This window comes from Ceratosolen solmsi, unplaced genomic scaffold, assembly GCF_000503995.2.
Source record: "Ceratosolen solmsi marchali unplaced genomic scaffold, CerSol_1.0 scaffold29, whole genome shotgun sequence".
Taxonomy (NCBI): Eukaryota; Metazoa; Arthropoda; class Insecta; order Hymenoptera; family Agaonidae; genus Ceratosolen; species Ceratosolen solmsi.
The window spans coordinates 11,246,695-11,369,541 of NW_011948417.1; the positions used below are offsets into that span (position 1 = coordinate 11,246,695).

Below are 122,847 nucleotides of genomic sequence, written 5' to 3' on the forward strand. Positions count from 1 at the left end.
TTAATTACTAACTAAAAATATATTGCACTAATTAATAAAACAGTTTAAATAGATAATTTTTATATAGTATTATTTTGCTATTTTACAAATTTAATTATTATTAATTTCTATAATATTTTTAATAATAAAAATCAAACTTCGGTTACATAATAATGATCGGTAAAATATTTTAATTAAATAATTTATTATTAAATTTGAATTGATTTGCTCAAATTTTATATTAATCAGATTGTGTGATAAAAATTCAATAAGATTGTATAGACATAGACTTACACCATACCATTACATCTAACAAGTTGAATTTGTATTTATTTTACGTATTTATTAATGATATATCATTTTAAAAATTAATATTTTGTTCTCTGAATACTCGAAGTAATTATTTGTTATTTATGTCCTCTTCGAATATTTTTAAGACCATGTCATAAAATTTTTTTATTTATTTGCCTAATTATAAAATTCTTTGTTTAGTTAATTTTTATAAATTATGCAATTAATGAATGTTTAATAGAATTTTTTATCTAATCGCATTACCAAATTTGTTAAAAAGAATGTTATTTGTTCTTTACACAATAATTAATCATGTAGTTACAAATAAGTATACAAAATAAATTTGTATATAGATATAATATATTATATAATAATATAATTATTATAATATATAATATATAAATGATATGCAAACTTATATGTATGTAGTGTGAGGAAAACTATTAGTATTATAGATGAGACTAGAGTATTATAAATAAAAATTTTATATTAGTTAAAAAAAAAGTATTTTTATCAAATGTAAAAGAGAATTGAGGAGCCAAATGATTTCATTTGTAAAAAATTAGCAAATTTGATAAAAGCGTATTAAACAAAACACCAGGTTAGGTAAAAGTTTTATTCTGGTTTGAAGATAGCAGACGCAATGGTGAAAGTGTAGACACTATTTCAGTTGAGCTTTAGACATGCGCCTTTTAATTTCAGCGCTCACATTTCGTCTATTAATAGTAACAACAATCTGATCGTTCACCCATTCTATCTACTCTATAATATAGTGCGAAAATCGAAGAACTTACGTACTTTTAATTTTTACTTGGAGTGCCCGAATGGTTTACGCCATCTCACATTTTCTAAAGAAAAAAAAACTGCGTTGCGAATAATGAAAACGAGTGAATAAATGGAGATGGATGATCCGTTTATTTAAACCAATCATACGAGTAAATTTCAAAAAGAGGATAATTGAGCATAAGGGAGAGTTCCAGAGGTTTGTATGGCTGTGCACGTCCGTAAAATTCTCAACGTCAAGCGTGATTCTAACAAGTCTCTTACTGTAAGCTGTGTTTTTACGTTAATTATAGAACTTATTCATTATACATGAACTCTATTATATCAGAGACATGAACTCTATTCTTCTTTTTTTTATTTCTCTTGAACTTCTTTGTAAAGTAAAAAAATAATTGTTTCTAGAGTGAATAGATTATTAGAATCTTATAAATATTATACTAGTATTGTGACTCGGATAAAAATAATTAAAAGTATTATATGAATGATAAAATTAAAAACAATACTAATAAATTACTAAGAAAAAATAATATATCGTTTATTGCCAATACTTATCAGTTTATTGAAGTACTATCCATTACTTTAATCTTATATTTTCTATTATATCCGTAAATATTTTTTAGTAATTTTCAAAATAAAGTATTAGAATATATATCGCAATAATTAATATTACGAATTTGATACGGCAAGACAAATAGCAGCTTTCCTTTGATATTTAAATAACATTTAAAAATTATTTGCAAATAATAACAATAATTGAAATATATGTAAATATGAAATTAGTTAAAATTTATAATTAATTGTATGTAATATTATGTCTTACTGTAATTACTGTCTCAATTATAGATTTCTCACCATTATTATTCACCAGCTATTATGAATAATATTTTAAAGAGTAAAATAATGCTATAAAGTGTTCAGAATTTAAATCAATTTGAGCATTTTTTGTTTGAATAATTTTGAAACTATAAGATGCTTGAAATTATGTTCGAGTTCAATTTTACTGAATCTTAGCTAAAAGTGTAATAGGTGAACTTATCAAATTTATCCACCTTATATAAGAGAATAACATTAAGCATTTGTTATAGATCTTCCCATTGTAATCGTATCTAAATAATAATTTTGTTTTTCAAGGCAAGAAAAACATAATTTTCCAGGTTCATTTACAGATCGTTTTCAAAATAATTTATAATTAAAATAATTAATTTTTGTTTATAATTTTTAAAAATCATTTATTTTTATTGTTAACTCTTTCATTATCTTTAAATGAAATATATAAATTTGATTTAGGTTTATATTAACACTAATATTGTTTGGTAATATTATCTTATTACTATTTCAAACGAATTTATTTGTATAAACTGTATCATGTAGTAGAGAAAACCATTAATCGCTTCGTAAAAAATATACAATTTTTGTATATAAACCAATTATTCTCGTTCTTAGTGTTGGATCTTCAATTATTTTATATTTATTTTATATAATGTCTTAATATCATTTATATTAAATTTATCAATTTTACTATATGTTCTCAAAACATGCCTCTATTATCTTTCAGTAAAAAATAATTCAATTTAAATCAATGAACTACATATAAGAACATATGAAAAATAATATAATATATTTCTAAACAATCTGTAGCATAAACTTAAAAAAGCTGGGTTGTTAATATTATTTAAATCATTTTATTCAATGAATTATTGAAAATTTGCATGTTGAAAGCGTTTTTATTACTTCTTTTAAACTAATTTTTAATATAATAAGTAAATTCAAATTTGCTACAGTATAATATTTCACGCAACCAAAATGGATCTATTCATTTTTTTTGCATTCGATTATGTCTAATTACTTAAACATACAATCCAGCATATGCAAATATTGCTGTGTTAAATTAGGTTTTATTACATCGTATGAATCATTCATTTATATGCTATAAGTCGTTTTAATTAAAATAAGAATTGACATTTATAAAAGCTGAATATTTATATATTTTAAAGTTTTTGTAAGTAAAATATGAATTTCTTTAATAATTCATATAATATAATTATCTTCTTTCTGAGAATACATATTTAAAATAATGATAAAATGTTATAAAGTATTTCCATATTTCATTATAAGGTATAATAATAAAAGGCAAATGAAATTTAATAATATATAGTGATATAACTATTTACATGAAAGTAATATGCATATAATTTTATCTTTCTAAGCTGACAAGAAATATAATTAATAAGCATTAATTATTAAAATAATATAAGTCGTAAATTTTTCAATAATATAATAAATTATGAAACACAAGTACTATTAAATTTAATTAAGAATTTCAGAAAGAATATGAAATTTTACTTTTAATTATTAATTTAGTTTAGTTAGTAATATTAATATTGAGATCAGTATATTTTTAAACATTCATTTTTTAGTACATTTTCTATCTGCTTGTTTTCGAAATGTCAAATGTTAAATGTATATATTATTATTTTAGTCCCAAACCCTTTAATTGCTTTTAATATATAATAAACATTTACAGATCTGTATTAAATACAGACAAGGAATGAATAATAATATATATATATATATATATATTTGACTGTATATGTATATTAACTATTATTTTTCTTTTAAAGATTGTTTACGTTATCAAGCAGTTTTACTAGTTGGTAGTCGAATTTTAATACCGGAATTTAGAATTTATTTCTAAAAATTACTACACAATTTAGTAAAGTAGTATTTCTTATAAAATGTTATTAAAAGCATCTGAAATTGAAACTGAACCATTTGTTATGATCAATCAGTAACAAAATATTATATTAAAAAACGGGAACGACACTTAATTCGGAAGCAATGGACGATAATATTCATTAGGAGCAGAATCAAGAAGACATCGAAGCACTACTCAGCTATGAAATCATTTGGAAAATGTGTCAATAAAACAGAATATTTACAATGAAGTTTAAAAAAATAACAGTATTATTGAACAATAGTTTTTAATAATTTATAAATATTATATATAGACAAGAAATTCATACTGATGGTATAGTACAGATAAACGGTTTCAATGAGACTAATTAAAGTTACGGTAGACAAATGTAATCAGCTCTTGCAAATATTAATCTTAAATTGACGTGAAATATTGTATAAAGGATGATTAATTATCTACCAAAGAAAATAATTTAAATTAAAAAACAATAATTTAACTGTATAATCTGTAAGTAATAGTATCGGGTCCATTGATACATTCAAACGATAAAGAAGACATTAAATAGTCTTTTGAACATTAATAAATCTTAATTAGTTTAATTTGAGAGAATATTCATTTATTAATTAGTGCTAATGAATCTAAAATTTATCAAATCTTTTAAGGAAAGAATAGTACTAGATAATCCAAAATTAATATTTTGCTATTCTTTGAACTGTGGAAAGTGTCTAGATAGTGTAAATAAAGTAATGTAAAGATTTTAATTACATTTCAGAAAATAATAACTATACTTTGGAAATTTTTTTCAAAGTCATTGCCAAAGATGAATTTCGATGAAATTCCTTTAATTAATTTGCTTCTAAATTCAAGAATGCGATTACTTCGTTGAAATTACTAAAATTGTCAAATGATTAATGTACGCCTAAAAAAAAGCTAAAGAAATTATTGCTGAATGATCATATAATTATTTTAAGTTATATATAAAGTAAATACATCGAGTATAATTGAACCAAAAATATGAATTATTATCTATATTCAAAATTAGAATTATATGATGTTTCTCATATTTTTCATATAAATATAAATACAATTATAAAAAGTAAATAAAATATAGCAAGTTCCTATAAATACAAAAGTAACGTAACTTAACTTAATAAAAGAAATATATAAATTAAGGTCTAATTATAAAAAACATGTATAATTTGCGTGAAAAATAGAAAAAAGGCACGATTTATATTTTGGTTATTTAGGAAGGAAATACTATTGAAAGAATTTGTCATATTATTTTAAATTATTAAATACATAATAAACAATCATATAATAAAAAGAGTGAAATAATTTACAAAAATGAGTGTGGTGTGATGATATTATTAAAAATTATTAATGTAAATACAGTATTAATGTACATAAATTACATTATATGTATTTGTATTATATAATAAAATTTCATTTATTACTGAATCGAAGTAATTTTAAGAAATAATCTATGTATATTTAATGGAAAACACTTTAAAAATGCCTAAGATTATCTACCATTCTTTTGTATATAATGTTTAATATTAGAAAAAGTAATATTACAATCATTTTAATTTAAGTTATTATATAAAGTAGATTACTATAGCTAATTGAATGGAAATAATTTTTTATTTAACTTGAATCAAATACTACCGATAAATACATGAATAATGAGAAATGAATGATTAATCGATGGAAGAAGCAATAACGAACTTTTCAGGTAGCTTAATAACATTCACTTGAAATAAATAAATATTCTTTTAATTTGATGAAAAATTAAAAGATAAAATAAATAAGAAAATTTTTTTGAAATGATACGTTTGTTTATTTGTCTTCCTGCATATTGTACTTTCGATTGGATTTCTGGCGGTTTATTAGTGACATTCACTGTAAATCATAAAACTTTTTTTATTAAAAGTCTAGTGTATCTTTTTATTACTAATTAAATAAATTTTTATTTTAAATTTTCCTGATAATCATAGTTTTATTGATTAAATATTAACTTTAAAATATTTTATTAGATTTTTAATTTTGTAGATGAGGGATGCTATCTTGCCGAAACGAAATAATAAAGTAGCAACCTTGAAATCAAAGCCATCTTTAGAAATTTATCGACCTCCTGGTAAATATAATTAATGTAGTTTTTTACATATATATGTGTGTAATTTTTATTATTTAAATAACATTATTTCTAATTTTCTTATTGTAATTTTCTAGGCGTTAGAACTGATGGACCTCATATAATACATCCTTCTACACCTAATATAATAAATCCACAATTGAATGTACATGCTAAAGAATTTACTATGAAACAAAATGACTATCAATTACCTATGTAAGACATTATTTTTATAAAATTACATGTATTGTAATTAGTTTATTAATGAAAATATTGAAAAATTTAATTCCTTTAAAAAATATAAATTGGTATTGATTAAATCAAAGTTTAATGTTTATTATATAAATTTTAAAAAACTGATAAAAATATTTGAATTATTTTTTATATTATTTAATCATTTAAAGGTAAATTTGTTTATCTAACTCAATTAATAAATATACAAAATAAATATACAAAAAATAATAATAAAAATTTCATGTTTTTATGTTTTTATCAAGCTCGGAATTGAATTTAGTGGATCGTCCTTACTATATTCAACACAGTAAGTCAAGTGGAAATATACATCAATACCTTTGTTCACAGCATCAGCAACAGCTTCATTATCCATTGCAATATCAATCGTCAACCAATTCACAGCATCATACAACAAATTATCATCCTTTAACAATGACAATGCATCAGCCACATATTCTTAATACATCTACATTTAGCGGAAATATCTTACACGTAAGTTAAATATGAATTCATTTTACATTCTTTAGATGTAAATTTTTAAACAAAATTTTGAAAGAACTGGTAATTGTCAATGCACCACAATTTTTGTTTATCATAAATAGAAAAAATAATTACAAACCATTTGAGCCCTTAACTCTATATTAACTGTCCTTATTACGTATTTTGTTAATTTTCTTTATATTAAACGAATTCCAGTATCAGTATTACTTAATATCGTATAAATGCAATTACGAAGGCAATAACTAATATCTAATGATTTTAATTCATAAAATCATGAATTTAAAATTGTTACTTTTATATTTAATTACACCAATTACCACTATGGTGATCTGTGCATAATTTGTTTAGCTTATTAAAGAGAATGCTTCTTTTTTACTGACATTTTTTTCCTTACACCTCTATAACAAAAAATTAATCTCATTCGAAAAATTTGTTCGATATTTTTTACAGAATTGTAATTTAAAAAAAATCAGTTTTATACATAATGTTAAACCCAAAAATGTTATAAAACATTTTATTTATTTTATTAATTATATCTATAAATACTTAATAAAATGTAAATAAATAATAATGTATTAAAAATAAGAATTTTATAAAATATTTATATTTTTATAAATAATTAAAGATTACCTGATACATGATTTTTATAATATAATTATTATTTTAATATACAGGATTAATTTTTATATAATTAAAAGCATTTGATTACTTTCAGTTTTATTCTTAATTTTATATATAAGAATTATTGGGAAAATTAACATACTTACAATAATAATATACATGCTTATATAAAATAGTAATAAAATTAAATTAATACAATTCTAAAACATTAAATGCTCTGCATTACTTGCATTTGTTTTGTAATAATAAATAGACGATAAATTTTCAGTATCATTTAATACTTTATAGTATTTACTTATAAATAATGTTGTTAATATAATAATGTTAAATATGGTATTAAGTAACTAAAATTATGACAAAATAATAATAACGATAAAAACATCAAATAAAACCTGTTAAAATACTGTTGAAACTATTTCATTAGTTAATTAATTTAATTACTATTTAAAATATAATAAAGAAGAAATTAAAAAATAATCTATACATATCGAATAAGAAAAAGTTAATGAGTATACTTCTACATTTAAATATTTTTTCTTTAGGTCTCTATTATTATTTGTGAATTAATAAGTCACAAATTACATTATTATCAATTATTTATAAAAATTGTATAAAATAATATAAATATCATTGTAAATTATAAGACATATATAAATTAAATAAAAAATGAAACACCTAAACATGTTTTATAACGTATAAAATTAGTCATGTATGCTTATAGTCTCTATGAATCAAATTGTACATTACATACTTATTGATTTACTGATAGATTCAATGATGTATTAGCTTAACCAACTTTGATGCCGTAATTTCTATTGTAGTTTAATTGAACTATTTTTTAAATGACAACAATTAATTATGAAATAATATTATATTAGTGATATTTGTGCAATACGTATAGTATCAATCAATATCAATCTTTTATTTGGATGACACATTTTTTTTGTCTACGTCTTTTATGATATTTTATAAACTAAATCTTATTCGTTAAGTTTCAATTTACTGCATTAAATAATACAATAATGTATTGTATTTATATAATATAATATAATATAATATAATATAAATAAAAATAATATAATATAAATAATTGAAAAAGTAATAATCTAAACTAATAAATCAAATAATTATTCTATCAATCAATTAAATCAATTAAATAGTAAATAATCTATAAGAGCATTAATATAATTTTAAAAAATAAAAAGCTCCTTATGTTTCAACATAATATCAGCAAAAACTTATCGGAAGTATTTTCGTAAAATTGAATACAAATTTTATGTTCATATCGTAAAAGTAGTCGAAGTGTAAAGTAAAAAGTATTTTATGTAAGACTAAGATTTATTAAAAAATCCATTGAATCTCTATTTTTATAACGCATGCCATAATAATTATAGTATGATGAAAAAAAAAATTATGATACTAAATATAATATTTATCAAAAGACAATCCCATCGAAAACTAAATGGCAGATATATAACTATAGAATAATTTTTACGTAATTAGAAATATCCTATCATACTTTTTAAATATTTGACAACTTTTATCAAGAACGAAATTGATATAAGAAGCTCTAATGAAATAAGTTAAATAAATTAAATCCTAAAATATTAATAATTAGTTCTAAATTTCTACTGTAAGGCATGATTTAACACTTTTCGTCATTTTAGATAATAAAAAATAATTAAGCAATTTCAAAATGATTGTTATTTGCTGAATAGTAAAAAAAGATAAAGCTTACTGCGATTATCAAGCATTACACTAATATTTTTGGTCAAAAACTTATTTTATTAATATTATTGCATATTTGTAATATTTAATTTTTAAATAAAAATTCAATTTAATTTGTTTTGTGTTTAATTAAAACCTTATTTTTTCTTATCGTATAGAATGCTGGTCAAGTTCACTTTAGTGTAGAACACGATATAAAATCTGCAATCTCAAAACCAGGCAAATTGACAAAATCATTATCTTTTATTTCATCCTATGGTTTAAGACGTACAAAAAGCTTCACAGTTTCTGACATTTTAATGACTAAAACTATGAATATTGCAGATATATCAGAACTTGGAAAGTTTCCTTCTAATATACAAGAAATATTGTTTCAAGCAATCGATAGTAAGTATTAATATATAAGTCAATTTAATTAACTTTAATATTTGTACTTATAATTTTATATTAAATTTTAGGCAAATACATTTTGCCGACCATAATATTGTAAAAAAATAGTTCATTAGTATTACATTTATTATAATATAGTTGCACTTATTGAAAAAACAATTATTGATTTGTTAATGAAATGATAATGGGTTTATTCATGATCTACAAAAGCTCTTAAATTAAATTGCGGAACTTTAACTACGAATAGTTCAAACATAAATATTTATTAATTGTAGAAAGATATATATATATGTATATATATATAAATAATAATCCATTTCATGTAAATATATAGTTGCAATTCATGGAACCTGACATGGTAAACATAGATTGAAACATGAACGCTGTATATATAAATTCCTTTGATTACGATGCATCAGATAATAAATATTAGTTGATATTTAAACTTTCTGAAAAACTTAACTCTTTTTTAAAAAATATTCTATTTTCACTAACTCTGATTGGTTATATAAGTAATTCTATTTACTTTTGTATTTTCATAAACTTTATCTATTGCCATCGTAACTCCGACCTATTAAAATCTTTCTTAGTGAGCGATCGTTTTTGTAAGACATTCTATTTCTAACGCAATTATCCTTATTCTAAATATTTATTTCCAGATACTTTCTATTTTTAAATCAATCTTCACATTTAATAGTGATATGAAATCATTTTAATTCACATCAATAACTTATCTGCATAATTATTAATGAATAAAGACATTAGTATTCGTACTTTGCACTTACTCATAGATAATTTTTAAGGTTTTTATATATTAAGTAATTGAATTTAGTAAGAACAATACATTTATAAAAATTAATGGATAAAATCATCTAAAGTATTATAAATGAAATAAATCTAGAATAAGAATAAATCTTGCATTTTAAATTATTATTTTTTTACTTTACTTAATCCACCTTTTATTGGCAATTCGAGTATCAAAACAATTCTTTAAACTACATGAAACCACATTCTAAAGAAAAAAGGAAATTGTTATAATATATAATAATATATAATAATAATAATTATGGTTATATATAAAAATACTGAAACATATACATAATATTATATAGATAAATCAAAATTAAAAAAAAATAGAATAAATAATAAACAGTAAAACTATTAGTTATCAAATAAGTTATCGATGTATTTATAATAATGAAAAAAAATTTATTAATGCATTCAAACATTCGACTTTTTGAAAAAAATTTAAAGTTTTTTATATGTATCTTAAGTAATAAAAAACATTTTATAGTATAACTCATTTTTTAAATAATTTTTAATGTTTAAAAAAATTTTTAAATCAAAACCCAAAACAATATTTTTTAAATATGCGTTTCAATTGTTTCTATCGCTTTTGCATTTTATACGTAGACTATGATAAATAAAATGTTATTATCTTTTTCAATATTCAATTTGGGTAAAGTGAAACAAACTTTTACATAAATTTAATATACAAGTATTAAAATTATAATTAAATATATTTAGTTGATTAAATTTTTTTTATTTAATTGATTCATTAAATTTTGAATTTAATGAGTTTAATATATTTTGTTTCAAATTATAATTTAGCATACAAATTTATTATTTTTTTAATTATTAAATTTATTTATAGATATTTAAATGAAAACGTTTAAAATACTGATACAATATTTTCTTTTTTTAGTATTATAAAAATAGCTTATATATGTTGATTTTTTCAAAAAACATAAATAATAATTGCTTATTTATAAATCAGTACCATAAAGAAGCAAATTTATTTATAAGTATTTTCTTAAAAATTAAAAATTTTTATTCAATAATTTTCAGACCCAAATGTTCTGAGCGCACGAGTACTTATGGAACTTGTAAAACATATATTAATACGAGTCATCGAAAATCAGTGTTGCGCTGAACCAGCAGCTAAAATATGTATTATAATAATTGAAGTGAGTATTTTAATTCAAACGTAAATATGCACCTAAATTTTAATCGAAAATTGGAAAACTTTGTATTTATTTAGCAAGAAGCGAAAGAGACATTTCTGGAGTCCTTACTTAACACGTGTCAGCAATGGTATCAAGAACGCAATATAACACTAGAGGATATTTCTTTACATCACCATTTTTCGGCTTTTATGTCATTCCTCAATGAGATGTACTGTCAGGTATTATATTTAAGAATTCAATAACAGCATATGGAGAAACTAAACTTATACATCTTTTATAATTATAAGCATTTATATTAACGATAATGAAGACATTACAAAATCCAAAATTTACCATTATTTCATTCATTGATATAGTTAAAAAAATTTTATAATTTTATTTTAATGGTAAATATATCAATGATATTGTTCTCTTTATGAAAATTCCACTAATAATATGGAATTTTCATTTTACTTTAAATCTTTCATGCGATTTCTTATGACGACGAAAAAGGCGACACCAAATCATAATTTAACTGAATACTCATAATCAACATTTAGATAATGTAACTTTGTCTATATATGGAATATATTCAATACAGAATTTCATATATTTAAAAAATAAATTTTACAAATTCTCAATATTATTAATTAATATATTAAATATTATATTAATTGTCAAATTTTTAAAGCCATTTTCAATTTTTCATATTATTCGTACTTCTACTGATTTATGTAATTTCATTAATATAAATTTATTTATAATAATTTATTTAAGAACCTGTTAATATTTAATGAAATTACTGTACACTTGTTGTATATAATCCTTAAATTTTTAAACAGTTAGTATTTTGATAAATAGATATATCAAGTAGTTTCAGCTCTTTATATTCACATTTGAATACATATCTATTTCGTCTTAATAAAAATAATTACTTTTATAGTAATATTATAAATCTAATATATTTAAATATATTAGTATATTTAATATAAATCTAATAATTAAATCTACATATATTTTAAAAACACTATTAATGGTTTCCAAGTATTAAGAGATAATAATCATCTGCCTTTGAATAAAAAGTAATTAACAACATTTAAGTAGGAATCACCGTTAACTGATGTTGATGTAAGGGCAATTTGTTGAAGAGCGATACAGCTCTCATGTGCGGATATTTATTGGTTATGCTCATATACAGTCATACATATTTCTCACGAAACGTAAGAGTTAAGATAATAAATTATTATGGAATTCAAACAAGCATTAGAATGTCACGAAGCACAATTTATCAGATATTTCAGTATCTACTTGTCCGAACTTTTAGTATTCCTATAAGATTATTTTAAATCGTCTATATATAGTATATATAATATATTATATATACATATATATATATATATATATATATATGTGTGTGTGTGTGTGTGTGTTAGAAACTGATGTTATTTCCTCGCTCGAACTGCCAGTGCTTCGATAGCTTTAATAATTTGCTGTCGCTCTAGCAGATGTTTGAGTGGGAGTCCAGTAGAAAGATTATAGAAAGGTGTAATTTGTGAAAACATCGGTAACATATGATTTATGAACAGTTACATTTATAATAAGCATGGTTCACTTCTTATAGAAGACTGTAAAACTCTGTCTTGTCTCAATAATGAGGTTGCTTCTTGATGGTGACCATGTCGTAGCTTCTGCTAGTGTCAGATCGCTGCTCAGTGGAGCATCATCAGAAAGGATCTCTCAGAGTTGAACAAGAACGAGAGAAAGGATCTCTCAAGTTGAACAATCGAGGTATTGTTTAACATAGAGAGCACGTCAACAGTGGAATTACATGGTTTTTTTGATGCCTCTCAATTGACAATGGCAGCAGTCAGATACTTTGCCGTAGATTACTCTAGACGCTTAATGGAATTACGTTCCCGATACGTCGAATCCAGCAAATTTCGCATCCCGAGAACTAACGATTAGTTAACATCAAAATAATCCACACTGGTGGGGATTGGACCACCATGGATACACTCACCAGACTTGAGCGACGAGTAATGCGATTAGGAAGCTTGTCCTGACATCTCATTAGTAGCAGCAACTCACAAGCCGATCTATCACCGCGGACATTATTGACAAGTACTCAACTCTCAATAAGTTATTGACAATAACAGCTATATGTATCAGATTTCTTGCACGATTGAACAGAAAGCATGAATCATCTCCAATTAACCAAATATCCCAAAGAGACTTGGAAAATTCAAGGATTTTTTGGATAAAGGCAACTCAAGCTGCCTACTTTTCTCATGAACTCAAAATCTAGCAGTCCCACGAAAATTTGTCGACTGCTCATGCATTTCACCGCCTATCATACATCGACACCCTAGGAGTTATCAGAGTTGGAGGAAGACTAATGAGAGCATCATTAATACAAGAAAATAAGCACCAGGCTATTCTGCCACGACATTCGCAATTTTCAAATCTCATCATTGTTCATGCCTATCTCCAAACTCTTCACATACGCTCATCAATAGTATTGGATTCTTGGTAGAAGGTCTTCACTGAAATCTCACATCTTACGATGCATTATATGTGCTCGGCAAAGGGGGGTCCGTGCTCGTCAATTGATGGGCTAACTACCTCTTTCTCGAGTCACGCCATCACGACTTTTCAGCCATACAGGTATTGATTTTGCCGGCCTCTTAACCATACAACCCCGGAAGGGGTGAGGTGTAAAAACCCACAAGGCATGGATTTGTGTTTTTATATGTTTTACTGCGTCTGCTGTACGTCACGAGGTGGTTCGAGATTATACAACAGAAGATTCATTAAAGCATAGCGATAATTCTCGGCTTGCAGAGATATTCGCATACATTATACTCTGATTGTGGTACTACGTTCATTGCAGCGGAAGTTGCTCTCAAAAAATTGTTCACGCAAAGTTCTCAAGAACATCATCAGATAGCTTCAATCATCTCAAATGACAGCTCTCAGTGGAAATTCCATCCACTCGCTAGGCCTCACATGGGAAGAAAATGGGAAACAGTGGTGAAGTCTACAAAACTTCATCTAGAACGTATAATTGGAGAATCGTTGCTTACCTTTGAAGAAATCACTTCTCACTCTGCTACCTCAGATTGAGACAATCTTGAACATTAGGCTTCTAAAGCCTAGAAGCTAGAAGATTTTTCGGCACTAACACCAGGTCATTTTTTCATCAGAAATTCACACGCTACAATTCTTGAATCATCTCTAAATGTCTTGGTCACTTCGAGACTATCACAATGGTGATTTATACAAAACGAGTTCAATAATTTTTATCACAATGGTCAGCCCACTATTTACAACGGCAACAATCAATTTCCAAATAGCATCATCCACGGAATGACATCAATACAAGTGGCCCCTCGCTAGAGTAATTCATCATCATTCATCCTGGTAAGGATGGGCTGACCAAAGTAATCCCATTAAAAACAGCTTTGACTGTCGTGGTAAGACCAATATATAAATTAGCAGTACTCCCAATCCCCATCAAAGGGGAATAATCATCAATAGAATTGCTGATGGCGGGCGGAATGTTCGAGATTCAGAGAATCTCTCGAATGTTATCATTTAGGGAAAAATCCGAACGGCTATTATTGCAAAGAAAAATGTCATCGGTTATCATTTCAAGGAAATAACTCAACGGTCATAACTTCATCCTTCCACACTACAAGACAGCTTGAAGGAGACCAGCAATCAAGTTACCACCACATAACACTACACGAAGAAGTGTTAAGAGACTCGCGACCTTTCACTTTCTTCTCACTCTCACCTCTCATTTTCAGTGTAGCGTTTCATCACCAAGCGTACTGCATCAAGAAGATCCGAAGACTTACAATGTAGTGCATGCTCACACCACGTGGTAACAACCAAGAAACGGCAAGATCTTACAAATTTTCATCATCAACGTAGAATCATTATATTGTAGTTGGAAAAAAAATAAACACCAAGCACGAAAAGCAGACGTGTTAAATACTGAATTCAAGCGCTACCCCCTCCACTTGTCCAAACTTTTCTCTCACCAGATAACTGGTGGCAATAATCTAATTCTAATCAACCGGATAAATGTCAATTTAATTAATTGGTGATAAATAAATTAAAATGATCATGTGAGATAATTTTTTAAACATAGTTACTTAAACTGAAATTCACATTTTTTATCCTCTTTACTTTATTCTGCCCGTTAAACTTTTGTTAAAAAAAGTCCATATATCTATTTTTATATCTTTAATATATTTTGTTGTTATAACCAAATAATATTGAAGTAGTTTGTAAAGCTCTGTGGTGGTTAATTCCACATGTTTTTTGTTTTTTTGTTAGATTACGTAGTTTCTCCTTGTTTTTTTTTTAATTATTCATAAATGAATTCACATATTATTTAATTCACTATTAAAGTTTGTTAATGAAAAATACTTATTAACTAATAATACGTAATATTATAATGAATATTTTTATTCATAATTAAGTTTTCTATTCCAGAAACAAATTATTTTAAAGAAAATTATAATTATAATAAGATTCAGTCAATATTAACACAAAATAAATTAAGATATTATTATATTATAATTTGATATTGCATTATAATTTTATATTATATTACACTATAATTTTACGTATATGTTCAAGATTAAGAGAATCTCTCGAATATTATCATTTGAGGGAAAATCCCAACGGTTCTCATTTCAAGGAAATTATTCAACGGTTAAAACTTCTAAGGAAATTCTCCAAAGGCCGTTGGAGGTTCGGAAAAGTGGTTCGTTTGTAATGATACACGTGCACAATGACTTCCACTGTTCTTCGCACCACAGTTGCGCCCATTGTTTCTAGCGCAATAATCGGCCCTTTGCTGTCATCTAACAAAGATGCCGCGGGGCTATTTGTACGAGATCGTGAGAACCTTTCAAGAGTGTCTAACGTATGGAAATAATCAAGTCGATAAACATCTCCAAAATAGTCGTTTTAGCTAAACATCAGGGAAGGTCTAAGTCATTAGATATCTGAGAAAACCCAGCTCATTAGACATCTGGCAATAGTCGTCACATGCAAAATTTACGATGTAACGGGACACAACACATCCATTGTTATCAAGTCGACCAAGCGAAGCCCAAGAGAAGAGTGAGCTTCCTAATTGACGGGTCTGCCGCTAGAGGCGCTCTTGTCGATGTGGCCACTGTCGAAGCTAACCTCCTTCAGAAGACAGAAGACGGAAGGCAAAGGCGTGCTCCTATTGAAGAAAACTAAGGCAGAGACTTTCCTTGAGCAGGGATTCACAGTCAGAGGCCTTATAAGTAGGGACGACTCAGATACAATCGCTGCCTGAGTGTGCATAATCAGTTGCTGATCCTTACAAGATCAACAATAACATCAACATCTTAAAGAGCATCTGGAGAAGACAACTTATTCAACACAAGATCAGTTATAAGCAACTGAAAGGATGTGATTGAATATGGTGTATCCATAATATATAAATCCAATCAAAGAATAGTGTAACTGTAAATTAATCATATTTTTGAAGAAACGCATATTGTACTTCTATAATCCCTTCACTTACCTCGTTCCCAAACACCTGCTAGGGCCGGCGGTAAATTAAAGCTATCGAAACAATGGCAGATCGAGCCAAGAAATCAAACAGTTTCGAACAGTATATAATATGTATATATTATTGTATTGATGTATATAGATATATATAATAATAAAATTGAAACATATATATTTTTAATTCAAATTTAATTTTGCGTAATGAAAAATCTGTAAAGTTTAAAAAATACAAACTTTTTTGTAGTTGAAACGTCTTCAGCTACAGCTAAAAACACAGCAGGAAGGTATTCCTCCAGGACGAGTACTGCTCACGCTACTATGGAAATGCTGTCAAGATTGTTTACGTCCCCCAATGATTAATTCTCATACAGAAGTATTAATTAAATATATTTATATTATTTTTAAGTATTGTTTTTAAAAAAAAACAGCAGTATCTTAATTAGCATTTTACTTAGTACTAACTCGTTGAACAGAAATATAAAGTAGGATTTCAGCTCCTCAGTCGTATATTTTAATATAATTTGCAGTATTATAAGTATCCTACGGTTATTAACAACTACGCCCTCAAAAAATATAACCATCACGAACATTTCTCACATCGTTTTTATAATTTGTTTAAATGGAGTGAGCATATGCAATCTATAAATGAAGAAATAACATTCATAAAAAAATTAAAATAAAATTGATATAATATGATGAGTAATAATTAAAAAATTCTTTTATACATATACATCATTGCTTCCACAATTGCTTCCTATTCACCTCTACCTAAGATTTTATTTTCAGTTTCAGATTTTATATTCTTTTGTTTTCTGATAGAAAAAAATATTTGAATTAAATAAAATTATTGGAGATAAAAAGTTTCTTCACAAGATATAGAAGAATACATTGGAAGAGATATTTATTATTCAATGAAATGCTTTATAGAGTGCATACATGAATAGTTTTTTTATAATAATTCTTAATAAAGATGATTGGTACTTATTTATGACAACTTGTCCTTCACATTCACTTTTGTACCCTCGCACGTATTTATTTTATATATTTGATAAATATCATTCATTTAAAACTGTGTATTATAATTTATTACCGTAATATATAACTACGATACATTGAACTTGTATCCTTTTTTATAATAGCTTAAAGATATATCAATTCGTTCACATACGTCTTACATATTGTCTGCGGCATAATATTTGTGAATTTATTTGAGAATTGTTGTTACTTAATTATGATATCTTAAAAGTACGTACGCTTAAAACATATTTTAAATATTAAATAAAAAATTAATATTTTTTTAGACATTTACCTTTCTATAAGCAATAGTAAATATTTTCAATGAACCCTGTAATATCTGCTTAAATTATGCATCTATCTTCATCCTATTTATCAATTTTATTTTAGTTGAGGTGATGAATAAAACTTAAGCAATTACTTAATAAGTATTTTAATGAATTAAAAATATTATTAAATTAATGAAATAATTCTTTAACTTAATTTTAACAAAATTTTAACAAAAGGTTAAAAGAATAATTTAGAGGCTATAATACTTTTGGAAGGAAAATTGAATTATTGCAATAGTATTATAAAAATTGAATATAAATTCTTAGTTTTATCTTTATTACAATAATTCCGTAAAAATATCCAAGTAACAGAAGCAAAATCGAATGCATTTATTACTGCAGATGAATTCCCTGTTCTTTATACTGACGTGTATTGGTAAAGACCTAGCGACAGAGTTGCCTACACAACTGCAACAACTTCTGGGAGGCGTACGAGATGCCTTCCTCAATGAAGATACAACTTCGCCAGCAGTACGTAAGACTTTGCTTCAGCTAATCGAACTACACGCAGCTCATTGGCAATTACCTGCCACTGCAGTTGTTTATTACTATCCAGGCTCCGCAAAATGATGATAATTTAAAAAATGGCAGTCTACTACACCATTTTTCGTCGATATTATCTAATTTCATTATTACCTTTGTAAAGACAAATTTCTGGAACAATATAATTAAAACTTTCACATCTTTATATTTACATATTCATTCATTATATATTTGTTAAAAAATTTATTTTTTGGGCATGCACATCAAACTCTATAAATATAGTATAATATTCTATTAATAATGTAACGGCGATGATAATACATAATAATACCAATACCGTAAAGCCACTGTAAAATAAATCATTTTTGTTAATTAATATTTTATTTATTATATACAAAAGAATATTACTAAAACCGATAAAGATTATTATGTAAAATTGTAATCTTTTAAAGGTTAATTACAAAATTATTGAAGATAATTTTCAATTTAATCTATAACTGTTTAGTAATAAATATGCTAATATATTTTATTAGATAACAAATGTAGAATTTCTATCAATAAAGCAGTTATTGATATAGCTATTAATAAATTCACATGCTAAAATAATAATAAAAATATATATTTCATACAAAATATCTTAATATTGTTATTATAAAAAAAGCTTAATTAAACTAAAGTTATAAACAGGATTCCATATTAATAAGGAAAATATAATTTTCCTTAATAATTATTTTTGATGAATATTATATTTTATTATTAAATATATATACATTATTTATAAAAAGCGACTGATTTTTTATAGGAACAATATTTTTATTTTATAAATTAAATAATTAATTATCATATATTAAACATTATTTTATATTAAAAAATTTGTAAATATTTTTATTTGATATAAAATTGTGTTCGAGAATGCGAGAACGTTTTTCCTTTTTTGTCAGTGCAATAAAACATCTGGCAAGTAACATCGTAAAATTTTTATTTGGATTTCAAACTTCGCTTACTCAAAATTTCCTACATGCTGTCGCATGCGGCAGCAGCAATGAGAAATCTGCTCATCATGAAGACCTAGAGACGACTAGGCCCTTAATTAACTCCGAAGCCAAAAGAGGCGCTGACCTCGCACTATAAGGGAGGAGTCTCTGATTGGACAGAAAATAAGGGAAGGGGTTCAAGTAAAATTCATGGTCAGCAAATGTATTTAAGGGGCACAATTTTCAATACTTATTTACTCTTGATACTTATCCCTCTCGATACTTAACTCTCTTAATCCTTATCACTCGTGATATTTAACTGTCTTGATATTTAATCTTGATAGTTTTTAGTTAGTAGTATTTTCTTGATATTACTCTTTTCGAAGTGTCTCTCAGTTTTTTGATATCTATTGCTAATTAGTATTTTTGATATCTCTCTTTTAATAATACTCTCTCAATATTAAACCCTTGAGATATTTCATACTCAGTTAAGTTTTAGTGGAAGTCCATTTAGCGCTATTTTGGGAACGACCTACACTTCTTCGGATTGTCCATTAACACTGTTAATGGAACAGTAGTTACTGCCTCGGAAGAACCACGACATAAACCCGCATGTCCACTAACGCAGTTCAAGAAACTATAGTTACCTGTTCCAAGGGAGCCACGACAATCCGCCTATCAGAGTCTGAAGACGAGTCAACGATTAGTCTTTGTAAGTAGTATCTACTACAATAATTACATATATATTGAGATTCAGAGTATTACATCGACAAGTACTAAGAAAGAGGAAGCTACTCTTAAAACGACAGTGCGAAATAAATTCTTGTACGCGTCGTCAAGTTTCGCGCCCGCCAAGGGCATCCCACTTCGTAATCCTCACCTTAGTTCAAGTTCGGAAGCTTACGAAAGTAAGCAAAACCCAACGCAAGTGTAGGCAATCCAGTTTCGCGCCACTTGCGATATCTTTCAATCATAAAGCCGCATTCATAACCTCAACCACACACGTGCTCGTTCAAAAGGCGCTAGTGTCGATGAACGAAACTTCGCGCCATTCGCCATTCGTATTCAATAATCAAGCTGCATAGATTATTGTACAGTTGTCTCCGCAACACATCATTTCAATCAAGAATTTAGTTCTACAAGTAATAATAGTAATACTAGTGAACTTTGTCATTAATAAATAACAGAATAAAAAGCATATATTTCAGCCATATCATTATTGTATTATTATAATATCCCTTCCACTTGTGACCTGTCATCGCTACCACACAACACCCGTGGTCTCTGAGTTGTCAACAGCATCAAATTGTATCCGTCGAACCGGCCTTGCCATGTAAAGTTTCATAATTGACAATCGTCATTGCTATGCGGAAATATTGTATCACATTAGAAAATGAGGCGTAGATTATTAAAATATTTGCAAATTTAATTTTTTATAAACATAACAATACGAGTGATTGTACTCTTCTTTTTTTCTTTTTTTTTTAATTCATCGACGCTGCTTCAATCCGTACCAATGATTACATTACAAGATTTATTTAAGTTTCGATATTATAAAATTATTGAAACAGAAAAATTGTAATTTGAAATTGAAAACAGATTATTGAATAAGATTATTAATAATATTATAAATTTTCTAATTTTATTATGTATTTAATAATCTATTGTCAATCTGTTCCGGATTGAACAGTTTTTTTAATTCAAATCTAAAATTGGAATCGATTCCTGGAATTGAGAATTCCAGGAATAATATGCGATAATTCTTCCCCATAGCAACATCTTAACGGTTTTCGGCATAGCAACAGGCTATGGCGCTGTTGTCGGCATCGAAAATTATGCCGCGAATATTTAAGAGCAGCGCGCCACTGTACGTCTAACATCTATTGAGTTACTACACATCTAGCTCACGGGTTTTTCTACTATCAATTCTGTTTAGTGCTCATTGTAATTCTACACCTCGTACATTAATTGTTATTATTAGTTAGTGCATCTCACATCAGTGCCACTTGCACCAGCACGAACTTCAATTGAAATCTCCGACAATCATGACACAAGAAAGAACTCGCACCACTACAATAGAATAATTCTCTATCTCAATAGAAGCAACCAATAACGCTACAATATTATAATTCATAAGCAAAATAAATAATAATTGAACTCAAATATATTCATTATACTTTTCAGCCTTTCCATTTGTGCCTTCTTTCTTCTTAATCGCTATGGCGAAAGATTAATTCACTGAACTATTGAAATGGCAGTTCGAGCCATAAAATAAAACATTAATTTTCGAACACCCCATAACTATGAAAACCCAAAGGGGGCAAAGTGCAAAAATTTACAAAGCTTGGATTTGTGTTTTTGTCTGTTTTGACACATCATCGGTACACCTCAAAGCAGTCTCTGACTATACAACCAATATTTTCATTTCTGCATACAGACGATTCACTGCTTATAGAGGAATTGCTAGCACGCTGTACTCAGATGGTGGTACGACTTTCATCGGGCTGATACCGCTCTCAAAAGATTATTCGTTGAAGGCACCCTAGAACATCAACAGATTGAAAGTGTAACGCTATAAGACAATACTCAATGCGTATTCAATCCACCCGCAACGCCCCACGTGGGAGGCAAGTGGGAAGCCGTGGTGAAATCAGTAAAACACCACATAAGATGCACTAATGGAGAAACTCTGCTAATTCTTGAAGAGCTCATCACCTTATTTGCTCAGATCGAGGCAATCCTTAACTCAAGGCCTTTACAACCGATGAGTGACGAGCCCGAGATATTTCGGCGCTCACTCCCGGACACAACTATTCCAGAACCGTCTCTCAAGGAACTGTCAATTTCAGGATTGTCTCGCTGGCAATTTTTACAACAACGTGTACAACAATTCTGATTACAATGGTCATTTCACTATTTATAACGGCAACTATCAATTTCCAAATAGCATCATCCACTGAATGACATTAAGATTGACTCATTAGTATTCATCATCGATGAGCGCTTCTCATCTTACCAGATGCCTCTCGCTCCAGTAATCGACATACATCCCAGCAAGGATGGGCTAACCAGAGTAGTAACACTAAAAATAGCTTCTACCACAATGGTTAGACCAATACACAATCTTGCAGTGCTACCAATCTCTGAGGAAGTTAAATAATCATCGATAAAATTGATGATTCATTCTAAAGCTTATTCTCGAACGTCTTAGAAGATTATCTAGTCTCCACATAGTAATACCTAACCATTGTTGGCAGCTAACTTAACTGCCGCGTGGATATTTAGAGAAGCCTGCGTCGAGGCATATTAGTTACTCATCCAAGTCAGTAATCTACCCTAGTCAGCCACGCTATTCAGCCGGAGTTTACAACCATGAGCTAATCACTCAGTCACACTCTCTCAGTGAAGTCATTACAAGGAACACACATTCAATTCTCCAGTGTGCAGCAGTTAACATATAGTCAAAGTTGCTGACTGCATTACAAGAAAATATTCGATTACAAGTAGCATGGTATCGAAGTACTCCTTATCATGAAGGTATACCAGTAGACGCTATTGATGGTAACTATTACACAATTCAATCATACTCGTTCCCAATCAGTGTGCATAATTCTTTGCTAATCCTGAAAGCATTAACAAAGGCCTCAATTCAATTACCCGTACTTCCTTTAATTAGGTATGCACAGTTCTTTGCTAATCCTTACAATTTTAATAAAGGCCACATAAACAAGCCATACTCCTTACCAAGAAGTACGCACAATCCATTGCTGATCCATACAACATCAGCAACAACATTGTCACCATAACCAAGAAGTGTGAACATAGTTCACCCTCATCTATGAAAAGTGAACTCAATTCATTAATAATCAATAAACGATGTTTAATCAAGTCTGCACATACTGTACATCTCTACAACCTTTCCACTTAAGTCCTTACCTAAGCATCCACTAAGATGCATGACAAATTTATTGAACTATCGAACTTGGCAGTTTGAGCCAGAAAATCAAACACGTTTTCGAACACTGGTTATAACCGCATTCCCATACAGTTTTGAGGTAAAGGATAAAATACAATGTCAAAGAGAATTAGAAAATTAATATTAATTTATTAAAGTTCATTTATAATATTAATAATCTTAAACCAATAAAATAAATAATTAAAAATAGATTAATATACTTCTTTTGGCTTGAAAAACATTGTATTTTCTACAAATAGTGTACAAAGTTCTTAAAAAATAAATTATTTCATATCTTTATATAATTATATTTTATATATAGCACATAAAAAGAAAATATAAATAAATTTTACTTTTTTGGGATGATTCGACAAAATACCCATATAGAAAAAAGTATAAATAGTAAAGTAGTAAAATGATTTTGTTGCAATTTAATTATTCAAATAATTTAATTATTCAAATATATATGTACATCTATATATGTATACATTCATTTTAAAATGCATGCGTACGTTCATGAGCAAGTGTGTGTGTGTGTGCGTACACGTGTGCCCATAAATCTACTTTACATTAATTAAATAGAAAAATGAACAAAACTGACAAACTTAAATTGAATGTTCTATTTCATTGTGATGGAAATTTGCCATATAATGTAATATATATATAGAGATCTGTAATCATATTTTTCGAAGTAACTAAATTAGTTAATAATTGCTAATCATAGCAATTTGAATTACTCAACATCTTCATCAATTATGATGGCTAATTGTTACAGACATAAAAATTTATTTAAAAAAAATTAAACTTATTAATATAAAATGTAATTCTTTAATCGTCTAAATTTACAAGTTTTTCTCCTGCAGGATTATTTAATTTTGATAAAATTTATTTAATTTTTCTATTTATTTTATTTACATTAAATGTCGAAAATATTTTAATATATGTCTACGGTTTGTTTGAAGAATTCATTATCAAATGTTGAAATAACGTTTACGTATACTTTAGTCCGAAGAAATTGAAATTTCAACTTTATTTTACAAGAGGATAACAATTTATAAATAAATATACTTTATAACATCAATAACAAATACAGTTATCGTTGACCTTCTTCAATAGATTAATATTGATGATAGATAATATTATTAGAGTATCATATGAACCAAATTATCCTCGTATGATGAATACATATCAAAGCACCTTGGTAAAAAACTATAGTTCAACATTTATATAATTTCTTTTGTTTTTTAACATATTAAAAATACTTCACTTTGTAAATATGATAATCAGATCATTGTCACAATTCACAAAAACATAAAACTTTTACAACATAAAACATAAAACACAAAAATTTCGAAACATAATTTTTACATAAATTTCATACGAGGAACAAACAGATTATACTAATTGCTTATCGTTGAAAAATGTGATTCTAAATATTTTTGTTATGAGCTATTACTGTTATTTTTTACAATTTATTATAAAATTTCTGCAATTGTAGGAGTCTATATGACAAGTTTAAAAAACTGAATAACATACATTATATTTGTTAATTTTACAATCTATAAATATAAAAGTATAATAGTTTCTTACATCTGAAGTTTCTCTTATTATTGCAAGCTCGTATTAACATAAAATTTCAGAAAATTTTTTTGTTATACTTTAGTGGTTAATGTTAATTCACTACCAATTACTTTCAATAATCTAGATTTTATTTAAGTCATTACTCTTTGTTCGAGAATGCGAGAACCTTTTACAATGCAATATAACATCGTAAAATTTGTGTTTAGATTTCAAAACTTTCTTGCTCGCTACTATCTAGCAATAGTTTCATAAAACGTCTAGAAAAACAATACAATAAACACGGAAAAATCCACTCAGTTAGGCATATGTACGAATTCGCTCCGCTCGGTAATTACTTCAGGCATTATGTACTAGCGGACCTACGAGGACCTACCTCCTCTTCCCGCTGTCTACAAGATGTCATGTTGTCACCAGATGCGTCAGCGGCAACGAGAGCTCTTTTTGCCATGAAGACCAAGAGACGACTAGGCCCTTAACTAACTATAAGGCCACAAGAGGCGCTGCCCTCGCTCTGTAAGGGAGGAGTCTCTGATTGGACAAAAAATAAGGGAAGGGGTTCAAGTGAAATTCATGGTCAGCAAATGTATTTAAGGGGCGCATTTTTCAATATTCATCACTCTTGATATACCTCTCGAGATAATTCTCGATATAACATTCAATACAGTACTTATTCAAATAATGGAAGTGGAAGTCCATGACCGCTGCCAAAGGAACAGTGCTTACACGTCCTAGAGAAACGACGACATATCCCCGTATGTCCATTGACGCTGTTCAAAAAACCGTCATTACAAGTTCAAGGGAGCAACGACAATCCGCATATCAGAGTCCGAAGACGCTGGCATTTCCTACTAACGTAGTTCAACACAGCTATCGTTACAAGTCATATTGGCGGGAGACGAATTACCTTATCGAAGTCCAGACACGTTGGAAGTTTCCTATTAACGTAGTTCAACACAGCTATCGTTACAAGTCATATTGGCGGGAGACGAATTACCTTATCGAAGTCCAGACACGTTGGAAGTTTCCTATTAACGTAGTTCAACACAGCTATCATTACAAGTTTTATTGGCGGCCGACGCATTCCAACGACAAGTGTCCAGTGACAAGCTCCCTTGAAGAAAGAACAAGGAAGTCCCCATTTCAAATACACCAGCAGTCTTCGTAAGTAATATTATTATTACAATAATCACATACTTTGAGATTCAGAGTATGACATCGACAATCAACTAAGGGCGAAGAAGCTCTCCCCAGAGCAACAGTGCGGAATAGATTCCAGTACGCGTCGTCAAGTTCGCGCCCGCTAAATGGGTGTCTTTCGGCAACCCTCACCTTAGTTCAAGTTCGGACGCTTATGAAATTAAGCAAACAGTGCGAGTGTCTACGAATCAAGCTTCGCGCCACTCTGCGGTACAACTCAATCATTACGCTGCATCCATAACCTCAACCACGCACGTACTCATTCAAACAGCGCTAGTGTCGACGAACGAAACTTCGCGCCATTCTACATGCACATTCAAACCATCAAGCTGCATAGATGAGTATACGTTTTGCCACCGCAAACACCTTGTCATCAATAAATAACAGAATAAATAGCATATACATCAGCCGTATTTATATTGTATTATTATAATATCCCTTCCACTTGTGACCTTTCATCGCTACCACACAACACCCGTCGTCTCTGAGTTGTCAACGGCATCAATTTGTATCCTTCGAACCGGCCTTGGTAAAACAAGCCAGAACGGCGAATACATTTTGTACACTCTTAATAATTCAAATTCATATAGTTACTCTTTTTAAAACGCAATAAACTAGTTCTCGGTGGAATTATTTTTGTTTTATGATAAATGGCGGCGATTTATGTGCACTTTATGAATTTAAGTTACAACAAACATATTGATTAAATGGTTGCTATTACTATTTATCTTTTTGATTCTAATATTAAACTAGGAATTTGTGATACATAAAGAAATTATTAATCGAATGAAGTTTCTTCATTAAAGAATTAATTTTAATAACAAAATTAAGTTTAAATAAATATATTTTTTATTATTATTTATAATATATATTACTGTTTAAGTAATTTATAGATTTTCTTTCTAAAATATTTTTAATACCTATTAAAAATTTGTACTCATATTTGTAGATATTTTTAGAAGGGCAAATAATTCAATATAATGTTTTTTATTAAAGCATTACATAAAAACTAATACAAGTAATATTAAAATATTTAAGTATGTAAGTATTCGTATTAGATATTTTTCATAAATTTTTCTCTTTCTTACTACTCACATGTAACCGAACTGCAGTACTTTACAAAAATCTTAACTTACTTATTCCTTCCACTCCTTTCTTGGATTAACGCGTATAATAATCGCAATAAATAAGTAAAAAATTATACAATGTTCTATTAAATAATAAATTTTACTAAATTAATAAAAAATAATAATTAATTACTAAATAAATAAATAATATATACTAATTAATTAATTAATTAATAATAAATAATAAAACAAAATAAAATAAAATAAAATTATATTAAATTAAATGAAACTAAATTAAGTTAAATAATGAATTAATAAATATATTATAAACAATATTATAATTTGACGACGTTATTAATAAGATTTAAATAAAATAATTTCCAAATATTAATTATAAATTAAGAGAAATTCTCTGATATACTTTAAAAGTTATTATTTTCTTTAATAACTAAAGGTAATTGAACGTTCATATTAAAACTATATGTAATTAACTCTTTATGTTAATATTAGCAGCATATGCTACGTATTAACGAAAAAATTAAGTTTGATCACTTATAAAATCACTATGAAAATTGCAAGATAATTTTAAAAAATAGGGAATTTATGAGCTAATAAATTTCATATTCTTGTAGTAATACATCAATGGATTAGAAATTAGAGAAAAAAACATGTAAAAATATTATTTGAAATTGTTCGAAATTGAGGGTTTGTTTTGTGGTTTGAACTTCCAATTCAATAGTTCAGTAATTAGTATCTCGCGGTAGCAATTAGTAGAAAAAAACACAAGTAGAAGGGCTGTAAATATGTACAATGTATATTCTTGATTAAGACATCGTTTATTCTGTTTTATTAATAATTACAATATTGTAGTTCTATGATTAATTCAGGTTAGAGAAAGAGAATTATTCTATGGTAAAGGTGAGGTTGCTGCCTTGTAATTGTGACGATGTCGTTGCTGTTATTGATATGAACAATAGATGTTGAATGTTGGGTTTATGCTAATGTTGTAAGGATCAGCATAAGCACTCGGCCATGTTCATCAGATGAGCATGGGAAGATGGTAATGGCAGTTAGCAGTACTTAATAGGGACAATTAATCATGCTCAACAGGGGGGAAGCACGTCACTATCTTTGTCGTAGTTAATGCGTAAAATCGATCACACTCCAAATGGAGTATGGGAGTATTGGAGAGCTAGTCATACGCAAGAACAGTAAAGAATATACCTTCGAGTACGGAAGGATTTTACTTTATGAGGTAATAATCGACTATTTTCGTACGTCAGTATGCCGTGGGATCGACTATGCTCCAAGGGGAGCATGGAAGTGTTGTGGCAATGCGGGATGGAGCGGTGGATACGTATCGTCACAGGGAAGGCACTGAGAGGGCGCACTTCGCCACCTGTCCGCGTCATCGCGAACTGGACGAAACTTTGTCTACAGAAAAGTCAATGAGAGACCGTAATTGAGCTCCACAGAGATCGCGAAAGGTTTTGTTTCTTTCGTGACAGACTCTGTTTGAACGTGGTTTAAGCGTAGGTGACTAGCTCATACGAATAATGAATTGATAATACCTTATAAATTATAGACACTGCTTACTGATGACTACTTGGTTTGACGCACTTAGTTGTTATTAGCATTATGGCTTCACTTTAGAATGACTAATTCTCTATCATAGATGATGGTAGAATAAAGTTCTTGTGTGTTGTAGGCGGCTTGCTAGAGCTTTGCGTAATTGCGAGTTATAACTGATGCCTGATTAAAACGGTGCACGATTACAGATGAGTGAGCAATAGGTAATAGTACAGTGAGTCTTAACTGGTAACTGAGTAGATGGTAAAAGCACAGTGAGCCCGGTGCGTGACGAACTGCTCTTAAATATTCGCATAGCAGCTAACGACGCTGGCAACAGCCCTTGAGCTTGTTGCTAGCCCGAAAATGTTGATGACGTCAGAAAACTGAGCTCCAGAATATTCGAGAAGTACCGAAGGATACCTTGAAAGGTTCGAGAATTTTGATCGACGTTGCTATACGGAAATATTGTAGTACATTTGAAATTAAGGCGTAGACAATTTACGAATTAGCCGAATCATGTTTACAAACATGAGCGTCCGAGAGCTTGTACTTTTCCCAACTTTTCAATTCTTCGAAGCTGCTCCAATCTCGAACAGAAATGTATATACATATAACAAAGTCGGTATATATATGATATTCGTCTCTTAAGAAAATAAAATTTAAAATAGATACTCATGGATACTGGAAACTCATGGAAATACAATAATTGCTTCTGTAGATCTATGATCAGTGATCTGACAAATAAAGAAAATAAATATGGAAGTCGTGAAGTACATTGATTATAAAACCTATGTAGAGAAAACTGATAGGATACAGGAATTATAACAATAAACCATTGTAGTAATAACTAATAATAATTATAACACATGGAATAGTCTTTTGTATTGACTACGAATGTTGTACGACTTTTGTAGCCTTCAAAATAAATCGAACAAAAAATTACGCCTTATCAAAAGCAACATCAAACAGAGAGAAGAAAAAAAATGAAAAGGAAAATAAAGAAAAGCAGTTAATAGAAAATTGCGAAAAATATATTTACTCCCGTTTATGTATAGATTGCACTTGCGATGCTTAAAAAATTGAACTAATTATTTTCGAATTTGCTTCATATTTTATAAATAAATTAATGCATGATTCTTAAACTCAAAAGCGATAGTCGATTAGACTAATATCATAATTAGTTCATTATTTTCAGTAAAAAAAACAAGAAAAGAAATTATTGTTCCGGAAGAATATATCTTAAAAATCACTTCAATTTTAATTTTGTTTTGAAAACCAATCTCTTTTAGAAATTATTTTATCCATCCAAATAATAAATTTAATTTGAGAAATCAATGTGTTGCATAAGTAAAATTAATAAACAACAATGTACTATCACATCATTTATTTTAATTTATCATAAAGCGATAAGAAATTGTAATTTCAATTTAATTAAAGTTCAAATATGATTCTATTTATTTATTTATAACTATTGTTACGGATTACAGCAGTTTTAAGCGGAATATAAAGTGGGAGTGGTAACGCCACTTCGCTCGTTCTTACATCTTATCTCTATTCAGCGGCTCACGTACGCCAGCAGTAACGTCACACGAACATCCTCCCACCACTCCGTTCACTACAGCTCTCACCCTACGCCAGCGGCTAAGGCGGCACCAACTCGCTGCCCCTACCAGCAGGAGTCTCCCACTACAACTACTCAACTCATAAAGAGAAGGGGAATCACGCTCCAGACTATCAAGAATACACTTACAGAATTATCGCCACCAACATTAATTGAATAAACACTCATCTATTCATTTTATCACACATTCATGAAGCCATTCATAGATCATTGACTATTAATTATTTATTATATTTAATAAAAGGAAAGACAATAAACATTAAAGGTAGTATTGAATAATTGCATTGTTCCTTCCACTTGCGAGCAAGCCACCACCCATCATCATAAGGAGGTTTTTTAGTCTGATCCCAGACAACTATCAATAACTTATTAATAACATTACTTACAATTGAATATAACGAAGTATTTGGAAAATGACATTCAATTTTATTAAAAAAATTAATATAAAAGTGACATTTAATTAAATTTTACAAGGAAAATAAAATATTGATTTTATAAGCAAATTATCAGTTTTGTATCATTTAAACTGTATTATATAATTTTTGTGATTTTTTGAATACTTGGATAGAGAAAAATAACAAGGTAAATAAATGAATGCATCCAATAGAAAAGTATTTTTTATAAAATAATTTATCTATTAAAAGTATCAAACGTAAAAAGAGAATGTGTCCAAATAATATTTCAGATAGTATAGTGTATACATCGATAGTTGTTATGTACTTATTAGGTATATGACGAATTTTTTCTGGAATAAGCTATTAGCAAATTTCCAATCTCATTATATTTTTAAATCTAATTTGAACCCATTAAAAACTAAACTTTATACTGTGAAACTTGATGCTTAAAAAGCATAGGAACCTTTTTTTATTACTAAAAATGCTTTAAAATAATTGTTAAGAAATAATCAAATATGCATAATAATATAATTACAAGGTAGCGTTAAATAGTTTATTCCGAATTCTATTTGTTTTGAGATATTTTAAAATGTGTAAAGGCTTCCATCACAAAGAGAATTAAATATCCGAGTTTATTTTAGGAATAAACTTTTTTACCCCTTCCAAAAGAAAAGAATATGCATTGAGCATATGATTCAGCAAATGAAAATTATTTATAAGAAAATATTGAAATCTATCATGTTCGTCTAAATTTATATTTCGCAAATAGAAAATTCATTTGCAAGAGCTTATAAATTGATATTAAACGTTCAACTGAACAAGGTCTTTTAATAATTAACTTTCATCACTTCCTCAAGGTTCGTAAGTCCGTATGCGAGATCGACTTTCAAATTCTCCTACGTTGGAAGAAGATTATAAAAGCTGAGTTATAGTTATCGTTTCAAGGTCAAAAGATACTCATATAATTTATTGTGTCGAAAAAATAAATGGGATTTTTTTCTGCAGATATCCGTTTATTAATTAAATATGGAATGTAGGAAGAAGCCACCCCACTGCAAAAATTATTTAATTCTCTAATATAATGAAAGTTGGATATCTTATATAATGAATATTACATTCAGTGGTTAGTATAATCGTTGTCAATATTAAAATTTAGTTAATAAAATTATTGATCAGAATTGATTTATATCGTAATAAAAAAACTCTTTCCAACATCTAGGACAAGCTTTCTATGCATTTTTGTAATGAGGTCATTATGAAAGTCACCTTCTTATATGTATTTCGGACAACTATATTGCAAAATTCGGATTGTCTCAATATTTTTGCAAATCAATAAAAGCATATCTTATGTTGATGAGAAGTGATATCACTTTAAATTCTATATTTAAAATATTTAAACTTTTTCGAGATGACAACATAAAAATGGCTAATATATAATAAATATATTCGTACTAGGGAGTCATAAACAATTCATTAATAACAGGAATTGAAATATTACATCTATTTTTATTTGAATACTTTCAGAGAATTTTAAGACGTTGACGTATTTAAAGAAACTATTTCTACTAATTTTCTAATATAAACGAGCAATAATAAAACTGATCATTTTGTGTTATGTAAGTTCGTTTTTTTTTTATACATTCTATTAAATTTAAATACAATATGAGCAAATTTTATTCAACTGTTTTATACTTCAATTAAGTTTCAATTAAAATATATAGCTCATAATAAGCGTCTGAAAATTGTATTTCTTTTTTTTATTCTTTTTATGCTATGTTTAATGCTTAATACTAACAAAGATTATTAATAATTATATTGAATAATAATATTAGAATATATGATAATAATATTATTAATATTAATATATTATATCATCGATTAAATATCGCTATGATTTTCATTAAGATAGAAAAAAAGAATTTTATTAAAATTTTTATTAAAGATAAAAATTAGTTACTATTAGAATAATAATAAGATTAAAATATTTTTAATTTATTGAATATATTGATGATCAGATACGACTCAAATAAACTAATCTTTCAAATTGCAATGTTCATTTTTATACTGTATTAATGAAAACTTGTAAACATAGAATGTATGAATTACCAAACTCATGCTCACTGATGGTTATTAATTGATTTTATAAATATTCTTTTATTTCTTATCATAAGTTCAGAACATGTTGTTTATTTCAAAATATATAATGAAAATAAATAAATTTCCTTTCTGTGCATAGTTTTATAATTTACGATAGAGGAATTGTTTCATATTTATTGTTCTTTTCTTTCATTTCTTATTGTATTTAATAACGTAGTTTATTTGTTAGACTTTTTTTACTTTAAACTCGATTTAATTATGTAGTGTTTTACATAAGAATAAGAGATTGAAATTTTGCTTTCAGGCACTCTTTTTGTCTATTTTTAAATTTTAAAGTATTATTATTACGGTTAATTTTATTTATTCTCGATAACTATTAAAAAATCTTACCAAATTAGTTTACAAAATTAATTTTATATAATATTATTAGTTTTATGATTTACTTTCAATTAAATATATACTGAAATCTGTAATAATAATACCAAATAGACAATCCCATAATAGATAGGTTTAAAATTAACTATTGGACTGAATTAAATAGAATAGGTTTACAAAATAACTATTTAATGTATATTAAAGTAGTTAGTAAAAACTTTTAATTACTTTCGACGACTTTTGAGCGTTTTGATTTATTCATGCAATATAAACCTAAATATATAAAATTTTTTAATATTTTACTAGTATTTAATACTAGTTTTTAAGAACCATTAAATTTGTATACTAAATTTCTATTCCATATTTCTAAATATAGCTATTTTGTTTATTATCATCAATGAATTGTATATAACAATATGTAAATGTTTAATAAAATAAGTTAATTATTCAATTTTGCTACCATTCAATTTTGCTACCATTCAATTTTGCTTTAATCAATATTTTATGTCAATTTGTAGTAAGGAATTGAAGTACTTGAATTTTATAAATTTTAAAAATCAAAATTTATTTTCTGTAGAAGATTGAGTTCTCGTTTTAATTGGAGATTATTACAGTGCTAAAAAATACTTATATTACTTTATAAATAAATAAAATCTTATTTTTCTATTCATATTTAAAACAGTTTTGTTTATTCGACAATAAAATATTCTTAAAAAATAGACAATTATTAAATAATTTAATCTGTTAAAGCGAAAAAAAATATTAATAAAAAGTTATTCAAAGTATTGCGATTCCAATTATAGTAATATCATTATCAATGTTTTTTTATGGATCCATAACACCGATATTCGAGTAGATTTTTAAAAATGGCATATGTATTTAAAATTTTACAATTTGTTCTCCGTAACTACAGTAGATTCTGTGTAAAAAAGATCAGCTGTGATCTGTGGCTGAGAATGAAACTATACCTGCGAACAGTCATGAAATTCGATGACTTTCACCTGTTGCTATGTATCCATAAGTACTCATACAAAAGACATTATACGCAATCAGAAAGGAGGGAGGCGTACAAAGACTAACGCAATGACAAATTGCGAGTCACTGTACAATGTGCTTATGATATCCTTCTCTTTCTCCTTTTTCTACTTTGTGTCTTCCTCATACTGTATACATGCCTGTCGTCGTATGGTAGGGGAAACATTGTTGTATATGTTAGTCAGCGGCAGCAGCGTCGGACTTGAGTTAAGACACGAAGCATTTCAAGATTACTGAAAGTGCATAGAGTAATGCATAAATTTAACTGAAAAATTAATTGTTCATTAGTTTGGGGAACATATGAATAATTTGTAATTATAGTAAAAATAGTGATGATGAAGCCCCCAATATACTGTAGAACTTACGACAAACTGAGTCGAGGTAGTTAAGAATGCAACGGCTAGTAAAAGTATATATAAATGTGTGTGTGTGTTATTGAGAAATATGCTGTCGGGCTCACAGAGTACAAAACGTGATCAAGGATGACAATGGCTGGAGAAACTACCACGAGTTTAAATCGAAGAACTTGTAGTTACAGACTCCTATATAGATTTCATCTTATCATCTATGCAATTAGTATGATATCCAGTTTCGTGCTTGTTGGTAAGTCATAAATTATATACGATTGTATCCCTTGTCATCTGATGATGAAATTATGAAATGATGAGAAATTTTGTTATTCATGAAAATATGATGGAATATTCTTCTTCGATATAAATTTCTGTAATAATAGGATTTTCGATTAATACTTTTAATTCATGGTTATATCAGAAGTACTGAATATACATATCAGTACAATAAGTATTAAATTTCAACTAATTATGACATTATTTTAATGTAAAAAAATTGTACTTAAAATTCTAATTAAAAATAAGTGTACACGTCGTTTGACATTAAAAAATAAAATATAATAACTTATTATTCCAAAGCAGAGTTGGCGCCAATCACAAACTTGTTATGATAGTATTATATTTAAAAACATTCAATTATTTGAAGGAATAGATTTGATTTATAGATTTTTAAATACGAACGAAATTATTTGAATTTAAGAAATAACTATAAACACATATTAACTGACATATATAAATATTGAAATCTGATTTAAGAAAATTAAATTAAAAAATTAGGTATGAAAATAATAAATTTAAAAAATTCATAAATATGGACAAATATTAAAATTAAAATTAAATGAAATTAAATTAAAACAAGATTAAATAAAATCGTGTTCCAGATATTCCAAAAATTTTCAGTTATTATTTTTTGCTATAGAAAAGTTATGAGTATAAGCTATTAATATTTCTTAATTAGTGTATGAAATATTTGCCAATTGTATTTAAGACAAACTAAAATATAGATGACGTATCTTTTTACATATTCTACATTTTTTTAATTATATTACAAAAATATTTTTAATTATATATATAATTTATTCTTCATTAATAAATTCGATATAATAATGCATTAATTATAAATACAATAATAATTTTATTTAAAATTAAGAAATTGATTTTCTTTTTTTAATGTTGCCAATCATCCACATATAAATTCTTGTACTTTACTTACAAGATAAATATAATCCACTTTATTTAGTATACATTAAGTTATTATATTTGATATAATATTATATTCATCATAGTCGAAATTTCATTATTCCTATGGTTTCTTTGAAGTATTTGGCACATTCTAATACATCGATGTTAAATTGTAATGCATTTTATCCATTAAGAAGCAAACATGCAAATCCCTAATATAGAGTGGTCTTTATAAAAACATGCTGTGCTTTTTCCAGAAAGTGGTTCATAATTGTCAGTCCTTTTATATAATAGAGGACTCATGAAAATTATTTTATAAAATTATTTATAATAAAAGTTATATAATAAAAATAATTACTTAATGAAAATAATAAAAATAATTACTTAATGAAAATAATAAAAATGATTATTTTCATGTAATAAAAAAAGAATTATAAAATAAATATGAAAGAAATTGGGTATTCTGAATATATTTGAAAGTGAGAAAACTACACCTAGAAAACATTGAAAAAAAATTTTAAATTATGTATAAAATCAATTAAAATTTTTTACACAATTTACTATGCTATATCTATAATTATACATAGCCGCTCCTAAATTCAGTATACTTTGCTTTATTACTTTGAAATTTAATTTTACTCGGTAACGTCTAATAATCAAAATACTTTTTAAATCTTAAAATATTAATTTAATCTAGTAAATTAAAACAATATATATGAATAAATAAGAATTATCTTCTAGAAAAATATATTTACAAATTTGATAATATTATAATTTTAGATATATTAACTTTCATATAAACTTGCATGTATTGGAAATATTTTAAAACTTAATATATAAATAATATTATGTGAAATTTTCCTATTGACTTAGAATGGATAATTAAATAGCTGTACGAATTATTATAGTATCGTTATTACATTTTCTCTATCATTAATATTAATATCACTAATTATTTATTGATAAAGAATGAAAAATTAAATAATAAAAATAAAAATTTAGTATCTTATTCTCACAAGAATTTTATAAATAATAACTGTATTGTATGTACTTTTAATGAACATAACAATTAATTATTTGTCTTAGATAATTACAAAGATGACATTTAAATATTATTAAAAGATTAAAAGTTATTTACTAAATTATCGATTTATTATCGAACTTAGTATTTTGAACAAATTCTTTACTTTATTGAAGTAAAAAATCATTACCAAAAAATGAAATATTTGTGTTTCATTCAGTCAATACAATTAGTTAATAAATATTAATAACATTCATGCATGTGAATAAAATTAATTAAAATATTAGAATTGTAAATGAATTTAATTACATTTTTTAGTCCAATAATCTTTCAAATACATTAATAATTTTTTTGTCTCTAGGTGCTTCTAACGAACCTGTATTGAAGCAGAGATATGATGGCTGGTATAACAATTTGGTACATCCTGAATGGGGCTCTGTAGGCAAGTGTGTTTCTATTTAAAGTCCTAGTTATTATTTATATAGTTTTTGGGATGTTATTATGATTGGTAAAAATTATTAAAATAACGATAGGGATTTTAATTAGTGGTTCAAAAATGTTATCATTTATATAAAACGAATAAACTTTAACAAAATCATTATAAAGCTTTGATAAATGAATAACAAATAACACATATACTTATTTTAATCTTATAATCTAAAAACTTAATAAATTTATAATGTATACAATTTGCAGATAGTAGACTGATAAGAAAAGTACCGGCTGCATATTCTGATGGGGTCTATACGATGGCGGGTCAAGACAGACCGTCAGCCAGAAAATTAAGTGATCTTTTTATGGAAGGAGAGGATGGATTGCCTTCAATTACGAATAAAACTGCTCTTTTTGCTTTTTTTGGTAAGTATATTTGTATTTTGATATACTGAGTTATCTATCTCATTTTGCTATAATAAGTTTATTAAGTAGATTGTCATAAAATAAAAAAAATTTTATTTTCAAAATAAAATTATTTATTTTACAAATTGTTTCGTTTATTTTGTAATTATTAACTATTTTCGGTTTTAATCTAAAAAATAAAATTGCCTGTAGAACATAATTTGTAGAATAAACAGTTTTATTAAAATTTTTTTAATTTTTTTAATATTTAATATGTAGTATAAAAGAAAATAGAAAAAGTGTTATATACATAAAGAGTAAAAAAATTGAAATAATTTATTTGGTATAAATTTTAATTTATAGTTTTAATTTGTATTACAATATACTAACATATCCTTTTATGTAGACTATTTTGAATATTGATTGCTTAATATACTTTTAATAATATGAAACAATATGAATAATATGAATAATATGAAGTTTGAAATAGTGTTAAACTTTATTGATAAAAAGGATATAATTTTCACATTAGAATTCACATCTTAATATGTATTTTATAACCATACTTCTAATAATTTTAAGCAATTGCGTAGCGATATACATATAGAATTATTGAGTATTTCATAATCTAATACATTACATTATAAATATAGCAAAATTGTCTAAATTTAACAATTCAAATTTTAAAAGTTTAACAGTTGTATAAAAACTAAATATAATAAATTAACAATTTTTATATTGCTAATAATTTAATAAAAAGAAACTATTTTACATCTAGAAAACTATAAACAAAGTAATATAACAAATAAAAAAGAGATACATTCATTTACGAGATTTATATCAATATTAACACAAACCTATATATACAAAGATACTACTAATATATAAAGATATGGATTATTTAATTATTCTTAAATATTGATTATTGATAAAGATAATTACACGATGATACCAGATTTATTTTAAAAAGTTTTATACAAGTACCAATTACGAGATTTGATGTTTTTGTAGCAATGTGGAGAAAATTACAATAAGACACTGTAATAAAAAAAAAGAAGAAATTTCTTCAAATTTAAGATCCAATACTTCACTTAACTTCCTTTTCTATGTATTTCCCGGAAATAGGTCAACTGGTTACATCAGAGATAATAATGGCCAGTGAAAGTGGCTGTCCAATTGAATTCCACCGTATTGATGTCGACAAGTGCGATCCGATTTTCGACAAAGACTGCCAAGGTAATAAGTACATCCCATTTCAGCGGGCAGATTACGACCAACAAACGGGCCACAGTCCTAATAGCCCGCGAGAACAGGTAAAATGATTGGCTGCCTATTAAACGAATGCATCGAATTCTATCTAGCCTCTGAATTTTGCGGTTTAATCCGCAATCATTAATTCTCTTAGATCATAATCATTAATCAATTTAATTCTCTTAGATACAATCGTAATTAAAGCGTGTTATTTAAAATATCATAATGTATTTATTCGATTATAATAGTAAATTAAGAAGATAACGTTCAATTTCAAGAATATAATAAATTTTATTAATGCACTATTTATAACGTTTTATAAATTATAAATAAATTGACAGTCTTTTAATATTGCATCATTCTTTTACCGATACGTATAACATTAACAATTTCTTTTAGTCATACAAGCATTCTTATTTATGGACGTATGTATATTAAACTAATACTAAATAAAATTTTTTTTTTATTCTGTTTAGTAATGTTACTACATTTTAAGTACATATTTTATCTTTTTTGCAGTTATCCTTTTTAATATTTTTTTGCTCATTAAAAGAACATTGTTAATATAAATAAATAACTTTTACTTAATTTATGATAATTGTATATCAAATAATATTTATTCAAATATAATAATTTTATGGAGCATATATTTAACGTTTTCATTTGTTTAGTAGAACATTTTAAATATTATAATGGTGATTTATTACGTTTACTAAATAGTGTTTTTTTAAACCATTCGTTCCTCATACATTTTAATATATATATATATTGGAATCGTTACTAAGTTTTATAGGATTATATGTAATTCTTTTATTATAATCGATTACCGCTTATAAAATATAATTTTGAACCTTTAATGCTTCCAAATAGAATTTTTAAAACTAATTTACATTTTCATATAATTTTCGAATTCTATTGATAATATTTTTTTTTAACATTATACTTAATGTAATTTAATTATATATTAATTTATAATATATTCCCATATTTGAATATGGATTTATACTGAATTTTTATAATAAGATATTTTATTATTATATTCATTAAAAATTAAAAATTAATATTATATAACGTTTTTGTATATTAAATAGCAATTTCGAATATAAAAATGTATTTTTCAATCAATTTTTATTCAATCTAGGTTCAAGTTGAAACTTATATACCTATAAAAAGGTAATTATTAATCTAATTAGTTTGTTTTGATTGATTAGTGAATATTTCAATATTTAATTAAGTAATCCTTTATACGATAAATATACTGCTATTGGTCTGTTTGTTCTATTTTATATATCATCTAAAACATTCGGTTTTTTATAAATTTGTATTTTTAATTAAATAATTTAATGATTAATACATCCTTTCTTTAAAATCGAAAAATTCTTTATAATTTATTAAGTGAATGATTAAATAAGATTGGATTATATTTTAAATATATCACAAATACACTATAACATATCAAAATAGTAATCTTTAAAAGTTTTATTATTCTTTTATATAATTATTATTTATCTTTAATAAGTTTCATTTACTTTGATCGTTTATTTATACACTAAAATCAGAAATCTAGTATTTAAAATGAATGCAATATAAAATTTGTATTAAATCTTATAATTAAAATTAATTTAACTGTACTAGTTTTTATATTGTTATAAATCTAAGTTGTATTGAAAATCGGCATACATTTCATCAATTTTTGTATATAATTCATTTCGTTAGATTTTTTAAATTACTAATATATTAATCGTTAAATCGAATTTCTTTTTTTTTTTATTGAAATGTAGTAAAAAACCGTGCTATTTCTTTAAATATCAGTATACAAGTTGTCAAGTTATGGCACAACTTTAATATTTTTCATAAAGCAAATCGATTTTTTCTGAATTTATTAGGAATTAATGTATAGCTCAGAGGAATCGATAAACTGAAGTATTTATTTTATAGAAAAACATGGAATAGTGTTCTGTATTAATTTAATTAATGCTCTTATATTTGGCTTTAAAGTTTTCATTTGTGATTACATAGGAGATTAAGCTAGATAAACTATTAAAAAAATATGTAAAATCAATTTTTTGTACGATTAAATTAAAAAAAATAACTATAAATACCTGAGATTACAGATAAATAAAGTAACTAGCTGGATAGACGCAAGTTTTATATATTCCAGTAGCGAAGCCTGGGCTAATACAATGCGTTCATTCAAGAATGGTAGTTTCCTCATGGAACCAACAAGAAAATTTCCAGTGCGCAATACTATACGCGCACCTCTATTCAACAATGCCGTTCCCAATGTCATGCGCTCACTTAGTCCTGAAAGGCTTTATTGTAGGTTTTAACACGGTACCGTTATTTACTACTTTAAATATAAGTAACTTGTAAACATTTTTAAATCTTTAATTTTTCTGATTTTATAGTCAATTATGTATTTAAAACTCAATATTAGTATTTATTTATTATAATGAAGGTATTGAATACTGTTTATATTTTCCTGAATTAATTCACTTTTTATTTTCAAAAAAATATAAATGAATTAATTTATGCAAATAACTTAGAAACTATAGGCCTTATTTACAGTAACTGAATATAACTAGCATTGTTATCTTTTTTCTCTCTTTTTAAATTATGTAATTGTTTTCTACTTTTTATTCATATCCATTGAAATACTTCTATTTCATGAAATGAAAAGTCGAATTTTAAATAACTTATTAATAAAATTTTTGTTTGTTTTAAAAATATTTAAATTTAATTTATTAAAAGCGATATCTTCCATCTTATCCTTTTATTATTTTATCTGTATATTCTTCTTTACATATTTTACTCATAGTACTGATAAATATTTAAAAAACAAACATAAAACGTATTTATTTTCCTTTCATAGACAAATTTTGTGTGAATATTCGAAATAGTGAATTTTTTGTTTAATTAGTTGAAAAATACTTGAACTTGAATAAACTAAATTTTATTAATTTATAATTACTCTCTATAGTTTTTATATAGTTATAAATTATATTAATATATACAATTATAAATTATATTTTCTAAACTAGTGCTAGGTGATCCAAGGACAAATCAGCACCCTCCTCTTCTTGTTTTTGCCATTTTATTCTATCGATGGCATAATATTCTTGCAGCACGGGTACAGTACAAATATCCTGAAATGGCAGATGAAGAGGTATTTCAACGAACACGAAGAATTGTCGTGGGCACTCTACAAGTAAGATTGTGGGATCATTTTATATTGCTACTTTATAAGTATTGTTTTGCTCGTAAATCAAAATTATTTTTATATTATTTTAAAGTAAAAATAAGATACACAAAATATAAAATATTTTTATAAAATAAAAAATATTACAAAGGTCGTTTTTGAATATAGTTTTCAAAATTATTGTTCAGTTACATAAAATGTGTGCGAAACCATTTTTTCGGAGAATATGAATTTCAATTGAAATGAAAATGCAATAATACAATATAATAAAATTTACTACAGAATACCTTAAAATATTTTTTGAAACACGAAACAAGAAAGCATAATTTACCTTCATTTATGTGATTGATCGAATATTTATTATGAGATCTATTTTTAGGTAAAGGAAATTTATAAAAAAATAGCTTCCAGAAACTACTAGTCATATATATACTGTTACTGTATTTCTTCTCGATACTTTTCCATTTGAAACTATTACACACACGAGGAATTAATACCACAATAAATCGTGAAATTTCAAAATCTCATATCACACACTATGTAATCGGCAAACCCCACGTGGAACATTTGTAATGGTACACCTTCTTAAATTGAGATGTATTCTAACGGCTATTTTTTTACATGCCTAATTATTATAGCATTATAATTTTACAACATCGATTCATAATAAATTATATAAATAAACATCGTCAATATATAATTTTATAATTATGAATGTTTAATTTAGATTTTCTCCATTAAATATTTAAAAATTACAATTGATTGTATAATCTTTCGGATCATAAAAATATAATCAATGTAATTTAAATTTAAAGTTTCTTGTACTTTATTTTCGAAAAAATGACTTTTACTTATTATCATTTAATATGATTTATTCGTTTAATGAAATCCTTCGGTAATATTATCAATCTACTTTATTAATTTATTATTAAATACAGATATTTTAATTTAATTTTAATGCTTAATTTAAAAAAATTTTTAATAAAATAAATTATTTTATTAAAAACGTTTGTTTTAAACGTTTACTCTAAAAATATTGATTATAATGAACATTGAATTCTAGTTGCTACTAAAAATTCTCTAAACATTAATTTAGTTCCTTAATCTGAGTTAATATACTTGAGTTCACTATACATAGAATATTATGTAGAATATGTATATAAAATATGCAAAGAAATTATTTAATTAATTTACTATAAGTATTAGAAATTTAAAATAACTAATTATGAAACGAAATATTTAATGCTTTAAGGATAGTTCTACATAAACTGTTTGATCTACAAATTTTCTTTGATAATTGGTGTATTTAACATTCATACTTATCATACAGTTCAGAATTCCAGTTACTCGGTGGTCGAGAGACCAGATGATTGGATTAGACCATACCGACCATTTCACTGGTGGCAAAATGCGAATCAGTGGCAAAGCATTACTGATGGTAATGCTTCAATTCTGTAATCAACACAATTTGTTTTTGTGACATTTATTTCGTTTTGAGTTATAAATATGTAAATGCGATTCATCGTTGTTAGTAAGAATCGTTGAGACTATACCGCTCCTTGTTGGTAATTGCGTGGAATAAAGCGGGCACTGCTAGTCGATGATGGAGGTTATGGATTTGCAGCTCCTCTAGTTGTAATGTGCTTGACGGAATTGTTACACTGAGAAGTGCAGGGCGTAAATCCTTGACATTCCTTGTATAGAGCTATATATGGTGCTTTTGGTACGAGTCTCCTCTTGATGTTAATGTATTTGAATTAATACCTCAGCGGATCCCTTGCAGTAGCTACTTGCAGAATTGCATACAGAAAACGCATTGCCTTGTTCAAAGTATGAAAGGGAAGACTCGTCTTGCAGGAGGCGTACGGCGAAAGCACAGAGCCTCCTCCGGAGTATAAAGAGGAAGACAGTAGTTATCACGACTCTTCGTGATTGACTCAACAAAATGCCCTTGTAGCTGGTGTACCTTCGTATAGCTTCAGCCGTTCTTGGGAGCTTTGCGATCGTATAGTGCCTATCGCGGCTGGTGTATTCGCACCATCAGTGCCGTACGTGCTTTCAATATTTGGTTTCTCCTTCGATTAAATTCACAGAAATTCATTGTCTTACCTAATTCTGTGATGAGTGCGCTGGTGGTGCCCTTCTTATTTAATTCACTCTTGAAATGCAATCAGCACTCTAGACTGCTTAACTATGGCGCACTTAAATGGTTATAAATAATTGTGGCTTCACTGTTGACTTACTAGCTTATTATTGAAGAGTCTGGCAAAATTATATACGTATATATTGTAAAACTGACTGACTGGTATAAGGCGGAATTTAGATGCTATGTAGAGTAATAATTGAAAACTGATTGATTGAGAAACTTACAGTGAGCCTACAAGCCTGTTGAATACGCGCACGAAAGTGAAGGCTTAGTCGTTCCGTCGCGGCTTTGTTGAGATATATCGACTATTCCATGAGGGTCCTGCTAAGGCAGACCGTGATTCGTGCCACGGCGTCTTCACTGAGAAAATTATACTAAGAGAGCGAGCTTGTCACGTGCGTCCTTTAAATATTTGCACGGAAGATTAATTAGTTGGCAACAATGCATAGGAGTTGCCATTCCGAAGGTCTTGCATGACATCAGAATTTAAGCTCTAGAATGATCGAAAATTGTAGGAAAACAAGACTCTACAAATTTTGTAGAATTCAAATGACGTTGCTATGCAGAAACTAGACAAACATTACAGGACATTCGCAAGCAAAGGCTTTAAAATCATTGAGAAATTTCGGAGTTAATATCTACGATCTTGCAAGCTATAACGATTACAACTTTAGGAAAATTAAATTTCTTGTGAACTGCTCCCATCCTGAATACATACTAAATTTAGAAACCAGTAAAACTTCAGAATATTATTTACTATTTTATTACAATCAATACAATTAAAATTCTTATGATACATATGAATATTCTTTATATAACGTAGAAAATAAAATAATCATTTTTCATTTTCCTTTTCAGATTTTTTTCATATAAATTTCATATAAATTTCTTCTAGATCTTATGATTTCTTTTCCTTTCTTTTCAAATTTCTTATAAATATTTATAATTTCTGAAATGTTATTTTAGCTTTTTAAAAGTTTTGAAATATAATTTATATACCAATAGTATTGATATCTACGTAATGATTGTATACAAGCATTGCTAAACGTATGAAATCTACTATTCAACATTTTAAATTTCACTTCCAAACTGAAACTAAAACTATATTTAGGCAATTACATTTTCTGTATAATAAAAAGAAAGAAGTTTACATGTGCGAGTTAGTTTTTTCCATTAAATTGCAACGGATTAATATCTTGTAATAAATTATTATATATTATTACATATTTATTAATATTCATAAATAAGATAAAAGAAAATAAATACATATTGCAATCGTAATAAATCAAGGTTTAAAAATAAATGCAATGGGATATTGATATTGAAACTTATTTATAATTATTTGATATCTCCTTATCATTTTTATCCCTTATTACTTATTATATTATAGAATATTATAATGTACGAGTATCTACCCTTGCTGCTTGGGGAAAAAATTCCAGCGTATAAGGGTTACAAGTCGGATCTCCACCCAGGTGTCAGTCACATATTCCAAAGTGCCGCTTTTCGATTTGGTCACACGATGATACCTCCAGGTATTTATAGACGAGACGAACAGTGTAATTTTAGAAAAACAAGTAGAGGTCAACCAGCTATTCGACTCTGCACCACTTGGTGGGATTCTAACGTAAGTTTACAGTTTTTTAAAGCTTTTTGATTCTTAATCATGATAAAGTAAACGCTATAAACGTTCCTCAACAATATTGACTATTATATCTAGAGAGATGTACTTAATATGAGATATTTAATATATCATTTCTGATTGAGTATCTAATATAACCGGTTCTTGTGGTGATTAGTAGTTTAAAGCCTATTAATATGATTTTATGGTTTAACCTTAAATTATATTACAAAATTATATGCTTACGTATATACTTTTATTCGCATCTTGCATAATACAGTTACTTTACAGTTACAATTATTTTAAAATATCAGAATATTTTTAAAATCGTGGTCTGTTTTTTTATCCAATAATGATAAACTGTATTAAGGCATTATAATATTTATTTAGTACAATTTTATTTACCAGTCTACGTAATATTTAAAAATCGTTGTCATGTAAAAACATAGTCCATCTTGATAATCTTGAATTCACATTTCTGTTACTAAGGCTTTTTAAAAATTATTGTAATTCATTATAATTTTAGAATAATTTTCATATAAAATTATGTTCATGTAAATCTAGTATAAAGACTATAGCTATCATAAACATTTTTTGCTCATTTTTTTTTACAAAACTTGTAACATATTATTTTTAATTAAAAAATTTGATTATTCAATAATATGATTTATTGAGATTATATACTGAGTTTAAAAGGGAAATCAATTGAAAAAGATCGCTTTTACATTAGTAACTTATTCTTGTTTACATTCTTAATATCACTAATATTTTTTATTTTCTTGTAGAGTCCTTTTTAAATGATTTTATTTATTTGATTTATTTTTTTTTTGTATTATTATTTTCACTAATAACTTTACATTAAAATCATGTTTGTATCTTTTATTATTAAAGTTAATCTTTATAAATTATTTGATAAGTACTTTTTTCAATAAAATTTAAATGTTTGATTCCGTAATCATTTTAATTAAAGTTTATTTATCAGCTTTATAGTTGATCAAAGATTAACGATAATCAAGTATTTTAAATACTTTTTTCTTATATTTTAGTAACTGGTATTATGTGCTTAGATGCACCGTATGCAAAAATGATTATGTGTTCTTATGACAATAATATTATAAATAATTTTTAAATTACTTTCCTTTTACGAGTATTTAAACCAAATACTATTTTTTTTTAATGATAGGTGATTCGTTATTCTATCAACGTTCACATTAGCGAGTGAGACTACTTTAAATAATCAATGTTCAAAATTGCATACATTACTTTTATTTAATATAAAATATATATAATATTTCGAATTGCAATTCACGAATTAATTCATTCTTTAAATAATATGTACTATATAATTTAGTATTATATAAAATAAATGCACTATGTACGAAATGTTTATAATTTGATATAATTTGAAAAATTATAATTTGATGTTATAAAGTATTCTAAATAAAACCATTATTCTAATATATATTTTAATAATCTTTGTAAGAAAAATAATGTACTAGATTTGAAATCATTTTTTATTACTGAATATAGAAAAAAAATTATTTTACTAAAAAGAATAACATAAACTTATTTATAATTCTAATAATATAAATACTTATAACTGAATAACCAAATAAAATTTATTATATTTTATTAGTGTATGTTTATTAGTTTATGAGTTCGATTTGTACATTGAAAAGCTTTACAATGACATAATAAATTTGTTTTTAATCTTTTGTTTTAAGAAAAGTAGCTAAATTTTCGCATTGTTCTGTAATAAATCCGTCAAGTTTAATAAATCGATCGATTTAATATTTTTAGAATAATAGCATTTATAATACTATTTGACTATAAAAAAATAGTTTTTAATAATTAACATTATATATTTTTATGTACAGAAAATAAAACTTTTGTATTTTCAGTAATTATAAATTTAAAATTGATTAATTCTATAAAACAAACCATATACTTATAGAATACATTAGTTAAAATAATATATTGATAATATTTTATATTTTAAATGATTAATTTTAACGTGTTTAGAATGAAAATTATAAGTTTTATATGTTACAAAAGATTAGTACAAAGTTAATAAAAATTTCGAGAAAAAATTTTAAATAAAATTATAATATTAAATAAAATAAACTCTAATGATTTTTTATTGTTCGCTTCATTGAATAATTTCTCATAATGTTTAAATAAACATAAAATGAATTATGAAAAAATAACATTAGATTGGAAATTTTTGGGAAATAATTTTTCTATAATTATTTGAATATGATAAGAATAAGGATATGAATAAACGTTTATATTTATAAGCTCTTTTAATATATATTTTAGTTCTAGATTACACTTCTTTTGTAAATATTTAGTAACGAATATTGATCTTGGATTTCTAGGAAATCCTAGCAAACAGTACAGTGGACGAGCTGCTAATGGGACTAGCATCGCAAATAGCTGAGCGTGAAGATAATCTCCTGGGAACCGATATCCGCAACAATTTGTTCGGGCCAATGGAGTTTTCAAGACGAGACTTAGGAGCTTTGAATATAATGCGAGGCCGAGATAACGGTCTACCGGACTATAACACAGCTCGCATGCATTTTGGGTTGTCGTCTCGTAAAACCTGGAACGACATTAATCCCGTGCTTTTCAAGCGTAATCCCAAATTGCTCAGAGATTTGATGGAGATATATTCGAACAATTTGAATAATGTCGACACTTATCTAGGTGGTATGTTAGAGTCGATAACGGGACCCGGAGAGCTCTTCACCGCCGTCATCAAGGATCAATTTTTGAGATTAAGAGATGCTGATAGATTCTGGTTTGAGAATGAGCAAAATGGGTGCGTTTAATTATCTTTTCTCATATAATTTATCTACATTTTACTTAAGTAATGTACATGTATTAAAATGCCAATTATAAGAAAAATCTAGCACAAAATTACACATTGAAAATAAAATATTTGATATATATTAGGACATCGCGTATTATTAGCTTTTTTTTATATAATCATTGATAATACTTATTATAATTTTTTATAATTGATAATAATTTAATAATACAAACAGTAGAATTTTTTTAATACATTAATGTATGCTCAAGTGAATTGATATGAAAAAATTTGTTAAATCATTAATTTACATAAAATCACAAATACATAGAATTTGAATTTTACAAGATAATAGTATCATAAATTATATACAAAACGAAATTATTGTATTACATATTACTTATTTCGACGTTAGTGTAGATACATATTTCAAATATCGTGCATTATCATAAAAAATATAACATAAAATTTAAAATACCTAATAACCTAATAAAATATTATATTGTATAAATTTTATAAACTCATATCAAGCACAACAAATCAATTCGTATATTAATTTATAGAATTTTTACGAAAAACGAGATAGAAGACATTAAAAAAGTAAGACTGTGGGACATAATCTCAAACACAACAAATATAAATACGAATTCAATTCAACATAATGTCTTTCTATGGACTGATGGAGATCCTTGTGAACAACCGTATCAACTTACCCCTTCGATGCTCGAACCGTGTGTACCACTTCAGCGTTACGATTACTTCGAGGTAATCACTCTTTAAGACATTTAAATAACTGCAATATTAAATACATAAAATTATATATAAACTTAAAAATTTGTTCACTTATTTATTTTAAGATATTTAAGAAGGAATGCAAATCTTTCAACTAATAAATATGATTAGCATTTTATTTTATATCATACTTTATATTATTATCAATTTTATAAATAATGAAAAGATATTTTCAAAATAAATGATAAGAAAACGTTAAAGAACTTTAAATTAATTTTTGTTAATTCAATTTATTATTTTATCAAAAATAATTTTTGAATCATTTCACGTATAGTCAAATAAATTAGAAATAAAGAGATATATTTCTAATAAACTCTGTATTCAATATATAATGAATTTAATAATGGCATATATATTTTTTAATCATCATTATAAAATATTGTGCCTACTATAATTTATAAGTATATAAATCGATAAATATTTCCTACCAAATCAAATTTAATTACTGATATATAAGTACATAAAAGGTTTTATAAACATATTAAAAATATGAAATAAAGTAATCATCAAAAATAAATTAATGTGATTTAATAGAAAAAATTTAAACGCAAAAGTTTTTTGGATTTTTAAATAATTTAATAAGATTATCAAAGTAAATAATAAATGTAATTATTCCAAGAATAAAATTCTAAATAAAACTTAAAGAATTTATAATTCAGAACATAATCGTGTAATATCATTTCCAGAAAAAGGCAAAGAATCTATAAATACTCTATAAAACTAGTTTCATGCTTTATCAATTATAATGATAAATTGTAATTTTATTTTATTACCATTTAATTTACACTATCTTACATAAGTGCGAGCTAATTGCTCAAAAAGAATAAATTTAAAATTTACAGGAGTGAATCAGACAAATCAAATTAAATGTTATCAAATTATACAATTTCTATACTTAAGAAATATATGATAAGATTTGAAAGAATATATACTTAAATTTTTATTTAATTTATAATATTCTTTTTATTCTTGTTCGATTAAGGATTTTTATTTTATGGCTCAAACTGCCAATTGAATAGTTCAGTGGATTAGTCTCTGGTCATGATGACTAGTGAGGAAATAACAAGTGGAAGGGCTGAAATTAAGCACAGTATATTATTATTGTGTTAAGATATCGCTTATTCTTGTTGTCAATTATATTATAATACTGCAGTTTTTATTGCTTCAAGTGAGAGAAGGGAAAATATTCTACTGTGTGGTGAGGTTATTTCTTCAAGGTGATGGTGATGTCGTTAATGCTGTGTACATTAATGTGGATCTTGAATGTCAGTTCTATGCTGATGCTGTAAGGATCAGCCCGTGTAGTCGATCATGCTCATTCATGAGCATGAGAAGATGGTGTATGAAATAAAGTGTGCCTTGTAGAGAGAATGACCATAGTTAGTAGAGTGTAAATAGTCTCGGTGGAAATTGGTATATAGTAAATTATGCCTCTAGTGAGAATGGGAGTAGATGAAAACTAGTCAAACGCAAGAATAATAAATGACAAGCCTTCGAGCTCTGAAGGACTTGATGAAAATGTATTTATAGTCGATTATTTGATAAACTGTTGTCTGGCCTTGACAATGTAATTAAACGTATTTGACAAGCGTTCGTCTCTGGCTTATTAGCCTGCGGAGCGTATTGCGTCACCTGTCGACTGTAGTGGGGTGAATGAACGTTCTTCGACTTGTTAGTTCGAGAGAGCGTACTCTGTCACCTGTATCGACTCTGAATAGAAATTATATGAAACTTGATTTGCGCTTGGGTGACTAGCATGTTTAAATAATATAAAAGGATGTGCGTGGCTGGTGTGCCCTTTTTTTATTACGATTCAATTGGCATCACTGTTAAATCAGTACCTGTTCTTGCTAACTCCTTTTAATATGCACATGTATCTTTAGGTTGGTTGCCGAACATGCGGCCACATGTCGTTGTCGCAGTATATACTAAAACACACTGAGTGACAATAACTGTTGAGTGAACGAGAGGTAGAATTGCAATGAGCTTATAAGCCTTTTGAATACGCGCACGAAAACCAAAGGCTTGATCGTTCCGCGGCGGCTCTGCTGAAAATACTGACCGTTACATAGCGGTCTTGCTGAAGGCAGACGACCAAGACCCGTGCCATGGCTTCTACTAGGAAAGGGTTAAATCGGTTCACTGCGGTTGGGTCACGGCAAGAGGCTTGCAGCAAGCGCGGTTCAGTAAGAGGGAACTTCAGCAAGAGAGCGAGACATGTCGCGTACTTGCCTTATATATTCACGCGGCGGCTTCCTTAGCTGGCAGCAAGGCATCGTCGTTGCTGCACTGGAGTATTACATGAGACAGAAAGAATAATCTATAAGTTTCGGGAATTCGACGAAAGAAAAAACAAGGCGTAATAACTTTAGAGAATTTCGGGTGATGTTATTACCCGAAGACCATATAAACATTGCGGCCCATTTGAAACTAAAACATAACAAGAATACGAAAATTCTCGTCCAAAGTGTTTGCAGAAATATGAGATCTAAAAGGCCGGCGATGCTGACAATCGGCGGTTTTGGAACTTGCTTCAATCCCGAACAATACTTTTTAATATTACAATTACAATAGTGACCCCGTTGTAGTTAGTAATACGGTATTATTTTTTACGCAACATTATATTAAACATTACATTATCAGTTTTAATATAATTGTTTGGGATCAGACTAAAAGCCTCCCTGTGATGGTTGATGGAGGCTTGCTGGCAAGTGGAAGGGACAATGCAATAATTCAACACTGCCTTTGAATGTGGTGTCTTTCCCTTTATTGAATATAATAAATATAATAAATAGTCAGTGGTCTATGGATGTCGAATTGAATGTATGATACAATGAATAGATTAGAATTTCTTCAATTAATATGAGCGACAAGAATCCTGTAAGTGTATTCTTGGTAGCTTGGTGCTTGATTCTCCTACTCGTAGTTATGAACTAGTGTAAGGGGGCAGCGATGATGCCGCCGTTGCTGCTGGCGAGAAGAGCTGTAGCGGCCTGAGTGGGGGACGCCTGTGAGACGTCACTGATACGGAGACAGCGTGGATCTGCCGTTGCCGCTAGCGAGATGCACACTGTAGCGGCCTAATGGAGGGAGGATATCCGTGTCACGTCACTGCTTGACGGGTGAGAGGATTCCTAGTACCGTATACCACGTATTAGTATTGCTGCTTACTTACTTGGTGAGAGCCGTGTATTAGTGATCCGTAAGAACGTGTGTAATAGCGTAGCTTATGTGTGTTGAGGTCGATTTCTGTAGCAGCGTTGGTAGGCTGAGAGTGAGCTTCGCTTCCGTTGAACTGGAGTCGATCTCTGCAGTGTTGGTGGGCCGAGTGAGCTTGGCTTCCATTGGGCTGGAGTCGATCTGTGCAGTGTTGGGTGGCCGAATGAACTTGGCTTACGTTGAGCTGGAGTCGATCTGTAGAACGGCGATCCGATCTTGATGAATGCTTGATTGAACTAGTAAGAGAGCGAGAGCGTCAAGCGCGTCTCCTTAAATATCATAGTACAGGCTTGCGATTCCGGTGAATTCTGGATCAGTCTTGTCATGTTGATTGTTAGAGTGACGTCACTAGAGTCTAACCTTGAAGAGTTCGTCGGCCCTTGTTAGTCGGAATTGTAATGTAATATTCGACTATTTTGAGTAGTGAAGTTTCTCGATTTCGTAGAATTGTGTTTATAACTCGGCGCGCAAATGTTTCTACCTAAGCGCAGGTGTCTTTACCTCTCCAACTTTGTTTACCGCGTAAAATTGCTGTAATCCGTAATAATAATAAATATTTTTTATTGTTTTTTTATTATATATGTGTTCGAAAGTTGTAGTAATGTAATTGTTGGCTCGAACTGCCAATGCTTCAATAGCTTAGTTTACCGCCCGCCCTAGCAGATGCTCGGGAAGGAGTGAGATGTAGGGGCTGTACAAGAGTCGTGAGAGTTGGTTAATTATATATTTATTATACAATTTATTACACAATTTACGTATGGATGTTGTAGACTCTTCTTGAATCTTATATGAAGATACGATTTCTTAATTGGCTTCTTATATAGGAGGTGTCGCTTCACAAGATGCCTTGAAATCGTTGAATTGATGAAAATTGCAATTAATAATAATCTCCATTATAATTAAATTATTATAATTAAATTAAATTAAATATAATAATTAAACAAGCTAGCCGGGAATTGATGGTAAGTCTCAAGGATCTTCATTGCATTCAAAACAATCACTACGTCTTTAATACGAAAGGCAATAAATTGCTGTTTACGAGTTCACAGATGTACAAACCTTTTCGAGTCTCATGCAACCTTGGCGAGACTTTCTTTTTACTCTCGAACAATATGAAATAAAAGTATCATGTAAAATGAAAACATTTTGATAAACACTAAAAATGAATTTTATATATATCAAGGAAAATCTAAAAAAATATTGAAAATTATTATATATATATCTATAATATATTATTATTTCTCTTATAGAGATTGATATGATCGTGAACAAATATAAATATTATGATTTAATAATATAATTCATATATTAACTGAATGAAGTACAATGTAATAGTTAGAGACAGTAATTTTTTACAATAATGAATTACATCTAATTCTTACATACAGTATCTTTTTAGTTTATTAATTTATTTTAGTGTATAAAACACTGATCGCATAAGTAAACTCGTCGTTTCAATCATTAACAATATATTTTCTATTTATACAATAAATAGAAATATTTTCATTAGACGTGAATAGTACAAAGTAATAAAAAACCTTAATTTTTTAAAAGATCGTTTAAAAAATTGTTGTAACTTATAATAATATTTTAAATTCAATATAAATAAAAAAAGTGTAAATTATAGAAATTCATTATAAACAGGTTGGAATTTGTATAAAATATATATTTCGTGTAATTAGACCTACAAGAATACTTTAAGCTCTATTAAACTTATTATTTATCTTTATCCAATGACAGGGTAGCGAGCTCGTGTACATATACGCCTGCATTTTTCTCGGATTCATCCCAATTATATGCGCGGGAATAGGATATGGACTAATTAAACTTCAGAATCGCAAGCGTCGACGACTGAAGATCCTCCAAGAAACAATACAGACGAGAAATAATGGTGATAGCAAAATCTGCGTTGACAAAATGATAGTACGTGAGTGGTTACATGCTAATCATCGTAGAATGGTAAAAGTCAAATTTGGACCTGAACCTGCACTATACATCGTTGACCGTAAGGGTCAAACACTGAGGACATTCAATTTTAAGGATGTCGACAGTGTCAGTATTGAACAGTCCCAGGTATCTATTATTTTTTATTTATAAACAACTCTGACTGTTTCACTGTTAATAGTTAGAATTTACATATTTAAAAATTTAGTTAATTCATTGAATAATCATCAATAGATTTTGTATTGATCGTTGAGATTAATAATTGCGTTTGCTGTTCGCATACAAATAAATAGAATAATGAATATTAAACTTATATTTTATTTTAATACAATATTTTTAAACCTTGTACATACATAGTAAACTATTTTTGTTATAAATTGGTTATTTCATAAATTCTTTATGTATATATATATATATATATATAAGTAGAGTACGATAAAATATTTATAACTTGCACAATAAAAAAAAATCTGCCACGTAAAATAAATAAAATAAATACCAAATAAAATACAAAAATATAAATTTACTTTATTTTATTAAATTTGACACTTTATAAAATTACAGTAAATATAATTCTTACAGCACTATTAAAAACATTACATAGCAAGTATATTTCAAAACTATCTTAATAATCCATAAATAAACAATATTTTTTCAAAGCTTGTTCTATTTATATACATACTAAAAGGGTGGTGCTATTATAAAAAATATATGACTTGTAGCCTTATGCTTTTTATTACTAATAAATATTAAATAACAGAATTTCAAATGTATAACTTTTAATATCATTTAAATAAATAAAAATTTGTTAATTTTTCCAATTTTTTGAATTGAATTGAATTGAACATTGAAATTTCAAATGTTAACTGTGTATTAGAAAAAACACTGTGGAACTAAAATTTGTATGTATTTATAAACTGTCTGTCAATATAAATACGGGATGATTAACTGTGGCACATTTAGAAATTCTTGAAACGAATTTGGAGAGAATTATTGCAATTATAACATAAACAATAGTAACGAGTCAATGAATGAATTTGAAGTAATCATAAAAAATGCTATTGGTTTTTGATCACAGGAGAATGTGTCTGAACATTGCAAAGGTCTGGTACTACTACACATTCCGCGCGATTATGACCTTGTTCTAGAACTCGACTCAATTGGCTCACGACGGAAGTTTCTCACGAAACTGGAAACCTTTCTTACATCGCATAAGAAACATTACGTCCTCGTCCAAACAAATCGTGAAGTAATGCTAGCTAAAGCAGAAACAAAAGAACGACGGCAAAAGAAACTCGAACAGGTATTATAATTTTATCGAAATAATTTTTCAGTTTATTTAACTTACCTGTGTTTGATATTTTTTTAATATAAATTTTATTTAATAATTGTAATAATATAATACGAACTAAATTTATATTTATAAGTTGTTTGTGCCCAATAATTTTTTTTAATTTATTTGGATGGAATTATTAACTTTAATTTTATTTATTTGAAAATATATTTGTAGATACTCTACATAGATTATATATATTTTATCTATAATATTATAAATTATATTTTAATAATACAATATAATATTTGTGTAAGTTGATTTAAAAAAATTTTTAGTAATGTACAATAAAATTCCATTTAAATATTGTCTCTCCCATTTTGTAAAATACAAAAAAAATATTGTTCAATAATTATAAATAACTTTAAATATGTAATATTTAATATTATTATACAAACAATATATTTATTATATATATTATTACATTTTTCTTTTGTGAATTTATTCGGCATAAATTGATATATTTTTAATAATTGCTTTATATAAAAGATTATAGCTTTAAAATTGAAAGAAAAGAAATTCATTTTCAATTCTTCAATAAGTAATATAAAATTATACTATATTATGTAACAATGTATTTTTATAGATATTGAAATAAATTCGTATATTCAGTTTATCAGAATATAATTTTAATATATACGTGAATAATTTTTATAAAAATAATAAATTGATCTAATAAATTGACCTGTTTCTGACTTAATTACATATAAATATATAAAACTTGAGTTGAAATTGAGAAATCTACATACTACACTTTTTTATTAATCTGTACTGGTATAATATATAAAATATAATTTTTACTTGCAAATACAAAAATAATTATACTTGGATACATAGATTACAATTTATAAGTTTTAATAATAAATGAATTTGATTAATATTATATAGACATATATAGAACATTTTTAATAATATATATTTTTACCTTTTTCTTGGGCTTAAATTTTATAGAATAAATATTATCTTAAAAATTTATTTATAACTATTCGCGTTAAATTGTATAAAATTGCATGAATAAAAAAGGTTGCCTTAATTATAAAAGCGTATTTTGTTAATTTAGCTCAGATAAAATATAATATTTTAAGGTTTTTCAAATTATATCTTTAGTGAAATATATTTATAAATATACATTAAACCTCTTTTTATAATAGAAAGTACCCGTAAGCTTTATTACATAATACAATATAAAGTGTAAATAAAATATAAAAATAAAAGTATAACTTTTAAACTCAAAAATTAATTGTTTGTCAACCAGTTCTTTCGAGAAGCATATGCTTTAACATTCGGTTTGCGACCGAATGAACGTCGTCGTTGCCCTGAGACCAGTAACAGCGGCGAAATAGTTACTGTGATGCGTACTTCTCTGTCCAAAAGTGAATTTGCCAGTGCTCTAGGCATGAAGGCAGATGCTGTTTTTGTAAAGAAGATGTTCAACATCGTAGACAAAGATAGCGATGGACGTATTTCCTTCCAAGAGTTTCTGGACACCGTATTGCTTTTCTCGCGTGGAAAAACTGAAGATAAACTCAGAATTATCTTCGATATGTGCGATAAAGACAGTAATGGTGTTATCGATAAAGAGGAACTCTCAGAAATGTTGAGATCCCTCGTTGAAATTGCAAGAACAACTAGCTTATCTGATGATCATGTCACGGAACTTATTGATGGAATGTTTCAAGTGAGTGATTATATGAATCTTAAACTTCTTTTAAACAATGTATCTGTTCAATTATTAAATGATTTCTAATACACTATAATTATATAAAGGAATAATATAATTTTTAACAATGAGATAGAACAAGTTTTATTTAAAAATAATAAATTAAAGAAAGGGACAAACAATTTATGTTGATTCACATTATAAATAACAATTTAAATTTGCAAGATAAGCTTAATACATAAACCAAAATGGAACCATAATAATAACATATTGTTTCGTACAGTAATTAATTTGAATTCATAATTTAATCATAAAATTGTAATTTCATTATTCTTCTAATTAAATGTAAGAAATTAATAGTAATAGAATTTGATACTAATATTTCTTTTACATTGTATATAAATATCTGTGTAAAATAATTGAATTAAAATAAAATAAAAACTTCAAATTATATGTTAAGAATGCAGGGTTGGAAAGAAAAAATTATTTAACGTACAACGATTTTAAATTAATGATGAAAGAATATAAAGGAGATTTCGTAGCAATTGGTTTGGATTGTAAAGGTGCCAAACAGAATTTTCTAGATACGTCAACAAATGTTGCTCGTATGACGAGTTTTCATATTGAACAACTTCCACCAGAAGATTCGAAAGGTTTTGCTCATAAACAGTGGGATGCACTATCAACATTTCTTGAGGAAAATCGACAAAATATATACTACCTCTTCATATTTTATGTAATTACTATTATTCTTTTTGTGGAAAGATTTATTTGTAAGTATTATTTTTGATTAATCATATTTTATAATTTTAAATAAAAATGTAGAAATATAATTAATATTTATAAAATTAAAATTAATTATGTTAATAAATTAATATAGAAATATTTTTATTTGTTCTTATGCTTCTATAATTTTTATAAAGAAACTGTTATTAACTGTTATAAACTGTTATTAAGTTTTACATAACAATTATTCGTTAAAATATCCATAAATTTTTAATATATTTAAAACAAATATTAAAGTTTAAGAGTATTTAACCGAAATACTTATAATTTTCTTTGACAACATAAAATTATTTTAGTAAACATAGCAAAAAGCTCATTTACCTTATTGATTGACTATTTTTATCGACCTTTATTGTTTACTGTTTATTTAATCATATGTAATAGAAACTATTTATTTAATAAAAATTGACGTATATTTAATAAATTTAAGAGTAATCTGATTAAATTACATTTAAATGGCAAATTATTACAATCATACATTACAATTTAAAATGTTAAAAATTCATTTGTTCTTTTGATTTCTAATACATTTATATGAAACTATAATTTTATTATAATATGCTATAAAATTTTTTTTTTTTTTACGTACCAATTTTCATTTTAATTTTAAATTCAAAATATTCAATTTCTTATTTTTTCATTGAAGCTTTTTATTATTATATATTGTTAATGTTAAAAATTCAAATTTCAGCTTTAACATGTTATTTACTAGATATTATGTTTCAATTTTATATACGACGAATAAATAAATTCATTAATGCAATTACAGTGACTCAAATGTAGTATTTAAGTGTTTATATATAAAAAATTTTAAATATCTAAAACCATATTTACTATAATTTTAATAACAGCTTTAAAAAATTGTAGATTATATTAAATCATGATATATAATGATTTAATGACAAAATAATACAGCACTGTAATGAAATGCCAGGGATTAGTGTATTCATAATATTAGCTTAATTAATCCAATTCAAACTTATAAAATGTTAATAATATAATTAATATATTAAATATATCTATTATATATTATTTTGAAATAAATTCATGACTACTGTTTAGTCAGAGTAATATCAATTTTGACGTTAAAAAATACTTTGATGGTTATTTAATGCATCAATTCTTGTATAAATAGATTTAGTTTACCAATGATTATACTCTATACTTTGACAGATTATTCATTTATGGCGGAACATACGGACTTGCGACACATAATGGGGGTAGGTATTGCGATAACTCGTGGATCGGCAGCCGCTCTCTCTTTCTGCTACAGTCTTCTGTTGTTGACCATGTGCCGAAATAGTCTAACCAAACTGAAAGAATTCTCGATGCAACAGTATATACCCCTTGATTCTTATATTCAGTTTCATAAGATTGTTGCCTGTACAGCGGGATTTTTTTCAATCCTCCATAGCATTGGACATATTGTCAATTTCTATCACGTTTCCACGCAACCATTGGCTCACCTTCGATGTCTCAGCAGTGAGCTCAGCTTTGCAAGTGACGCGAGACCCACTATTTCCTTCTGGTTTTTCAAAACTATTACAGGTATGGTATAACAATATTTTTTTGCTCATTTCATTCTATTCACTTTTTGTTTTTAATAATATTAAATCTAAATTAATCAAATACTTATTATTTACAATTATCCTTTAACATTGGATGACAAATAATTTACTCAAATATCTAATTGAAATTTTGCAAATCAATATTCACTTATTATTCTCAAATAAAAAATTATTCTGTTGTATTTCAAACAAAATTTTTTTGTGCTATTTATAAAATTTTTAAATTCATCAGTTTCACCTGATATGTTAATGTATATGATCATATATATATTGTTGAGTATGTTTTAATTTAAAAAATTAATTAACTTATAACATTATTGACTTTCAAATGAAATAAAATTAATTAAACATATATTAAATACATTTTTATGAAATAATAATTCAATTTTATGTAGTAATAATTGAAATGTGCACGTTAACGTATTTTCTTTGTATATTATAGATATCGTAAATAATTATCAATAATAATAATATTAAAATATTTTGTTATTTATATTATAGGAATTACAGGAATACTTCTATTTATTGTGATGACAATAATATTTGTTTTTGCCCATCCAACCATAAGACAAAAAGCATACAAGTTTTTTTGGAAGACTCACAGTTTATACATTTTACTATATGCATTATCTTTGATTCATGGTTTAGCAAGATTGACTGGATCCCCGCGATTTTGGTTGTTCTTCATCGGGCCGGCCATTCTATTTGCAGTTGATAAGGTTCATAATTTTACTTATAATTATTATAATAAATATACGATTATTTTATAAATAAAGTTATAATATAACTATTTATAATATTGAAGACTTTAATAAAACTTTAAGTAATCGATACTTTTCATATATTTCTCAAAATATTTAATATTCCTTCTTATTGACGATAACAAAATAATAAGTTAAAATTTGCCACAAATTTTTAAAATTTTTACATTTTATGATTATTTATATATAGGTGGTGAGTCTGCGTACCAAATACATGGCTCTGGATTTAATCGAAACTGAATTGCTACCATCAGATGTAATTAAGATCAAATTTTATCGACCTCCGAATTTAAAATATCTGTCGGGGCAGTGGGTGCGATTAGCCTGCAGCGTTTTCCGCTCAAATGAATTCCACTCCTTCACGTTAACCTCGGCGCCGCATGAAAATTTCCTTTCATGCCATATCAAAGCTCAGGGACCATGGACCTGGAAATTGCGAAATTATTTTGATCCATGCAACTATAATATAGAGCTTGAGCGTCCAAAGATCAGAATCGAAGGTCCCTTTGGGGGTGGTAATCAAGACTGGTACAAGTTCGAAGTTGCGGTAATGGTTGGCGGAGGAATTGGCGTTACGCCCTATGCCTCTATGCTTAATGATCTCGTATTCGGTACATCAACTAATAGATATTCTGGAATGGCGTGCAAAAAGGTACGCCAATTTAAAATTTTAATCAAACTTTGTTACCGAGTTATCCCTCTGTAGCTAAGGATTACAATGTAACTGAAATATCTAACTTGTTTGTTTGTTACTTAACTACTTTATATTTATGAAATACTTATGATATAAGAAAATCATTTCTAATAAAGCATCCTAATAATATACTTAGATTATTGCGATTCGCTTTAACACAATTCAATTTAACACATTTAATTTACCCTTTCATAATTAGTATCAATGACATTTTATCATTAAATGATCAAATTGTTTTTATAAAAATAGATTTAAAAAAACTTAATGTCCCATCTTTTCGTTATTTATAATTTGCAATGAATTATTTAATCAATATTAAATTTTACTATAAAATAATTATCAATATTTAATTTGTATATTCATTATTTAGGTTTATTTCTTATGGATTTGTCCATCTCATAAACATTTTGAATGGTTTATCGATGTTTTAAGAGACGTTGAAAAAAAAGATGTAACAAATGTTCTTGAAATACATATTTTTATAACACAGTTTTTTCATAAGTTTGATTTAAGAACTACAATGCTCGTGAGTTAATGATTTATTAATTATACATAAAAATATTTTATAATAATTTTGTTTATTAATTTATAATTATCATTGCAGTATATTTGTGAAAATCATTTTCATAGACTATCGAAAACAAGTATTTTTACCGGTTTAAAGGCGATTAATCATTTTGGAAGACCTGATATGACTTCATTTTTAAAATTTGTTCAGAAAAAACATAGTTATGTAAGTATAATTTTAATTTAAGGTTGAAACATTTTAAAAATAAAAATTCATTGATTTATATATTATAAATGAGATTTTTTAATGTAATGTTTTAATTATATTAATAATATATTATCCGGTTTATATTTTATATTAATATTTTTCTTTAATAATTATTTTAAGTTTACTTTTCTTTCATTTTAGTATTTGATCAAGAAAAATATTACTTAATTTATGCAAATAATAAACAGTAATTTTTTAAAAATACATATTTTCAATTTAATATATTGTAATTTATTGAATTGTCATACATGTAATAGTAATTAAAATATCTATTTCAATGAAAAGTAAACAAATTACTTAATTATATTAATATAAATTTATAGACGATAAATAATTAGAATTTGGATCATATTTTAATATAAATCGTAATTATTCTTAGTTATTGGTCAACGTACTTTATAAAATTATCGAAAGTAATATTTAAATAAAATTAAATATTTTAATAACAAAAGTTTGTATTTTTTATAACTATTTCATAGTTTATTTCAAGCATGGTTTATAGAAATTTTACTAATAACATACTCGATACTATGGCAATACAATATAATAAATTAAAATTGAATCAATACACTTTATGCTTAAATTTATTTAGAGGAAAACAAAAGGATTATGGAGTATATTTTTTTTACACTTTTATAAGTATTGTGTGCTGTTACTTTCTATTGTGAAATATCAGCAATCGGTTGTGGTAATCTTATTTTGTAAATTCAAAATGTAAAAATTGATTACAAAACATTTGCTGTATTTCCTATATTTTTCAACATAAACGTTTTGTATATTTAAAAAATTATCGTAACATGTTTGACTTTAAGGAATTGTGAATATTACTAAATATAAAAAGTCTGATATTTATCAATGTAGGTGAGTAAAATAGGAGTTTTTAGCTGTGGCCCACTTCCACTTACCAAAAGCGTCATGTCTGCATGTGATGAGGTGAATAAAGGTCGACGACTACCGTACTTTATACACCACTTCGAAAACTTTGGGTAAACATGGCTTGTAATTGTTGATAATATTCTGTTATTCTGATATTCAGCCTTTACAAATTAATTAAAAATAATTTATTTATTTTTTCGAAATATATTTATCAAGAATTTAAGAAACAGTTTGAAAAATCAGTTGCATATGTACTTGCTAAACAATCTAGCAACTAATATATGTATGTGTATATGTATGCATTTGATGTGCAAGTTTTATCCTTATTTATTAGAATAGCATATTATACAATTTAATTATTTTGCTGTTTATTGATTTAATATGTATCCTTTCTTATTTGTATAACCTGATAATCATTGCAAATATACCTCGTTCTTGATCAATGTAAAGTTTGCACATTCGAATTAAAAAAATGTAAAGCTCAGATAAAAGTGAATATTTTTATATCTTATATCAAAGAACATAAATATCTAAATATATAAATATATATATATATATATATAAGCATATATAAATATAAAAAAGAACATATATCTTCTTATTATGAATAATAATAATATAACTCCAAATTTTAATTTACAAAAAATGTATGCTATATACCAGTATAAATAAATTAAAATCCACTAAAGATTGTATGTTTTCCAACTATATAACAATATGTTCTTTTTATGTAATATATATATATATATATATATAACTAATTCGATTAATTATAATAATAATAATAAATATTTTATAATTTTTTGGAAAAAAAAGAATTTGAAAAAAATAAGTTGTCAAATTTCAAATTAAATAATTTAAATAAATAATTAAGTAATATAATAAATAATGAAAAATTCTAAATATTCAATTATTGTATATTGTTTGATTAATGTATACTGTACATTCAATTTTAATTTCGAAATATACAGAAATTTAAATAATTATTTATAGATTTCAATATTGTCAATTTCAATATTCAAGATGAAATATGTTAACCATTGTAGATATAAAATATTACAGATTTAAAACATAACATATTTTTGTTATCAATATATAAATAAATTAGAAGACATTAAATATTAAGAGTAAATGTTTCAGCCTAAAAATTAGGTAAAATAGTTCAATAACGTCGATTTCGAAAGAGTTATTTAACACTGAAGTCAATTGGGAGTAATTGTAATTATCCTGGGAAGAATATATTTAATCATATTGAAAAGATAATATTATACAGTACTGCGTAAATTTTTCTAAAATTTGGATTAGATTCAGATTTTTATAAAATTGGATCAATAAATTAATTTTAACAAAAGTATATTTAAAATTAAATAATGTTAACAATAAATAAAAAGTATAATTATAATATAAATAATAATTATATTTATTATGGTCAAAGATTTTAAACTTTAATAAAATACTAGATATTAATACATATTTACATTAAAAATGCTCAGTTCAATATATTATCTAAAAATAATTGTTTTAATAAAAAAATGTATGTTTGATTTTCGAAAAAATGTAAAAATTTTCATTAATCTTATTGTGATATCAACTTTTAGTGTCTAATGTCTTTGATGAGATTTGTTATATATTACTGATTGTAAAAGAATGATATAATCATTAACATGAAAACACATAGACAAGTTCACATATATTAAATTTTTTATTACACTTTTCTGCATAGAATATAATTGCGAATAGGCAGGATGAAATAGGAAAACGTGTTGAATGAGAGAGAGCTTTCGTTATCGTCTGTAGTATAGATAACATCTAAAATGGCCATAAACCATATTTATCAAACAAGTATGAAGAAAAATATGTATAACCTTTCTTACCATTTCTTTATTAAAAACTCATACAATTTGAAAACCTGTTAAGTTATCGCAAATAACATATTTGTAGAGAAACGAGAAAATCTTTGTTTATTTTGGTTTACGTAAAGTAAATTAAACGTGAAAACATTTCACAAGCATATTCTTTTAGCATTATTAATTCTTCGTTTATACTATTTAATTTTCTCTTATGCTGATATAAAATAACTACTGATAGAATGAAATATTATTACTTTTACAATTGTCATTGCGATTTCTAATTATAGTTTTTTCAAGTTTTTAAAATCGAATAAATAATTATAAAAATAATCTTCATCGTAGTACAATGAAATTATTTTACTCATTTTATATATTTTATTCATTAAATTCCATTGGTTAAATAAATGTAAATATATAAAGAACAAAGATCAACTTAAATATCAAACAAGTCATCGCGGTTTTTGCGGGAATGGGTAAGTCCAATTACTTTTGCTTAAGTTGTCTTGAATACCAAATAGATTTTTAATACAACCTTGGTTTACAATTGCTTTGCTTTCATTTATCAATTGCGAAGATACTTGGCTACAATTATAATTAATTTATAGTTATTATCCATTATTTGATAATTATATTTGTAAATATTACGTTTATTTTTTCAACGTTTTAGCTACATTTATTAAAATTTCATAATTCGGTTTAAAAAACAATAAAAGTGGAATATACATAAATTTATAATTAAACGTGTAAGTAATTTAACTGGATTAATAAAAATCGATAGATTGTAATTTAATAAGGTCTTATTTTTAAATTGTCGTAATCATTATTTATATAAAATATTATTTTATAGAAAACTATCAATACGTATATATATATATATAAATATTTTTATTAAAATATTTTCAAACGTATTTACTTAGTCATTTAATAAGTATTATTTTTTATATCATCAAATCCATTAAACTGAAATAAAAAAATTGAATAAATATTACCTTATAAATGGATCGTTAAAAGAATCTTCAATCCTATTAATTTTACTACGAGTATCAAAACTTTCCTCTATGATAACATGCCTATCATATGGTGTGTCGTAATCAACTTCCATGATGGTTGAAAATGAATGCGGAAACATCATGTCTATTACTGTAATAACGATTCCAGCAAATAGGTATGCAACTCCTAAACAAGATTGTCGTGAATTATCTAATATTATTTAAATATATTTAGCCTCATTTTTATAAGTATTTTAATTATGAGTCAATAATAATTTATAATACAAATTAAATAAAAATATACGTTTTTATTAAGATTTTTATAATATATATTTAATATGAAAGTAAATTTTAAAATATTCAAAATATTTTCAAAATATTTATCTATTAAATAGATATAATATGTTATCGTTATTTATATTGTATAAAAAAATTTTATACTTAAATAATTATTTTTTAATATACATTTAATGCTATACGTTATAATTTAAATTAAAAATAATAATGGTTTTATTATTGTTTTAATATAAAGAACTTAAAAATAATAAAAATTACATTATCTACTATCTAATCAATTAAAACAGTTTTCAATTATCTAATTCACTAATATGTAATCACTAAGCTATTAAAATTTAGTGAAGACTAGTATTGCTGTTTTTTTTTCTTCTCAACAATTTCAGAAAAAGAGTTAACTAATAAAAATATTATGTTTATATTTTATAACATGTTTATCTTCAATCATTTAAAAGTTTATTGAATTTCAACATAATTTATTAAATTGAAGTAAAACAATTGACATAAAATAGAATTAATTGATATAAAATTTCCCTGAAGTATATTAAATAAAATGAATATATATCCTAATAATCCTATGCAAAATTTGAATTATCTACGCATAATTTTGGCTATATTCAAATATTATGTCTCTTATCTATTATATAATTTTGTTGACATATATATACATTAAATAAATTTAATAATATTATTTAAAAACTAGGTTTCAACTATATATAAAATATCAAATAAAATATTGCGTGCATAAGTAAATTTCCAATGGTTGAAGGAATTAAATATCGTAATAATCTTATAATAATAAGTTTTATAATATTTAAATTACCATTAATATATAAAGATTTATACCTCCGACAATGAACTATTTCATGAATATGTAGCTACTACACATATATAAAGTAAGAGAATAAAAAAAATCCATCCAAATTTGAATTATAATTATAACTATAATAATAGCTAATTAAAAAAATATTTTTACAGTTAGAAATACTATGTCAAAATATGATATTATTGTAATTTGAAATTAAGAAATTTCAGACTATGACAAAATAATCGATTATATATAATAAATAAAACAGTATTGTTTTTATTAAGATTAGTCAAATAAGATTAGTTTGTATTGAAAACAATGAAATGAAGGGCACAAAATTTATGTAATAAACTGGAATATCAAATAATGTTTATATAACGAAATTAAATTAAGAAACTTACCAGCAGTTAAAACCAACCAATAATTCCAACCGAAATTGAAAATTAAAATAGAGCCATCGACATAAGCGACAAGTGGATCATAAGGCAGAAGTAACCAATATGTAAGATTAGTAAAAAGCATACAGAGACCCGTCAAAATCATACCATAAGCTCCGTATCTTGGGACCATCACCAATAGTAGATTTGTCATTGACCAGAATGCTAAAGAAACCCTTTGAAAGAGAAAAATAATAAATAATTAATTTCTTCAGTATATTTTTTCTATTGACTCTATTTATTTGATTATTAAATATCATTATAATAATAAAATATATATTTCCAATATCCTCAATATTCTGAACAAGACAAATATTTTTAAAAAAATATAAAATTATTTAACGTTAATAATCAAAGCTTTATTCTTCTAAAGAATACTTCTGAAATCGTTTAATATATATTAAAATAAAGACACTTGCTTTAGATATAAATTGAATTGCTGTATACTATGTAAAATTTAATTATTAAATAAACATATAATACCACAACTTTTATTTTTTTTTTATTTAATATTGTGTATGTGTATATGTGTCCTGTTAATATTTACACGTTATGAAATAGATATTAAAAATAATAAATATAAAATCCAATATAATAAATTTTTCGTACCAAAGCATAACTGATGCATAGTAACCTGCAACGCGATATTTGACGCCCCAGGAAAAACCTTCTTGATGGAGACTAAAGTATTCAGCAAGCGAAACAATGGGGAAAGGAGTGCCTCGGTATAGCGCATCTTTAAAATGTTTTACCATTTCATGAGGTTTTCTCCAAAAAAATCTTTCATTATACTCTACATCCCCGATATTCATACTTTCAGGTAACACTGCATTAAATACATATTTGATTTATCCAAATTAAAATAATATACATATATATATATATATATTTCTACAAAATGCAGTATATACACTTGTAAATAAATGAAATTAATCTAAATATTTCTAGAAAAGTTGTTTAATTTTGTATTAATTATTATTACCTCTAATCACTCATATAGAAATCGTAAAATAAAATATATTTAACTACTTTTACAATCTAAGTGTGAAAAATTTCATATATAGCTTGTTATTTTAATCATGATTCTATTTAAATATTAACATAGATTTTTGTTAAGAAGTGATTCTATCAATTCAATTTTTTAAATGTAACAACATACATCTACTTGACATAATCCGATTAATATATAAAATTCAGAATTGAGTAGGATATATAAATAAAAAAATTCTATCCAAATCTTTAGTATTCAAATATTTAGCATATATAACAATTTTATTTACCTCTGTATGTAATATTTATATGCATAAGACCGATGTATCCACCAATTTCGGCAGCAATTCTCTGCTTCGAAAAAGCACTGTAAGAACTCATGATAGTAGACGTACTTATATGCCATGTTGAACCACGCAGGGCAACTATAAAATTTTAATATTTGTGGCATATGCAATTTAAAGGAAAATTTCGGGAGGTAATCCTATAAATTAAATTAAATGTCTACTTCATCAGTACCCTGAATCTAAACTTAAGTATAATAATAACATAATATATGCGATATAATGTTAAAATAATGCGTGGCTGCATCAAATTTTATGCTTAGTTTCTTAGTTAATTAGTTTCTTACAGAAATTTAAAAAAAAATAAATAAAAGTAGTCAATCTATGGACATCTATGCAAACGAGTAATTTATTTTCACGCCTTAAATAAAATCTTATTAATATTTATGAATCCGTATAACATTTATTTCACTGATCTTATCATAAAAGTATATAATCAATAAATATTATGTATGAATTAATACACTTCTAATTATATTTTTATTTTATATAAGTTTTATTTTTATCGAATTTGTAATTAGTTGAAGACTTTTTTCAACATCAATGATATTTTAAATATATTGTATTAAAATTGCAAAGAAATATTTTATTTTTTATATAAAATTCTAGTACGATTTGTGTGCAAATTCTAATATGATAAATTCTCTATGTAATATATAACTAATTAATAGCTGTTAAATTTATTAATAAATAGCGTCGTATACATATATTTGTTAATATTATTAAAATCATGATAATTTACTGCAGTACAAACATATTAAATAATTATTTATTCTAAATAAGTAAATAGCAAGGATAATCATCTTGAATAAAGTAATCTAATCTAGATAATTACTTATAATACAAATGACTTTTAATATAAAAAAGGTGCTGATTCCCAAAATAAATTAATATCGATGTTAAATACTGCATTTAAAATACGCCGATTATTTATTTTATATAATTGCATATGCAATTGTATTATTATATAATAATATAATAATATAAAAGTATATTTTATTATATTATTATATAATTGTACATTATACGATATATAATTATATGTAAATGTAATATACGATCAATATAAAACTATAAACAATTTTCTCAATAGTATATAATTATTTATAAATGCAATGTATTCCTTGATAAATTTATCAAGGTAAATAAAATAATTTGAATAAAATTATTAAAATTAAAAAAACCATTAAATATTCTGAGGCTGTGCATGAGTAAATCAGTGTATTAAAGAGTACATTTATTTGAATGGATGATAATACACTAACTACAACTAAAAATAATGAAAATCTTGAGAAATTAGAAACTTGGGAAAACAGGATGTAGTGCAATAATAGCAGAATGTCGTAAACAAGCATGAGTGCTAATCGAAGGTTATCAGCTAAATTACCGCGTTCATCTAGAATACAATTTTACTTATAAACATAATTCATCTATCACAGATTATGAATAAGTAATGACAATTGTATCCAACTGACTTCACGAAGATATATATGTTATTGCCTTGTAGCATATAAATTCATATATATGTATATATATGATTGTGTGTATGTATGCATGTATATTTATTCAAAATTTTACATAAAGATTGTAAATAACTATCATTAAAATTAATTTCATATATATTTTAAATTTTAATCGAATTTATTTTTAACTGAAGGATTTTTTTTAAATGTATTTAAATTATTTTAATTATTATTACAATTTCTAAAAGTAACTAAATAAAAATTTAGTTATGCATCCAAAGTTCAATTTTAAAAATTACTAAAAACATATGATGTATACAAAATAATCTAACAAAACTTTCTTGAGTATGTCAAATAGGTATGTATTTATAAATATTTATTAATTGCTTAAATGAAATATATAAAAAATCTTAATAAAATTATATATTATCTTAATTGTATATTTACAAAATATAAATAAAACGTGTTTCTTATATTAATAGTACCTTATATATTCATCATTGATTCTAGGTTAAATGAAATTTTTATATCAATTTTACCATTGATTATGTATTTCAAAAACTTAATTAAGAATTTATTCACTGACTACTAACCTTTGATGGTCATGCCTACGAAAACTACTAAAGTCACTGTCAGGAAAGTTGTTAATCTCTGTAATATAAATGTTCATTAAATGTATAAATATCATTGTTCAATACATTTCTTATACTTTAATGTAGTTTCATTAATATATTATACTTCATATAATTACAAATAAAAACATTTGTATGTAGTAACACATGGATTCATAGACTTAAGAAGATTTATACACTTGTATTAATATACATTATACAGTAAAAAAAAATTTTATAATTTAAACTTTAAATCTTTTTAATTCTATAAGTTGAACTTTACATTTATTTAATTTTATAGTCTGAACAGTATATTTTTATAATTTATAATTTCAGTTTAATTTTCTAATTTGAAAATTATTATTTAATTTATTATTTAATTAAATTATGTTGATGATATAACACTTATTTATATAAATATATAGTTACGTAATTTGTAACATTAAAAAATAAGAATAATTTTATAAATCCAATTACTTAATATGAAGATATATTTAAAATAAAATAAAACACTAAGATAATAAAATTTATAATAAAATATAATAAAATCTTATAAAACAAAATATAAAATTACATCATATCTTATGATAGACATTTATTCATTATCCGTTACAATTTTTTAATTATTTAAATTAATATGAAATTACTTTCGATTAATATAAAATCTTTGTATAAATAAATTTGCTTAAATAAATCTTCATTAAATTAAACAAAATCAATATTTTAAAATATACTTACAAATAAATGAATTAATATGTATTACTTATAATATCACTTGAATAATCATTTAAAATTGGATAATATTGATTAAACTTACAAAACGTTACTCTTGATCATAATGAATAAATATATTAATAACTGAAATAATCATACCTCTTTACGAATACCAGGAAATATAAGAAGAAATGCTATAAAAACAGTACCAAACAACACAAAAATGGTAATCAAACTAATATCCCCAGTAACCGATGTACGATTGCTGTAGCTATATAGCGTCGGCCCGCCATCGTTGCGAAACGCATCAAACCATCCCTTCATATTTGTATCTAAGATAAAACGTATTATTTATTATTTATGATATTTCTAAAAAATAAACTATACAATTATTTTTATAAAATTCAAAATAATGATAATTAATTTTTGTAAATAAAAATAATTGTATCATAAAAGTATATATATCTATATATATTTATATTTTTGATATAATCTTTATGTATTTATTAAATTATATAATCTATATTAAATTAATGTGTATTTTAAATAAAACATTAGGTGAATTAAAGTATTTATAAAAATTTATATAATTAATTGAAATGCAAATTAAGTTTAATAATATAATTCTTCGTGAATTTTTGATTCATACCAATTTTGAAAACCACTTGAAACTTTAATTTATTGAAATATTATTCTAAAAAATAACATTTGCATCTTATAATTTTTATTTTAATATTAATAAAATCGCTTAAATAAAATAAGCAAATTTTGTAAAAACCATAGTCAATAACTTTATAACTGATTATATATATTAAATAATTTGTTTGATTTTTTTTTACAAAAATTATTATTTAAAAATTATTATTAAAAACTAATAATTATTAATTAACTATTAACTATAACTAAATATTAATTATTAATTAAAAACTAGTCAGTTTAAGAATATATTTATATATATAAACTTTTTATATTATAGCAATCTTTTTTTCCATAGGAATACCAATAAATTTATTTATTTATAATTATATAATTATGCATGTATTTAATATTAAAACATTTTTAATATATGTAAGTGTTAAATAAAAATGTATTATTGGTAATATTTGTATTAATAATCAATAATTAATAATTAAGTAAATACAAATACAAATTTTACAAATTTTATACTTTACTTTATATTTATGTATTTTAATCGTATATAAGTAACTTTGGAAAATTTTTCTCAATATTATTTATTCAAAGTATTTTTTATTATATTTTTAAGTACCAATTTTAACAATATGTAAAGATGCAATAACTAAACAATAATAAAATTACTTAATTTATGTGAAATTAAATATACCATAAAGAATATATTTTATATTCTAATACCAATAAAATTTAACTTTAGATTATTAACTGTAGATATTAGAAAACCTTGATACATAGAGCTAAAGTAGAAATTTGAGTTTCAAATAGAAATTATTGTTCATATAGTAAAACTTGATTTATAAATAATATTATAACAAATTTAATAATTGAAATACGTTATTGATTAAGAATTCAATTTCACTATAATAAGTGGTAAAATAAGCTTTTTACAAAATTCGTCTTCAATTTTAAAGAGCTAAAGAAAAATTGTACACTTATTTTTAATTGTATATTAATTATTATTTATTATTTATTATTAATTATTATTTATTAATATTTTTAATTGTATATTAATTTTACACTAGGTATGCAAGTCAGATTATATTTTTAATTGTATATTAATTTTACACTAGGTATGCAAGTCAGAATATCTCAAAATTATATCTTTTTTATATTACTTGATTACTTATTCTTGCGAGCATTCTACTTAATGAATACAGAATCTAGGTGAGTCAATGACTGTTTTGTTCGTACTTGTTTAATTAAATGTTGATATTCGAATAGCGGGAGCAGCATTACATTCTTTGCATCATCTTTCGTGCAACTTTTACTGTAAGTGTTCGCTTATGCTATTAACAATAGTTTATTCTTGATTATTTTTAAATGAAAAAAAAATTAATGACTGATTATAGTCTGATACTGAACTGATGACAGGCTTATAGGTTACCAGATTGTCGAATCCATCCGTGTGCACTGCTGCCACCACTGCTGTCGCCGCTTCTGTATAAGAAAAAGTGGGGGAGTAAGAGTTTGTCATACAAAAATGTTAACCAAATAGTCCTTTCTATCAGTTAAGCAACTCATATTTTTTAATCATCTTGGTGATTAAACAAAATTTGTGATTGAATAGATTTGTTGAAAACATAACTATGCATTATGTTTTAAAAATATAAAAAAGGAACAGGAAATGAAATTTTATTATTATTGTCAACATTTTTTATAAAATAAATTAATAAAATTCAATGTATATTGCTTGTAGAAAAAATATAAAATAATTATACAAACTTTAATTATATAAAATACACTGATAGAGGTCATAAACATATAAAAAAAAATTATTATTTGTTAATTTACTCCACTTTTAAAAAAGAATAATAAAAAAAATAATTTATTAACACCATAAAATAAGATTATCCTCTCGTATATCTATATTGTATTATAATATCATTGTATATCATTTAAAATAAATTTAAAACAAATTCTATATAATTAAATAAACCATTTTTAATATAATTTAAAAATTTATTTCAATTTAAATTTATGATTATTTAAAATTTAAATCTAAAAATTTCTTTTTTTGTCTGTGAGATTCTGTTAAGGAAAAAAATATATAAATAATAAAAGTATTTTAAATCTGTATATTACTACAGTATATACATGAAACTTTATACATTAATTTTTTAATATTTAGTTTTTCATAATTATACATATTGAAAAGAGATTTATTAAAACTTTTGCATAAAAATAAACAATTTGTAAATAGGATATTGATTTATTAGCCTTAACATTTATTTCTGAATATTGTATATAAATATTTATAAAGTATCCGGTGTAAACTTATTTTTATAATATGAATTTATGTGCTTGCACAAGTATAAACATAGTGAAACATATATATTTACGGTAAATAGTACTCAAAAATGTCAAGATTAAATTATTCTAATAAGTATTAGTATATAAAAATATAATAATATAATAACAAATTGTATTATCATCCATGGATACGCTTCAGCCAATAATTAGCTAAAGTTTCTGTACTATATCTCGATCACAATTCTGTATCCCAAAGATAATATTATTCTCTTTTTGATACTCCAATATTCCTATCTTATTCATTCATGTTATATTCATATTTGATTATTCTGATTCTTGTTTAAAATTTAACTTCTTTTACTAGCCTGAGTATATTATGCCTATAATAGTTGATATAATGTTGTTTGATGTTATTAAGCGAGCGATTTACTATACATTATGAATTTAACTTCCTTAACTCCAAATATTTATTCACTCATTTGTCTTGTTCATTTTTAACATATCTTATATATAATTCACCTCTAATAAAAAAGCTTGATGAAAGCCCATGATATCAAGTATCTAATTTTGTTTTACGTTTAAAATTTTGTTTCAATTTAATTATAAAAAAACTTTCTTAAAGGCAACTATGATAATCAGTTAAAACTACGATTCATCTCTATTGTTTTCTTTTTCTAAATGCAACAACAATTCGTAAGTCATATAATCATTTAAAATTTTGTACCAATATATTTTGAACGATGTAATCCAAATATAAATAGTTATAAATCAATTATAAATAATTATAAACAATTATAAATATATCAATTTTAACTAATTGGTATTTGATTTATTATTAATTGAATATGTTTAGATTAATTTACATTAAATCATAAATTATATTTTATAAATAACATAAATAATAAATTATAAATTAAAATATAAGTGCCTTTATACTTGTTATTGTAGAAAACTTAAAAATATATTTAATTATTAGATTAAAAATATATTACATTAATTTTTATTAAATATTGATTAGGGGCAATATTTCAATTAAAAACATTTATCCGAAATTAATTATTATTCTGCTAGGTTATCAATTTTGCTCTCATATATAATATTTATTCTTCCAATAGTACTTACATATAAACTGCGTAAATACTTTATATTACAGTAAATTTTATAATTTATTAATAATTTAAAATATTTTTTATACTAATTATGTTATCACCATCAAACATCGTTGATATTTGTTTTATTTGTATATTTGCTGGTTTATTATCAATTTTTTTAAAAACTTAATTTATTCTATTAAATGTAAAAATAGAGTTAATTGAATGAATAATATACTATTTTTAATTTAATTAAAAAGTTCTTCATACATGTAGTTACGTGTACTTATTATTTAATGTATATTTTAATGGCCTTTTTGTATCGAAATAATTATATGATATTCATAATTATATTACATTCCATTATTATTAAGGTAATATAATTGTAAATTTGAAACTTATTAATATCAATATTAATATTAATATTAATATAAAAGTGTAATATATTTTTACACGCTTTTATTGAAGTATAATGAGGATTTTATACAAAGAAAAAATAACAACAAAAGTTATTGAAGTTAGTACAATTAAAAATGTCTAACAAATAATGTAAAAAATTTCAAATTGCATTTATTATAATTGACAAAAACAAATCTTTCGTAACTTAATATGAAATAAAAAATCTTAAATCTATGAAATAGTGTAAATTTATATATTTTTAAGTACATAAAATATTGTTTTTATAATCAACTATACTTATAATATAGTTAATATATAAGTAATGAAAAGCGTTATTTGATAAAACATATTTAAAAAATTCATAAATATCTGATAAACTACATAGAATAATTTTTAATATCATTTTTCAGATGATTTTAAAAAATAAAAATAAACTTTTTCTTAAAATATATTAAATAATTATAACCAAAATTATTCAAATAAATAAAAAGTTTAATTGTATATTTCATAGATAATATAATTTTAAAAAAGGTTAGAATTCAATTAAATCAATAAATAAATTTGAAAAACTTTGTGTCTAACGAATTATTTTATATATTTTATTATTATTTATTATTTTATATATATTCATCATTTCATTTCCCAATTTCATTATATTTTTTAAATTCAATAAATTTTTATAATTATAATGTATATTAATATTAATAATAAAATTAATAAAATTATACGCATACCCAATAACGTATTTATATGATTTAAGATTCAAAGAAATTTTTTTCAATTCGTTTTACATAAGATTAACGTTTTTTTGAAAATAAAGAAAAATAATTATTATATATTCAAATATGTATTGAAGTAATCATATTTTACACAGGAAATTCCGGAATCACACTCTAAGCTTTTCGTCCTGTCTGAAAAAGTAATAAACGAAATGACATAATTTAATATAAATACAGTTTAATGCAGAAAGTGCTACTTTGGAGACACTTATACAACCTATTCCCTTGCAGCTGTTATTTAGGTCTGAACTATTTTACGTTCATATGAAAATTAAAGCATAGCTGCAAGTTTGAGGTAACAATAATAACTTGGGTCACTATTTCGAGCGTTCTAAATCGGTGCGAATCATGCGAGAATTCGGTAGCGTTAGTACTGAAGGCTGTAGCATCGCTATTAGTTCTTCTACGAGTCCCTTTGGCTTTAAAACAGTCGGCTTAACACCTTGAGCATTAAAGCTATCAAATTCTTCCACTGCTGTGCTTTAAACCCAGAAAAGTAAGTAGCGTCAATGTATCTTTTCATTTTGTATTCGGTCGTTATATATCACTCGTCATCAGGTATATATTTTTTCATAGTAACGTGGACCGATATTACGAGTACTGAGTGCAATAAAAGGCCAATTACTCTTACACTTAATTGTGTAAGAGAAATTTTCTATAATATTTCTCAATTTATATATAATTGAGAAACTTTAATATAAATTTTAAAACTTTTGAAATTCAAGCGCTTTGTTATTATAAATTTATAATTACCTGTCTAAAGTTATTATATACCAAACCTATCTATTTCACCCATGAATTTATCTACCTCTACGTTCATGTTTATTAATACTTAATATTTTTCTTTCAATCAATTATCTGTTTTAAATTGTTTTATGCGCTTGATTCTCACCTTGTTCCAACAAATATTTATAATATTTTAAAATAACAAGTTTAAAATACTTTTACGCATTTAATTTTGTATTTACAATAATATTTTCGTATTTATATTCGATTAGTTGACTTTATAAATAGATCGAGCTAGAGCCTAAAGAAATATCTTTCAAGATTTCGATTCTTGGTTGGTTCCAAAAACAAGCTTCGTTATGTACAAGAATGTCATGTAAGATTATTTATACCAACTTTCAAATAAAACTATTAATATGAATTTATTACTTTGTTTATTAATAGTTTATTTAGATATATTATTTATTTATTATTTAAATTTGCTATTTACAGTTATTTATTTATTACACGTTTTTTTATATTTAGAATCATAGAGAGAGGGGAGAAGAGATAGAGGGTGAGAGAGAGAGACTGTAAAGATACAGTGCATCTATGTTCAATACAAGAGTTTAAATTATACGTATTTTGGAGCACTTTTAATAACTGCACAATAAATAAGTAATGAAAAATGTTAAAAATACTTAAAATTAATGAATTAGAATGTATAAGAAACAAGTTATAATTTTATCAGCAACTTTCAAAATTTTATAATTTTTCACAATAAACAAAATAAAATAAAACAACTTGTTTTTACATACATACGTATCTATCTTACTGTTTTATTTCTTATTTATCTTTTATTATTCATTTCAATGTACATCAATTATTAAATAATTCTATTATTTATCTCTTTTGTTTGAAATTACAGAAATTTCGATTTTTTATATTCTTCCTAAATATTTTTTAATTTAAAAAAATAAATATTATTTTATTAAATGATGATGCCATTTTTACTATTTAGCCTATATTCTGTTTTACATGCTACGTAATAAAGTCTTATTTTAAGCAAATTATATACTGTGTGTGTGCGTAATTTTATTCTTATTCTGCAATTTATTTAATGATTATTTTCTAAATTTATATAATAATAAATACTTTAATTAAATACATCATAATCATAACAATCTAAATTATTAATTATAAAAAATTTATTTTAATCAATCACTTTTTTCAAAAACAATAAATTTCTGTATTTAATAATTTACTATCACAGCAAGCTCATTTTTATGAAATATTAAAATTAAAAAATATATACGAACAAACGATTGTTGTTATAAAACTTATTTGATTTCCACAAAATTTCATACAAAAATTTGTTATAAATATCCGTTTTCATTGTGAATCATATATATATATTTATGTATATTTATATAACTTTCACATATATTTTATATATTTATCCAATTAAGTCTTAATTCAAAAGAAATCAAAACTCAAATTCCTTTAACATATATTATAAATAAAGTCAACATCATTCTATGAAATGATTTGTAAAATCATAATTATATATCTAAAACTATGTATTAAAAATTATAATTATTTGTTATTGTCAATAATATATAAAAATCAACAAGATAAAATTTCAAAAATTTTATTAGATTCTAATATTAAGTAAACGTTTTTTTAATTAACTAAACAATTAAATTAACGTTTACATTCAAATGTTAGGTCACTTATTTTGGAATATTTTCCTTTTATGAAAAAATAATTTTTTTGGTTTAGTTAATAAATTATAATTATGAAATAAAATAATAGATACGATAAAATTATATTTTATTTAAAACATTGATGATATTTGGTATATTCATATTTAGATAATCACATTTAGATAAATATCTAATGGGATTATTAAAACAGAAGTATGAAAAATTTTTTAATTTATAAAGTAATCAAAGTATTTAATAAAACCAAATAAATAGTGATTGAAATACCGAATTGAATAAAATCTTTTTACATAAAAAGTAAGCCATATGTAATATCAAAATCTTTTTAATAAATATTAAACTAATACGATAATGACTTTAAATAATGTTGTTAACATCATATTACGAAAGATATTAAAATGACATGCCATAATAAAATTATACTATTCGTCATTGACTATTAATTTAAAAATTTTATCTATCTACTTTGTAATCATTTATATTAATATTACTAAACAACTTTAGTTAATTAGATAATGTTAACAATTTTATTTGTATTGTTGTATAATTCAAGTACGGACATTATTAAAAATAAATATTTTTAATTTATCATAAATTTATTATATAAATTAAGCAAGATATGAAATATTTATAAATACTTCTATACAAAATTTTAATATTTAATATTTAATTCTAATATTTTTAAATAAACGTAAATATTAATACTGTAAGTAGTTGATATAAACATTTTTATTCAATACTAACTTCATATTTGAAATAACTAACGGTAATTTATTCAAATTGATTAAATTAAGTTGTATTTTACTTGAATTTCTTTAAAATGAATATTAATAAAATTTTAGTTTTGTACATTTTGTATTATTTTTTCTCTTTGTAGTCAAGATTTTAAAAATGTTTTAATAAAATTTTACATATTAAATTAAATGTGAGCATTTGATATATATTTAAAGTACTGAATACAATTATATATCTGAAGTTCTGTATGCAATTATACAAAAACTTATACGTATTATCGATTAAATTCTTTGAAAATGTTTTAAATTTATAAATTAATATTAATTCATATTTTAATATGTTGATGTATAGAAAATAAATGTCTTAGTTAAAAATTGACATATAAAAGAGAACTATGTTTATCTCTTTCTCACTTCCTCGGTCCATCCACTCATTAATCTATTCTTAATTTTTCTACCTTCCATATTTATTGTTGAATAAAATATGATTTAATATATTAAAATTATTTTTAGTAGATGAACTTAGAGTTGCATAAACATTCTAAGAAATTACTGAAATTCTATGTAAAATAATCAACATTCTTCTTATATAAAATTCTCGTATTTTCATATACAATTTCATACATAATACATTATACAATTTTGTACTTTTTCAGACTATCTTATTGGTAATTCACAGCAGACAACTACAACATCGTTAGTTTGCAATGAAGACCCTCTCATCGTTGATTTGTTATAATTGTATTCTTTTTATAATATATATTTAATGTGTATTATATTTATTATTGACTGTTACGCTTGATAATACTAAATATTGAAAGATTTTTTGTATGTTATATCTAGATAATTGTAGCCTCTAATTTTTGACAGGAAACAAACAATATCTACACAAACACCATTAATTCTCAATCATTTATGACAACGATTTTTTATCAAACAAAGTCATAATATTTTAAATCATACTTAAGCAATAAACTAGATATTTGGTTTTGCTAAAAAAACCTATTAAATGTTAACATTTCTCTAATATATATGTATACATATGGATGTCACTTCCGTATACTCAATAAATAATTTATAAGATTACTAACAATTTTACCCAATGCAGTAGTAATTTAATCTAATTAGTGATTATAATAACAGTTTAATCAATCGTTGCATCTTATTAGAGCAAATAAATGTTTAAGATTTTGAGATTGTATGGAGTATCGTTAATAATAAAAAAGAGATGAACTTATATTTTTCATTTACTCCCAATTTTAGTAAACTCTGAAAAATAACTGAAAAATCCATCAATTTTTATTAAAATTATTATTAAATAATAAATAGCTATAAAATGAACTTCCTTTGATATATAATATTGATATCTGCCTGCTTTTGAAACAGTATTATGGTTCCAGCTGTCTTGGTCTTTTATCTCGAGCACAACTACATTAAAAATATATATAAAAATGTTAAAATAAAAAAATCAATGAAAAATATTAATTGAAAAACTAAATACATAATTATTTTAAGGTCATTGAACCATTAAATATTTGCATTCAAATATTTAACTTTAAAAATAACTTCTTGTTTGTATCGTTAAGATTATCTTTAAAACTAATTTAAAACTAAAACTGATATGCGTGTATATGCGATCATTAAATAGGAACAAAATTCATAAGTAATTTATTTAATAACATAAAAATAAATATTTAATTTTACAAATGGTATCTTATTATTCCAGCTTTACAATATTTATATCTTATTTTACAGTTTTATAACCAAAAGTATACCATTCTTTATAAATTTTAATAAACAGGGTAAAACAAGAAAAAATCGCTTAATCTTGTTTTCACATTATTAAAATATTATTTCTACTTTTATTATAAATATATATTTTTTGTATTTAATCTTAATATTGTAGATAATTTTTAAAATATTAAACTTAATCATAAAAATAAAACGGTATATTCTATTAAAGACAATTTATCAACATTTCATAAAGTTGAATGATGTGTTAGTGAAAGTAAAGAATGGATGTCTAAATCATTACTTATCACATAAATTGAATAATATATTTATCTATGCATCCTACAAATGATATATCATATTTCAACCCTATTCTGGATAGAAAAAAAAATACATTCATTACATATTATAAACACGATATTTTTTGCTATAAAAGAGAATAATAAAGTAATGGCAAGTGGAAGTAAACACAAGCTATTATGCAGAATTTTGTTTCATAATCTAAAAGAACTTTAAATGTTACAGCAGTTGTATGTAATTTATCAACTTTAAAAATATTAGTATATAACCAATAGTAAAGTATTATATATATATTAAATGTATATATTAAATACAAAATTATTTTGATGAAAAAAATATTAAAAATACCTAGTGTTACTTAATAATATAACTATTGAAATTGTATACATATATACGATTATTTACTATTTTCAAAATAATTAAATTTTAATACATTTAAAATAAATGTTATTGATTGACAAAATTCATGAGTATTTATATTCCTGAATAGACTCGACTAATAATTTGGTTCTACAAATATTTTCGAAGATTTTTTATGTAAGCTTTTTTTCAATCATTCTATATTTTATAGATCCTTTTATTTTGTTCCTTAAACTTTTTTCTATTGTTTTGCATTGCTTACTTTTAACTCACTTTTCATTCTTTTCATTCATTTGCTACTAAACTTTTTTAGATACATTTTTGCTCCCTAGATTATGCTATTATTTATATTATACAGTTTTTTAGTTGATTGGCTTTGACTTTAATTCTCACTACAATTTTAATATAAATGCTATCTTTATGAGAATCTTTATAAAGTATATAAAGTATTTCTTAAACTTTTTAGCATTTTCTTATTGTCATTTCAGAGTAGAACAAATTATGTAAAACAATCGATTAATTTTAATTACCAATATTAGTTATTTTTAATTTGATTTCAAATTAATGCATAAAATAATTGATACAATTTTTTAAAGTATAAAAATAATTGGTATTACATATAAAAACATTAGAATAAAAAATATAATAAAATAAATAAAATATTTTTTTAAATACATATTTTGCGAGTATTCATCATATTGTTATAATTACACTTGGAGGTTAAGATCAAATGTGAAAAATTTTCTTTTTATATGATTTAAAATTCACATATAACAATTTATGCAAAAATTTTTCATTTTAACTTATATTAAGTAATTAAATATATAAAAAATGCATTTACTTATCGCACAATAAACTAATAAAATACAGAATATGTGGAAGAGTCTTAGTTAATTATAACAAATAATAATATTAATTTCAGTACAGCAGATCATATTACAATAAATACATAAAAGATTAAAAATTATCACTTTTTAAATAAAAAATTTTATTAAGAATATTGTAATCAATGAAAGAAATTGTATGATGGAAAAGAAAAGAAAAATTTTGTCTACACAAAACATATTATCTGTAAACCTATGAAAAATTAAGGAATAATCTGACAACATTTAATATGTTTAATAACAAATATTTTTATATACCTATAAAATATTTTAATTTATTAATTATACATATGTATCACATATTAAAATAAATATTATTTATCACATATAAAGTTAAATTTATTATAAATATATTTAGATAAAACTATATCTATACTTAAACTGAATACGCAACATTTAAAAGATATTATTTAGTTGAAAAAATTGAACTTTAACAAAAAACAAATTATCATTTTTCTATTTAAAATTTAAAAAGTTTACAACAATAATTACCATTTATTTAAAATAGCACTTTTACATTGATCATTTAGTTAATTATATATTACCAACACAATTAGAAATAAATTTTTAATACTTTTAAAAAATATTATTCCTAAAATTGATTAAAGTTTATATGATTTAAATATTTTGAATCAATTATTTTGCTCTATAATATTTTGTAAATTTATTTAATATAATCAAAGTAAAATTTTTTTTTATTCAAAATAATTTATAAAAATGAAAAATATTTATTTAAAATGATTAAGAAAGGTCTTGGGATGTATTTTAAATAGGTATAAAACATAAAAATCATATTAGTAAATAAGTTCAAAACTGAATATCATCTATAATTTTGCAATTTTAAAGATCTTAAATTATCTAATAATGAATTATTTTATAGTCCATAATTTTTTATTTAAATTTCAGGCGTTTTTCCAACAACTTATAATGTCGAAAATATAAGGTGAGCTTAAATTTTTATAATTTTTATTCTATAAATTCGGATAGCAAAATCTCGAATAATTCAATCTTTTGAAAGCAAATAGAAATCATTTGATCATTATTTTGTATTCTACTTTATATATTTATCATTTAGACTAAATAATAAAGAGAATAATACCACGATTGCAAGATAAAAAGACAAAATTAATAAAAACAAGTTTTAAACAAAATGCATAAAAAAATACTCGATTATGTAAAAAAAGTAAATATAAAATACGTATTAAGTTTGTAATATATAAAATAAATACATTAAAAGAAATTGAAAATTTATAATTCATATAATTTGCTTAAATATATTCAATATCTTTATAATCCATAAGAAATATTATTGCGCAATTTCAAGGGAAAAATTATATTACGAATATTTAATCAATAACTATGTTATTATTATTATTTGAACGTGTAAACATTTGGGCAAATGTTTATTAAAAATAGCAAAAAGGTTTTAAATGATTTTATATGTTAACATATAATATAAAAATATGATAAAATATAATTTATTATTCAATTTAATCTTATTTAGACAACAAAAATCAGGCACATACGAGGTTACAGCTCTATGCTTTATTAAATTCCCATTGTCACGTTTCTTTATCATCTATTCCTCATTTTTTATTTTTTATTTTTTAGCTTTAGTTATCTATGAAGATTAAAATAAATTTTCTCTGGATTCTAATTATAGAGTGATCTATAATCCTAATATCATTGTCTTTATTTGAATTATTTCAGAGCATTTTCATCACTGTAATATGAGAAACTTAGAAAAATTATTAGTGTCATTTCATCGAATTTAACGACATTCCAGTCAGTAAGTACAACCATAATGGCACAACAGCAACAAATACAGCATCAGATACAACAAACTCGAACCGGTGAGTGCAATATACTACCTAGATTAATCGATCATCTGCATTCGACATTGGAACTCTGGTGCTCAAATGACAACAGCGACGAGCAATTACTGTTTGAAGACTCTAGCGCCAACTCTAAAGAAAACTTCAGATTATGGATTAACCAATTTGACAGTACTTCAATAAAAATCGAACAAAAATCAAACATTAATATCAATTTCGTCGAGAATATTTTACTGGCTGATATCCATAGAGGGCTTCATACTCTTCAGGATTTGCTTAAACGAGTTGATATTTGTACATTGACGAAATACAATGCTACTTTAAACCCTCAAAGTAAATTGTATTTAATACGTCTCATTTCGAATCTGTTAAGAAAACTCAAGATACCAGAGAATGCGAATTTGAAACTAAGTGAATCAGAAAGTAAGTTTTACATTGGTTTAGGGCATAATGAAAACGATAGGTACATAATCAATGTCTTTCCACAGAAAATAAATCAAACGGTAAGACAATGGTTGTCTGAGAAACCTATGAATTTAAAGAAATCGTCGGTTAAAATGGAATTTGAAAAAAAAAAAAAAATAGCGGATGCAGAATTTAATTCAATTGCTGAATTTAATAAAGTGGCTAATCAAACGTTATTAGATAAATCTCTTAATAAGACATTGATAACCGATGATAAAAATACTGTAAATGATATGTGCATTGAAGATATAAATAAACAACAATTACATGAAAAAAAAAATAACTGTGATTTACAAAAGAGGTATAAGAAAACGTACGATTCACTGGGAAGTGTTGTAATGTCACCAAGGAGATTCAATAGTCTATACAAAGACAAAGACGACATTGTTGTAAAGGTTCAAAAGAAAAATGTATCCCACTATCATCAACTCACTACACCTACAAGGTATAATAAAATTATAGCAAAGAAATCAAAAATAAAAAGAGCTAACACAATTGATATACCAAATTTCGTACAAATAAAAAGCAGAAATTCCGATCAAATTACAAATGGTTACTTTGCATTAAAACGACCAATCGATGTTGGTGATAAAATAATTAACGGTTATAAAAAAGTCATACCATTTTTTAAGCCCAAAACTGAAAACGATCGGAAATTTTTAGCTTTAATAAACAAGAACACAGATACTATTAAAATTAATTCCATCAGTCCTTTTAAATGTTTTAATTATCATTCGGAAGTTTTAATGGCGGATAAAACTTGGAGTGATCGTTTTTTGAATATTAAAACTAATTTTGATAAGCTGCAAAAAGATGAAACCACTGAACTGAAAAAACCTGATGAACTTAGCATACGAAAGAAATTTGAAAATATAAAAAATATTAATTCCGAAAAAGATAAATTAATAATAGGATCTGCCAAAGAATTACATGAAATAACAAAACAAAAACAAAATAGTTTTACTCATGCCCCAACTTCTTTCTTTCAAAAAATTGACAAGCCTTCATCAGAAATCAAAGCTGTACCATTATTACTAAAATCAAGATACACTCCAAAAAATAATATGTTGGAAGATAAATTAAAAATGTTTGATCAAGATACATCTAAAAGTTATGTGGATAATAATAACACATATTTGCAATCGCAGATCAAGATTAAATTCAATAAATCATTCGAAAACAGATTTCATAATTCTCATTCGATAAAAAATGATTATTTAAGTTGCTATCCATTTGGTAAACAACGTAAAGCTTTTGATAATGAAAGAAAAGATTTATTTAATGAAAAATCTAATATTAAATCTACAAAATTTAAATTGTTATTCAATTTCAACAAAAATTTGGAAAAATCTGAAATGAAGAAAGAAAAACCTAAAATACCCTATCCAAAAACAGATGATTATTTTTTGCACTCTAGTGTAGATAAAAAAATTGATTTTTTAAACCAATATTCATATTGTAATTCGGTTGAAAGTAATCCAATAAATACCTATCAAAATACAATTAATCAAGAACGTTTACAAAATTATATAAAACCAAAAAAATTTACAAAAAAACATGACATTTTAAGTAAAAATGTTGCAGATCAAACCATGAATGAATCCATTAATAAAAAACTTTCTAAAAGTGAATTTAAAACATCGACTGAAAATTTATTTGAAAATGATCCAAAAATGCAATCAAGAAAATTACATAATGTTTCCATTCAAATAAGTCCAAATGTAAGTTCGATAATGCAGTATACAAATCCAAATTATACTCAAAACTTAACAAATTCAAACAATATTTTACCAACGTCAAATATACATAAAATGTATGACCATCAATCATTATTATCAGAAATTACAAATATTCCAAATAGTTCTACTCATCAATATATAGATATACCTAGTCATTCAGTTCTTTTAAATTATAATAATTCAAATAATAACTACCGTGAATCAAATAATTCTATATATAAAAAAATACCTTATCATCAACAATCTTATAGTAATCTTATGGTAACTGATGCTTTGTCTTCTCGTTGTTCGATGAAGCAATTACATTTTAAAATGTCTAAGAAATTATATAATGAATTTAATAAATTACCAGAGAAACAAATAGCCAAACATTATTTTATTCAAAATGATAGTAAATTGAATAACGCAATGAATAATACTGTAAGTATATCTTGCAATAATGCGAAGGTATATCATGAATTAATTCCATCTAAATCAACAATATCTGTTTCTAATGATAAACAGATGTCTGATTTAACTAAAAAAAATATTCAAAATCGAATTAGTAGTTCCGATGGAATTATCACACATTGTACATGCGCTGTAGCTACAGTATCATCATCGATGTTGAAAAGTCCTGAACAAACTTCACAAATTCAATCACAACAAAATTCATTACCACCAAAAAATGAATTTCTATTACAAAAAACTAAAAAAAAAATTACTTGTAATACCACTTTCAATGAAATTCAAGATAATGTGTTACAACAAAATCAAACTCAATATAAGCAACAAACTAATAATAAAATTATACCTCGACAATTACCAAAAGAACTTGTTCATGAAATAAAACGATCTTCTGTTAATCAAATATGCTACAATGATATTCATCCTGAACAATTGTGTGTATCTAATGCCAAAAATAAAGCTCAAGAAAAAATTTATTTATTTGAAGATAAAAGTCAACAAATTTTTCAACAATTAAATATATCACCTAAAATAAATATGGTGAATTCTACGTCAGAACAGTGCAATCAATATTTACCGATTAGGAATAAAATGCGTCCAACCGATTCTAGTGGGAAATATTTAATGTCTTGTGCTAATAAATCTACAAAAAATATCGTTTTATCGAAATCTCAATCATGGCACCAATTAGGGATTGCTAAAAATACTGGAAATTTACGACTTCCTCGGTCTTTAAATAGTATTCAACTAAGACCGCCTAAATCGAAGACTTCATTTGCTCTAAAATTATCGAAACAATTCGAGGCATCATCAATGTCTGATAATATGCGTAAAATGGAAGAAAAAATTCAAAGATACTTCCAAGATTCCATAAGTAATTCACGTGCTAATGAATTAAAACAGATAAACGGACAAGGATCTAAGAGCAAGTACAATATTCAGTTTAAAAACAATATATATAGCTTATCAAGAAGTCACACGATGCCACGTTTGAATGATGAAAAACTTTTTGATGACAACACTAATATCGACAAGATTTTCGATAAAATTTTCCAAGAAGCAACACGTTCTGATAAACGATATTGAAGCACAGTGATTAATTTCATGAACAATAACGCTCAAAATTCCTCTTGTAATATGTATAATGTATAATAAAACATAGATGTTTAATTCGCGAGTGATATATTTGTATAAGATAAAACTAAACACTATATATTACGAGTATACAAGTCAGTGTTAAAATATACCAAGAACAGCAGTCCAATATTCATAATTGCATAAAACAATGTGCAAAAGTTTTTTGACGAATATTACTAGATGACAATGTTTGAATATTGCATTATATGAACAAATATATTTGGCAAAATTACGTGAAAACACTTGATATAGTTTATTTTATAGACAAACGGCAAAAATGCGAATTTTTTACGTTTGTCTGATGCGTGTTTCCAAAGCTTATGTTAGAGACAGTCCAGATAAAAAGTAATTTAGTTTATTTGACATAATTATAAGAATTGAAAATAACAATTATATAAAAGTACTATTCTACAATTTAATACAAAAAACTAAAATACAAAATATATATTCACAATTAATTACACACGATATCATCATATATTTTTAAAATATTAAATTTACTTCACATTAAATTAATAACATATATGTTAATACACTCAAAATAATACTCATAATATGATGCACTTTTGAATGAAGATGAAACATCAGAATAAAGCATCGCAAAGCAATAAAAAATTAATTTATTGATTGATTTAATTTAAGTTAACAATATTGTATTATCGCTACATATACATAATATAATCTAATATATTATATATTTACCTTTTATAAGTATACAAAATATACACAAAATATACACATAATTATTTTTTTATACTTTGTTATATAATATTTCCAAATTGAAATTATCTATATAATTTATTCGATAAAATTAATTGCAATAAACATAACTACTAATAAATATGTTTTTTATTATACTTACCATTCTCGATACTCAGCGTATAAAAATTATAAATAGAAAATAATTGAATGTTATAATAGACCTAATAAAAACGTTCATATGTAAATAGGAAAATCATTTTATTTCATAATTTATATATTTGTATTACTAAATATCTTTTAAATTTACATTATTTGTTTGTTTTATCAATTGTTTTCAAAATTAATTTGTATATTCAACATTAAAGAAACTTCGTTATTAAAATTTTAAAAGCTCAATAATCTTACGAATACCTATAGAAAATATGTTAAAAATGAAAAAAAAAATTAAAATAAAACTAAAAAATAATTAATAGTTATGAAATCTATGATTTTTTCAAGGCTCAGATTCATACCAACCTTTTTACTATATACTCAATAACTGAGCATATTTTCCAGCGTATTATTTATAATATTTTTAAAAATATGTAATTAAAATTATAATTTACATTAGTCTTAGAAATGAATTTTTACAAATAAATATATATTTAATGTATTAAATTGAAAGAAAATCATTTATAACTTATATTTACTATAAGCTAACTTCTGTTGTGTATTTCAAATTTGCATATATTAGTAATAATTTTATAAAACATTGAGATATAATAAATATGTTAAAAACATTCACATATGTTAAAAACATAGTTGCTAAATTTATTGTTTTAATCCTTTCTTGCATTATAGACAAATATAACTAAATTGTTTTTTAATGTAAAGCTTATTAATAATAACAGAATAATGAATTTATCATTATAATAAAGAAATCTGTGTCATTTATAAAATTTTGTCAATTAGATCAACAGAATAGTCTATTTTATTCTTATGGTAATTAAGTTCAAAATATAATATAAAAATATTTATAATATAATGGTTCGAATTAAGTATAGAAATTTTTGAAAAACCTATTATTCACTGATCTTAAATTATACGAACATTATTGCAAAGTAAAATAAAACTTTACTTGATTTTAACATATTATATTGTATAGTATTTATTATATTATACATAATTAAAAATATTCTTATTACTGCTTGATGAACTAATTTAAGTGATAGTTAAAATATTTATATTTTTTTTATTTTTAATTATCCTCAAAATGCTAATATATTAATTAATGCATTTTCTTATATGATTTTCAAAATCCATTTTTAATATGTAAAAAATTACAAATTATATCACGGTTAATAATGTGAACATTACATGTAGCAAAAAATCAATTATTTTTCTAACGATATTATTAAATTTATGGCATTATTAAAATTTTGAATACACAATAAATAAAATTTTAATAAACAGAATTGACAAATTTTTAATCTTGAAATAATGACAACTTTAATGCCCCAATTTAGTGCTCTGAAACTACCGAGAAAAGAATTTTTGTTGAAATGTAACGATTCATGTCCAAAACAACGTTACAATTACGAATACACATTCAACAATTTCTGTATGATGTTGAATGATGTTTAATACGAAAAGATTATATATTAAAATACTAAATAAAAAAGGCATATTACTATATATATACTTTCTAACGTATATATTTTAACTGTTACAAAATTAATAAATGTAGTAATTAGTAATTTCAATATACGTAATCGATTACATTTTTTTTTCTTATATCAACAAACTTAATTATTTTTTCAGAATATACATTAGATAATTTTTCAAGAAGCTAAAATAACGTTGCTATGATCTACAATATTATACTCTCATTCATCATTTTCGGCCTTCTTAAATCATAAAATTTGAAAAACGAATTTTAAATTAGTATTTTAATAAGCCGAGTAAGCTTCAATTCTTCGTATTAAATTTATCGATTGTTAATTTTTTATAATTATATATTTAATTTAAATATATTTTTGTATATTCATTTATCATATACATACTACAGATTAATTTTAAATGGTGTATTATAAATATTGAATTATTATTGTATGATTTACTTTAAAAATTATAATATTAATATTTTGTTATAGTTATGCTTAACCATTTATGAAAATCGATTACATTATTCACCACTGTTATGTCAGTAATAAATAATATTGAAAGATATTTAAATGTGAAAAATAAAAATATTGACACTACATATCAATTTAAGAATAGTACATTAATACTTAAACAATATAATTGATAAGCTGAACTATATTACTAGAAGTAATGATTTTGTAAAATTTCATAAGATATCATAACGTGATTTTATAGAATAATTACTTAATTGATTCTGATTAATTATTTAAAGTAATTAAATAAACTATAATTAATTAACTATAATCCCAAACACAAATATTTAGTTTAACAAATAATTTCACTTGTATTCATATTATTTATTTTAGATCTAGATACTTTACTCTAAAATACTTCTGTAAACTTTATAATTCCTTCATTTATTGGATATTGCTATTTAGTATTAAGAAAAATGTTCTTGATATAAGATATTTTTAAACAATTGACTTATAAAGTAATTTATCTATTAGATAATAAAATCATACATTTAAATTAACATCCAAATATTAAAATTTACGTTAAGTATATTTTTAAATATGATAAAGCTCAAAAAAAATTCATAAGTTTTTCAGAAAAAGTAAAATATTTCAGAAGTATATTAATTTAATATGCAGTAACAAAAATTATAAAATTAAAAATAAATTAGATGTTTATAGATAAGCAAAAGTTAAAATCGTATTTATTAAATTGTTTACAACTGATAAAATTTGATACTGATTTAATGAAAAATATCTCTAATATATCATTACACTTTATTTTAAATATTAGCAAATGAAGTAAAATAAGAATTGATTTTAAAATATACATAACATAAAAATATTTGTATACATAAAAAATTACGTTTTTAATTTCATATTTAATTTATTTTTTACGTACTTTAATAATTTATAGAAGCAAAATTTTACATATAATTTTTTTTTCAAATGTATAGATTTTACACTAATTAAAATTTTGAACAAATTTTATTTTAGTGAGATAACTAGGATCACGCTGTTTAAGGTAGATGTGCTATTCTAATTTGAAATGTACATGCTCAATATATTTACAATTCATATACATGCTCATTTTATATATGCTCAATAAACTAACAATTAATTAATTAAAGATTCAGTTATGAATGCCAATGAATATAACAACTTATTAATTAATGGAAGTGCAAGAATACCTAATAGCAAAGGGATATTAATATGTAAATCTTTAAATAGAAACCTTGGTATAATAAATTTAATTTTTTTTAGTTAAAGTATTTAACTATTTTAGAAATAGTAATTAAAAAATGTTTTACCTTATTTATTATAAAAATTCTATACTTCCAATTAATACAAACATGTATAATTATTAGATTAAAATTTTAACGAGTAATTACAATATAGCAAAAATAGAAAAATTTTAATGCATTGAAACTAAAATCATAATTAAAACTAATATTTAGATAAGAACAAATTAAAATGAGCTTACATTTTAAGACATATAACTTTTAAAAATAAAACTTTATTAGTCATTATACAAAATTCTTCAGAAGATTTTAAATCAAGGTTTGTATAACTACAAAATCAATTAGTTTTATATCATATATTATTTATTTCAATATTAATAAAAAATTAATTCAATATGTATTAATAATACAGATTTAAATAATGAAAAATTCTGCATCAATGTCTATCTTCAAATGAAATATTGATATTACTTTTATCATTACCAAGCATGTCCTAAAAATGAGAATGAATTGCGTAAATAAATTATAATAAAATATTTGCAAAGTAAATTTATCCATTCATTTTCCATTTTCTATCAATTGAATTTCAATTTATATATCAATATTTTGTAATAAAAAATTACCTTAAGCACCTCAACAAGTGCCCTAGCTTCATCAAGCATTTCTTTGTAAATACAAATTTGATCGGTTAATATATGGTTTTCTGCTAATGCATCATGCAATGCAATACGTCTCCTTTCTGCCAAAAGTTCCCAATAATTTTCACTAGGACCAACTGTAATATATATATTTTCAATATTATTGAATTTATTTTATAAAAAAATTACATTTCTTACGTTTTGAAGAAAGGTCTTTATTGAAAATTTCAATTTGTTCATTAGATTCTGTTTGTACGTACTTATCATTAAGCATTTTACAATCATTTTGTAATTTTTTACACTCAATATTATGTTTATCAATGACTTTCTTACAGCTATCTCTTTTTACAAGCACAGTTTTATTGAAAATTTTATTAATATCTTCCTTCATCATATCAGATATTTCACTATGAAAAAAAAAATTAATAATAAATAATATAAGTAATTGGAAACTATAACTTCTTTAATATTTTACTTTTTAATTATTTGTTTGCTTGTACTCAAAGAGCGAAGATGCCTTCCAGCACCAACTAAATTCTCTTTATCTGTTGCTGCTGGTTGTAAAAGATGTAAAGATTTTCTTGCCTTTCTCTACAAAAAATTTGAAATAAAATTGTGTAGAATTCAATTACATTTTAGAAATATATAGTTTTTAAATTAACATCATTTATGTTCAATTTTTTGAACCATAATATAAGGTTTAATTACAAAAAATATTAATTTATTTGTATTCAAAGCTTTAACACTATGTAAGAAGTTAACCTCTGAATAATACCTCTGAAATAATTGTATGGTCAGTAACGATTTTCTTTGTTCCTCCAGATCTCATGATCCTGTAATTAATTAAAATGATAATCAATTGTTTAACTTTTCAAAAATTAATAGGATTTTTGTCATAAAAAATTAACCACTTTTCATTTATGAATTCAGAATCACAAATAAAAATTTTAACGGACAAATTTAAGTTATTTTCGAATACAATACTCAACGGTCATTCGTCAATTATTAATCGTTTTTATTGGAGAAATTTAAAAAATAGAAAATAAATATAAAAATAACGAAGAAATTTTGTGTCATGTACTTATTTATCTCTTAAAATAATGCCATCGATATTATATCCTTTTTTTTTAAGAATAACATTTGTTAATAATCATTATTAAACAAATTGAAAAGCAAAAAAGTATCTTATGTTATATATTATCAATTCGTGCAAGATAGTCCATAAATCATAATGATAAATTAAATGGTAAACTAAGAATTTATGCAACAGTTTAATATAAGAGATTACCTCCAGCAATTATAATGTAATTAATATGTATAAATAAGAAAAAAGTGACCTAATAAATTTTCAAACATGTTATTTCGTTATTTTATTAAATTCATATTTTTAAAATTAGTTTATGAATAAATCCAAATTTGGTAAATAAAAAAGTAAAATATTAAAATTAAATTCTACCTGTACTATATACTGAAAAAACCTATATAATTATAAATATAAATTATTAGTTATTTTTCAATAAAAAAGTAATAATATAAATGACATTTAACGATTGTCTTTTATTATTATCTAACTTTAACTATTTAATTTCATTTAGTGTAGTAATTAAATGGTGTCCAAAATCTTAATTTAATCAACTTAATAGTAAAGTTGAGAATATGTTAACAATTTCATGTTATCAATAAAAATAGTATAAATATTAATTAAACTTGAATAGTTACAAGAGAATCACATTTAATATATGAGTATTTAATGAGTAATATATTTCAGTTATTTTACTTTTAATTATACCTTACAGAATTTTCAAAAAGAAATAAATTAAAAAGAAAGAAAATATTTTAATACATATATATAAAATTGTATAATTAGTATAAATACTTAAAATCAACTGCTAAAAATAATACTTTTATCCATGTGTTTATAGCTGCAAAATTATTTGAATTCAATCAAATAGTAGACCATTAGGTTTTCAAGAAATGTTATTTTTATTATAATTCAACTAATTGTTTAAAAAAATTTATTTAAAATATATAAAAATACAAATAAAAGACATAAAAGTTAAATAAATTTAATAGAATAATAAATTAATTTTTATTTTTATAAAGTGAACAAATTAAGTATATTTACTATAATAGTATAAGTTTTTATTACCAAAATATATATATGTATATATAAAACGACTATATTCAATATATTTTAATTATATGTTAAAAAACAAACAATTTATGTATTATTTAAAAAAATATAAATTAGTATATTATTCTATATTTCTCAATAAAAAAGTTAATTAATATGAATTAAAATTATATTATTTAATTACATTATTCACTAAATTTTTATTTGATTATAACTAAAAATTCATTTATTGATTTATATTTGTTATTCAAACAATGAAATAATTAATATTTCAACTTATACTTAATAATATTTAAAATATAGTATTTTTTATTTAATAAAACCTATCAATCGCTTTGTTATAAATGGTAGTGCGTATTTACAACATATTTATATATTGAACTCACATAGCTGATGTTTATAACCATTAATAATTTACATCGCTAAACGAAGTCATTACGTATAATTGGCAGCGTTTTAATTTGATATGTAAACAAGATTCGTACCTATGTATATTTACGAAATTTTGGTACTTGGAAGATTGATATGTAAAACATATTAAAAATATTCAATAAAAATACTTTTCATATAGAAGTATATATATCTATAGATACTTAGATCATAAAATTTACTGAATTCTTTTGTAATTTTAATCAAAAATAAATTTAGCTTTAAAGAGATAGTATGTTTTTATTTTTTTGAATAATGGAACGACAGAACTTATCACTAATGGCATACTATGTACTTATTTTCACATATCAGGTGCATAACAATATTGTGCAGTTCAACGCATTGAATGGTGTAGTAGAAGGTTTATTAAAGCATATGAATTAATACTTTTATTAACCTTTTATCTTTACAGCAATCTAAGTATTTAATAAATAAATTATTCAGATTGGAGAATTATAACCAACATATTTTTATATATTATGACTTATAACTTATAAAATATATTTTGTAAATGTAGGAAAATCCGCTAGGTTCGTAATCATCAAATCTAATTGGTTTATTGATTCTAACGACTGTCTACATTCCATCTCCATTTATTTTATACAAAACATTTATATTAACCTACATTATAATTTATATAAATCATGTTAAAACAATATAATATTTATAACAAATAATTATTGTTAAAACTATAAATAAATAATGGAAACTGTACCAAAAGATTTACGAGGTTTAAGAGCATGTTTAGTATGTTCATTAATTAAGGTATGTAGAATATTAATGATATTAAATTTTTAAAATATTGTATTTTAACTATATTTTTAATAAAAAATTTCATAACATTAAGTATTAACTATTTTTATTATCAGACATTTGATCAATTTGAATTTGATGGTTGTGAAAATTGCGATGAATTCCTAAGAATGAAAAATAACAAGGATAATGTTTTTGATTGTACAAGTTCCAATTTTGATGGGTATGCTTAATTATATAAAAATTAAACTAAATAAATTAACAAATCATATATAAACATAGAATAAGAATAAATTTAATTTAAATAATTTGAATAATAAAATTAATTTTGAAGTTGTATTAAATATATGCACATATATTCTCAATATATTTTAATACAAATTTTATAAAAATATAAGAACTAATTTATTTAATTTTCTATTGCCTATGTTTGATATAATTGACAATTTAATAGTATTATTTACAATTATAAAAAACTTTAAAATACATTTATTTATAATACAATCATTATAGAATGATAGCTGTCATGAGTCCAGAAGATAGTTGGGTATGCAAGTGGCAACGGATTAGTAAGTTAAAAAATGATAATATATATAGAATGGTATATTTTATTCATATAACTAAACAGTTTATAATTTTTTAATATTTGAAAGCTTGTTGAAACTTTCTAGTCATTACAATAAAATTCACTTATTAAAATAATTACAAAAATTTTATTTTCTATTTTAGATCGTTTTGCCAAAGGTGTTTATGCTATATCAGTATCAGGACGATTACCAGCTGGTGTTATCAGAGAAATGAAGAGCAGGGGAATAGTATACAGACCACGTGATACAAGTCAACGATAAAATTTCTAGTAATTAAAATATACATTAAGATACATCTAATTCATGAATTTTATAACTGTTATAAACAACATAGTTTTAATTAATATTCAATTTCATATTAAAAGAAATTGATAATAATAAACTTACATAATATTCAATGTTTTAAATTCATTTCTTGTAAGTATTAAAAACATTTATATACAAATTGTAATGTTATATATAAATATAAACTAATCAATTTATGTTTATCCAGAAATTAATATATCTATATCTATTTACTTGTCATTTAGAATATTTACTTTATATTAACACAAAAATTATAAATGATTTACATTGTAAGAAATAGTAGATTACAAATATGGCAGTGGATATTGAAGTACAGGTAAATTATTATTTACAATATTTAACCATAAATTTGCACAAGTTATATGATAATTATTTTTATTAGATATAACTCTCCCAGTAGTTATTATAGTTAAACATAGTGCACAAACTATACCATCTTCTTGATGCGCAGGCCAAGATGGTAATTCTGTAACAATCTAAACATAAAATAGTTAATATATAATTTAATGATTATTTACAAAATACTTATTTTAAATTACTGGTATATTTAAATAAAACGGTTCCATTTCAGACCATATTTGATCAATATTCATTAATAAATCATTAAAACCGATTATATTAATATCAATTTCTTTGCATGAGAAATTAATCCTTCTACAAATGGCTGCTACTTCAGCTAAATCTAAATTTAAAATTACATATCATAAACAATTAAATAATATTTAATATGCATTAATTGTTTAGTATTATTTTATAAAAAATAAAACTTACTGCAGAGAAAATTATATCCTTGTGCAGATAATAAAACTTCTTTTAAAATTATTTTAGATCTTATATTTGTAAATATGTTAGCTGCAACTTGTAATAATACGATACAACTTTCCATATAATGCTTCCATTTCCAATAAATCATCTAAACATTGAAATGCATTATATTTTAATAATTTTTAATTACACGATATAAATTTAAAGTATAAAAATAGATTTTTATTTGTACATTTTTTATTTGTTCTTCATACTCTGAACCCATTTGTAAAAATGACTTTGAATCTAAGCTAGACATAGATTCAGAGTGAGTACAAATTGTTGATGCTACATGATCTAATTCTATATTATTGACGAATAAAGAATCTTTTTGAACAATTTGCTCTACACAAAAAATTAATAAAGTTAAAAATTAAATCATAAATAATACCTTAGCTCACTTTCATTACCTGTTATATCATCTTTTTTTTTATTATATTGATCTGTCATATCTTCAAAGGTAAGTACATTAAAACCATCTGTAATTTCTTGAATTAATGAAGAATTACACTTATTAGTTATACCTATTAAATCTTCTTGATTAAAATCAAAAACACCCAATAGATCTATTGAATTAACTGTATTAGAACTATTAATTAATGATATAGGTTCCACATTTTCTGCAGAGACAAATTCTCCAAAGTCATCTAAATAAGTAGGTGGCTTTTCATTTGATTTTGGAAAATTTGAAGTTTCATCAACTATCATCCTTAATGCACTATACTTATCTTCAGTAGGTTGTAAAATCATTAAATCTTGCTTTATCCCTTCTTTTAATTCTTTTAATGGTGTACTAATGGTGTAAACTGTATCAATATTATTGGAACAAGTAGATATTGATTCTAAACCAATTTTATTTAAAACTACATTTTCTGTATTACTTATAAAATTCTTTGTAATTGGCTTAATCATTTTAAAATGATCATTATTTCTTATTGCTGTATCCTTAAGTATAACTGTTTTTTCTTGATTTTTTAGAATGCCATTTGGAAAATATAGTGATAAATGCTTATTAGATTCTATTTCTTTATTACACAATGTTGAATTAAAAGTTGTTAAATTATGTGTTTGATTATTTTTATTACTCTTATTTACACTAAATTTTTTTATTTTATCATTTAATTTTTTAACTCCAAGATTATGATTAGCAAGTCTACTTCCAATTGCAGATCCTTGTTTTAAATCTGGACCACTTTGAAAATCACAAAAATCATCGCTAGAATCTGTATTAAAATTTAATAATTGATGCCTAACATCTGACTGATTATAAAAATTTTGATATCCATAAATTGTATCTGTATTATATGAATATGAATGCCCAGAAGAAAACTTAATATCTTTCATATTATTTGAATAATTTTGCTCGTAAGGCAATACATCAATATTGGAAGATAAATTATTTGGTTTAATTACATTTCCATTATTCTTATTTGTAAAAGAAAAATTTATAGATGCTTCAAATGAAGATACAAGACTTTGCATTTCGTTTTTTTGTGTATTTACATCAAAAAGTGATAAGTTTAAAGTTGGCATTGGTGGATTACGAATATAACATAAAACTTCTAAACTACTAAAAGGATAGGATGCTTGAGCCAGGGCAACTAATGCAAGAACGACATAAAGTTCTTGTTCTGTTAATTGTCCGGCGTATTTTTGATTTGCTAAACTCCAAATATAACCAAGAACTTCTGTAGACAATTGACTAGTTAGTAATAAAGGAAAAATTTTATTTGTATCCACAAGTGCTTCGCCATGTCTTGTATCAGTTCTACAACAATCATCTTGAACAGTTTCCCATATTCTCTTGTATAAAGGGGATAAAATATTAGAATTTGGCCAAAGCCATCCTGGTAACTGCGACATTTTTTATCACTTAATATGTGATTTGCTCTTGATTCACCCTTTTTATTTAATAAAATTAAACTTTAATTAAATTTACGTTATAATAAATTACATTATTTTTTTTATTAATTATTACAAAAGTTTTTGTTGAAATTACAGTATTTATAATTATAATTTAATTATTTCTGACAGTTTTTAATTAAAAAATTGACTTTCATAAATTTTTACCATAAATTTACGTACTGTAACGGCATCTAATTTTTTTACTAACAATTCTACATCTTAAAACTGGTGCAAGCTATTGCCAAACCTCCATTTTAACTTCGACTCAAAGCTCGATTTTAGCGCCACATCAACCCAGCGGACAATAAAAAAAATTGTGAAGACGCTCCTAATGTTATATGATTTATGAATTAACACAAATAACAATTAAACATCTCAAAATAGTAAGCCTATAAAGATTTAATAATTATTATACTTTTAAAGAAAACATTTAATACGAAATTATATAATTCTAACAATTTTATAGAACAACAAAAGAGTAAAAATGCCAACAGATTTTTATATTCGATATTATGTTGGCCACAAGGGAAAATTTGGTCATGAGTTTTTAGAATTTGAATTTAGGCCTGATGGTAAATTAAGGTATGCGAACAATTCTAATTATAAAAATGATACAATGATTCGTAAGGAAGCTTATGTTCACCAATGTGTTATGGAAGAATTAAAACGAATAATTGAAGATTCTGAAATTATGCAAGAAGATGATTCATTGTGGCCTCAACCTGATAGAGTTGGTCGCCAAGAATTAGAAATTGTTATAGGAGATGAACATATATCATTTACGACATCAAAAACTGGATCTCTAGTAGATGTCAATCAATCAAGAGATCCGGAAGGATTACGATGTTTTTACTTTCTTGTTCAAGATTTAAAATGTTTTGTATTTTCTTTAATTGGATTACATTTCAAAATTAAACCTATATAAATTATTTCATTTTTGAGTACTTAAATAATGTACCTTGTATAATTTCAATATAAATTATGTAATTAATATGATTTTATAAATTTAGGGAAATAAATTAAATATAAATAAGTACGTTTATTTCATTTTCATTTTATAAAGTTGTCGATATTTAAAAATATCAATACCTGAATATTTACCATATTATTTATTTAAAAAATTTATTTGTATAAATATTTTAGTTTTATTTTGTAAATGGAATATTAATCTTTTATTTATCTTGTAATTTTAATTGCATTTTATTTATGAATATTAAGATAAAATATAGAGAGAAACAAATTTATATTTTCATTTATTTTCCATACTGTAGATGCATAATATAAAATATTTAAAAATAATTAAACGAAAAATTTTGAAAAAAAATTGTCTAAAATATGTAATTATTTTAATATAATTTACATAATCCATATTACAGTATAATTGTTTATTTTATCAAAACAATTAAAAATTTTAAAGTAATTTTATAGTAATATAGAAAAATAATTGCTTGCTTAAGATGAAATATCTTAATAATGTATTGTAATTATAGATTCCAATATCAGTGACTGGAATCTTTGCTCATGAGGCAATTAAGGAAAATGATATTGAATGTACAATTAAATGAAGTATTCTAATAAGAAATATATATATTGCACACGTGTGCCTGTGTCACATAAATTTTAATAAATTTATGTATTGAATTTTAATATATTATATACATTACGTCTCTATTCCAATATTCAAAAAGAATGTTTATTAACTATGGCATTACAGGATATTGTTTATACACGCAATATAAATTCCAAATTATATAAAATTTTAAATAATACCAAAAGTATAATATAATTTTTTTAAATATTTGAGTTCAACATTTTCAAAATTATTAAATTATAAAATATATTTAAAAGTATACTTTTCATTAGTTTAAGATTATTCAAAAGAAAATCATTTTAATTTAGCCAATATCAATAAATTGTGACTGTATTTTGAAAAGTTAAATACAAACTGAAATTTTTACAAAACTAGATTTTAGGTTTTTCTGATATATATATAAATTAATATAGATATAAAAAATAAGTGTCAATAATAATTAAAAAAAATGTAAATGTAGTAATAGTAAAATTAACTGAAACGAATTAATATATAGTTATTATTACTTTTTCATGTTTAAATTATTGCAGAAATTGATGATACGGTTAACCCAGCTCAATCACAAATCATAATAGTAATCTGATCAATCTCCCTAAAATCAAGATTCATGAATTAGAATTAACAAGATATCAAGCCATCAATAACTGCGAATATTAGAAATATATTTACATATCATAGAAATTAATATAATGTAATAGAATATAGACCCAAACCCCCTATAAAACTGATATATTTTACATTTCTGTTTATAAAAGCATAAAGATAAAAATAATGAATATTTTATTTATGTAAAATATATTAGAAATTATTTATTTCTATTATAAACATTACGTTTTTAGCAATAAAATCAGTCAAAATGAACTTCTTCAAGGATAAGTTACATACACTATTATCAAAGTAGAAATTTAACACATCCTTTATGTTCCTACATTATTGTAATTATATGTATCTAAATCATTATAATATTAGTAGAAATTTATTATTTCTTGTATTCTCTCGTCTTTCTATTCAATATATAAATATATATTTGAAACAATGATTAAAAAAAATTAACATTACAGTTTCGTATTATATTACAAATTTTTATTTTATATATTATTATATAAATTTACAAATAAATTATATGGAGACACAATTTAGTAGAAGCATATTTAATGTAAGGTTTTTTTGTAATTTTACAAAATATATATAAAAAACATGATATTGATAAAAAATCTTATAGATCCAAAAAATAATAACGTAGAATGGAAAAAAAGCAAATTAATATTTTGTATTAATAAAAAGAATAAGGGGAAGTTTGTATACAAGAAATTTAATACAGATGTAATGAATTCAAAGTAAAAGAATATTGATAAATAAAGGAGTGGTTGACAATATATAAGAAGAAAATTTTAATACATATATTGAGATAATAATGAAATATGAAATTGACTTATAATAAATTATTACAATTATATTATTACAATATTATTACATTGTTACAATAATAAAGAGACAAATCAGAAGGACATCATGAAAAACACAAAAAATCTATTTAGTCATTTAACCATTACAGAAAATAATATAATAAATTTATATTCCACAAACTCAAGAATGCTTACATTTACTATTAAACAATAATGTCAGAATTATCTTTCATTAGGAATTTCCTTACTTAACTAAAATTTGTAAAACGTTAAAACTAACAACAAATTTTTATCAATGTCAAATCCAAGTATTTTTAATATAAAATAAAGCTTATAAGTAAAATGTTTACAGTAAAGATATCTTTATATATTATTTTAATTACACTTTTATACCTTATTTAAATAAAAATTGAAAGGAATTTAAAAAAAAAATAAAAGCGAACCATTATTATTTATTATTTATTTAATTATTTTAGTTTCGATTACTACTTGAACATATAAAATTTGATATCATATAGACTTACGTTTTTAATGTTGAGTATTTAATTTCTTTATGTCCTATGTATTAAATATTGAAAATTTTATTTGTGTAAAAATGTATATTCAATTTATGAAAACAAAAAAGAAAGCCGGATCACATATATCTGCTGCCATTTCCTAATTTTTTTTGGATTAACAACGAAAAATTCAAATGACTAAGAAAAACGCAAGATTTGGAAAAATAGGGTTATTGGGGTTAATTACTTCTATCTGTTTTAATATACAGAAAAGAGAAGAATAATTGCAACATATGATCTGACCCTACCGTATTTTATATTATATTCTTTTTATATATTTACAAACTGTCTTCTTTATCACTTGCATATTTATTTTTTAGTGTCCATCTATTAATATATTTCTATAATAATAAATTCAAATTTTTAATAGGTCTCAAATCAATGATTAATCATATTTAATAGATAGATAAATATTTACATAGATAAATCATAGATTAATTTTATTTTTATTTTAAAAGAATAAAAACTAAAAATCTTTCTGTAAAATGATCATTTAAATCAATTTAAACAAAAGATATTAAAATATATTATTATAATTAGAAAATATAAAAAATACATATTTCTAAACTGGAAACTATAATTACCTTTGATCTACTTAAATAATGTTTGTAAAAAATATTAACTTTCTTTTACATGAAAAATATTTGTGAACAATTTTAGTATCATTATTAAATTTATATTTAATAATAATTTGTTTATTTTTAAGGATGAATACAACATTGTAAAAATATAAATATATTATTTATGAAGAGTTAATAATAGTGAAAAATAAGTTAAATTCTGATTAAAAAATTCTATTTTGTTTAAAATTTAAAATTTTATTTATTGAATATATAATATTCAAATACAAACATTTAATAAGTATATGAATGAAAAACATTTATTTAAAAAGTAATTTTCTTTATTATGCTAAAATACACAATTTATAATTATATTTAATTGTTATAAATTTTAGGAATATAATAGGCATAAACATTCTAAATAAATATTAATTTGAATGAAACAATGGAGTTATTTCATTTAGAATTGAAATAATTAACTTAAGTTGTATTAATTTAAATTTTATTATGTTTTGTATTAAAATTATTTTACATTTTTGATAAGTTATTTACACAATAATTTTAATTTTCTTAAAATTTTAACCATACATATCTTCGCGATCCGCACCAACTCCATCACCGTCTTCCAAACTTGCAAAATTTAGAAAATGTGCAGGACGATGTACTTCATGATAAAATTCTTTTGGATTTATTAATTGTAGTTCATATTTCATATTAGGATCATGTCTTACACCTACAAAAATAATATAATCTTATACATATAAGATATTCTCATTATATATTATAATATAGTAATAACAATAACAAATTTTTTTTAATTTATAAGAAATTTCTAGACTTCTAATTTTACCCATGAAATTGTAATTCCATGATCCTTGACTTGGTACCATAAAAAATCCAAGGAATCTGTCAGATAATAGCATTTGAACTTTTTCATAATGACTAGGAAGATATCCTTTAGGATTATTTCCTTTATCCGTATTTTGCTTTCCCCATTCAAATCCACTAAAATTTGAGATAATAGTTATCTAAAATATAAATATTTGTAAAAGAAATAGATAAATAAAAAATTTAAATAAACCTTGGTGTTAATTTATAGGCAGTAAGTGAACATGAACCAGGAGTAAAACTACAAGTTATTACAATTGTTTTTTCTCCATCCCATAAAGAGTTTTCTGCCATTACTTTTGCATGAGTTGATATATCCTGGAAAATAGTTTTAATTTACAAAATATTGTATTATAGTAAAATGAATAATAAAGAATGCTTTGATATATTCGAAAATAATCTAAAAAATAAAACGAATATATTTCTTACTTGCGGAGATAGTTGTGGAAGTTCGTTTGGTTGTGTATGTATCCATCCAAGAGGTTCCATTTCTTTTAAATACTGATGATTAGGTAACATGTTTGGCAAATGTACAGTTTGATGGGTACCCCACTGTGGAGGCATCACAATACATCTAATTTCTTTTACCTGAGGATTATCTGGAGGGCTTACACCATATAAATATCCCGCAATCTGTTAAACACAAATTTTATTTTAAAAATAAAAATGCAAAATAATATTTTTTTTAATTTTTGTAATTTTTAACCTGAGCACGTAAATCTGAGATAGTAACGAATTTTTTAAGAACGTTCTTTGGTAAGATGTATGTGTAACCAGTCTCTTTGATATCATCGGATGAAACGTAAATATGATTTGTTCTCAAATGTAAATTTGTCGCTGATATAGCACGGATCCGCCATTCCGTCTTAGAACTAAACGATTGTGTTTCATAATTCGATGTTGTAGCAGTGATAATTTCATCTCCGTGCTTGTTAACTGTTCTCGTTGTCGTTGCTGTAAGTTGTGACTGCTCCTTAGTTTGTTTTTCAATTTCAGCAATTTGTTGTCGTTGTGCTGAGGGAGCGCTAATCTCCATTCCAAGTATAATATCACGTATTTCAGACTGCGTTAATGATGCAACATTCACGTTATTTTTTTTTCCGTAATCAGCAAGAATCAAATCTTTTAGTTGCACTTCAACCTTCACCCATTCATCATCAGTCAGTGAAGGCCAAATGTGATGTGGTTCAGTGATTGTTGTCTTATCAGGTTTCAACACAACTTTTGTTCTCTCTGTATTGACATGCAAAGCTCGAAGAATTAAAATCAGACGTGAAAATGCGGTGTAAGACGAAATTGTTTTCAACCAATCATCATATAAATTAAATAATACCATCTGTGGCTCAGTAGCTTTTAAAATCAAATCACCAAATTTTTCAACTTTTAAGCAAGCTTGGAAAGGAAGTTGCAATTCAGATCCTTTGATAACAATATTTGGAAAATCAAGAAGATGCACCTCGAGTGGATCTAACATACCTTTCCTCGTAACAATAATTTGCTTAGGCTGTTCCTCAACTGGTAGTGATCGAATTAATGCTGCTACTTCTTCAGCAGTTTTCCATTTAGCTAACTGTCCTAAACGTTTTTGACCGGCCCATACTGATGTATGAATGATCTTCAAAAAGAGTTGACCCGTTCGTGGATTGAAGATAAAAATTGCACCATTGATTGGTTTAGTAGTTAAATTGCCTTCAAAAGTTTTATGAATAGTAACGCGATAAACATTGGTGTCATCAACAAACCAAATAATTTGATTACAAAATAGTTCTCCATAATTTTGCGAAGATAAATATGGCTCGGTAGGTTCTGAAGAGTACAGTTGGAGAGCTTTTCTTATACGTTCTCGGAGTACGTAAAGGGCAGGGTTGGCTTTCATAATTTTGGCCATTGCTTGTTGAATAAGAGGCTTACAGCCAGGAAACCAATTACCATATGCACTATGAAGATTATATGCAAGATCTATAGCTATCAATAATCCAGTAGGTGATGGATAAATTGACATATTGTCAGTGGTGTAATCCAAGAATTTTGCTCGTGCATATCTTTCTATATCATGAGAATCGTAATCGCCCCATCGAAGTTGTACGTCAATCCAGTATTTCTGAGTTGTTGTATTATCCATAACATCTTTAGAATCAGCAAGAAGAGAAGGCCGTGAAACGTTCCATTTATAAGCCGAAAAAAGAAGAATATCAGCACATGATGAATTCATTTTGTAAGATTTTCGAGGATGAATAGTTTCCTTTTGCACAGTTTCAATTTCTAATGCATCAAGTTCTTGATCAAAAACTTGACACAAATCCATAACAATTGATTCATGAACTTTTTGCCACAAATGAGCACGAAAAATTTGAATTAGTGATATTTTCAATGTTGGAATTTTACCATGCATAAAAATTCCTGTTAAATCAAGTTGTACCTGAAATAATACCGTTGTATATTTATATAGTCAATGAAGAATTCAAAAGACACAATTATTTTAATCAAATAATTTACCTGAAAACCAACATATACGTTTGCTCTATTGATCGTTGGTGACCACCACAAAGTAAAGCGTCGATTGGGAATTTGGTTTAAGCCTGATCGTTGAGCATTTGTTAGTTTTTTGTACTTCATTGACTCTTCAAATCCTGATGCTTTTTCCCTATAAAAGAGATAAATTTTACAAGATTAACGATTGATTTTGTTAAAATTATATATTTTTTAAAAACATATTATTTACCAGAAAAGACCCTCCCATGTTGGAAAATATGTCCCTTTAAATAGTGTATGTTCCAAAATACCTTCAACTCCACCAAGTGCTTGAATCATGTCAGTTCTATAATTATTTAAATTCCACAATTTACCATCATGACGTTGGTGAGTCCACCAAAAAGGATTTTGTTTTAAAACCTATTCAAACATTAAAAAATTATCGATTGAAACTAAAATAAAATTGAATAAAAAAAACGGTTTTAGTTAATAAAGTTTACTATAACCGAACAAAATAAACTATAAAAGAAGCATATTACAATTAAATATACCTGATATTGTTTAAATTCAGTTCTAATTCTCCAACCTTTATCATAAGCCAGGGTGTGGCGATCTTTTTGAAAAAGTGTGTTAATTCTAGGAATACCTCTATCCCAACTGTCTTCCAAATCCTCTAAAGTTAGTCTTCGATTCTGGGCATTAGCCTCTTGCCTTTTCAATGCATATTCTGCCCACACTCTTTGAGAATCAATAAACTCAGATTCCCACGGCTGAATGTATCTATATAAATTAGGAATTAACTGATCTTCATCATGACTCATACCTGAGCGAAAATGTGTAATGCCGACTTCAGTTTGTTTAGACCATCTAAGATCGGATTGAGGAATAAGTACATGTCCCATTGACAACATACCTAAACCCCCCAATTCTTTTGGTGTATAGAATACTACTGGAGGAAATCTTGATGGCATTTTTGAATTAAGACCTATTTTGATACGAGTCTGAATTTTGTTTTCACACTTAACGAGTAAATCTAAAAGTTCTTGTGTATTAACAACAGCTTCGCGAAAATAAGTCATGAGACCGATTAAAGCTGTATTCCATTTATTGACAATTTTTGTAAAGGTGGTAGATCCTGAAGCCATAAGAATTTGCCTGACACGATTGTGGAATCTCTGTAAACTTTCGTCATCAACACGAAGAAAACATTGAGCTGTTCGCTCCTTAGTTATTTCGTTCTGTAAATTCCATACACCATCTTTATGTGTAAATTCTTCATGAGTCATCCTACATTTCGGAAGAATACGGCATTCGAATCCACTCATATTAAATAGCAGATTTGGATTATCTTTGCTGTATACGCTTACGAAACTATTTTCCCATTGGACAGTAGTAGTGGATCGTGGCAAACGATTCTTTATATCCCAAAAGACAGCACGTCCAAGATTCACATCATGTTTCATTAGGCGCATGCGTGCATCTCGTGGCCAACACTTTTTATTATTATATCCTACGATATTTTCATTGTTCGGATCAGGGTGTTCAGTTAAGTAACGTTGAATAAGATCACGTGCTTCATCTGCAGTAAAACGAAGGAACAAGTGAATTCTGTCGACGTAACGGCAATATAAACGAATTGGGTGTGCCGTTTCTGAAGCCACATCCTACATTAAATATGTTAAAAATGTAAATACTATTAAATACTAGGCATGTTCTTTTTTTTAATTTTTATTAAAAATTCAATTTTTGAAAATATTTGGAAATCTTTAATTTCAAGAAATTTAAACTAAATTAAGATTAGATACTCTAATTGATTTTCTAATTTACTTAGAAATAAATATATTTAACTATTTTTAATAAAAAAACATCATAATGAGAAATCATTAAATATATAAATTATTTATTTTATTATTTAAAATTGTATTTTTAAACTTTGCAATATATTTGAAGTATCTTTCTTATCTGTCATAATTGAATAATTATAAAGTAAATTTTAAATTCAGTTTTATAAACAAAATTACATAGAACTTACCTGAAAAGTAAGAAAGTCATTAGGCATCTGGGGAGGACCAGCCATCTCACTAGCACGCTGTAAGCCAAGAACCAGGAGATCTAACACTAATCCATAATACTGAGCAATAAACGAGGCAAATTGTAGACCTCTAATTATGCCATAACTGTTTGTATGGTTCATATCTTTATAATTTATTACAACATTATTTTTAGCTGTCATATAATCAGCAATATTATGATCAACAATCAGTCTCAGCAAACGATTAAGTAAAGTTAAATCAATCTTCTCATAAAGCTTTTCGAATTTTGATTCCAACAAAACATTACATTCACCTTCACTAACATCCCAGACATCCTGAAGATTATTAATGCCCTGACACCATTTATATACAAGAAGAGGAGGTGGTTCAGTATCAGCTGGTTTAACCCATGGTGGGAAAAGTCTTCGCTTATCTGCTTCATACCACAGATATTGATCCAAATAGGCATCAGTGATCTTCTCTAAAGGTTCAACATCATAAACTGGAATAAGGTGGCTGTAGAGATCCATAAATTCAATACCCACCTATAACCAAATAAGAAATATGTATACTTTTAAAACTTGTTTGAAGAAATTTATTTTTGATTAATCATATTTATAATTTTAATATGAATTATTTTAATAATAAATAAATTCAAATAAAATTATAATTATATTTTACAACTTATGTAAAATACTTTGTTGGTTTTTCAAATTATAATATTATTATATGCATAAATTATATTATTTATAACTTTTTCAATATTAAGAATTTTGTTTTAAAATATATACAAATATTTTAAATCATTATTAATTGCATTATTATTATACATATAAATAACACTTCAAGATCTATAAATAACAACAATTGTTCAATTTTATAGAGTGCTATCTTTTGATATTATGTGCAAAATTTTGAATAAAATAAAACCGTTTTAGTATATTTATTATTAAATAACGAAAAATAGTGCTCAAGCATAAAAATTGTATAATGTATGGAAAATGTTAATAATAAATGACAAGATAGATGTGTAAAATTTCTTTTGACAATTTAATATTTAAGATATAACATATTTTTGAAGGGTAGGTGTAGATAATGATGACAAAATAAAAGTAGAACTGAAACAAACCGTTGAATAATAAAAAAATGATGTTAATTATATATATATATATATATATATATATATATAACATTAAACACAAACAATTACGATATAATTAAAGTAAAAGAAATTAATTTATTCAACTTCTATTACTCAATTTATTCTTACCGTCACCAAATAAATGAGTAATTTTATTAACGCTTCACACAAGTTTTACTAAACTTATTAATAATTAAACTTATTAATTATTACTTGTCCCATAACTCTCACAAGCGAATGTTTAATTTTACAACTTAAAAATACCTAAAACTTCAAATTTTAAAAAGAAATAACTATAAACTTTATATACATGAGATTATTTACTAATAAGAATATACAAATTGTATTTATAAAATAATTAATTCAAAATTCAATAACATTGATATTCTAAAAAAAAATTATTTAATTTCATTACGAGAAATCAAAATTATAAATTTACATTGGAATTTTAAATAATCAAACATGTTAACTTTACACGTTTATATATTCATAAAAATATAACATTGTAGTCAATTCGGAAACTGCATTAGTTAAAATATTCACTAATACAGGGCAATAAAGACATTTTATTTGTGAATTTGAGAAGGCTGATATTTCAACACAAGAAATATCAATTATATCAAACTCAGAAAATTAAAAAAAAAGATACAAATATCGTGCTATTGTTGCTTAAAAATTGCTTATATATAATTACTCATATAGACATATAAATTAATGTTATTGATATATCAGAAAAATAAATACACTAACTTGGAATCATCAATATAAATATTTTTTCGAATAGTTTTAACTATTTATATTAATTTAAAATAATTCATTTTATTAAAATTTTTTTAAATACCTCTTTGAAAGCTCTTTGTGTAAGAAGATGACGTTTAATTCTCGATAGGGCTTCATGAGGATTATCATAAGCTTGTTCGATTAATCCAAGTTCTTCGCGTTGACTTTGATTTAATCTTGATTTAACGCTATAAGCTTCTTTTAATCTCTCCAAAGCCAAAATTAACAATTTAGTGTCATGTTTATATGATAATGGAGGAAATGGAATAGGAGCAAATCTTCGAGATTCTAACCAGTGTACAGTTGTTGTATAAATAGCAACAGCTTCTTCTGGTGAAATATAAGGTCCATCCTACAATAGATAAAAAAATAGTTATAGGTGAAAAAAAAAGATTAATTTTGAAAATATATGATATAATATAATATATATGATATGCCTTTAAATAATTATGTTGACGTTCTTGTTCAGCTTTCAAATAAAGTCGTGTCAGTCGTCCTAAATTCTTTTTACATACAGTTTTATCAACAGTAGCACCACGTCGAATTCGTTCACGATTATAATGAGCTGTATTTGTCCACCAATCTGCCTTCATTTTTACATACCTAAGAATCATATTTTCAATGGGTATTGGCAACCCTGGAACCTATTAATAAAAAGTATTATGTATTATATGAAAAATATATCATCAACATAAGGATAGTTTAATATTATTTTATTGAAAAACTATAGTAACAATCACTTTTTAATCTTTAATTCTTTCTTTATTAACTATGATGCATATAAATTCCATGATAAATTTTTATATGCTAAAAAATATATTTTAATTAATTTATTTTTTGTGAAACTCTATCTTACCTTCCATGGAATATTAGCTTTCCAACATCTCCAAGCTTCACTAAGATGTTGCAAAATCGTTCTTGCTTTATTCTGCTTGATACCTTCAGGCATCATATCTACTATATCATGCATAACAGATGCTCTTAATTCCAAATCAAAATGCGATTCTACTCTTTGTTTAGTTACAGTTTTTGCTACGCCTTTTGAATGTCGACCTTCGAATTGACGAGAAAGTAAATTACCTAACCACCGTTCAAGCAATGGTGTGATACCGCGCATAAAAAAGAGCCAAACTCGCCAACCTGGAGCCCAAAAACCACAACCAGGACCTTTACCAACTGGGCCCTTAAACGTATAAACTTATAAAATTAAGAAGAACTTGAATATATCATTATAATTTAATATAATTATAACTCACTGTATTAAACCGATAATAAATTAAATGCTTTAAATCTTTACACATCCTTATTTGCCTCATTAATTTATATTTGTATCGATACATTCCAGTTAACTGGCCAACATGAGCAAAAATATATTGTAATCCATCAGCAAGTTGAAATGCATCGACATTATTTAAACGATATTGAACATGAGAATCAATAATCAATTTTGTCAATCGGAGTATTTCACGACATAAATGAAAAGCTGAAAAAAAATTAGCATTACATTATAAACTAATTATAAATAAAAATAAAAAATATTAATATTTTATTTTGTACAAAAATGCAGAACATAAAATTTTAGAATAGCAAAAATACTAACCATTTCCGAAACGTGATTTCTTTCTCTCCTTAGTTGTTAACGTTTTACTTGGTTTTAAATTAAAGTTGTAATCCAAGTGAAGATAATTTAAGTTTTTTCTATGAATAAGAAGATTTAACATATTATAGCCTTGCCTGCATACTTGCAAACCAGCTTCTACCCAATCAACCGTTGTTGTTTGAAAGAATTTTGTTGACTTGAAAGAACGAAACAGATATCTCTTCTTTTGTGGTTTTGGATGCCTATGTTTCAATGCATTTAAAACAAAATATTTTAACAATTTTTGATAACTAACTCGAACTTTTACTGGTTGACCTGGTGGACAATGCTCTCGATACCATGCTTTAACAAGAGGAATATCAATCGCTCTTCTGGTTCTACCAGATCGAGTGTTAAAGGGTCTTGGAGCCCAAAGTAAAGCTATTCCATTAGCTGTATTATCAGTATAAAGTGGGGTTTCTTGAAGGAAAGGTTGCACTTCTTCAGGAAGAACAAAATCTTCATCATCTTCTATTATAGGTTCCATTGTCTAAATATATATAAAGCTTCAAGAATTAAAGTTTCTTATTTATACAAAGAATATTTATAAAAGTATTATAAATAAGATACCTGGTTTTAATTTAATGATAAAAAAAAGTTTAATGGTATGAAATATTTTAACTGACCTTTAAAGAATTTCGATGAGAAATTGGATTAATTAAGGGATCAAAATAAAATGCAGGTAAATCTGGATCTTCAGTTTTTATATATACTACATTTGGTGCATGATACCTATAAAAATTGACTAATTACAATCACTATTAAATTTATTAATAAATATACAGAATATTTTATATCTTATAATTTAATTTATAGGCAAAATCAGCAGTTTCTTTCAAAACTTAATGAAAGATACAAATAACTACTACCATTTTATTATACCACTTTGCTAGTAAGACTTAATAAAATTTAGATTTTTAATCTCAAAACAAAATGTGGAAATTTAATTATTCAATTTCTTAACGTATTTTCCTTACCATGATAAATGTACAAAATGAGGCATATTATTATATAAATAAGGAAAGGCAATTCTATACTCTGTTCGAATTGGTTGCCTAATTATAATTTTATTAATATCATTAAATTCATTCCAATCTTCATCAGCAGCATTAGAATCCTTAACCAGAGGCTCAAATTTTGGACCTCCAGGTATTGCCATATTTAATGCTTTTGCAGTAAAAAATGACTTGGGATCAAACAGGTAAAAATAATTATGATCAACTAAATCTGTGAGTAATGGATTTGCAAGGCGATATAAAGTTGCCATCATGGGTAAACTTAAATTCCATCTTCTATATGTGGATCCATTAATGTGCCTGAAAGTTTGTTTAACTTATTATTTTTATGAAAACGAACTTTCAAAAAATTATAAGTTTATACATAGATAAAATTTTCAGATTAGCGTTTGATCCAACTTTAGTATTTAATGAATCATCTCAGACAAATCATCAAAAACACTACAGTTGTCAACTCACATTTTTTGTTGATTTCAGGACCCCTACGCATTTCATCATAAAAAAAAAATGATAATTTTATAAAAATAATCAAACTAATTTATTTACTTTAATCCAATGAGTGGTTTGTGTTCATAAAACCAGGTAGCAACAGAAGAATCTTCTTCAGAATCCAATTCAATTTGAATAGCTTCCAGCGGTTCTACATCTAAAACATTATCTGCATAATCCAATGGAGGTTCCTCATCATCGAATGGTGGAAATCTCATTCTTTTAAAATGTCTACGATCACGTTTTTCTCGTCTCATCATAACCCACATAGTACTAAAGTTATTTATTAATATACAATTAAAAAATAAAAATTTAAATATATAAATTTAAAAATATAAATTTTATTGATTACCCCCACTGTGCAATATAAACAGGTTCGATCACCCAGGGTATTTCATTTACAAATGTAATTGCACCTGTTATATGATACAATACTTTCACATCTCTAATTTGTTCCCAAGGCATTGGCATATTTTCTAAAAGCTTCATAACAGCATGTGGCATATATTTTAGAGCTCTAATAAAAATTATTTTAATTTTAAAAAGTTTATAACTTGCAAAAATGTAAAATATCCAAGTCTTAAAATTTACCCTAAATAAACACGTTTATCATGTCTGTATTTACGACTACTCATATCTCCATGATCTCTTATAATTTTACGAATATGCTCTGGTGGCATATCTTCTTTTTGAGCATCAACAAAACCAAACTTCCGTTTTTCTGCAAAACGCTTTGATTGTAACTGTTGCCATTTTTGTGCTATAAAATACAAATTTCATGTTAGTTTTATATGTAATATACTTCTTTTATTGGCGTAAATCTTATATAATTTTATGAAATATCAATTAACTTAAATATAATACAGTTTATTCCAAACATTATTATTCTTTATAAAATATTGTACTGCTTGAAATTTACAATTAATTTAAATATTATGATATTATTACATAAAAAATATATTAATTTAAAGATATTTATTACTGAAAATAATTTACTGAAGAGAATTATATAACCTTTTTCCTGCAACTTATCTTCAGAGATTACTTCAAGTTGCTTTGTAGGTTGAGAAATTGATGATCCACTTCCACTCATAGCTTGTATATGAGCATGATGCGCTGCTTGAACTTGTGCTGCTGCTTGGGCATGAGCTTGAGCTGCTGCTAATTGAGCATGTGCTTGTTGTTGAACCATCATTTGAGCCCAAGGATTTGGACCCAATAAATATGGAGGCAGAGACATATTTATACTCAAAATCTGAAAACCCATTTAAAAACACAATACATAAATTATATAGAATAAAAAGATATATTTAAAATATAACATAAATTTATATGTTTAAGGGACATTTTGTAAGCTAATAATTTCTTTTAATAACTTAATCAAGTTAAAAAAAATGTATGTCTTTTACAAACTATTTAGTAAATTCTTCAAAACGGTATCTTTTACATTCGGTTTATTTAGTAATGTATTGTATAAAGAAGATTTATAACAATTTACTATCTTCATTTCTAGATTTTATATTTTATTTTCTGTACTAATCAATATTGACTATTCTTTTTAATGCTTATTAATAAATTACATAATTTATAATAAACTAATTATATTTTAATTACGATAAAATTTAACTTGATTTTATATACAAATAAAAACGTGGCAAACCATATTAAATATAGCTCTGGTGTAATTTTTTCTGAATAAAATTAATTCCAATACATGTTTTTTGAAACTATGTAGATATAAATACAATTTGTATTTCAACAAACTAAATATACAAGATAAATTACATATCTTCGTTACTTTCTAGCGTGTTTAAACATTATTTATTACATACGGAAATAACTTGAAATAATGTATGATATAAAAATATATTGTTTCTAAAAATAAGTCAAAAAATCTAGACTAAATAATTAATGTATTATATTTATTATAGTAGTTTAAATTTATGATTTAAAAAAAATATATATATACTGTACTGTTTACGAAACCAAAATTTCTTCCTTTTAAAAACGTTTTTAATCGTTTACTACCATCCTTATATCGTAAAAGAAGCTAAGATGGCGATTTTCCTATTCGTATAGAATTCAAAAATGGTATACTCAACCGTTGATCAGTAATATTCTTTCAAACTAAGGTGATCATGAGCGGCAATAGAGGTCTCATCTAATTACTTTGGAAAACGCGGAGAATATAAATATGATACAAAAATATCTGCGATATCCAATTATTTATTGTATATGTGCATAAGATATATATAGATAATTCATAATAACATATTTCGTAACATACTAATAAAACTTGTCTTATTCAGCTCTATAATTAAAAATGCATGGTTTTTTTTTACTTTACTTTATAAATTTTACTTATTTAAAATATTAAGCTTTTATTCTGTAATATGCTATCTTATTAAAAAATAAGAATAAGATTCTAAAATAATCTTATTAAAAAAAAAATTAATTAACATTAACAGAATTTCTATATAAGAAAATATGAAACTTGTTTATATTTTCAAATGATTATAATTAAAGATAATTTATTTTAAAAAAGAATATAATTTTTCTTATTAAAAGTTTATTTAATATATTAATTATACACATATATATTTATAATAGTTTGTATTATGTTACTAATTTTTTCTAATTCTTAATTAAAACTTATCAATCAACAAAGGAATTTTTAGTAATTAGTCATTTTTAGTGATTTTTTTATTTACTGGAATACTAATCGTTATTTACTGGAATGTGTATTCTCAACTCTTCTTTTTCTATAGTTCTCTGTTTCCTGAATATAAAATTTAATATACTTTTTGCTTTTTCGCATTTCTTTACTTTTAGAATACGCAATTTACATATTTTAAGTAATCTGTCTCAAAATGGTGACATAAATTCTAGTCCATCCATAATACAATTGAAACACCATCTTTTATTGATACTCGTCTTATCAAAATTCATGAAAACCTTGCCATGATTTTAGTACCAGATTATAATGTATTTAACAAAATATTAAAATATAATTTCTGTTGCATAAAGACATCGTTCATATAATTTTACTCTTTACACTTTTATATAAAATGTCCGCATTCGACTTTATTACTATACACATTTTAAAGAGATTTGGTAAGCTTCAATGATTTTATGTAATTCTTCGAATAAATGGAGGCAACATTTTATAAATAAAACAATGATGGAATTAAAAAACAATAGTGAACTCATCTATAAATGTTAATTACTACATCAATGCCTCTAACAATACAAACTATGGGAATTCAATTGTACTAAATACTAGAACATTGCAAAAATATTTGGAGAAATCGCCATTAAAGATAGTAAGATATTAAGCTAATATCGATAAATAAAAAATTCTTATCCTTTGATATAAAAATAAAAGTCGAGTGTTTCATCCATTCCGAAAAGTTAATACAAATCTGTAGAGACAATAACGGCTATATCAGATTCATTATAGGAAATCATGAATTTGAAGCATCTACACAGGTGTTGTGTTAAGAATATTATCAACACATTTCACCAACATAATCTATCAGCTTCAGTTATATATTCAATATCTAACCAATATTCTAACTAGTGCATTATAAAATATAATTAGATCAAAGTTTAGAATTTTTATTTATACTTAATTCAAATGTACTCGTTATTAATTTTTGTATTATTTAAACTAATTTACAACATTGCAAGTACCACATTAGCAGTGTAATTAAAATTACAAAAGTTTCGATAGAATGAAAATTCGATGTTATTTGTTCTTTTTTATATTTATTTTCAAATACACATGTTTTGAATCATAATTCAGATTCTTAAGTTTTCTTAAATCTAATTTTTATAACGATTTATTTATCAGTACTTTCTGTGATAATATTAAGTTTTTTTAGAAAACTTGTATAAATAATCTTTTAACGTCTCCAAACATCATTAACAATCTTTGAATATAAATTTTGTTTTATCTTTAATTTTGTTCATAAAATTATTCCTAACTTTATAGTCAGACTTTTGATAAATTAATAATTATGAAAATAATGAAATCATTTTTGATGAAAAATATTAGTAATTCTTGTAAACTACAATTGAATAACTATATAAAATGCGAAGAATCATTTACCAAGCCCGCCTCTTAAAGTATAAAAATATTCTTTAATTGAATGCTAAGGCACTCTACAAAATAGAACATGGCTCTAAAAAAATATTACTAAAATAGTGACTATGACTATAGAACTCTAGATAAATACAAGCTTTAACCTATGAGAGATATTGGTGCACCAAAAATATTTAAAAGGAGTACACTCAAAAGTAAGAAATTTTACTAGAAAATGATATGTGACTGACTAATTTGGGCGTCAACACTTGGAAAAATAATTATTTTCATATAATTTGATTGAAATTATATAAATACTATATAACATTATGTTAATATTAAAATTGAAATCACAGCTATTATAAAATATATTATTAAACAGATACTAAATATAAATACCAAACAAGTTAAGATTTATTACGTACCGCACGGAAATTGAGAGGCAATGCTTATAAAAAAATACTGTTAAACAACATTAACAAGATATAATCGTGTTATACATACTAAGTTATTTTAAGATAGTATAGAATAAGAAGACAAATAGATTAGAGTATCTACAATATTAAATTTAAGAAGTATTCAATATGATCTTTAATAAAAAGTATAATAAGAACATTTGAAGTAGGGCGTCAACACTTGGAAAAATAATTATTTTCATATAATTTGATTGAAATTATATAAATACTATATAACATTATGTTAATATTAAAATTGAAATCACAGCTATTATAAAATATATTATTAAACAGATACTAAATATAAATACCAAACAAGTTAAGATTTATTACGTACCGCACGGAAATTGAGAGGCAATGCTTATAAAAAAATACTGTTAAACAACATTAACAAGATATAATCGTGTTATACATACTAAGTTATTTTAAGATAGTATAGAATAAGAAGACAAATAGATTAGAGTATCTACAATATTAAATTTAAGAAGTATTCAATATGATCTTTAATAAAAAGTATAATAAGAACATTTGAAGTAGTTTATGTGTAGAGTATTTCAGTAAATAGAAAAAACATAAATATTTCAAACAATCGATATGATTCATGGATTTTCCAGTAAATATATATTGTAAGAAGGAATAGAATACAAATTGTATTATTCGGAAAGGATGTGTGTGGAATATTCCTTTTAAATATAAGATTTAAGTATATCTAGTTGCGGACGCAATAGATAAAATACTATGTAAAGAGATAAAATAAGATAGAACAGATCTTAAATCCTATATGCTTGAAACATACGTTAATATTTCATTTTATTACTTATTACAATAACTTAATTTTATATATAATTATAAATCGTAATTGTAAATATAGACATTGCTTTTGTTACGGACAAAAAATTGAAAGTCAAAAGTGGGAGAGGTTCAGTTGTTAAACAAAATACTAGCAACGAACGTTCCAGACTATGCCATGATGACGTCACGACCAATATCGTCATGGTAACAAATATCAGCCTTGGAGAATTAGTGCGATAATATTTAAGGGCTGCGCTTCACGCGGAGCAGCTCAGTTTGCTTCAGTCTATTAACGTTACACAATCATTATAAAACGCACTATATTTTTTCGACCACATATACAGAAACCACAGTTTAATAATATATAATTAATCATCAATTAAGTAATAATCTACGTAAGAAATAGTGTCATTTATTCTAAAATTATTAATAACGTATTAATGACTATAGAACAATAGTGAAACATAAAATATATTAAAGCAACTCATACGTAAGACAAGACCGATGTAATAAAGGCTCGGCATTAATCATATCACTATTAAAACATATTATAGACAAGACCGACGTATTATAGGCGCGGTATCAACATACTACTATTGAAGTATCTCACAGATAAGACCGACGTATCATAGGCGTGGCATCAAGCATACTACTATTGAAACATATTACTGATAAGACCGACGCACCATAGGCGCGGCACCAAAGTATAACACAAACATCAACAAATTAATGTATGCTAAGATAGCATTTATTCATTATACAACAAAGGAAGAATACATTCATAATACGTAACAATAAAGGAAACTTTATATTTAATCTATTATATTATTTATACTTCATAATTAATTATTGATTATTATTATATTTAATAAAGAAACAAAGATAAACATTAAAGGTAGTCTTGAATCATTGCACTGTCCATTCACTTGCCAACAACACCTCCACCCACCATCAAAGGAGGTTTCTAGTCTGATCCCAGACAGTTTTTAAAATATAATTCCTTTTATTTTTTATTCTAATTGCATTGGTCAAATTTACATATATTGAATTTATTTTATGAAAAAATTAACTTGTTATAAACTTATTTTTATTCAGTCCGTATCTATCGTATAAAATTATTTCTCGACTTTCTATTGGTTATTAAGAATGCATTTCAAAGAAAAAAATTTAATTAACTATAAATGAAATAATGAAATATGAATACATTAGAATATAATTTCTACTATATCGAATATTTTAACAGCTTCTTCCAATTTCTATACAGTTTACCATATTCAAGTAATTATAATAATTTATTGAATGAAATCTCTACGGTAAGATGACCATTAACTATATCTTGTTAACATAATGATCAAATTTTCTAAATTATTTTCTCTAGATGAACAATGACATATTTTCTAGTTAGACACTTTATATTGCAATTTGTTAATATATATACAGCTGGTGGTTAACGGCTTAATGTATGCTTACTCGATTAAAATTCTCATAAAGATTAAAATGTATGTTACAAAAAGTTCATTTAAACAATAATTAAAAAATGACACAATTTTTAAAATATCCAAACATTAAATTTGACCAAAAGAGTAATAACTATATTATAAATTATATGAAATATAAATGAATAAAATAATTTTTAATTTTTTGTTAATTCGTATTCATTTATTTTCAATATTCAAAAATTGTCCAAAAATTTTAATGAAAATATTCTTATTAGTCATTTCAATTTTGATTGTTTAACATGCATATGATTATATATATGCAAGCATAGAGTATAGCATTAAATACTTTTTAGCAGATATTAAAATTTAGTAAATTTGTTATTTGTTTTCATCAGAACACGAAACTGGTGTATAGGAAAATGAAACGATAACAGAAACATTAATAAATATTTGGAATTAAAACATTACATTAATAGTTTTTGTTAGAATAAAATTATTAAATAATTATTAAATTATATTTTAATTCATGGATTTTAATTATAATTTTTTATATGATAAAATAGTAAAAACATTTATTAGCCTCGTGTCAAATTATTTTATTTAGGGATTATTTATTTGAATATATAAATTAATGCAAATTTTGTTAGGCTAGTTAAATTTCAGAAATAATACAAATTTAAGTTACAATTAATATTTATTTTAAAAAATCGATCAA

The 122,847-nt window shown here is 24.6% G+C and overlaps 9 protein-coding genes and 1 long non-coding RNA gene across 13 annotated transcripts; 6 read left to right on the forward strand and 4 right to left on the reverse strand.

Moving 5' to 3' along the window:
• The first annotated feature begins 970 nt into the window (after positions 1 to 970).
• LOC105359882 (uncharacterized) lies at positions 971 to 18,892 on the forward strand. Of its 2 annotated transcripts, none has more exons than XM_011496621.1 (9): positions 971 to 1,252; positions 5,798 to 5,882; positions 5,978 to 6,095; positions 6,377 to 6,605; positions 9,122 to 9,350; positions 11,202 to 11,320; positions 11,395 to 11,538; positions 17,106 to 17,234; positions 18,547 to 18,892. In XM_011496621.1, the coding sequence occupies exons 2-9, from the start codon at positions 5,798 to 5,800 to the stop codon at positions 18,772 to 18,774; spliced, it is 1,281 nt and encodes a 426-aa protein (XP_011494923.1). In that variant the 5' UTR covers positions 971 to 1,252; the 3' UTR covers positions 18,775 to 18,892. The 2 variants fall into 2 exon arrangements, with proteins under 2 accessions (XP_011494923.1, XP_011494924.1); XM_011496622.1 differs by lacking the exon at positions 971 to 1,252 and adding an exon at positions 5,460 to 5,480.
• A 9,903-nt stretch (positions 18,893 to 28,795) lies between these two features.
• Positions 28,796 to 63,739, forward strand: Duox (dual oxidase). The gene is made up of 19 exons (XM_011496832.1): positions 28,796 to 28,919; positions 37,471 to 37,551; positions 37,806 to 37,967; positions 39,072 to 39,259; positions 41,312 to 41,516; positions 42,239 to 42,405; positions 45,933 to 46,169; positions 48,542 to 48,987; positions 49,539 to 49,740; positions 54,727 to 55,059; positions 56,009 to 56,233; positions 57,519 to 57,941; positions 58,384 to 58,696; positions 59,883 to 60,257; positions 60,779 to 60,996; positions 61,229 to 61,690; positions 62,103 to 62,258; positions 62,337 to 62,465; positions 63,369 to 63,739. The coding sequence occupies exons 1-19, from the start codon at positions 28,796 to 28,798 to the stop codon at positions 63,495 to 63,497; spliced, it is 4,575 nt and encodes a 1,524-aa protein (XP_011495134.1). The 3' UTR covers positions 63,498 to 63,739.
• Positions 63,740 to 65,602: 1,863 nt separating this feature from the next.
• mol (dual oxidase maturation factor 1 mol) lies at positions 65,603 to 74,003 on the reverse strand. Its single transcript, XM_011496623.1, has 8 exons — positions 73,768 to 74,003; positions 72,043 to 72,215; positions 71,152 to 71,209; positions 69,042 to 69,176; positions 68,371 to 68,587; positions 67,726 to 67,937; positions 66,223 to 66,409; positions 65,603 to 65,815 (listed from the first exon to the last, which is right to left on the reverse strand). Exons 2-8 carry the CDS (start codon positions 72,205 to 72,207, stop codon positions 65,683 to 65,685), a joined length of 1,107 nt encoding a protein of 368 aa, XP_011494925.1. The 5' UTR covers positions 72,208 to 72,215; positions 73,768 to 74,003; the 3' UTR covers positions 65,603 to 65,682.
• A 3,392-nt stretch (positions 74,004 to 77,395) lies between these two features.
• On the forward strand, positions 77,396 to 85,280 carry LOC105359884 (uncharacterized). Its single transcript, XR_912791.1, has 3 exons — positions 77,396 to 77,591; positions 84,440 to 84,476; positions 85,244 to 85,280. It is a non-coding gene; the product is annotated as an uncharacterized LOC105359884 (long non-coding RNA).
• An 18-nt stretch (positions 85,281 to 85,298) lies between these two features.
• On the forward strand, positions 85,299 to 85,957 carry LOC105359885 (uncharacterized). Its single transcript, XM_011496624.1, has 2 exons — positions 85,299 to 85,791; positions 85,857 to 85,957. The coding sequence occupies exons 1-2, from the start codon at positions 85,338 to 85,340 to the stop codon at positions 85,889 to 85,891; spliced, it is 489 nt and encodes a 162-aa protein (XP_011494926.1). The 5' UTR covers positions 85,299 to 85,337; the 3' UTR covers positions 85,892 to 85,957.
• A 7,713-nt stretch (positions 85,958 to 93,670) lies between these two features.
• geminin (geminin DNA replication inhibitor) lies at positions 93,671 to 94,772 on the reverse strand. The gene is made up of 5 exons (XM_011496833.1): positions 94,648 to 94,772; positions 94,348 to 94,463; positions 94,071 to 94,279; positions 93,858 to 94,009; positions 93,671 to 93,727 (listed from the first exon to the last, which is right to left on the reverse strand). The coding sequence occupies exons 1-5, from the start codon at positions 94,699 to 94,701 to the stop codon at positions 93,671 to 93,673; spliced, it is 588 nt and encodes a 195-aa protein (XP_011495135.1). The 5' UTR covers positions 94,702 to 94,772.
• Positions 94,773 to 96,904: 2,132 nt separating this feature from the next.
• On the forward strand, positions 96,905 to 98,059 carry spt4 (Transcription elongation factor subunit spt4). Its single transcript, XM_011496625.1, has 4 exons — positions 96,905 to 97,200; positions 97,305 to 97,411; positions 97,702 to 97,757; positions 97,918 to 98,059. Exons 1-4 carry the CDS (start codon positions 97,138 to 97,140, stop codon positions 98,034 to 98,036), a joined length of 345 nt encoding a protein of 114 aa, XP_011494927.1. The 5' UTR covers positions 96,905 to 97,137; the 3' UTR covers positions 98,037 to 98,059.
• A 226-nt stretch (positions 98,060 to 98,285) lies between these two features.
• On the reverse strand, positions 98,286 to 100,852 carry LOC105359888 (uncharacterized). Its single transcript, XM_011496628.1, has 5 exons — positions 99,296 to 100,852; positions 99,079 to 99,230; positions 98,853 to 98,994; positions 98,621 to 98,763; positions 98,286 to 98,557 (listed from the first exon to the last, which is right to left on the reverse strand). The coding sequence occupies exons 1-5, from the start codon at positions 100,746 to 100,748 to the stop codon at positions 98,366 to 98,368; spliced, it is 2,082 nt and encodes a 693-aa protein (XP_011494930.1). The 5' UTR covers positions 100,749 to 100,852; the 3' UTR covers positions 98,286 to 98,365.
• On the forward strand, positions 100,654 to 101,720 carry mago (mago, exon junction complex subunit). The gene is made up of 3 exons (XM_011496626.1): positions 100,654 to 100,735; positions 101,026 to 101,173; positions 101,257 to 101,720. The coding sequence occupies exons 2-3, from the start codon at positions 101,129 to 101,131 to the stop codon at positions 101,713 to 101,715; spliced, it is 504 nt and encodes a 167-aa protein (XP_011494928.1). The 5' UTR covers positions 100,654 to 100,735; positions 101,026 to 101,128; the 3' UTR covers positions 101,716 to 101,720.
• Positions 101,721 to 105,427: 3,707 nt separating this feature from the next.
• Prp8 (pre-mRNA processing factor 8) lies at positions 105,428 to 117,446 on the reverse strand. 3 transcript variants are annotated; one of them, XM_011496631.1, is made up of 21 exons: positions 117,337 to 117,446; positions 116,377 to 116,617; positions 115,954 to 116,122; positions 115,715 to 115,879; positions 115,420 to 115,635; positions 114,835 to 115,173; positions 114,484 to 114,589; positions 113,819 to 114,347; positions 113,475 to 113,701; positions 113,075 to 113,401; positions 112,656 to 112,862; positions 112,280 to 112,570; positions 110,297 to 110,842; positions 108,816 to 109,928; positions 108,515 to 108,684; positions 108,294 to 108,436; positions 106,499 to 108,216; positions 106,222 to 106,425; positions 105,986 to 106,110; positions 105,755 to 105,909; positions 105,428 to 105,637 (listed from the first exon to the last, which is right to left on the reverse strand). In XM_011496631.1, the coding sequence occupies exons 2-21, from the start codon at positions 116,600 to 116,602 to the stop codon at positions 105,483 to 105,485; spliced, it is 7,131 nt and encodes a 2,376-aa protein (XP_011494933.1). In that variant the 5' UTR covers positions 116,603 to 116,617; positions 117,337 to 117,446; the 3' UTR covers positions 105,428 to 105,482. The 3 variants fall into 3 exon arrangements, with proteins under 3 accessions (XP_011494933.1, XP_011494931.1, XP_011494932.1); XM_011496629.1 differs by having other exon boundaries at positions 106,499 to 108,211; positions 108,289 to 108,436; XM_011496630.1 differs by having other exon boundaries at positions 106,499 to 108,211; positions 108,289 to 108,436; positions 117,332 to 117,446.
• Between the last annotated feature and the right edge of the window lie 5,401 nt (positions 117,447 to 122,847).

Coding starts and splice junctions, on each gene's coding strand:
- LOC105359882 (XM_011496621.1), top strand. CDS start 5,798: ATGAGGGATGCTATCTTGCCGAAACGAAATAATAAAGTAGCAACCTTG. Junction 9,351..11,201: donor ATTGTTTCAAGCAATCGATA/GTAAGTATTAAT, acceptor AATAATTTTCAG/ACCCAAATGTTCTGAGCGCA. Junction 17,235..18,546: donor TGATTAATTCTCATACAGAA/GTATTAATTAAA, acceptor TTATTACTGCAG/ATGAATTCCCTGTTCTTTAT.
- Duox (XM_011496832.1), top strand. CDS start 28,796: ATGCGGGATGGAGCGGTGGATACGTATCGTCACAGGGAAGGCACTGAG. Junction 37,552..37,805: donor TCCTGAATGGGGCTCTGTAG/GCAAGTGTGTTT, acceptor TACAATTTGCAG/ATAGTAGACTGATAAGAAAA. Junction 42,406..45,932: donor TTGTCGTGGGCACTCTACAA/GTAAGATTGTGG, acceptor ATTATATTATAG/AATATTATAATGTACGAGTA.
- mol (XM_011496623.1), bottom strand. CDS start 72,207: ATGAAGGGATGGTTTGATGCGTTTCGCAACGATGGCGGGCCGACGCTA. Junction 67,938..68,370: donor TATGCATCAGTTATGCTTTG/GTACGAAAAATT, acceptor TCTCTTTCAAAG/GGTTTCTTTAGCATTCTGGT. Junction 66,410..67,725: donor TTGGTTGGTTTTAACTGCTG/GTAAGTTTCTTA, acceptor AATCTTGTTTAG/GAGTTGCATACCTATTTGCT.
- LOC105359885 (XM_011496624.1), top strand. CDS start 85,338: ATGGCACAACAGCAACAAATACAGCATCAGATACAACAAACTCGAACC. Junction 85,792..85,856: donor GAAACTAAGTGAATCAGAAA/GTAAGTTTTACA, acceptor GTCTTTCCACAG/AAAATAAATCAAACGGTAAG.
- geminin (XM_011496833.1), bottom strand. CDS start 94,701: ATGAGATCTGGAGGAACAAAGAAAATCGTTACTGACCATACAATTATT. Junction 94,464..94,647: donor ACCATACAATTATTTCAGAG/GTATTATTCAGA, acceptor AATTTTTTGTAG/AGAAAGGCAAGAAAATCTTT. Junction 94,280..94,347: donor AGCAAACAAATAATTAAAAA/GTAAAATATTAA, acceptor TTTTTTTCATAG/TGAAATATCTGATATGATGA.
- spt4 (XM_011496625.1), top strand. CDS start 97,138: ATGGAAACTGTACCAAAAGATTTACGAGGTTTAAGAGCATGTTTAGTA. Junction 97,412..97,701: donor ACAAGTTCCAATTTTGATGG/GTATGCTTAATT, acceptor CAATCATTATAG/AATGATAGCTGTCATGAGTC. Junction 97,758..97,917: donor ATGCAAGTGGCAACGGATTA/GTAAGTTAAAAA, acceptor TTTCTATTTTAG/ATCGTTTTGCCAAAGGTGTT.
- LOC105359888 (XM_011496628.1), bottom strand. CDS start 100,748: ATGTCGCAGTTACCAGGATGGCTTTGGCCAAATTCTAATATTTTATCC. Junction 99,231..99,295: donor AAAAAAAGATGATATAACAG/GTAATGAAAGTG, acceptor TTTTTTGTGTAG/AGCAAATTGTTCAAAAAGAT. Junction 98,764..98,852: donor AGGATATAATTTTCTCTGCA/GTAAGTTTTATT, acceptor TTTTAAATTTAG/ATTTAGCTGAAGTAGCAGCC.
- mago (XM_011496626.1), top strand. CDS start 101,129: ATGATTTATGAATTAACACAAATAACAATTAAACATCTCAAAATA. Junction 101,174..101,256: donor CAATTAAACATCTCAAAATA/GTAAGCCTATAA, acceptor ACAATTTTATAG/AACAACAAAAGAGTAAAAAT.
- Prp8 (XM_011496631.1), bottom strand. CDS start 116,602: ATGTCTCTGCCTCCATATTTATTGGGTCCAAATCCTTGGGCTCAAATG. Junction 113,402..113,474: donor TTTATTATCGGTTTAATACA/GTGAGTTATAAT, acceptor TATACGTTTAAG/GGCCCAGTTGGTAAAGGTCC. Junction 108,685..108,815: donor CTGAATTTAAACAATATCAG/GTATATTTAATT, acceptor ATGTTTGAATAG/GTTTTAAAACAAAATCCTTT.